The 144,179-nt window shown below is 42.6% G+C and overlaps 5 protein-coding genes across 11 annotated transcripts in view; 4 read left to right on the top strand and 1 right to left on the bottom strand.

Annotated features, from left to right (window-relative positions):
• Positions 1-10,172: 10,172 nt before the first annotated feature.
• LOC108704613 (verrucotoxin subunit beta-like) lies at positions 10,173-29,143 on the top strand (the record flags this gene model as incomplete). The annotated part of the gene is made up of 3 exons (XM_018241247.2): positions 10,173-10,498; positions 11,226-11,375; positions 27,009-29,143. Coding segments are annotated over exons 2-3 (2,277 nt in total), but the record flags the coding sequence as incomplete, so codon positions are not given.
• Positions 29,144-29,336: 193 nt separating this feature from the next.
• On the top strand, positions 29,337-31,758 carry XB22169600.L (XB22169601 uncharacterized protein L homeolog). The gene has a single exon (XM_018241246.2). The coding sequence runs from the start codon at positions 29,431-29,433 to the stop codon at positions 31,084-31,086; it is 1,656 nt and encodes a 551-aa protein (XP_018096735.2). The 5' UTR covers positions 29,337-29,430; the 3' UTR covers positions 31,087-31,758.
• An 8,202-nt stretch (positions 31,759-39,960) lies between these two features.
• On the bottom strand, positions 39,961-117,923 carry sspo.L (SCO-spondin L homeolog). Of its 4 annotated transcripts, none has more exons than XM_018241269.2 (115): positions 117,789-117,923; positions 116,308-116,400; positions 115,423-115,632; positions 114,988-115,070; positions 114,696-114,866; positions 114,258-114,502; positions 112,854-112,956; positions 111,238-111,396; positions 110,811-110,896; positions 109,928-110,056; positions 109,226-109,388; positions 108,132-108,372; positions 107,630-107,768; positions 107,240-107,366; positions 106,876-107,048; positions 106,554-106,775; positions 106,238-106,403; positions 105,854-106,103; positions 105,177-105,357; positions 104,899-104,993; positions 104,473-104,729; positions 104,250-104,384; positions 103,786-103,988; positions 103,293-103,420; positions 102,902-103,011; positions 102,341-102,490; positions 101,819-101,912; positions 101,213-101,607; positions 100,664-100,894; positions 100,131-100,319; positions 99,540-99,776; positions 98,592-98,714; positions 98,385-98,488; positions 97,951-98,188; positions 96,925-97,077; positions 96,700-96,840; positions 96,203-96,385; positions 95,846-95,996; positions 95,363-95,522; positions 95,189-95,243; positions 94,172-94,270; positions 93,873-94,091; positions 93,328-93,455; positions 91,266-91,407; positions 90,639-90,800; positions 90,156-90,333; positions 89,263-89,365; positions 89,021-89,072; positions 88,787-88,907; positions 86,663-86,879; positions 86,248-86,389; positions 84,551-84,745; positions 83,972-84,067; positions 83,400-83,873; positions 78,196-78,354; positions 77,926-78,102; positions 77,568-77,732; positions 77,142-77,321; positions 76,509-76,631; positions 75,392-75,521; positions 75,058-75,183; positions 74,537-74,628; positions 74,161-74,352; positions 72,806-72,976; positions 72,179-72,431; positions 71,991-72,037; positions 71,711-71,881; positions 71,256-71,387; positions 70,861-71,003; positions 70,287-70,381; positions 69,629-69,678; positions 67,781-67,951; positions 66,720-66,899; positions 66,287-66,366; positions 65,077-65,246; positions 64,923-64,969; positions 64,086-64,286; positions 63,684-63,854; positions 63,017-63,214; positions 62,504-62,600; positions 62,167-62,387; positions 61,412-61,561; positions 61,013-61,179; positions 59,034-59,194; positions 57,754-57,974; positions 57,453-57,494; positions 56,358-56,531; positions 56,023-56,232; positions 55,424-55,591; positions 55,169-55,300; positions 54,831-55,071; positions 54,145-54,297; positions 53,752-53,798; positions 52,641-52,811; positions 52,332-52,502; positions 51,729-51,887; positions 51,445-51,575; positions 50,557-50,696; positions 50,060-50,106; positions 49,420-49,650; positions 48,841-49,002; positions 48,648-48,764; positions 48,405-48,543; positions 47,964-48,166; positions 47,656-47,826; positions 47,246-47,373; positions 46,642-46,793; positions 45,867-45,913; positions 45,334-45,498; positions 44,909-45,114; positions 44,290-44,385; positions 41,317-41,377; positions 40,812-40,942; positions 40,301-40,451; positions 39,961-40,124 (listed from the first exon to the last, which is right to left on the bottom strand). In XM_018241269.2, the coding sequence occupies exons 2-115, from the start codon at positions 116,361-116,363 to the stop codon at positions 40,102-40,104; spliced, it is 17,574 nt and encodes a 5,857-aa protein (XP_018096758.1). In that variant the 5' UTR covers positions 116,364-116,400; positions 117,789-117,923; the 3' UTR covers positions 39,961-40,101. The 4 variants fall into 4 exon arrangements, with proteins under 4 accessions (XP_018096758.1, XP_018096757.1, XP_018096756.1 ...); XM_018241268.2 differs by having other exon boundaries at positions 62,504-62,597; positions 82,836-83,873; XM_018241267.2 differs by having other exon boundaries at positions 82,836-83,873.
• Positions 117,924-127,752: 9,829 nt separating this feature from the next.
• LOC108704626 lies at positions 127,753-133,907 on the top strand. The gene is made up of 5 exons (XM_041565694.1): positions 127,753-128,006; positions 130,278-130,399; positions 130,730-130,800; positions 131,772-131,826; positions 131,972-133,907. The coding sequence occupies exons 2-5, from the start codon at positions 130,343-130,345 to the stop codon at positions 132,794-132,796; spliced, it is 1,008 nt and encodes a 335-aa protein (XP_041421628.1). The 5' UTR covers positions 127,753-128,006; positions 130,278-130,342; the 3' UTR covers positions 132,797-133,907.
• A 3,411-nt stretch (positions 133,908-137,318) lies between these two features.
• LOC108704624 (gastrula zinc finger protein XlCGF57.1-like) overlaps positions 137,319-144,179 on the top strand; it is a 9,836-nt gene continuing 2,975 nt past the window's right edge. Inside the window, exons 1-2 of one of the 4 annotated variants that reach the window (XM_041565695.1) lie at positions 137,319-137,545; positions 143,050-143,154. In XM_041565695.1, the coding sequence (XP_041421629.1) occupies positions 143,121-143,154 (34 nt within the window). In that variant the 5' untranslated portion in view covers positions 137,319-137,545; positions 143,050-143,120. The remainder of the gene's footprint in view (positions 137,546-143,049; positions 143,155-144,179) is intronic. The other 3 variants (XM_018241265.2, XM_018241264.2, XM_018241262.2) reach the window with 3 other exon arrangements.

Here is a 144,179-nt window from a genome sequence, read left to right on the forward strand (position 1 = left end):
ACAGACAAAGCTAAATGCAAGTGTTTACATTGAGAATGACTGAAACTATGTCTTTCAATCTGACTAGAGAGATGGACTCACTGAATGGTATGAAGTATCACCTTGACTCTTATTCCCACTACAGCTCTACCTCCTGTGGGGCATCAGGCTACAAATGGAAGAGGGAATCAATGTTGATTCAAAGCAGCCAGTGAATGGGGCTAAGACCCTCCCCAAGGAGGATGACCATGGTTTACTCGCCCTGGTGGGGGATGAACCTACAGATTGTCACCCAGTGAGGTCCATGCACAAACAGCTTCTTACCCAGTTGTTGGATTATAAACTATGAGGGGAGACTGGGCTTTTCATCAGTGCTGTAACTAGAGGGTGATGGGCCCTGGTGCGTGACGCGCAGCCGAGCCCCGCCCCCCTTCAGACACACCGGATTTCAGTGGCGAGCGGGCTGCCGGGGGGCCCTGAGGGGGTGCAGGCCCTGGCCGCTCACACCCCCTGCTCCCCCGCTAGTTCTGCCACTGCTTTTCATCTGATCTATAGAATGAGACAAAATTCCCTTTCAGTTTTATAGCCAAGATCAGTTCAGACTCCTGATTCCAAAATCCCTTTAGTGCTCGTCTCCCAGTGCAAGTGACTGAGGATCATTCCTGTCACCTCTCAGCCCAAGTTTGTGTATTTAACTTCATTTAGCCCCAGGGATCTCATGTGTCTGTGCTGTGAGTGTGTATGTGTGTGTCCCTGTGTGTATATTACAGTGTGTATATTACAGTGTGTATATTACAGTGTGTATATTACAGTGTGTATGTGTGTCCCAGTGTGTATATTACAGTGTGTATATTACAGTGTGTATGTGTGTCCCAGTGTGTATATTACAGTGTGTATATTACAGTGTGTATGTGTGTCCCAGTGTGTATATTACAGTGTGTATATTACAGTGTGTATGTGTGTCCCAGTGTGTATATTACAGTGTGTATATTACAGTGTGTATGTGTGTCCCAGTGTGTATATTACAGTGTGTATATTACAGTGTGTATGTGTGTCCCAGTGTGTATATTACAGTGAGTATATTACAGTGTGTATATTACAGTGTGTATATTACAGTGTGTATATTACACAGTACAAAGTCTGCATAGAGTTTGCTTAATATGTGATTGTAATGCACAAACATTTACATTACTGGTTTAACCCCTTGTGCACCTTTTCTGTAGTGCCAGAAATGACATTTCCAGTTTGCCATGTGTTAATAACTTACAAAATGGCATTTTCAGCTGTGACTTACAGAATTGAGTGATGTTCTTTATTCCTATAACTGGAGCTTTAAAAACACACTATGCCCCACTTATTTGATTAGAGCATAACATTATGAAATAATTCAATAATCTCTGTATCCAGTATAAAAACAAGATTCTCACATTGCAGAGCTGTACCCAGGAGTTTGGGTATCAATGTCTCTGGGTTGGGGTGTCCCTCTCCCCATGTTACACTGAATCCAGTTGTACATAAATACAGGGAGGAAGCCACACATACTTATGGGATAGAACCCAAATGATTAGATCACATATTTGCTTTATAAAAGGGTTTGGGAGGGGGAGCCATTTACTGGAAACGGAGGGGCTTTAGAAGAAAACGAAAGTAAAAGAGGAAGGAAGAAAAAATAGAATAAACAATAATAAACTCATAAGAGAAGGGGAAGTGGATGGGGGGAGGTTTGTGGGGAGTTCATATACCCAAAGGTTTATTTAAAAACAAAAGCTCATAGAGGGAATAATGGGGAAAGAAATCCGTTTTAATCCTCTTTCTCTTCAGGGTTGTCTTGGATGGAATAGATTCTAATCAGAATGTGGATCAGTCTATAAGGCCTGTGACAGTACCGAATCGATATAATTCCCTCAATTCCTGGAGAACTGCTGATAAAACAGTACAAATACCCTGTCCACTTTTCTGGTGCCCATGGTTAGACTGAGAAGCTGTCAGGAGAGCATTAGAGAAGCAAAACACTGTATTGGAATGTTGACCCCCATTTAGGGTTATATATAAGAAATTTTTATCGGCTCAGTCCCCAAATAAAATTAAAGTTAACTGCTCACCCAGCGCAGAATAGGACCCAGGTGTAGAAACCCTGGGTCTGTCGTTGGAGGGTGTAGTTTCAACCAGTGCACAGCATTCAGGTTTTAGTTACAGCAATCTCTGTATATATGAGAACTCACCGAAGATGCTGGGTGGCCCGGGTGCAGCGCCCCAAACCCGTAGCTGGGGGAGTAATTCAATGAATATAGCGAAGAAGCATGCACTCCATAGGCCAATCGATATATTAAAAGGTCTTTATTAGAACAGCTAAAACAATAACACGTAAGGTTTATTATTTTAGCTGTTCTAATAAAGACCTTTTATTATATCGATTGGCCTATAGAGTGCATGCTTCTTCGCTATCCCCATTTAGGGTTGCCACCTTTTAAAAAAGAAAATACCGGCCAGTGGTGGGGGCGGATACTAAAGGGGCGGGCTGTGATGAAAAGGGGCGGAGCCAGCAGATGTAAAAAAAAGGGGGGCGGAGTCACATGGTAGCACCGCAAAAGGGCCGGGGCCACATTGCAGAAGCCAAAGGAAATTTACGTTTTTACTGGAGGGCAAGGGCTTTTGCCGGCAATGTCCCGGCAGCTACATTGCCGGTTAATTTGTAATACCGGCACCGGCCCTGGCAGGTGTTTTACCGGCTAGGCCGGTAAAATACCGGCCGGGTGGCAACCCTACCCCCATTGCAGGCAATTTGTGGTGGGGGACAGAAAGCCATTTACTGGAATCTGAGGGATAAAATATAAGTGTTAGCAAGAATAGGACGGACATTCTTAAAGGAAAACTATATCCCCAAAATGAATACTTGAGCAACAGATGTACAATGTAGCAGCCAGTAAATTTGTAATACCCTTAAAAAGACCCCCTGGGTCTGCCCCCAATCCCCTTTAAACTTACCTTGTCCTTCGGTTCTTCTCCTGCTCGCGCCGTGGCCCCGCCCCTTTACGACATAACCCCCGCCCCTTTGACATCACACCACACCCCCTTTTGTACCCGCCCCCACCAGCCGGAATTTTTTGGGGGGAAAGGTGGCAACCCTAATCATATGTGGTAGAGTGACTAGGAAAAGGTGGAAAAAGGTCACTCTAGCCTTTAATTTCTCCCCAGGTACTGAGAGAGGCTCCAGGAAGGGAGTTATTAAACAGAGAATGAGCCGTCTGTTTAAAGACTTTAGTAGCCAGGGACTCCATTCAAATTACGATATGCCAAGGGGATCCGACGGGTCGGTCGGTTACAAATCAAACCTTCCCAATCGATATTGTGGCCAGATATCGATCGTGAAGACCCGTCGAGAGCCCCCATACACGGGCAGATAAGCTGTCAAATTGGTCCAAACGACTGATATCGGCAGTTTTATCTGCCCGTGTATGGCCACCTTTAGGAACTCCAGAGGAGCTGGGGGTGCCACCTGATACTGCATGAAGCAGAGGGAGCCCTTGGCTGTGACTAAGAGCCAGATTTGTTGTCTGTGTGGGACATTGAGGAAAAGCCAGGAGGCTAAAAAGTTCACTCAAAGACTGTGAGTACAGGGGTGAGCCACAACATTGTTTTGTTTGCTGCTAGTCCACAAGGGGCCCAGCCTAGTCAGGGACTGCTCCAAAGTTGGAAGGTAGTGCCCAGTGGGCTAAGTTTTATTTTATGATTTGTATGTATGATACAATGGTCACCCCTGTGTCTGTGGATAATTCACTGTGTTTGTTTAAAGTGGGAAAATAAACTGCTGTTATCCTGGAAGAAGCTGTGTGTTCCTGTCTTTATGCTCCTTTGTCCTATGCTGCCTGTCCACCATTGACTAATCCTCCCAAAAGTTACTTGTTTAAGCTGCCAGCTTGCCACACATATTAAATGGCATATTAAAGAATCTAATCAAACTGGAATATATATGCCCTTTTACATCTCTTGCCTTGAACCCCCATTTTGTGATTGTCTGTGTGTTGCCTCAGAGATCATCTGACCAGAAATACTGCAGCTCTAACTGTAACAGGAAGAGATCACCTGACCAGAAATACTGCAGCTCTAACTGTAACAGGAAGAGATCAGCTGACCAGAAATACTGCAGCTCTAACTGTAACAGGAAGAGATCACCTGACCAGAAATACTGCAGCTCTAACTGTAACAGGAAGAGATCACCTGGCCAGAAATACTGCAGCTCTAACTGTAACAGGAAGAGATCACCTGACCAGAAATACTGCAGCTCTAACTGTAACAGGAAGAGATCACCTGACCAGAAATACTGCAGCTCTAACTGTAACAGGAAGAGATCACCTGACCAGAAATACTGCAGCTCTAACGGTAACAGGAAGAGATCACCTGGCCAGAAATACTGCAGCTCTAACTGTAACAGGAAGAGATCACCTGACCAGAAATACTGCAGCTCTAACTGTAACAGGAAGAGATCACCTGACCAGAAATACTGCAGCTCTAACTGTAACAGGAAGAGATCACCTGACCAGAAATACTGCAGCTCTAACGGTAACAGGAAGAGATCACCTGACCAGAAATACTGCAGCTCTAACTGTAACAGGAAGAGATCATCTGACCAGAAATACTGCAGCTCTAACTGTAACAGGAAGAGATCACCTGACCAGAAATAATACAACTCTAACTGTAACAGGAAGAAGTGAGGAAGCAAAAGGCAGAACTCTGTCTGTTAATCCGCTCATGTGACCTAACAAGTGTTTTGTATGTGTGCACAGTGAATCATACAATCCCAGGGGGCGGCCCTTATTTTTTAAAATGGCAATTTTCTATTTATGATTACCCAATGGCACATAATACTAAAAAAGTATATCATTATGAAAATAGTTTATTTACTTTAAGCAGACTTTTACATATGCGCATATTTCTATAGAGACCTACATTGTTTGAGGGGTTTAGTTTTGCTTTAATAGATAATTAACAGTCTACAGCTCAGTACCAATGAATATCCATTAGTGAAAGGCTTGTTCATGTATGATAAACTGCATGTTTTGTCAGATATCAACTGATCTACTGCAGTACACTTTGGACCATGTATTTATCTAAAAGAAAGCCTAGAACTTAATGACTGGGGATCACTCACCAGAACTTTATGTTTAGAATCTTGTAGAATCTTGTGTTATAGACTATAGGGCTCATTTCAGAACTGCAGCCTGTTGAACAATAAAATGTTATCTCATCAGTCTAATCCCACTACCTGTTATATAATAAGCACAGTGAACATATTGATGCAGTGGAATCTTGGAGTTACCCCTAGACCAGACTCACCTGGCATTCAATGCGAGCAAACGCATGCGGTGTCACATGCGCGAACGCAGGCAACAAAAGTGTGTGATGTCACAGTGCATGCACAATGGGGTAAGTGGTGGCGAGCTGGCCGCCTGGGTTGCCTAGGGCACCTGCCTCTGCTCACCTCCGTGGCTACAGGGTCATCTTCCTTGATAATTATGTCACTGCAACTGTCACCCCTGAAGATGGCTAAAGTTCGAGGCCCTTGTTGCATTCCATCTGTTGAATCAAACACCTTACCATAGGGAGGCTACATAGAGCTCACATATGTGCAGAAATGCATTTGAAAGTGCAATTTTTATCATAAATCACGCAAATTCTGCATTTTCCCTATAATTCCACTACACCTGACAAAATGTCATCAAAATGCAGAGAATTCTGTTCTTAGTAAGAATTAAATTCAATGCACTGAAAATGTTGTATCCTATTCAGTGGTCAAAGGACATCTGCTCATGATTCTTTAGACACAAGTATGATGCCACTGTGGGAACCCTGTAGCCACCACCACATTAGCTCCAGGGTTCCACCACTTCAGTAGCTGCACATTCATAGAACAGGGGTGGGATGGACACACTGGCAATAAGTGTCATTGTGCAGAAGTCTGAAGTGTGGCTTTGGATACAAGTCCTGTATCTTTAATTAACCAAATGAATTTGCACAATAACTATGTTTGTGTCTTGTACATTTAAGGTGACACTATACTTTCTGGGGAATATTATTATTAACATGTATTTATATAGCATATTTTGTAGCACTGTAAAGATATTTTGTAGCACTGTAAAGTAAATGTGATTATACAACTAAACACATGAATTCTATACATAGAACATGGAAGTAGGGTTGGGAGAAAGTGGGACAGACCGTGGGAGAGAGTTCCAGAGGAGGGGTGCAGCCCTTGCAAAGTCTTGAATGTGAGGAGGTAATGAGAGAAGAGTTGAGTAGCAGGTCAGTAGAGGAGCGTAGTAAGCGAGTGGGTGAGTATATAGAGATGAGTTCAGAGATGTAGGGTGGGGCAGAGTTATGAAGTGCTTTGAAAGTCAGGGTCATTAATTTGAATTTGATTCTGAAAGGTAACGGAAGCCAGTGCAGGGATTGACAGAATGGCGAGGCAGAGGAGGAGCGGTTGCTGAGGTGTATGAGCCTCGCAGCAGTGTTCATTATGGACTGGAGAGCTGACAGTCTCTGGAGGGGGAGGTCAATTAAAAGAGAGTTACAGTAGTCTAGACGTGATATGATGAGAGAGTGAATAAGAATTTTGGCAGCATCTTGGGTGATAAATGATGGTATTTTGGATATGTTCCTTAGGTGGAAGTGACATGATTTAATAAGTGACTGGATATGAGGAGTGAATGACAGGGCAGAATCTAGGATAACCCCAAGGCACCGGGCCTGGGGAGAGGGGGTGATAGTGGAATTGTTAACTATGATGGATACTTCGGGGATGCTACTGGTGTTAGTTGGAGGAAAGAGAACAATTTCAGTTTTAGAGAGGTTTAATTTAAGGTAGCGTTGTGACATCCAGGTAGAGATAGTGGACAGGCAGGAGGAGACGCGGGTTAGGAGTTCTGGGTTGAGATCAGGAGATGAGAGATAGATCTGAGTATCATCAGCATAGAGGTGGTAGTGAAAACCATACGAATTTATTAATTTGCAGAGGGAGGAAGTATAGAGGGAGAATAGTAATGGTCCCAGGACAGAGCCTTGAGGAACCCCAACAGAAAGAGGTAGGGGAGAAGATGCTACTCCATTGTAGGAGACACTGAAGGAACGATTGGTGAAGTAAGAAGAGAACCAGGACAAGGCTGTGTCACGAAGGCCAAGTGACTGGAGGGACTGGAGGAGGAGAGGGTGATCTACAGTGTCAAATGTGGCTGAGAGATCAAGCAGTATTAGTAGTGAGAAGTGATTGTTGGCTTTAGCGGTTAAAAGGTCATTAGTCAGGTCAGGGCAGTTTCAGTGGAGTGTTGTGGCTTAAAAACTTTTTTTTATTGTCAAAAAGGGACCAGGTTTGTCGGGCGCTCAAGCAGTTTAGAGATGAAAGGTAGCAGAGAGATAGGTCGTTGGTTGTCAAGATTGGAGGGATCAAGAGAGGGTTTTTTTCAGAATGGGGGTGACAACAGCATGGGGAGCCCATGACTTAGTACCCCAAAAGGTGCGAAATGCGTAGGGTGGATGGAGATGCAAATATATTTTTAATTTTTCTACTAATAAAAATATCTTTTAATTGAATATCTCTGGTCCTATAGATCAGTTTGAGTGCCGGACAGCTCTGCTTCCTTATCTTCTGTTGACAAGAGCATGTTTTAGTTGAGAAGGAAACAGTCCAGTTGAGAGGGAAAGATTAAATAGGTGAGTTAAGGCTTTGATTAGACAAGGATTGGTATTGCGGAGAAGTTTTGAGGGAATTGGATCAAGCGGCAGGTGGTAAGGTGAGAAGAGGCCAGAAGCTTTGAGATTCCTCATCAGTGACAGGGGTGAAGGAGCACAGGAGAGACTGGGGAGTGTGGAGGGAGGGTGGTGGAAGTCTAGGGGGGTTGAGTAGTGGAATGTCCCTTCTGATTAACTGATTTTTTGGGTATAGGAGTAAGAGTTCTGTACTGTTGGAATTTGCTCCGGAGAGAAGGAGCTCGTGGCCGTGATATAACTGGGATGGGGTAAGGGCCAGGGTTTGGGGAAATGTCCCCAGCTGCCAGTAATAGAAAGGAAAGAAAGACTAAGTGAGAGTGGGATTTATAAATCCTTAGTTTGTATGAAAAAGAGGAGTTTTGTGGAATAGCTAAACAGAGTACTTTATATACTTCATGTGTGGAGAGGGAAGGAGAGGAGAGAGGCTGAGATTTGTATAGAACTGGGATTTGATGGAGGAGGTAGTGAAAAATGTTTTATGAAGCATGAGAGTGAGAGGAGGAGAAATACAGGATAAAGTATGTTTGGAGTAAGAAGTAACAAACTGGCAGGTACAAACAAATCTGTTTTCTTCTTCTCCCTGACGGTTCACTGTTGATTGCAGGGGAATCCGGTTCCTTTTACCTTGTCAATGCCTTGTCCAACTGTTGTGTTTAACTGTCATTTCTGAGCACTTGTGAAATGTTACCACTAGTGCCAAGCCCCAGACATAAATCAGCCATATAACCTGAACTCTTGTCTGTCACTGGGGCAGATGTGCTGATATTATTCTGTCCACAAAGGGAAGTGAGTGACAATGTGCAGATAATACTGATAATACTGATAATAAAGATATTGCATTGGGAACTTTTCTTACTTAAAGGGGCAATAAACCCTGCACTGCTCAATCAAACTTTACTAAGTTGTTGCTGGACAACTAATCCCAAAATAATGTAACCTATAATAAAGGTTGAGCATTGCTGGGAGCTGTAGTCCAGCAACATCAGGGTTGAATTCTTGAAAGTAATATTGTACAATAAAACTTTTCCAAAACATTTCCCAAATCCCCACAACCAGCAACTTAAAATACAAAATAATCCTTCAATGAGAATCTCAGCTGATGTGAGTAAATCCAAGCAAAGATGCATTAGCGTTCGATTCTGCCTAGCGCAACTTCGTTAGAGGAGGCTAATTTGCATACAGAGGGACATTTGAAATTGAATGGAGGTCTGTATGTTACATGTTGCAGCAAATACATTTCCACTGATAACTACACAAGTGCAGGGAACCTTAATAAAGTCTATAAAGTAGTTTTAATGCCCTACACATGAGTCCACTGTATAGTAATGGGAAATATGTCAGAAAATGTATGGGGGAAACCGGGTGTCAGGAAATAAAATTATGCCTTTTGTATTCAATCACCCTAAAAAACTGAAAAGTCACCAGCGACTTTTTTACATGATCAAAAATGATCATGTAATAACTGAAGATTGAGTAAGTTCTATGCACTACAATGCACTTCACCTGGTCAGAGCTGGCGAAGGCAAGTTTGGCGAAAGAGGTAACGTTCAGTAAAATCAGGATCTTAGTGAATTTGCGGAGTAACGTTCATTCACCAGAGCGAAACATCGCCTGACGTTAGAGTGGGAATCACTATCTCCTTTGCTAACAAACTGTCACCAGCGCCTGTTAGTAAATCGGCGAAGTGGCTACAAGTGTTACTGCTGGTGATTTTCGCCAGCGTTTGTCACTTTGCCCTTTAGTAACTCTGCCCCCTAGTCTATAGAAAACTAAAGAAACCTGTGGCATAGTGTTATGGCTGGGTTTACATCCCCTTTATACTTGTCCTGGCTGTTATATATGTTTTACCCCTAAGGACAGTGCCATACATGGCTGAAAATCATCCCTACACTGGCATTAGCCTCCTGTCCTTCTGCACCAGGAACTATTGTTAGAAACTTTGTATCTTTTTCTGGCTGTTTAGTGCAGCAGATCAAAGAGAAACTCTGGAAATTTCAGTACAAATCCGGGACTTCGGGTTGAGCTGTCAAAAGCGGGACTGTCCCACTCAAAACGGGACAGTTGGGAGGTGTGTTTTTAGTGCTATGTGGCATTAGCTTTATGCTGATAAATTCTGCCAACATATCGTTTCTGATATTTACATATACCTGCTGCACTTGAAACAGATAATTAACTGCACTTCAGGACAATGGCACAATACTTCTGTGCTGCCCATGGATTTTTTATTCTAGGGGTTGGGCAACAATATTTTGGAAACTATCTCTCCATAGACTATCTTGGTATTTGCACTTACCCTATTTGTGTAATTGAGGGGCACGTGTTTATTTCTCCTGAATTTATCATTATTTTTTGCATTGAATCTCCTGCTAGCATGAGAGAAATCATATGGGAAACAAAACAAGGTATATGTGCCTTTGTGTCGGCAAGAAAAAAGAAGCGCCAACAGGAAGGGCAGTGTTTCCTTTGTATTTAGCTGCAGAATCTGAAAACAAACTTCCTTTCACTTTCGCCTGGTGCCTGTATGTGTGGGTGTGTATATAGATATATGAGGCTGGGTGTGTATATAGTTATATGAGGCTGTTGTTATTCTTGGACAGTTTCTCTCATTCCTCTCTGAGCTTTGTCCCCTGGAACCTCTCTCAGCCTGCAGGACCCAATCACTGATCTGCCTCGTTGTTTATCTTCTCTGGTTTCCCCAAACTTCAGCTGAATTCTAGGTCTCAACAAACGTTTCATTTATTTTATCGGCTGCTTAAAGGTAAGTGATTCCCATTGTAAATAACTGCTCCTGAAATGTCATACTTTCCTTTTTTTTAGATATTTAGATTTATTTAGATCAAAAAGAACTACAATCATATGATAAAAAAAGGGCAATTAACGACAGTGGTATAAATACTGAGGAAGCAGACCCCACAGCTTCGGGGGGCCCAGGAGGAGAGGGGCCCCCAGATAGGATTTTATCTACTTATTTTTTATACATTTTATTTTTGCCAAATATAAGCATTAAATTAACACGAAGGCGATGTAAACCCATACGTAACATCATCCAACAGTGTCCTTTAGTTCTCTATAGAATTGCCCAAAACAGAATGGGGATAAAGGACAGACTCTCCCAATGTTACACTGAATCCAGTTGTACATAAATATAGGGAGGAAGCCACACATACAAGAGAAGCTCTTCCCATATATAAAGTGGGGAGATACAATATGTGTTTATACCCAGATGTGTGGATTCCAATCATATTAAGCAAAGTCTGCTTCCCTCTTTCAGACTTCAGCCTTCTCAGATTCAAACACATAACTACAGCCTATTCTAGGCCTTTCCTTACCCCTATATTAACTATATAATTGCCAACATGCCTTTGATAAGCATCCTGCAAAGTGTCAGGTTCTGACCATATGTATGTAAGAGTCTCTATTGTGTTATAAAGGCAGGTGTCTCTATACCTTTAAGTTTGTATAATTGGTATTATTTCTATTTTTAGCTATAAGAATGTTTGCTTTGTTCAGCAACGCCATTGGCTATTTCAGAGGAAATGCTGAATTTGATGGAAAGGTGATAGAGATACCGGCTCTAGGGCGTCCACTCAAGCTTGGGATGCTCTATGACTGCAGAGATGATACACTCATCCCAGGTAATGATCCATTTGTTCATCCAAGTCTCTATTATTATTATTATTATTATTATTATTATTATTATTATTAACAACACATGTTTATAAAGCACCAATCTATTCCTTAGCGCTATAGAATAAATGGGTGCATGTATTAAACATGCAGATTTACATACAAAAGCTGCCAATAACAGATATGGTAGATGGAGCCCTGCATAAGGGAGCTTACAATCTAAAAGAGATCTTACAATCTCTATCCAAGGAAACCCCAAACAGCCCTTATAGAACATAAAACTAATTGTGTTCAACATTTACTAAACTGTGAGTATATTATACAATTGCATATTCTTAGTAACTTCCATTGATCTTCATGTTTTCATTTTTACCTTCCTCTTTTGCCTCTTTCCACATCTGGTAAAAGACACCCTGCTATAGTTCCAGGGGTACCCAGGGCACAAATAAACACTCCCCCCAAATCTCCCCCTAACTGACCTTCAGACTGGGCCCCCTTAGCTCATAACAAGGTTACAGATATATAGAAACATTGGGGTGTCACCCTGCTATAGTTCCAGGGGTACCCAGGGCACAAATAAACACTCCCCCCAAATCTCCCCCTAACTGACCTTCAGACTGGGCCCACTTAGCTCATAACAAGGTTACAGATATATAGAAACATTGGGGTAACAGTCACCCTGCTATAGTTCCAGGGGTACCAAGGGTACAAATAAGCACTCACCCCAAATCTCCCCCTAACTGACCTTCAGACTGGGCCCCCTTAGCTCATAACAAGGTTACAGATATATAGAAACATTGGGGTGTCACCCTGCTATAGTTCCAGGGGTACCCAGGGTACAAATAAACACTCACCCCAAATCTCCCCCTAACTGACCTTCAGACTGGGCCCCCTTAGCTCATAACAAGGTTACACATATATAGAAACATTGGGGTAACAGTCACCCTGCTATAGTTCCAGGGGTACCCAGGGTACAAATAAACACTCACTCCAAATCTCCCCCTAACTGACCTTCAGACTGGGCCCCCTTAGCTCATAACAAGGTTACACATATATAGAAACATTGGGGTAACAGTCACCCTGCTATAGTTCCAGGGGTACCCAGGGCACAAATAAGCACTCACCCCAAATCTCCCCCTAACTGACCTTCAGACTGGGCCCCCTTAGCTCATAACAAGGTTACAGATAAATAGAAACATTGGGGTGTCACCCTGCTATAGTTCCAGGGGTACCCAGGGTACAAATAAGCACTCACCCCAAATCTCCCCCTAACTGACCTTCAGACTGGGCCCCCTTAGCTCATAACAAGGTTACACATATATAGAAACATTGGGGTAACAGTCACCCTGCTATAGTTCCAGGGGTACCCAGGGTACAAATAAACACTCACCCCAAATCTCCCCCTAACTGACCTTCAGACTGGGCCCCCTTAGCTCATAACAAGGTTACAGATAAATAGAAACATTGGGGTGTCACCCTGCTATAGTTCCAGGGGTACCCAGGGTACAAATAAGCACTCACCCCAAATCTCCCCCTAACTGACCTTCAGACTGGGCCCCCTTAGCTCATAACAAGGTTACAGATATATAGAAACATTGGGGTAACAGTCACCCTGCTATAGTTCCAGGGGTACTCAGGGTACAAATAAGCACTCACCCCAAATCTCCCCCTAACTGGCCTTCAGACTGGACCCCCTTAGCTCATAACAAGGTTACAGATATATAGAAACATTGGGGTAACAGTCACCCTGCTATAGTTCCAGGGGTACCCAGGGCACAAATAAACACTCCCCCCGAATCTCCCCCTAACTGACCTTCAGACTGGGCCCCCTTAGCTCATAACAAGGTTACAGATAAATAGAAACATTGGGGTGTCACCCTGCTATAGTTCCAGGGGTACCCAGGGTACAAATAATCACTCACCCCAAATCTCCCCCTAACTGACCTTCAGACTGGGCCCCCTTAGCTCATAACAAGGTTACAGATATAAAGAAACATTGGGGTAACAGTCACCCTGCTATAGTTCCGGGGGTACCCAGGGTACAAATAAGCACTCACCTTAAATATCACTCTAACCCCCATATGTAAAATAAGGCACTTATTTTGCCCATGTACAATAACCTATTACAATCAATTATATTTTTGCTTTTAAACAGAAGATTCTGGACAGGGTAAAGATTATTATGCTGGCTCCTTAGATTGCCAGTGGCGGAACTACCAGGGGCGCAAAAGGTGCAGTTACATAGTTACATAGTTACATAGTTAAATTGGGTTGAAAAAAGACAAAGTCCATCAAGTTCAACCCCTCCAAATGAAAACCCATCATCCATACACACACTCCTCCCTACTTTTAATTAAAATTCTATATACCCATACCTATACTAACTATAGAGTTTAGTATCACAATAGCCTTTGTATTATGTCTGTCCAAGAAATCATCCAAGTCCCTCTTATAGTCATTAACTGAATCATCACCCGGCAGTGCATTCCCCAACCTCACTGTCCTCACTGTGATGAACCCCCTACTCTGTTCCTTTAAATGAAACTTCTTTTCCTCTAGTCTGAAGGGGAGGCCTCTGGTACGTGATTCTCTTTATGGGTAAAAAGGTCCCCTGCTATTTGTCTATAATGTCCTCTAATGTACTTGTAAAGTCTAATCATGTCCCCTCACAAGCGCCTTTTTTCCCCCAGAGAAAACAACCCCAACCTTGTCAGTCTCCCCTCATAATTTAACTCTTCCCTCCCTCTAACCAGTTTAGTTGCACTTAGTCTCTGCACTCTCTCCAGCTCATTTATATCCCTCTTAAGGACTGGAGTCCAAAACTGCCCCCATACTCCAGATGAGGCCTCACCAGGGACCTATAAAGAGACACAATTATGTTTCATCCCTTGAGTTAATGCCCTTTTTTATACAAGAACTTTATTTGCTTTAGTAGCCACAGAATGACACTGCCCAGAATTAGACAACTTGTTATCTACAAAGACCCCAAGATCCTTCTCATTTAAGGAAACTCCCAACACACTGCCATTTAGTGTATAACTTGCATTTATATTATTTTTGCCAAAGTGCATAACCTGCATTTACCAACATTGAACCTCATTTCCCAGTTTGCTGCCCAGTTTTCCAGTTTAGACAAATCACTTTGCAAAGTGGCAGCATCCTGCATGGAACCTATAGTTCTGCACAATTTAGTCCCTGCATCCGCTATGGGGCCCGCAGTGTCCAGTCCCATTTTTGACAGGCCATCCTGCTGCGCTGCCTTTACTGTGCGGCTCACAGCACTTCCAATTTTTTTTCCAGAGGCAATTAGCATAGTCTCGCGTGAAGAGAATAGAGAAATGTGCTACTGCTTCAGAAGAGGAGACGACTAACAGGAATGCAGTTCTGCTGAAGACAGCTAAGGGATTTTCTTAATGTTTAACTTATGTCCTTGGGGTTTCCAGATAAGATAAGTAAATCTGCTGCTCCCTTTCAGCTCAGGTTTCAACCGTTTCAAGTACTCACAGAGTCGCACATTGCAGCTCCCATATTTCTAATGCACATGTAACGCTTTCTTGGCCTATTCTGCCAATTAGAAGTTAAAGGTGACCAGCTAGGTAGTGAGCATGGGTTACATTGCGAATCTTCACCCAGGGCAGAGCCTTCGCCAAATGGAAGCTTCCCCTTTAAACTGTAGTTGAACTACAACTCACAGGCATATAAGTACAAAAATAGAATAATGGACGCCAGGAGGTTCTTTTAAAAGGTAAAACAGGAGCAGATTTATTATGCCAGAGGCAAATGACCACAGGTTTACTTACAATAGTTCTGAGGACACAGCAGGTGGAATCACTTTGGACAGTAAAGGTTCACAGTCAAACAGATGCGACTCCCAAAGGATATTGCAGATAGGTGTACATCAAATCCCAGTTCAACCGACGTTACACAGTGAGGGGATCGGGATCTATCAGGTAGGGTTCAGGTAGTCCTTTGCTCACCTACTGCCCTATCAACTGAGGTCCCTGCTCTAAAGGCAAACAGGCCTTGTGGGAAGCTACTTCCTACTACAATCCTTGTTGGAGCGAGAGCTGCTCTTTCTGCTACACCTCTCTGTCTTTCTCTCCTAGAGAGACTATAACCAAATCTTACTATGCTAGCTGGTCCTCGTTCACGGGGTTACCTGGTCCCCGACTTAGCACTAAAGGTGTCAGATCCCTTTAGGGTAAAGGCTTTACTGGGGCCTATGGTGATCCCAGGCTCAGTGGAGATTCACCTAGTAGCAGCACCAGGAGCCAAAGAGGAAGAGGACACTCCCTGCACAACACTATATAGCAGTGTGGCAGGGGAGTGTCATTACACTCTTTGTCCAATAGGTGAGGGTGTTACACTTTGCCAGTTACAAGGGCTTGGCCCAATAACAGAGGAAAAGAGAACTACATACAAAAGGTAGGGGATTAACTCTATAGGGATAGGATATCCTATAGGTCCCTACATACACCCGGGGGAAAAATCCATTTCGTCCCGACAATGGTGAAATAATATAAACACAATAGTAACAAAGTGAATATATAAGTGCAAACCAACAATACCATTGAACATCACTCTTCTGGTACCCTCTCCTGAGGAATACCTGGTAACAATGGGTACTGTGGAGAAAAGAACAGTAAAGAGCAAAAGTGCAATACTGTATTGGATAAGTTTCAGTGCAAATAACATCAGTTGCATAACTTTATTACATTCATGAGCTCCTTAAAGAAACACTCAGGCACTTGACTTACGAAACTTGAACCATCCATAATGTATCAGGAGGTCCAGGCACAGGCTTGGCTGAAAAGAAAATTTTTAACATACATTTCTTTTCACAAATGAACACTCATTTTCAGTGCAAATTGAGTTACATGACCCCACCATAACCAAAAACTTTATTCCATAGCACACCCCCCCTACCCAAGTGTACCAAGTCACTGAGAGCCACTTGGGGAGTAGTAAGGCGAAGAATAAAGGTGCTACTCAGCGAGTAGTTAGAGGTAGAAGAGTTTTGGTGGGGGCTCAGCAGTCTTTGTCTCATGAACCCAACTATTTACAGTTCCAGACAATGTTCAGAAGTCCAGAAATGGAACAATGAGTGAACAAACACAAAATGAAGAAGGCCCAACACTTGGGGCATCAATCTTGAAGAACAATGAAGAAGGCCCAAATCTTGGGGCAATCAAACGACGTCCTCAAGTGTAAACAAATCATCTCTAAGAGGAATACTCACTCATAGAGGCATACTGAAAATATCACAACACACAGGGTCCAGCCGGATCCACTGTGGACAGCTCAAACATTCACCCCATACTTCTCCAGGGTGTGTTCGTAGGACAAATAGTAGGAAGGGTGAGGCTTTTCTACCTTCCCTCCATTAGGCAGAGTGGTTGACAAGCTGAAGAAGCGGTCCTCTTGAAACTTCCTACAACTTTTAACATGGTGCTTTAAGATAGTACGCCCATACCACCATTCGCTGAGGGTGTCACAGAGGAAGACCATGTCACGCTGCCGCTTCTGTGGATCGCTCTGGAACAATCCCTTGGGTCCCACATCTGTTTTCTTTAACAGTTCTCCATACAGCCATTCTTCCAAATTCTTCTCCACTTCGTCATAAACCCATTCAGGTGCATAGGGCATTGGATACCCCCAACGGTCACGAACACGGGCATTGATAATACGTTGCACCCGTGAAACTGTGCGTGCCTTCTTGGGGTCGGCCCTTCCCTGAGCGACCCAGAACCCTTGAGCTTCTGGAGAAAGCAATGGTTTAGACCAGCAGGCAACAGGCTGCTGAGAATTTGGGTACACTGATGGAACCACTGTGGATGAAGCCTCATCTTCTAGTGCAGTGGTTGGCTTAGGAGTAGCAGGCCTAGGCGTGGCCGGTTTGGGTTTAGCAGGCCTAGGAGTAATAGGCCTAGGTACAACATCAGGGTTCCTGCGCATAGTACTCCCCCTCCCTCCAGGTGGAACACGTGGCTTCCCACTCAGTGTGGCTGCATCCCCACTAGCGCCTACTCCCTGTGATTGGGAAATAGACAAAGCCTTTAGAGGTGTGGGCAGGCTCTGGATGTCGGGTGGCCGCACTGAGGAGAGGTGATGAGGATATGCGGGAACAGGTGCAGGAGCAGAGTCTCCTGACACTGAAGACAATCCATCTGTGTCTGTAGCGATGGATTTGGTCTTTATGCCCTTTTTAGGATCAGCATAAAGTACATAGGGACCTAACCAGCACTCGTGAAAGCAATGGGGGCACGAAGAGTGGAAATTACAGGTCTCTGTGGATAGTTCACGGGTACAGTGCCCGCAGTAAGGAACAACTATCCGGTTAAAGTGGACATTGAGCTTTTCACCATATGTCCCGGCCCAAATATATCTAAGGCCAAAGTCTACATCTTCTATGTCCTCATCCGAGAACAACGGAGCCCCAGTTAGGTTTTCCTCCGCATCCGCCCAACCTTCCCAAGAATGGTCAGCCATAATAATGGGGAAAAGGTTTTACCGGTATGAAGAATGTAGGATAGTGAGTCCTCCACTATATTCGCAGCCGCAGGGTAATTAGCAGTGAGGTCCGAAAGGTCTGCACGTGGATGGGCCACAGCCGTGGTCCGTGATGGTGCAGTACCTTGAACAGGAGTGATGCAGAAATCCTCCGGTTTGCTGAGATGAGAAACTGTAAAGCAGCTGGTACAGCTGGGTGTGAAGAGTGGAAGTGCGGTGAAACTTTCTAGGCAGCCGCCGGAAGTCCACAGGCACAAACAGGTGGAGTAGTGATGCACACGTCCTCCCTCTGCAAAGTCTCGTCACAAAATGGCGGCGGGACGTGACGTCAGGGACCGCCTTAATCCCAAAGCGTGCCAACAGTTTACTGCGCGGGAAAAAGATTGGCGCCAGCGAAATCTCGCGCTAGCGAGACTTGAGCTATGGCGCAGGCTCGTGTATCGGGAAATAGAACCTCCAAGCCCGAACCCACGGCCCTGAGACACTAGGGGAAAAATACCTAGTAAATGTAGTAGAAAGACGTGCAGGCAGCCTTTTGCCAATCGGGTCCGCCGCCTGTCACGAAAATTTAAAGCGACAGTGCACAAAAACACTAAATCACAAAAATACAAAAATAGCCTGGATTTAGGGGCGTGGCCCCACGTTGGGCGCCAAAATGTAACGCTTTCTTGGCCTATTCTGCCAATTAGAAGTTAAAGGTGACCAGCTAGGTAGTGAGCATGGGTTACATTGCGAATCTTCACCCAGGTCAGAGCCTTCGCCAAATGGAAGCTTCCCCTTTAAACTGTAGTTGAACTACAACTCACAGGCATATAAGTACAAAAATAGAATAATGGACGCCAGGAGGTTCTTTTAAAAGGTAAAACAGGAGCAGATTTATTATGCCAGAGGCAAATGACCACAGGTTTACTTACAATAGTTCTGAGGACACAGCAGGTGGAATCACTTTGGACAGTAAAGGTTCACAGTCAAACAGATGCGACTCCCAAAGGATATTGCAGATAGGTGTACATCAAATCCCAGTTCAACCGACGTTGCACAGTGAGGGGATCGGGATCTATCAGGTAGGGTTCAGGTAGTCCTTTGCTCACCTACTGCCCTATCAACTGAGGTCCCTGCTCTAAAGGCAAACAGGCCTTGTGGGAAGCTACTTCCTACTACAATCCTTGTTGGAGCGAGAGCTGCTCTTTCTGCTACACCTCTCTGTCTTTCTCTCCTAGAGAGACTATAACAATATCTTACTATTCTAGCTGGTCCTCGTTCACGGGGTTACCTGGTCCCCGACTTAGCACTAAAGGTGTCAGATCCCTTTAGGGTAAAGGCTTTACTGGGGCCTATGGTGATCCCAGGCTCAGTGGAGATTCACCTAGTAGCAGCACCAGGAGCCAAAGAGGAAGAGGACACTCCCTGCACAGCACTATATAGCAGTGTGGCAGGGGAGTGTCATTACACTCTTTGTCCAATAGGTGTGGGTGTTACACTTTGCCAGTTACAAGGGCTTGGCCCAATAACAGAGGAAAAGAGAACTACATACAAAGGTAGGGGATTAACTCTATAGGGATAGGATATCCTATAGGTCCCTACACACACATCCATGTCCATGCTTGCTGCTTCCTGGAGATTAAAGTTTAAGCACAGTTTTGCGAGGCATTTGGAAAAGAATGTTTTCTTATTCACAGGTCTGGAAACAAGAATTTATTTTAGGTTTTTAGTCCCCTTTCCCATCAGGGAGAACAGAGATGTAACTAGAGAGGGGCGAGCCCTGGCCCAATCGCACCCCCTGCTCCCCCGGTAGTTACGCCACTGAGGGAGAATGCCCCTATTGGTGTGTGGCCGATCCCTGGCATTTTGCCAATGTGCTTATTGTCACTACACTAATTGTTTGGAGCTTTTTTTAGCTTTGCACAATATTAAATCAGTGGTCTGTGATGCCAGGGATATTTGTCTGATTGGTATATGTGATAATGATATAAAGCAGGCAAAGGCATTGGGCTCAATGGGTCCTGGTGCAGCAGAGATTTGGGGGAAAGGCCAGAGTAAATAATAATTATTATTTATTACTTTTTGCTACTTATTACAGCGGCAGCCTACACTGTGTCCCCAACCCGAGTCAGGGTTCCAAACAGTGTGGCACAGTGTAGGCTGTTGCTGCAGTAATAATTAGTAAATAGTAATAATTTGTATTTACTCTTGTCATATTTACTTTTGCCTGCCCTTTATCATTGTAGGTATGCCGCGGTGTTGATGGTGCTGTAAAGCTTTGTGCCACATGGTTAATCTGCTAAATATCAATTTGTTGTAGTATACTATCAGATCTGTGGTTAATATTCTGATTATCCGTTTAATACTAGAATGACTAGAATGAGTTAAGTCAGGCATGTCCAAAGTGCAGACCATTTTCAAATTTACACCGGCCCTCAGCCTCCATCATGAAATGAATAATAATGCGGCCCCCCAGCACAGTGTGATCAGGAACCGCGTAGCCATAGCAGTAATATTTGGGTAAATTAGTGAAATGATCTGCCACTTGGTCTATACTGTGTCTGTGAGCTGAAGGGTTACTAATAGACAAGTACTGACACATAGTGATACACTGCTCTCGCATACTTCTTTAGGGCTGTGTGTGTCTGTGTGTGTGTGTCTGTGTGTCTGTGTGTGTGGGGGGGATTTGATACCCTTATTGTTTTACTTTATTTTATTAAGAATTTTCCGTTTGCGAATTTGGCTAGTTTTGGGATACTTTTAAAGTGGCTTTTGGCTACTTTTTGGCTAATTTTTTGATAGTCTTTGGCTGGTTTTGAAATGAAAACCTGGCAACCCTGAGAGAGCAGAGGAGGAGGGGGGAACAGAATGGAGGAAGAATTTAGGGTGGACAATACATTGTGGTTGGGGAGAAAATAAGATCCCTTATAATATGGTCACAGAACAACCCCTCGTGACTTCTAATATCCTTATCATTTACAGTAGGAGGTACATTATCCCTTATAATACATGAGTGATACTCAGAGTTCCCTGTATATCTCAGCCTGCAGCCTTGTGCCTTTATATGGTCACAGAACAACCCCTCAGTGACTTCTAATATCCTTATCATTTACAGTAGGGGGTACATTATCCCTTATAATACATGAGTGATACTTAGAGTTCCCTGTATAACTCAGCCTGCAGCCTTGTGCCTTTATATGGTCACAGAACAACCCCTCAGTGACTTCTAATATCCTTATCATTTACAGTAGGGGGTACATTATCCCTTATAATACATGAGTGATACTCAGAGTTCCCTGTATAACTCAGCCTGCAGCCTTGTGCCTTTATATGGTCACAGAACAACCCCTCAGTGACTTCTAATATCCTTATCATTTACAGTAGGGGGTACATTATCCCTTATAATACATGAGTGATACTCAGAGGTCCCAGTATAACTCAGCCTTGTGCCTTTATATGGTCACAGAACAACCCCTCAGTGACTTCTAATATCCTTATCATTTACAGTAGGGGGTACATTATCCCTTATAATACATGAGTGATACTCAGAGTTCCCTGTATAACTCAGCCTGCAGCCTTGTGCCTTTATATGGTCACAGAACAACCCCTCAGTGACTTCTAATATCCTTATCATTTACAGTAAGGGGTACATTATCCCTTATAATACATGAGTGATACTCAGAGTTCCCTGTATAACTCAGCCTGCAGCCTTGTGTCTTTATATGGTCACAGAACTGCTCAGTGACTTCTAATATCCTTATCATTTACAGTAGGGGGTACATTATGCCTTATATCATAATACAATGAAACCTCCATTTTACATTTCCTTTTTACATGTAATGTTTTGGATTAACTTTTAGTATTTTATATAATGGCTAATTCTAATCAACTTTTCAATTGGTCTTCATTATTTATTTTTTATTGTTTCTGAATGATTTTACTTCCTCTTCTACATCTTTTTAGCTTTTAAATGGGGGTTATTGACCGCTTCTAAAAACAAATGCTTTGTAAAGCTACACATTTACTCTTGCTACTTTTTAATGACTAATTTGTGTATATTGACCCTCTTCTATTCATATTCCAGTCTCTTATTCAAATCAGTGCATGGTTGCTAGGGGAATTTAGACCTTAGCAACCAGACTGCTAAAATTGAAACTGGAGAGCTGCTGAATAAAAAGCTAAATAAGTCAAAAACCACAAATAATAAAAAATGAAACCAATTGCAAATTGTCTCAGAATATCCCTCTCTACATCATACTGACAGTTAACTGATAGGTGAACAACCCCTTTAGGGGGGCCCAGTTGTAAATTTCTGTACCGGGGCCCTTAGGGGTCTAGTTACGCCACTGCCACTGTCCAAACTCTTCACACTCCCTGTCACAGACACGGTACTTCCAGCCGCACGTGACTTTAGGTGGGACTATCAGGGGTCACTCAGTCTCTCACCCACCTTGCACACAGGTTAGACTAACACAAAAGCACCCAAAATACCAACCAACAACCACAAAACTCATTCGCTGCCACCAGGGCCGCCATCAGGGGGGGACAGGGGGGACAAGCGTACCGGGCCCGGGCATGAAGGGGGGCCCGGCAGCGCTGCATTTTTTGAAGATCCGGGCCCCCCTTACGAGCGCCCGAGCCGTACGTCTTGCCTCTGTGCTGCCGAATGCGGAAGTGCCGAAAAGCCGAAGCCGATGCGCCGAAAAGACCCGAAGTCACGGAAAAAGCCGAAGTCACGAAGCGCCGAAAAGACCCGAAGTCACGAAAACAGCCGAAGCCGATGTCCTGAAGCAGCGCAAAGACCCGAAGTCACGAAAACAGCCGAAATTGAAGTCCTGAAGCGGTGAAAAGACCCGAAGTCACGAAAGGAGGTGAAGTTGAAGTACTGAAGCCGTGAGTTCAATTCTACTGAACACCAGTTTGTGTATTTTTTTTTTTTTTTAATCTCCTGGCCACCAATGTATTATTTTAATATTCTATAGGCCCCTGCAACCAATCTTTTTTTTTTAAAACATGTTTTTTTGGGGCCCCAATTTTTTTTTTAACTCGTAAGGGGCCCCTTGCCACCATTGTTTTTTTAAAAAAAAAAAAATTAATAATTTTCTTTTTGGTGGCCCTAAATTTTTTTAACTTGTAAGGGGGCCCCTGCCACCAGTTTTTTTTGTTTTTTTTCAAAAAAAAATTATTTTTTTTTTAAATTTTTTTTGGGGCCCCAAATTGTTTTTAACTTATAAGGGGGCCCCTGCCGCCAATGTTTTTTTTTTTTTTTTCAAATTTTTTTTGGGGCCCCAAATTGTTTTTAACTTATAAGGGGGCCCCTGCCGCCAATGTTTTTGTTTTTTTTCAAAAAAATTTTTTTTTTTTTCAAATTTTTTTTTGGGGCCCCAATTTGTTTTTAACTTATAAGGGGGCCCCTGCCGCCAATGTTTGTTTATTTTTTAGTTTTTTTACATTTTTTTTGTTGGGGCCCCAAGTTTATTTTAACTTATAAGGGGGCCCCTGCCGCCAATGTTTGTTTATTTTTTAGTTTTTTTTACATTTTTTTGTTGGGGCCCCAAGTTTTTTTTAACTTATAAGGGGGCCCCTGCCACCAATGTTTTTTTTAAAAAAAAAATTTTAATTTTTTTTTTTTGGGGCCCCAATTTTTTATAAGGGGGCCCTGACCATCAATAGCTTTTTACAACTTGTGTGGGGGGGTTACTTTTTTAGCGCTGATGTCTGTGTGGTCTTTTAACTGCGATGTGGAGTGGGCGGGAAATGGGGTGGAGCTTGGTCGTCAGTGTGGGCGGGGCCCAGGGGGGCCCCAAAAATTTTGTTGTACGGGGCCCCGTGATTTCTAATGGCGGCCCTGGCTGCCACCGTCTATCATTCACAGGCAATAGAAACCTATTCCCCTGTTCTCTCTAACAGGTAATAACTCACAATACACCAATGCATTAAACACTCTCTCACTATAGTCAGTTAGTTCCTACTGATTCAACAAGTACTTCAGCATGCAGAGGGTTAAAGCTCACAGTTACACTCTTTCAGGTTAGGTTTGTTTAGAGCATCAAAGACAAAGTTATTAAAGGAAAACTATACCCCCCGAACAATGTAGGTCTCTATAAAAAGATATTGCATAAAACAGCTCATATGTAAAATCCTGCTTCATGTAAATAAACCATTTTCATAATAATATACTTTTTAGTAGTATGTGCCATTGGGTAATCATAAATGGAAAACTGCCATTTTAAAAAATAAGGGCCGCCCCCTCAGATTATAGGATTCACTGTGCACACAAACAAACCACATGTTAGGTCACATGAGCCAATTAACAGACAGAGTTGTGTCTTTTGCTTCCACACTTCTTCCTGTTTCAGTTAGAGCTGCAGTATTTCTGGTCAGGTGATCTCTTCCTGTTACAGTTAGAGCTGCAGTATTTCTGGTCAGGTGATCTCTTCCTGTTACAGTTAGAGCTGCAGTATTTCTGGTCAGGTGATCTCTTCCTGTTACTTTTAGAGCTGCAGTATTTCTGGTCAGGTGATCTCTTCCTGTTACAGTTAGAGCTGCAGTATTTCTGGTCAGATGATCTCTTCCTGTTACAGTTAGAGCTGCAGTATTTCTGGTCAGGTGATCTCTTCCTGTTACAGTTAGAGCTGCAGTATTTCTGGTCAGGTGATCTCTTCCTGTTACAGTTAGAGCTGTAGTATTTCTGGTCAGGTGATCTCTTCCTGTTACAGTTAGAGCTGCAGTATTTCTGGTCAGATGATCTCTTCCTGTTACAGTTAGAGCTGCAGTATTTCTGATCAGGTGATCTCTTCCTGTTACAGTTAGAGCTGCAGTATTTCTGATCAGGTGATCTCTTCCTGTTACAGTTAGAGCTGCAGTATTTCTGGTCAGATGATCTCTTCCTGTTACAGTTAGAGCTGCAGTATTTCTGGTCAGGTGATCTCTTCCTGTTACAGTTAGAGCTGCAGTATTCCTGCTCAGGTGATCTCTTCCTGTTACAGTTAGAGCTGCAGTATTTCTGGTCAGGTGATCTCTTCCTGTTACAGTTAGAGCTGCAGTATTTCTGCTCAGGTGATCTCTTCCTGTTACAGTTAGAGCTGCAGTATTTCTGGTCAGGTGATCTCTTCCTGTTACAGTTAGAGCTGCAGTATTTCTGCTCAGGTGATCTCTTCCTGTTATAGTTAGAGCTGCAGTATTTCTGGTCAGGTGATCTCTTCCTGTTACAGTTAGAGCTGCTGTATTTCTGGTCAGGTGATCTCTTCCTGTTACAGTTAGAGCTGCAGTATTTCTGGCCAGGTGATCTCTTCCTGTTACAGTTAGAGCTGCAGTATTTCTGCTCAGGTGATCTCTTCCTGTTACAGTTAGAGCTGCAGTATTTCTGGTCAGGTGATCTCTTCCTGTTACAGTTAGAGCTGCAGTATTTCTGGTCAGGTGATCTCTTCCTGTTATAGTTAGAGCTGCAGTATTTCTGGTCAGGTGATCTCTTCCTGTTACAGTTAGAGCTGCTGTATTTCTGGTCAGGTGATCTCTTCCTGTTACAGTTAGAGCTGCAGTATTTCTGGTCAGGTGATCTCTTCCTGTTACAGTTAGAGCTGCAGTATTTCTGGTCAGGTGATCTCTTCCTGTTACAGTTAGAGCTGCAGTATTTCTGGTCAGGTGATCTCTTCCTGTTACAGTTAGAGCTGCAGTATTTCTGCTCAGGTGATCTCTTCCTGTTACAGTTAGAGCTGCAGTATTTCTGGTCAGGTGATCTCTTCCTGTTACAGTTAGAGCTGCAGTATTTCTGCTCAGGTGATCTCTTCCTGTTATAGTTAGAGCTGCAGTATTTCTGGTCAGGTGATCTCTTCCTGTTACAGTTAGAGCTGCAGTATTTCTGGTCAGGTGATCTCTTCCTGTTACAGTTAGAGCTGCAGTATTTCTGGTCAGGTGATCTCTTCCTGTTACAGTTAGAGTTGCAGTATTTCTGGTCAGGTGATCTCTTCCTGTTACAGTTAGAGCTGCAGTATTTCTGGTCAGGTGATCTCTTCCTGTTACAGTTAGAGCTGCAGTATTTCTGGTCAGGTGATCTCTGAGGCAGCACACAGACCATCATGAAATGGTGGCTCAAGGCAAGAGATGTAAAAGGGCAATATTTACTTACATATATAGACCAGTTTGATAAGATTCTTTACTATGCCACTTAATTTGATATAAACTGTTGCTTAAGTATTCATTCTGGGGTATAGTTTTCCTTTAAATTCTCTTTAATATTATAAAAGGTATAACAGTGCAATATACAAAAAGATGTTTACAAAAAGAGACATACATTCAATAATACAATTACAAACAGTTGTAAAATAAAAGGGAAAACATGGAAAACCTATACTTAACTCCAAAGATATAGAATTCCTGGTCCTGGAGGCAAGGGGAAACAAACGGGATAACTTCCAATCGCAATTGGTCCTCCAAAGTAAATCTAAAGTTTAGTCAGAAGAGCTGACTATTGATTTCAGGGCATCAGATAACTGGACACTCCCCCTCCCTCAGGAATGCAAGGGGGCGTGGCCTAGCAGGACACAGATTGAGTGAGTATGAGCTCCTGTGAGTAGGAACTGGACCAAGAATATAATGAGCATAACTCCTTATAGGAACATAGGAGAGAGATGATATTATATTCATTGCTTATTAATTCTCTCAGGGATTCACATCTGATATACACAGTACCAAACCTAGTCAGGTTTGCACTCATTTGAAAGCTGAAATTGCCTTGAGCCCATCACCAGTTTTTTATTCTGTTGGTAGTACAACAGGTCTGGGTTATATGAGTATATATATGTTTCAGGAGGTCTTATATGTGACCTTTATTTCACCTGTGAGGGTCTTGCTGGGAACTTTAAGTTCTCGATCCTTGGGCTTCCCCCTCCCCATAGAATGGCTCTTATCAGCCAGGGCTTAGAGAAGGGCATTACAAAGAGAGGCCTGTTATGTGTCTGATTTAGATGTTGGCAGAAATATTTCTCATGATACCTTGGCCTGTTTTATTAACTATTACAGGCCTGTATCATGACACTCCCTTTAAGATATTTATTGTAGTAACAGTATAAAGGAAGCTGAAATACATGACAATTTTAGTTCTATATGTATTAACATAATTAACATGTTTGTGTATTTTGAACATGCAGGTGTCACTTTATGGGACAATGAAGCTTTGGCCAAGAACTTAGCATCAAACTGTCAGGAGAAAACAACATTTGAAATTATGGCATCCGACTCTCTCTCAGACAAATCCTCAGCTATGAATATCACTGGGTCTCTGAAAGCCAGTTTCCTTGCTGGTCTGATAAAAGTTGATGGATCAGCCTCTTACCTGAATGATACCAAGGCCTCTAAACACCAAGCCAGAGTCACCCTCAAATACTCTAGAACCACCAGGTTTGAACAGTTGAGTATGGACCACTTGGGTATCAAGAATGTGACCTACCGTGATGTGTTTGATAAGGGAACAGCTACTCATGTTGTGACTGGGATATTGTACGGAGCTAATGCTTTCTTTGTATTTGATCATGAAGCCTCCAAAACAGAAAGCACTGAGGATATCCAGGGAAACCTAAAAGCTGTGATAAGAAAATGTGTTTCTATTAAAGGAGAAGCAGATCTGAAAATGAATTCTATGGAAAAGGAACATGTGGATAAATTCAACTGTAAGTTTTATGGGGATTTTGCTCTTGAGAGAAACCCAGTCAGTTATGAAGATGCCATGAAAATCTATTCAGACCTGCCCAAGCTGTTAGGGGAAAATGGGGAGAAGGCAGTACCAGTGAGAGTCTGGCTGTATCCCCTGAGGAAACTGGATAATAAAGCTGCACAGCTGGTTCGGGAGATCAGTGACAATCTGGTTGTTAGAGCTGAAGAGATCTTACAGTACATGGATGAAGTGAACATGCAGTGTAATGATCTGATGAAGGAATTATCTGTAGAGAAATTTCCCCCCATCAAGAGAAAAATCTCTGAGTTCAGAAATCAGTGTCAGCAGTTTAGAACCACATTCCAAAAGCAACTATTGGACATTTTGCCTTCAATCCGCAAAGGAGGCTTAGATGAACAAGTTTTAGCAGATATCTTAATCATGAGAGATCAATCTCCATTTACAGAGCAATATATTGAAGAGTATTTGTGTAAGCAACAATACGAGATAAAGGTTTTGAATGAATGTTTAAAACACATGTCAGAAATTAATGTTTTGCCATCGACTGAGGAATTACAGATTCAAGTAACATGTAGTATTGAAAGTCAGTATATTGTGTGCTGTAACTTTACTTCATTAAATGAAGACGATCAGTATCTTACAGACCTTAGAAACTGGCTCCAAACCAATCCAGAACTATCAGCAGGTAGTGTATATGAGAACAAGAAGGTTTCTCCATGGTTCCAAGATGAAGATATCTCCAAGAAAGCAATGTACTATAGAAGGGCATTTCAGGAATTAGCCCAAGTCAACAGGACAAATGAGAAGACTACGTTCCTTATATCAGCTGCTCTGGACAAGGACCACCCTGGTGTTTCCATACATCTGTATGAAGCTGGGAATTTGTTAAGCAAAACATTTGAGCCTCCAGCTAAACCTGGTCTCCCAAACATTGTCAATAGGACCCACGATAGCATTGAACTTAATCTGAATCCTGCTGATTTTGGGAAGGAGTTCATAGAAGGATACACCATAGAATGGCGACAGGCTGGGGAGGAAAGCTGGTCTATATACAGAAAAGAGGACAAGGATCAGAAGGTAACAATTACGGGATTAAAACCCAATACAAAGTATCAGTTCAAATCCAGTGTAATGTGTAAAGCTGGAGTCAGTACAGTCAGCGATACAACTGAAGAGGAGAGAACCCTTCCTACTAGCCCCCCTGAGAGAATACAAGGAAAGCCTGGACCAACGTGTATTTTTTTAAACTGGATTGAACCTTCTATAAGAGGAGTTGGAGTTACAGTAACAGAATACAAAATCGAATGGAAGCAGATTACAGAGTCTGGGTCACAGTTCTGGTCCGAATTAAGAACAGGGAGGAAAGTGGAAAAATTCATCATTGAGAATTTGTTTGTAAACACATCCTACACAATCTGTGTATCAGCCATTTGTGGTGATCTTGGGACAAGTGCTCCCTCCAACAACATTACCATTTCCAAATCTGGAAATAGGGATGTAGCGAACCGCCGAACCGCCGATTTGATGTTTGCGAATGCCATTCGCGAACACCGGCAAAAAATTCGAACAGCTCCCAAACTTCGAACATCCGAAAATCGTTCGATTCGAGCGATCGAAGGATTTTGTTCGATCGAAGGATTTTCGTTCCAATCGAACGATCGAAGACATTCGATCGAATGATTTCATTCAATCCAATGGCTTCGATCGTTCGATTCGAACGAAAATCCTTCGATTTTAGCGATCGGATGGTCGAACGATTTTTGACGCGAACGCCTATTGGCGAACGTCGCGCGACGTTCGCGAACATTCGGCGGACGCGAACAGTCGAAGTTCGCGCGAACTAGTTCGCCGGCGAACAGTTCGCTACATCCCTATCTGGAAATAAATTTTCCTATTTCATGATGAAAACCCACACTTTACTCCATGAAAGGAAACCTTCTGTGTATCAGTTACAATCTGAGTTCAGTAATGAGGGATATCGCAAGTACAATTTAGGGCAGAAACATGTAGGGACACCAAACAAAGTGGCATTATTAGTGGGGGCTACAGGCTCAGGGAAAACAACACTGATCAATGGAATGTGCAACTACATCTTGGGAGTGGACTGGAAAGACGACTTTAGATTCAAACTTGTAGATGAAGTTACTAACCAGTCTGAAGCTCACAGTCAAACATCTGAAGTCACAGCCTATGTCATTAACCATAATGAAGAATACAGAATTCCTTATTCCCTCACCCTGATAGACACCCCAGGATTTGGTGACACTCGGGGGATAGACCAGGATAAAAAGATCACAGCAGCTATTGACAGATTTTTTTCAAGTGACAATGGCATTGACCAGATTGATGCCGTGTGCTTTGTAGTTCAGTCCTCTTTGGCTCGTCTCACTCACACTCAGAAATACATCTTTAATGCTGTTTTTTCTATTTTTGGAAAGGATATTAAGGACAACATAATGATTCTGATTAACTTCTCAGATGGGGAAAGACCCCCAGTTCTAGATGCAATTACAACAGCTGAGATTCCCTGCCCTCTGGGCCAGAACAGGGACCCAGTTCACTTTAAGTTCAATAACTCAGCCCTGTTTGCTGATAACCAGACAACCAATAGCCGTTTCAATCAAATGTTCTGGACCATGGGGGCAGAAAGCATGAAGACATTTTTCCAATCCATGAATGAAAAGGAAGCCAAAAGTCTTAGACTGACCAAGGAGGTTCTAAAGGAACGAAAACAGTTGGAGATTTACCTTCAGGCATTACAGCCACAAATTAAAGCCGGCCTGCTGAAATTAGAAGAACTAAGGAAAACAGAAATGGCTTTGCAGCAGAACAAGGATCTTATGGAGGCAAATAAGAATTTTGAATATGAAGTAGATATAAATATTTCTGTAAAGGAGGAAGTACATGGTCACTATATTACCAACTGTGCAAAATGCCATTTTACTTGCCATGATAACTGTGCTTACGCTAATGATGAGGACAAAATTCGCTGTTCATCAATGTCAAATGGAAATTGCACTGCATGCCCAGGCAAATGCATCTGGAGTGTTCATCACAATCAAAAATACAAGTTCAGTTATACAACAAAAAAAGAGAAAAGGACCTACGAAGAGCTGAAAACAAAGTATCAAACGGCTTCTGGGGAGAAAATGAATGCAGAAAAAATATTCCAAATACTTGAGGATGATTACGGTAATGTACAAGCTGCTGTGCTGGAACTTATTGACAAATCATCTGAGAGCCTGAAGCGTCTGGAAGTAATTGCCCTCAGACCCAATCCACTGACCACCACTGAATACATTGATCTGATGATACAGAGTGAGGAACAAGAAGCCAAACCTGGGTTTCAGGAGAGGATCCAATCCCTGAGGTCAGTGAGAGAACATGCAGAGATGATCAGGAAGATCATCAGAGGGGAGACACTACTCCCAGAACAGATGAAAAATCGACAGCAGTCAAGAACTAGGATGAAAAAAGGCCAATCCAAGCTTCAGGCTTTTAAGGACAGGTCACAAAATTTGAAAGAAACGATTTCCTCTTTCTTTTTTTCCTAAAATCTATCAAACTATCAAATGTGGAAGTCATTTATATTCCCATTCACATCAGAGGGGGAGTGGCTGTACATATCCTATATACTGAGTCTCTAAAGAATAGAATTTCCTTACCCACTGTATACTGAACTTTCACTTAACAAACTAGTAAACCCCATGGTAGAGACTTAGAACTGCAGACCTGGACATTTATCTGTCACTCCCAGCTGAAGGTGCCCAGGATTCTTCTCTTGGGCAAACACAAGCCTTAAATGGACTCTAACCCCTGCTGCACGGCTCAACCAAACTTTACTCAGTTGTTTCTGGACTACAAATCCCAGAATACGTTAACATATCAAGGATGAAGCATACTGGGAGCTGTAGTCCAGCAACATCAGGGTTGTATTCTTAAAGCAATATTGTACAGTAAAACTCTCCTCCAGCTCTTCAGGGCCCAGGGCAGCATTTAAATGCAAAATAATCCTCCAATGAGAATCACAGCTGATGTGAGTAACTCTGGCTCCATGTTGTTTGTTCTGCAACTGGAGTTGGAAACATTAAGCCCAGTTTCACTGAACAAGTCTGTCCTTTATCCCCATGTCTCAGTCCAGTGTCATATAATGAAACAAATATATAATTATCTGTGTATGTGAGATAAGAGCAAGATGTCTGACATGTGCTGGGAATCAGCATTCTCATTGGTCACTTCTTTTGCATTATAATGAAGAGATTGATCAGTACAATTCTCATTGGTGAATTGATTTCCATGTATAATTGTGTTTTTCTCAACTCCTATAGAGAACTAGGGGGCGCAGTGAAACACCTTTATGGTTTGGTTTAGTGTCCCTTTAAATACATAATGACACCTGCCTATGGAACTCCTCTCTGAAACCAAGAAAAGCTCTTGCATGCATGGGGTCAGACCCTGATACTTTCCATTGTGGAGGAGAAGTTTTGTAGACCCCCAGATTCTTGGCCCCCCCTTAGTAGAGTGAACAGTTCCCAGTGCCCATGAGGCCCTTCTAGAAAGTGGATGAAGGTTTTGTGTAAAAATTGCTGAGTCGGTTCTTATCAGTATCATCAGTATTGTTTTTGTATTCCGTGCCTAGGAGTATTGTCCCTGAGCTTTATTTTCCCATATGAGTTAATTGGACACTGAAATCACTCCCGTACCTGTTTTCTCATGAAGTTTCGTACCAGAGGGAATATAATGTCTGGTCAATACTTTCTTCTGTCTTCTGTCTCTCTACAGGATCCACAAAGCTCGTGTATGTTTGTTATATAAAAAATAAACTTGGATCAACCCTTTCACCTCAGGTGATCTCTGGTCTTTGGATTTTTCACCATGTTGCTAATCAAAGGCATGCTGGGAATTGTAGTTTTAGCAGCAGCTACTGCAGCCGCATGGGATTATGGGTACTGATACAAAAGACACATAGATAAATAACCAAATGTCAGTAAGTAGAGGAGAAAGCGGAAGGTCTAGAATAGCGTTAGTTAAGGGTTTGAAATTGGACAGGTACTTTTTTTTTTTCTTTTTCATTGATATATATCATTAAATGATTGAGTTTACATAAAAAAATATCCTGTATAACAGCCAATAGGCAACTCTCATCTAGATAATGGTTTATACAGCAACAGCCTGACCTGGGCCTCACTCATCTCTTCTATTCCTTGTGTTTCTATTTGGCTCCTCATGGTCCTACTCATTGCAATTAGTTCAGTGCTGAGAGGGGGAGAGAACTCTTTCTGCAAATGGAAGAAGCCAATTAAACAGAATCTTCGTCTGTATTGAGAAGATAGCAATATAGCCTCAGTTTTTAACCTTAAGCTTCCCATAGAAGAAAAGATTTCTCTTGCCGAACGACGATCAATCCATCAAATTATTGTTCAGTTAGTGGGATTGAACGATCGTACATCTTATGATCTTTCGGCCGACATCTGAAAATTGATCGGCCAGGTTTAAAAGTCTTTATCGGTCTGAGTGCAATGTATCTATGTTTGCAGGACCAAGCAGGAGCTACTCTTCAGTTTTGCTGCCAATATCACCTGAAATGGTCTTTTTAGTTGATGAACACATCAACACATTTAAAGTGGACCCGTCACCCAGACATAAAAATCTGTATAATAAAAGTCCTTCTTAAATTGAATATGAAATCCAATTTTATTTTTTTTATTAAAGCATTCATAGCTGTTGTAAACTCGTTTAAAAATATCAGCTGTCAATCAAATATTGTCTGCCCCTCCTCTATGCCTTAGGCAATTACTTTCACTTTCCATTCAGCACTTCCTACATGTCACTGCTCTCCCCACATTCTCCCAATCTCTTCACCATTTAATTGTGTAACCAGGACATGGGGATGGACATCAGGTCCCCCATTCTGGTGCACAAACAAGATTCTGAGATGATACAAGACTTGCCTTAATAACAGTGTCCCACAAAATGGCTCCTTCCTGGTTGCTATAATTATGAATTCCCAGACTGATGGAAACAAGATTCAAATAATTTATACAGTGTAATTAAAGTTAATTTTGCTTGACTAACATGATAAAATAGGATTTGGATAATTTTGTTTGGGTGACCGGTCCCCTTTAAACGATCATTTCGAGATAATCGTGGTCTCATGATAACGATTGGAACTTAAAAAAATCTTTACATCTATGGGCAGCTTGAGACTGGTTCAGACCCTTGGAGAGGACTGGAGAATAAGAGCTGAGCATCCCATAGAGGAAGGGAGAAGGTCCTCTTCCAGGACACTATTGAATACCTCTGTCAGACAAGGGTTTATGTTTATAACATTTGCCCATTAAAGAAAAACTATACCCCAAGGAGCTGTAGGTCTGGAGCATTGTGTACCCTGTAGTAGGGAAAGCCGTGCAGTGACTCCATTAGTAATGTGCAAAATTCAAATAGCTCTCACTACATGGATTTGTTTAACCAGTAACCTTCTGTGTGGCACTTAATCAAATGCTTTAGCAAAGTCTAAGTGAATCACATCCACTGCCATCCCATAGTGTCTCTAAAATATTGCCCTTTCCTACACAGCCTGCTGTGGTGACAATTCTAAATTACCTGAACTCTGAGAATTAAATCAGTAAAAGTTTATTACACTTATGAGTGGACAATCCATCAATTAAGAAGAAGTGCCCTGAACATTAGCATACATTAGCTTTTTATGCCATTACAGATAGGAAAACTGAACACGTCACCAGTATTACATCAATAATAAGCATCAATATTTCATTGACCATTGAAGGACAATTAATTGTGTGTGATGTGGTTTTCTTGTTCTCTATAAAGTGGTGGGTATGAAGGCGTTGCATGAGTTCAGGGTAGAGGTTAGAAAGGTGTATCTATAGGTCACAGAATAAATGTAACATAATAAATTTCTTTTAGCAAAAAGCAACTTGAGCAAAAAACGGAGCACCGTAGAAGCCAAAGTTCAAAGTTCAAAAGTTTACAATTTATTACATATCCATTAAAAATCACAGCAGCATGTCTCCCATAAGGGCTGCCCACTTAACACGTTTCGTGGCTCCCAGACACTTCATCAGAAGCAGGGAGTTGCAGGGAGCCATGAAACACGTTAAGTCGGCAGCCCTTATGGATATGTGATAAATTGTAAACTTTGGAACTTTGAACTTTGGCTTCTACGGTCAGGGTCGGACTGGGGGGCCCGGGGCCCACCGGGACTAATGTCCAGGGCCCCCTCTGACCCCCCCTGCCTCCTACTATGACGTGCTGAGCATGCTTGTAGGCGCCGCTCCTCACTGAAAGGTGCCGTGCGCATGCGCAATTGGCGCTGCACGGCACATAGAAAAACATTTTTTTCTTTCAAGTATGATCGGGACGGGGGACTGGCCCGGCAGGGGCCCATTAGGGGTCGGGGCCCACCAGGTTTTTTCCCGGGATCCCGCCGGGCCAGTCTGACACTGTCTACGGTGCTCCATTTTTTGCAGAAGGTTCTATATGGATTCACCGCGTAGGATAGCGGTTTGACGTGTAGCACACTGAAGCCTGGTCGTGGTCCGGTAAGTGTCCCCACTGTTATATTTGTTGCTGGACTTTTAGCAAAAAGCAAGAATTTATAAGAAATTTCTTCTACACCTGTTTACTTTGATCATTGTGTAGTTGATTAAATGGCCAGTTAGGTTCTGTTTTTCCCAGTCAGATGCATATAAATTCAGGCCCAGTATAGGGAATGGCTCTAGTTCTAACATTTCCTAAGTGCTAATATGGCACAAGTGCTAATATGGCAGTTAAATAATGTAGTTGGACAAGGCACTGACAATGCTCAAGGGAAGGTGTTCTCTACAATCAAAACTGAACAAGCTCAGATAACAAGAAAATAACTTGACTTGTTTCATTACTTGTGGAGCTGCCCTGAAATCCATAAAGTCTGGCTCGCCCTGGAAACATTAACCTCCATATCAAACTAAATCCAGTTTGGCCATTACTACACCTGAATTACCCCGATTCATCTTGGAAGCCACACTCAAAATCTTTATTCAATAATCTTAACAACGTTATTACATTGTTGACAGCAGCTACAAAGAAATTGTTGTTGTTAAACTGGTTATCTGTATCTACACCAACAATAAAGGATATCTTGTCCCTCTTAAATCACTTCTGCTGACAAGAAGCGATAAGGATTAAGACTGCTGACCCTCACCTTAAACAAGATTTCATTAATAATTGGTCGTTATATTGGGACTTTTTTGACTCTACTAACCAACTCCATTCACTTGGACTGCTACATTTATAATTGTAGTTTGTAACTCATTTCAAAAATGTTTATTTACATTTGTGATGTGTTTGTAGTCACTTATATGTTCCAGCATATCCTTAATTTTATCTTTCTTATTCTACTTTCAAGATTAGCTGAGCATTATTAGGTTAATATGTTTTGTTTTACTTTTGTTTTCTTACTTAGTTCTAATAACAGCTTAGGTGTATTCTCCATCATCAAATTCTTCTAGGACACCTAACTCTCTAAGCTGTATAAGTTTGTGTTATAGTCCTTCAATGGACAAATGTTATATCTTGCTTGTTTTTGTAAAACCCAATAAAACTTTTAAAAAGAAGAAAATAACTTTGTTTGTGTCTAATAGTTTGTAACTTCATTTCTTCAAAATGTTCTATCTTATATTTCTGCTCTTTGCACTGCTACTAATCCTTTTCTTCATACAAATATAACTCTAATTTGGTTACTGTCTCTTTAAATTGCAATTAACCCTTGGCAATCCCGGGACCCTGAGTCCCTTTTGGATATGAAAAGTACTGGGAACTGGAATTTACAGTGTCTCCACCTAGGGAACAGTGAGGAACACACCTCAGGGGATTTCCACTAGGACAAATAAAACACAAAGTTTGCAATTGAAACAGATATTAACTTTATGTAAAACTGTATTAAGTAACTGTAAATACAAAATATCACTTTACTCTAGGGAAACTGTGTGGACTATCAACCCCTGAATGCCACAGTCCCATAGTGGCCAACGTATCCACAGGCAGGAGATAGAAACTGGCTCTCCCTCATGCTCAAATACTTTCTCAAGCAAAACGCAGCCTTTCCATTTCCTTCAACCTGGAAACTCCGTTCAAGCAGAACTATCACACTCCACAGATCTGGATCTCTCCAGCTGCTGCAGTAGGGGTCCCTTAATAAGTTCTCTCTGTAACCCTGTACATTTGGCTCCAAAGTCTGGCACTTCCCCTGTCCCAATGATGCACTGGGGCGCCCAGCAAATCAGATGGCTCTCCAGCCTGTAACTGAGCTGGGTCGCAGGGGAAGGATTTGTCTGATCCACTACATTAACCATCTACAAATGCCACTCTCACCTAACTTATATCTCCTTTCTATTACTGGCAGCTGGACACATTTCCCCCAACCCTGGCCCCTACCCATCCCCCATCCCAGTTATATCTGCCCTCCCTTTCAATGTAAATTCACAGAACTCTTAGGGCAAGGCCAGACGTGGCGTTTTTGCAGCGTTTTTACTTTGCGTTTTTAAAAAAGAACAGCCAGGTGTAAATACGCAACTGAGATAGTTTCTCCCAACCTTTCTGCTTTCTAAAGATTGCTTAAATCACATTTATTTAGAGAAGCCTACCCTCATTCATAGTAACATAGTAGGTTGAAAAAAGACACGTCCATCAAGTTAAACTTTTTAACTCTGTTTTAACTTGCCTAATTGATAGTTGATCCAGAGAAAGGCAAAAAACCCTTTCAGTTTAGCCACTCCCAAACCTAGTGTTTCAACCCCATCTCCTTTTAGATTGTAAGCTCTTTTGGGAAGTGTCTTCCTTACCTTTGTATCCGTTACTGATCATTATTTATGTAATTATGTATGTTCTTTGTATAAACATTTATTTTAAAGTGCTGCTGTATATGTTAGCAAGCTGAAAATACATATTAATAATAATAATTCCAGAGTCGAGGTTCCTGCTCACCTTCTCATGAAAGGCAATTAAATTAGTCTGGCAAGATCTTTTACACATAAAACCATGCTGGCACACACTCATAGTATTATTATTTGCAACAAAGTCAAGTATCTTATCCCTTAATACCCCTTCCTAAAGCTTTCCTACTACTGATGTCAGACTAACCGGCCTATAGTTTTGAGGCTGAGAACGGGATCCCTTTTTGAATAGTAGCACCACATTAGCAATTCACCACTTTATTGGCACCATGTCAGACCTCAATGTATCCTGAAAAAATAAGTAAAGAGGTTTGGCAATCACAGGGCTAAACTTGTCAGGTCCCAGAGCTTTTTGATATCTTTACATGTTCTAGTCTATTTTGAATTTACTCTTGCGTGAACCCTGCATCAGTAGTTGTATTATGGTCATGTATAGATTTGCTGCTAATTTCCGCATGTCGCTGGCAGTGAAAATTCTTGCAAATCTGCATCAAAAATTCACCAGGCATCATTTTATCCTTCTCCTCTCTTTCCACAATGGGATTTGAGCCATTCCACTGTCTGTATAAGGACATATACATAGATATATGGTTCATTCATTTAATGTAGGGTACAAAGCACCCAGATATTATCTGTTTAGATGTATTATTAGTTATGCCTGTTTTTTAAGTTATTAGTAATATATAAACTATAGATGGTACTTTGTGCTTTAACAGCAGCATAGTTACTACTGTAAGTGTAGTAGTAGATACCATTACCAGTCAACCAGTGATAAAATCACAGACATGTTTTTAAAAAATTGGCAAATGGGAGCCTGTTTTTCTAATGAAAAAGCACTTGTAGCCTAATAGATAGGAGGCTCATGAATAATGTAGGGCATTTGTGTAGCAGTGTACTGAGTGAAACATGCATGTGAATTGCTCTTCCCATTGACTCCAATGCAATTCAGTGGATTTTAACACTAGTTGGCATATTTTGAAACAAAGCCCAACACAGTCAACTACACTTGAAACTAAGGAAAACATTATTATTGGTAGCCCTAAAGCATTAACAAGGTGGCACCAAAATATACAATAATAGGGGGTTGTGGGAACACTCAAAAGGCTAAGTTAAAGTATAATTTTTATTTAAGTACAAAAAATACCCATAGACCAATGCCTATGTATGTCGTTTAGAAACATTTTCAGCAGTTTTACAAATTTGTAGGCGAAGTGAAATGGGACAGATTCGGTCATCACTACTATCAAGACATTAGAAGACCCCTTAATTCCCCACTTTATTGAAAGGGAAGCCCACATGTTGGCCCGGATTTGTGGGGCCACAAAAGGCCCGGGCCCAGGGCAGCATAAATTAAGGGGCGGCATGCCAGCCAGCCACACAATTGATTTGTTTAATTCCGGAGCACTAGCCACTAGGCACTAGTGCTCACGTTTGAAGAAAGGGTGTGAGCGATCCTTTGGGAGGGAGGGTGTGATGGAGGACGCCGGCCTCTAGGCACCCTCATTGCAAATCTGGCCCTGCCCACCTGTGCTTGGTCTATTTGGGTTTCCCTCTTGCTGGAGGAAGTGGTGTGTGTGTGTGTTTGTATGTGTGTGTTTGTATGTGTGTGTGTGCTAAAGGGCCTGGGACTGGGTTAGGTTTCAGTATAGGAGAAGTAAGTGCCAGGAAAGATGTGAAATAGTCACTCAAAGAGAGAGCGACACGATGAGGCTGGTTAGTAGAGCAGTCAGAGGCTCCAACAAGGAGTTCAGTTAAGATGGCCATAGACGCAAAGATCCGATCGTAGGAATCCTCAATTCGTAAGATTTTCGGACCGTGTGTGGAGAGTCCCGACATTTTTCATCCGATCGTTTGGTCGATCGGACAGGTTAGAAATTTTTTGTCGGCTGTCGATAATATCTCTGCGTGTATTGCCGATCGTACGATTTTCAGTGGGAGACTGTCACCAGCTTTGGTTGGACATAGATATCATACGATTGCTGTCAGGGGCAGAACATTGCTGATCTGATCTTTAACTACTTTATTTGTCTTGAATGGTAAGACTTTGATCTGAATGGTTAGTGGCAGGTCGGGGGATGGGAAAGTTTGAGCTTTTGTTGATTCGTACGATCGGATCTTTGCGTCTGTGGCCAGCTTAAGGTTTAGTACCCTGCAGTGTAAATGCCGCCTGTATAGGGACTCAGGTGGACCAAATTACTGAATGATTCTGCAAAACAAAGTGGTTATAACCGTTCCTCCACCAGTACAGTGAAAGTTCTACTGAGAGAGGAGTCACATGTAACACCTGCTCTACCGGGAGTTCCAGGGAGTTGTCACTGCCCTAAAGCCAGTCTAGGTGACACTGTTACAAGGTATTGACCAGCATTTTGTTTCCTTAAGCCGTTACATAATACATTAGGGGTCCCCATGAGAGCAGACTCAGGAAACTGGATTCACAGTGAGAAGTAGTTGAGGGGCTACAGACCAGAGTGGAGCTGTTGCCAAAACACAATTTATTATTGGTCACATTTATATACAGTACAAAAGGCAGTGCAATGTGGGTCACTCGGCGGCACATGAGAGGGGTGAATATTTACAGTCGGGTGCAGGATGAGCTCAGAGATTGGGGGGGTTCACTCAGCGCTTGGAGAAATCCCCACCTAGAAGAGAATGAAGGAATTATCATTATTAGGGAGCAGGGAAGGAGCAGTATAGGTATATAGTGATAGTTACAGATAATTTGAGATGTGCCCATACGTGGGAGTGTGGGAACTGATTGCATATACAATAAATATAAGTGCTCAGTGGTGACATTTGAAGAATGGTGGCCACTTACCTTGGCAGCTGCTGCACTCACAGCTGTGGATCACAGGCAGTACCACTGGTTCTGTCTCACCATCTTCACACTGAAGGTTCAGGATTCTCACTGGGCTCACTGGGTCCAACCTGTAACTGCAGCAGTCACAAACGGTCTGTAGATAGGGCTCCTGTGGGGAGGGAAACAGCGCCACCATCAGGCACAGTAATGTAACAGCAAGTCATGTGCAACTCAGTGTAGAACTGCTGGAAACACAGACCAACACCAGGGTATAAAGGGGTCATTTTCCACCTATTAAAATATTATATAAAGCATGTGCTTTGGAGACAGAACTATAATACATAATTTCTTATCATTATAATGTTCCCTGTAGTAATGGAACTGTATTGCACTTTCCCTCTCTCCCTATGTGGAATCTTCTGGAATCAGGGAATTCTAAGATAAAGCAGCAGCATGGCTAGTATAGGTCCTGCAGTACAAATGAATGTTGGATGGAACAGGAGATGGGCAGTGTTAGTGGGTGACCCACCTCAGGAAGGACATTGGTCCAGGACAGACATTGGCCACTACAGAAGCTGACTTCCACTTGGTCCAGGTGGCAGGGGCCCTTGGTGATGTTTCTTATCTCCTTGTGAAGTTGACAAATGGCTGTTGGCTCATCTGGTTATAGAAAACACAAGCCAAACATTATCTCATATTATTACTTAAGCCTCATTCCTAATATGACTGCCAGTATATAAACACAGGCCATGCCCACACCTTCTCCGACCATGCCCACATCTACAATTAGCCCCACCCATATTACAGAATGTCCCTCCCCTTGTGTGGTCTAGAATTCAGAGCTGTGCTGGGATAATTGAGACAGATGAATGTTAGTAGAAACTAAGCAGGATAACACAGACAATAATGGGCCCCACCAAACTGCAGAAGAGTGGAGACATCCTAACAAATTTGGTCATGGGTGCTATAAAAGGTGAGTCCCACCCTGCATAGAAACACATACATGCAAATACAGAGGTGACTGTGACCCTTACCTTGTATCTCTCTTCTACACACAGGGCAACATTCTCCTGGCTCCTGCACTTTCACCTCCCCCTGTATAAGAGATGTTTATATTTATAGTGGGCAAATATACAGAACTGTCACACAATGACCTCTATAGAGAGGAATGGATTATGTGTTCATGGCTGTGTATCTGAAAGTGGTTCTACACACCACCATAATGGTCTAAAGGTCTTGTAGCAGTGATCTAGTCCCTTCATGATCCCTTACTGGTACTCGAAAACTCCCTAATACAACTCTCACAGCTCTACACATATTATGTTCTATTTGTCTAGAATCCCTCACCCATGCTCTATAACCTCCCCTAGAATCCTTCACCCATGCTCTATTACCTCCTCTAGCATCCCTCACACATGCTCTATAACCTCCTCTAGAATCCCTCACCAGTGCCCTTTAACCCCCTCTAGAATCCCTCACCCATGCTCTATAACCACCTCTAGAATCCTTCACCCATGCTCTATAACCTCCTCTAGAATCCCTCACCCATGCTCTATAAACTCCTCTAGAATCCCTCACCCATGCTCTACAGCCTTTTCTAGAATCCCTCACCCATGCTCTATAACCTCCTCTAGATGCTCTATAACCTCCTCTAGAATCCCTCACCATGCTCTATAGTCTCTTCTAGAATCCTTCACCCATGCTCTATAGTCTCTTCTAGAATCCTTCACCCATGCTCTATAACCTCCTCTAGAATCCCTCACCCATGCTCTATAACCTCCTCTAGAATCCCTCACCCATGCTCTATAACCTCCTCTAGAATCCCTCACCCATGCTCTACAGTCTCTTCTAGAATCCCCCACCCATGCTCTATAACCTCTTCTAGAATCCCTCACCCATGCTCTATAACCTCCTTTAGAATCCCTCACCCATGCTCTACAGCCTGTTCTAGAATCCCTCACCCATGCTCTACAGCCTTTTCTAGAATCCCTCACCCATGCTCTATAACCTCCTCTAGAATCCCTCACCCATGTTCTAGAATCCCTCACCCATGCTCTATAACCTCCTCTAGAATCCCTCACCCATGCTCTATAACCTCCCCTAGAATCCCTCACCATGCTCTATAGTCTCTTCTAGAATCCCTCACCCATGCTCTATAACCTCCTCTAGATACCCTCACCCATGCTCTATAACCTCCTCTAGATACCCTCACCCATGCTCTACAGTTTCTTCTAGAATCCCTCATAGTCACAGGTTCCTATAAACTCTAAAGCTGAGCAAACGTGAAGACATAAACTGGTCATAGACACAAAGATACCATTGTATGAAATTAAAGTTCCTGAGATTTTCGGGTCATGTGTGGATCATCCTGACCAGTGCCCTTTAACCTCCTCTAGAATCCCTCACCCATGCTCTATAACCACCTCTAGAATCCTTCACCTATGCTCTATAACCTCCTCTAGAATCCCTCACCCATGCTCTATAAACTCCTCTAGAATCCCTCACCCATGCTCTACAGCCTTTTCTAGAATTCCTCACCCATGCTCTATAACCTCCTCTAGATGCTCTATAACCTCCTCTAGAATCCCTCACCATACTCTATAGTCTCTTCTAGAATCCTTCACCCATGCTCTATAACCTCCTCTAGAATCCCTCACCCATGCTCTATAACCTCCTCTAGAATCCCTCACCCATGCTCTATAACCTCATCTAGAATCCCTCACCCATGCTCTATAACCACCTCTAGAATCCTTCACCCATGCTCTATAACCTCCTCTAGAATCCTTCACCCATGCTCTATAACCTCCTCTAGAATCCCTCACCCATGCTCTAAAGCCTTTTCTAGAATCCCTCACCCATGCTCTATAACCTCCTCTAGATGCTCTATAACCTCCTCTAGAATCCCTCACCATACTCTATAGTCTCTTCTAGAATCCTTCACCCATGCTCTATAACCTCCTCTAGAATCCCTCACCCATGCTCTATAAGCTCCTCTAGAATCCCCCACCCATGCTCTATAACCTCTTCTAGAATCCCTCACCCATGCTCTATAACCTCCTCTAGAATCCCTCACCCATGCTCTACAGCCTTTTCTAGAATCCTTTACCCATGCTCTATAACCTCCTCTAGAATCCCTCACCCATGTTCTAGAATCCCTCACCCATGCTCTATAACCTCCTCTAGAATCCCTCACCCATGCTCTATAACCTCCTCTAGAATCCCTCACCATGCTCTATAGTCTCTTCTAGAATCCCTCACCCATGCTCTATAACCTCCTCTAGAATGCCTCACCCATGCTCTATAACCTCCTCTAGATACCCTCACCCATGCTCTACAGTTTCTTCTAGAATCCCTCATAGTCACAGGTTCCTATAAACTCTAAAGCTGAGCAAACGTGAAGACATAAACTGGTCAGACACAAAGATACCATTGTATAAAATTAAAGTTCCTGAGATTTTCGGATCATATGTGGATCGTCCTGACATTTTTCTTACCTGTTGGCTACTGATAATATCTCTGCATGTTTTGCCTATCTGACCATATCAGTGGAAGACTGTCAGTACTATTTGTCGGGAGGTAACTTTCCTACTATTGCTGTCTGTCAATTAATGGCCCGAGCATCATGTGATTTGTTCTTTGTACTACGTTATTTAATCTGAATGGTGGGGGGATTGCAATGAACAAGCGTTAATCGGACATAAGGATATATTTTCATGTCTATGGCCAGATTTACTCTACACCATCAGATAGTCTCATCTGCTTGAGGCAAACCAACTGAAATCTGACTGATTGATGAAACAGTGGATTTGTTTGATACACAGATATCTGACCCCACCATTCCTTGGACATGTCTCCTAAAGACCATATGAAACCTTATATCTAATGCCAATGTGCGTGTGTTAATCACCAGCTCTACTTGCGTCAAAGCAGTAGATTTCTGATTGGAGGATACTGGTGTATCTTACAGACGGTGTGAGGGGTAATAAGGACCAGGGGAGACTAGTTACCTCCAGGCAATGTAAAGGGGGGCATCCAGCTGTGCATTCTCTCAGCCCATTTACACAGCGACATGTCTCACACCCATCTTGCCATTCAGTACCCGGCTGCAAGAAACAGACAGTAAGAGTGAGGGTACAGTTAGAGCAAAGTCATAAACCCCTTCTCCACTCAACATGACAATCTCTATGATCCTGGAGTTCTAGCAACTATAGGTTCTATATTCTAGTAGGCATAATGCAGTAATTCAGTTTTTGGGGGCAATTTACCAGTGGATGAAAATATTGATATAGGCCCCCTATTCTGTCTAGATCAGGACTGTCCACCTGAAGATCTGCCTGCTAGATTTAGATTTTATGTAGTTCATGGATTTTTATGGCCTCATTCTACTCTAGTGCTCCATAGATTTCATTGTATGCCATTGTCATTTTAATATAATCTGGCCCTCAAACAAGTTTTGTGAGAAAAAATTGGCCGAATGCTTGAAATAAAATGGACAGAACCCAGAAAATATGGGCTTGACAAAAATTGATTAAACCACCAAAAAAATGTCAACTGAGCCCAAGCTGTCACTGAAGTAATGAGAAATGAGAGTGAAAAGTCATGGGTGTAGTGGGAGTGTTTACTCACCAGGTAGATCTGCCCTTGGTGTTGACACTCACAGTGAGCAGCGGTGACACAGAGCCCACTCACACTCCGGTAGCCCCCAGGCTCACACACACAGCCCTCTGTGCCACTGCAGTTTCTCTGTGGCCCCTCATACACTTCCTGGCAAGTCCGCTCACATAACTCTGTACCATGGGAAGGTCTTCTCCAGCTCTCGCCAACAGGGCAATCTGTGCCCAAACCACAAAGAAAAAAGCATTACTAGGGTATACACATTCTATGTGCTTCTTGAGTGACACACAACAAAGCAGTGTACAATGTGATGCCCTAATCTTACCCATGTGCCAACTTTCTCTATGCCACACTGGCAGGAGTTGCTAATACGGAGAGCATTAGTTAGTGCACTCATTGAGTGTGAGTGAGTAGTGTAGTGCATATTCTGTACTCACCACAGTCTGCCTGAGCACATGGCCTGTGACGAGTTGAAGACCCAGAACATTCGTGACCCTCATACAGTCGTTGTTGGACTTGATATCTCTGTGAGATCTGAACTCCGGTGCCACATGTCACTGTGCAAGGAGACCACTCTGACCAATCAGACCACTGGCAGTCCACTGCAGGGAAAGGAGGGCTCCGTTATATGCAAATAAAGTCTCGTTACTGGGGACGGGGTTATAAATCCTATCAAGCATCTCCCTATGATGGGGGCAGCTATTGCTCTACTAAATAGATGAGACTGCCCATGGTAATTAACTGGATTGAGCCCCTCAATCTTTAGCTTTCCATCATTAACCCCTGCACCAACTGCATTCATTGGTTTTAATGGCTTAGCTCAGAGCTGGTTTGTTTACCACCACCTCATCCACAAATTCATTTTGGGGTTTTCAGGAGGAACATGATGTGATAAGGGCTAATTCAGTGACAATTGAATGAAGGAAGAAATGGGATGATTCAGAAGCCAGTCCTAGTAACTGTCACTTACCATTGCAATTGTCCTGGGTACAGATAAATGCCCCCATGTGGCAAACACTGGAAGACATAAGAAAAATCATAACATTGGATTAAACAGAGAAAGTGGAAAAGAAAGAAAAAGATAACCAAGAGATGTACTATGTTAGCCAATACAATCCAAACTGTGAAAATATAAAACAAATTGTTCTTAAACACTGGGATATAGTAAGTACAGATGAACAATTAGCAAAAAAAGTCCCTAAAAAAACAAAATTTAGTTATTCAAGGGCAAGGAATTTAAAAGATCAATTAAGCCCCTCAGACCCAGTGAACAAATACACCAAAGTGAAAAAGGAACATTTCCTAAGAAAGAATTTTATTGGTCAATAATTGATAACACTATGATGTCATTGTGGCGTTTTTTTGTATTGTTAACACTATTTACGGCTGATTTTGCACATTGGTTGACAAGGACCGAGACGTTGGACACGAATATGTGTATTTAAATAAAAGTTGAAGTATTTCACAAAGGGAAGTGCTGGTCCTGGGATGATTAATTCCTTAATTGAATCATGTGTCTAAGAAATTGACCGTGCACCCAAAGATCACCTGAACTGAGTGCGGACGCTTAACAAAATTTGGATATATATATATATATGACTCATTTATACTCGTAGAAAGACTAATGAGCTATACTTTGCCCTGGAAGGTTGTGCCCATGCCCATTCTGTTACCTCCCTCTCTCACTTGTAGATGACTGTACATATAAGTGCCATCACTTTACAGGCTGACACCCAGCTCCTTACCAGCTGTTACATTGGTGGTAGATGGCAGTGCCAGCTTGGTATTCCTTCATTCTCTCCTCCAGAGTGAGGTTGGCAGCCCAGGGCATGCTGGCAGTTGGTTGCAGGGAGCAGGTGCAGTTCTCTGGGGGTACACATGTGCCATTGAGCAGTACCTAGAGATACAAAAGGAGGAACAATAAATGTTACTGACTGGAAGAGCTGGAATGGCTGGCACCACTGGTATTCCTTGGAACCCATTTGTATAGTGGTGAGAGTGCCAATATGCATCATACAAATCAGCTTGGGCTCAGCTGACCCAGCACCTCTTCTAGCTCTAGTGACTTCAGTGTCATTATATAAGCACGGCTGGACTTACTGTTGTTCCACTCACTCCACTTTATTGTAGAATATTGAAAGCACAACTCTCCTTAAAGGTCTGCATGCCTAGGTTCTACCCTTCCAAGGATCTAGGCCATCTTATTTGCCCATAGAGAACTGACACTTGCAGACTGACTGCCAGTAAACTTGAGATAACCGACTGCTTCCCAACACCCCATTACTTCAGTACTATGGCCCATTCGCTGTGTGGCCAGTCAGTTCTAGGATATGTACCAGAGCTACTTACCTGTCCCACTGGGCAAGAACATCCCGGCTCACAGGTTTGGTTCAAACATTCTGTGCCAGGCCAGAGATCAGCACATGTCTGAGGGCACACATTGGCACAATCACTGTACACTTGGTCTCCTGGACACTCTAGAGAAAAAGGAAGAATTTGGGGTGAGCCAAATAACCCTATAATGTCAACTCTCTTGATTAGATTCCTGTTCTTGATAATAGAGGAAACATGTCTATGGGGCCCATGAATCCTTCAATAAATATTATCCACTGATGTTATGTATGGCATAATAATAGAATCTGAAAAGTCTACAATGATTTTGACTTCCAATGACAAAAAAGAATCAAGAACAGAAGGAATTCCCGCCCTCTGAGCCGTGTGAACCTTTCCAGGGTATTGCAGTTAACTTGGCTCTGTACCTGGAGTGCAGTTGTGGGAGTTGCAGGATCTGTGCAGGAGAAGCGGGGAGGGACAAGGATTTCCACCAGGATCACCTGGTTCCAGGACCACTCTGCTTCTCTCGGATATTCCTCCCCCACAGCTGGCACTGCACTCACTCCATTCTGACCACTCGCTCAGCTCACAGTCAGCTGGAACCAAAGCAGTAGCTCGTTAATACACCACTGATTTGAGTTGCAAAGTCCAATACCCACCATGTAGGGCTCAGTAGTATGGAATGATTAATTAAATGTCCAAACAATATCCCTTATACTACCCCATGCTGTACCTGGACAGGGAAGGGTGTTACACTCCTCCACCTCTTGGTTCTCACTACCACAAGGGACCCCCTCAGCTGCTTCTTGCAAACACATGCGACTCCTTTGCCTGTGGCCTCCACCACAGCTCACAGAGCAGGTGCTCCATTCAGTCCAGGTTCCGTAGGATGGACAGCTCAAATTGGTGCAAGTGAAGGTCCCATTCAGACATGTGCTGGAGACATGGAAAACAAGTCTCTCAAATTAGGCTTCACTTGTTCCTGGTGCCATAGTTACTTATACAGGTACAGGGGCAATAACTGGGCTCAGTCTGAACAGTGGAGCAGAAAGGGTTTCTGTTCTTGTATGAATCAATCAATATGATATTCTGGTGCGAGGCATGGACAATGGGAAGTGGAGATCATATGGGTTGGAAATGGGGAGGACAAGTTGGAGGAGAAATGAGAACCTACCAATTGTTGCAGTCCACTTGAACCACATCACCTGGTTCATACTCTATGGTGGCATCAGCTGTGGGCATACCACACCTGCAGTCTGAGATGGGCACACACCTCTTGTCCTGCAGAAGCCACCCTTCTGGGCACCGGCAGCCTAAATATATCCACCACACGGGAGGAGATTAGCACAGGAGGCAGATTGTGAAATGTTGTGAATCAGAGACACATCTTTATGAACAATCTGGATCAGGAACTCACCAGTTCTGCACTGGCCCTGCAGACATTCCACATGTTCCCATAAGTCAGTACAAGCTCGTGGGCACTGGTTGGCACAAGACATCTTGGAGGCTTTCCCACGATCCTCACACTCCTCACCTGGAAAGAAGTGTATATGGGCAGGAGGAACCTTGCAATGAACACCCAGTAAGTTCCAAATTCCCAAGGTACATACCTGGACATGCTGCAGTATTACAGCTCTGGGATTGGAATTTTGGGCCCTGGCAGACTTTACCCCCAACTGGGTGATGGACATGGCGCCATCGGACACGGAAACCCCCACTGCAAGGCTCCCGGCATGGGCTCCACTCTCCCCACATGCTCCAAACACAGAGATCTGGGGCACATACAAAGAACCCAGTTATTTACCCCAAACTGGCCCTGGCACATAAATAGTGTAATAATTAGTGCTCACATACACTCCCAATGGATCTAACCTCATTTATACTCATATACACTCCCAATGGAACTAACTCTGTCAGTAAAATATGTATTCATCACTTTGCTAATTAATGCACATATACCTAATTATTTATTCCTTTGCTCAGGTAACTAATATACTCTATAACACTCTACACTAACCCCATCCAATTTACATTTCCATACTCAATTACTGGGTCAATCAGCCGATTAAGACCCCCACAGTCCCTAATGCAGTAGTCATATACTCTCACTTAGCCCATGACTGTTGCAACCAAATAAAAGCCCACAAGCAAACTGATTCCCCCATCAGTAAAGGGAAACAATTCTGTACCTTCACAGACCCCCTTATCTGGGCAGTCTCTCTCCTGCATGAGTTCTCCAGCACAAACAGCTGAGGGGCCACTCCATGGGAATCCAGTGTGGGAGTTGAGGCAGAGCCTGTGACGTTGCTGAACTGAGAACATTGTTGGTGTGGTGGAGGCATTTTGTAGAGAGAAGGGGGCAGAGGGCAGACAGGGGCTGCATGGAGACCACTCAGACCACTCGCTCAGTAATGCTTCTTCTAAAACACAAGTAGACACAGGCATATAGGTGGCATGATCCATCCATATACATAAATACTTTGTAGGTGACAAGAGGACATTGACTAAGGCTGGAGGAGACTTTGCTTGGTTCCATTGAGTTCCCATTGCACAAATCAGAAGACAACTTCTCACTCATCGTTGGTTCTTGGGAGTTAACTGCCCAAGGCAGCAGATCAAATGCCTCATGACACTCTCAGGTGCTCGGAAGGTATTTTCTTAACCAGGAGACGCTTCCTCTAGTTAAATCTAATGGTTGCCATAGAGCAAGTCTAGACTTATATATCCACATTGGTTATAGACTTTACATTTCATTTTATGCAGTTTGGCTGTGCAACTTCATGCCCCCAACTATTGCTAAAGTCCTAGCCCCTTGTTGGTATCACTTACCATGACAGTTAGTCCTGTCGCACTGTAGCTCCCCCTGCTGGCAGATACTGCAATGATAATGACACAATATCAGGATGAAGCAGTTATAACACTGAGTGGCTACAGCTAAAATGAAGAAGTCTGTGAACATTCCCAAATGGATAATAAGGAATAAATAATATCTGCAGCTTAGTGCCATTACTAGATGAAAGAGATGATGCCTGACGATGGCAATACAGTGGGGGTAATTTATCAACACTGGACACATTTGCCCATGGGCACCAATCAAATATTTGCAACCAATGTTCTACCTGCAGCTGTCTGAAAAAAGACAATCACTGATTGGTTGCTATGGGTTACTGCCCACAGGCAAATTTGCCCAGTGTTGATATATAAACCACAGTGTTTTTGTAAATATGAGAAAAACCACACACAGTTGTGCCACCGGCATAAATATAATCGACTTAATAAATAGCTATTTTTAACCAGAGACTTAGACCTTGTCTGTTGGGACTCACCACTCTCTGCATCCTAAGCTCACACTCTGTCCTGGAGGGAGAAAAAGGGTCTCGGGTGAAGTTGCACTGTCTGTTGGTGAGATGTACACACAGCCGCACTCGGACTGAGGGACACAATCCCCCTTCTGCTCCAGCATTCCCTGAAGTTTGCAACAGAAAATCCATTCTGAGTTATATAAACTAAAAGCAATGCAACTCCTTATTATATTTTATAAACAAATCCAGGACATTTTTAACCAATCATGACTATTTCTATAGTTACATCCTGATCCACTGAGATCCCTCCCATTTCTGTTATCCCCAAGCCTCTCGTTCACTGTTTCAGTATTTGTGTTTGCATCACAATTCTTAATTCTTGGTAACCATCTAACTGTACTTCCTTTACTAGTGACTATATCCCAGTGAGACTGACTCTATGGCACCCGACTTGTCCTACAACCAGACCCTCATAAGATACTCAGCTGGATCCTCTCAAACTGGAAGAACATTTGCTCTATTCAGGGGAACTCCCAAAGGTTATTTTATTCTCCCTTGAATGTGACTTACTTGCTGGCTGCATCACCAGAAAAATTGCCTCTTGTTTAGCATGGACGAGACAGACAGATACTTATGGTGTCTTCAATAAACTCTTACTAATGTCAGTATCTACACTACAGCATGGTCACTTATCTGAACCAAGAACTGGAGCAGTCCATACCACAAGTCTGCTACACTACTGATTATGTGTCTTCAACCATTCCTGATAAATGTTCAGTTCTTGTATTACACCACCTTAAGGGCAGTTCTTCTGCCACCCATTCTTAGTAAATCAGTGAGGTTAAACACTGCAGCATTAGGGCTAAGTGACTGCAATGATTGCCCCGTCGTTGGCCACCCTTTGTGAATTACCTGTGGGCAGTAACAGCCAGCCTGGCACCTGGGTGCATCACGACAAATCTCTGGTTGGCGTCTGGAAGAGCAAAGTCCCTCACAGGCAGATCCACAGGAATTGAACTGAAATGGAGGGAGGCAGCTGGACTCTACAAAACAATTCCAAGGGTGATTGATTCATTAAGATGGAAATACAGACATGAGACAAGTGTCACTCATTTATAGTAAATAATAGAAAAAATACAGCTACTGGGAAGAATCGTAGCGTATGTCCCACTGCCAGAGGTTGGATAAAGGCTCACCAGAGCAATCAGACAGGTTACACAGTCTTGATTCAGTCCCAAGCTCCTCACAGGTGTCTCCTCTGAAGGTGAGGCCTTTCTGCTCCCTGAAACGGTGTTGCAACAGAGAATGACAGGAACAATTTGTCCACTCACTCCAGGGGCCCCAAAGGCAACTTCCTGAAATGAAAGCAGATTAGAACTGTCTAGTTATCCTGCAGAAAGAAAGTATTTCTGGAGAAAGCCTAGAATAGACATAGTAAACTGCTTTATCTCAGGCACTTAGGGAATGGGTAGTCCAGATGGGCGAGTAACCACAGCAATATAGAACAATATAGAAGAAAAGAAAGTAAGTGAATGACACAGGGCTCCCGTGAACGAGAAGTAAGGTGGAATATGAAGCATCTCAGGCACTTAGGGAAGTGTCAGCCCAGAAGGATCAGGACATTTCAAGTAAATTATAGAAGTAAGTCTATAAGCTTAATATCTCAGGGATAAGCAAAAATCAAAATTAAATTCCACTCCAATCAGTGTCCCTTATATCCTACAACATATTTCAACCACTTTTGCCTCTGACCCTTCCTGTCTTCTTCCTGATGAGGCCATTTTCTGAGGAGCACCCACCTTGACACGGCTGAATGTAGCAGGCCGATGTCTCCACAACCTCAGTGGTATTGCAGGGCTCTTCTGAGTATTCAGCAACAGGACAGTCACATCTCCATGTCCGACTCCTTAATCCAACGCCACATGTTTTGGAACAGGAGCTCCACTCAGACCAGTCACACAGGCCACTCCCTGAAATATTAAGAGGTCACCTGATAACTTCCCCCTGCCTTGTTTCCCCCCTTGCATGAAGGCAACAGGGGGTGTAATCTAGAGACAAAGAACTGTTCAAATGAGTAGAGTTACTACTGGTTCATAATTGCTTCTCACCTTCACAAGGTCTGTTGGAACATTCCTGTGTCTCTGTGTCTGGGCCTATGCAGTTTGAACCATTGTTTCTTGGGGGAGGATTGATGCAGGCCCTTGTGCGGATCTGAATGCCTGGACCACATGTGACCTGACAATCGGACCACGGGGACCATGGAGTCCAATTTCCATCCACTAATAATAGTGAAACAAAGGTTGATTGTTTTGGACTTGCAGTGGTCTTACTATTTTATTTCTAGTCCAGTGTAATGTTCTCCCAATTGGATAGTATGGAGACTAGATGGAAATAGTATTATTTATACACATTAAACCTGCTTTACAGAGCATCTGGTATTATTGGCACACACCATTCCTTCCAAATACGTCCATTGCTCACACCCAATGGCGTTATACACCCAACTCTGCCATTATCCATACAGACTATTGATACTATTTCGAATAAATTCAATTGTCCCCTTGTGCCAAGGTGCCCACCAGCCCTTCACTAAATATCATATGTCTTCTGTAAAGCACCTTCCTACTCCAACTAAACGTTACCTCCTAAACCGACGCATATTCATTGCACCCTAAACACAACTCTTACTTCTCTAGTTTAATACCATCTCCTTGGTTGTAATAAGATGCCCTGGTTTCAGTCTGTATTTGAATATACTGGTGGAAAAGACCTACTCCTATTACAGAGTGGTAGGAATTTGGACATAAATACCTGATGATAATAATATGGAACACAACACTTTGTGATATGAGTGGTATGAATTTAGGGGCCGTGTCATTGTCCCAGACCTAGTCATGCTCAGAAGATTGAGTCGTGGTGCCAAGACGTGGTACAATATACTGCAGCAAGGATAAGGAATTATGTTAAAGGGCTGCACATAAGGTTATGTACCTTGTGTGAGTTTAGAGACCCATGGGAATAAACCATTGTACTACAAAGAACCCCCCTGACAAGGATATCATCAGTAACAGGGATTAGAGAAGTAGTTGATCTATTCTAGGGACAATAACAACAAAACTCTACTTTGTATTTTGCATGGCGTTTGCCAAACATTATCATTGTACTTTCATTGACACGTAACCAATGAAACCCCTAATGAGGAGCGACTCAGTCCCATACCTCTGCATTCGATGTCCTGGCAGTAATTTCCCTCTGGGGTGCAGATACTGATGGAGAACAAATACAGAACATTAAGTGAGAGTGAAATTAGCAAGAAATACAAACTGGGCTGCCAGATAATGTAACCAACAGGTTATAGACCACTCTGTGTTCCTGGAGTCCTCATGACCTGCATGATTTCAGCCATTGACTTAGAGAAAAAGAGCAGAATGATCTAATGCCCTGGTGCAAAGAATGCCAAAGATATACAGACAAGTGCAAGGGTATATGATCACGCACAATATTAAAACAACTTTAAGGCCAGCACAGTATAAGGGTATAGGGCCATGCTGCTAAGTAGGCTTCTAGTGTTGAATAGGAGACACTAAGAATTAGTAGTAGCCACATACTGACCATTGTTGACACTCTCCCAGTAGCCAAGCATCTCCAATATGCCTGTTGGTGCCATTGTGTGGACAAAGTTCAGGGCACATCCCAGGGTAACATGGTCGAGATTGCTTCTCAGGTACCTGACATTCCCTTTTAGGAGATCCCGAGGTGGATGATCTGTAAAAAAAAGACAATTGGCTACTTATTGAGATAAATTTACACTGCCTGCTCAATGTGCATTAATGAGGGTTGATCACCAATAAGTGACTCTGGCCACCAGATTGCAATGTCCCAAAACACCAAGGTATAACACATAATCACATCTGGAGATGATATTCATTTATTTCTAATGGACACTGTGCCACATTTATTCACCAAACGAATTACTAGAATTCAATCTGATGCCTGAGGTAAGAAACAAATCTTTCTGCATCTTGTGAGGGGTTCCTGTCTATTTCCATAATTCTTCCAATGGACTTTAACCCATGGTAACTCACTTCTACTATGCCCCACTATCACCTTCAATGACATATCTATTTCAAATTTAGTCCTTTTTCTCTTCCATATTTTGGTACATGATAGAGGACTGTGTCAGAGGGAATCACCTCAATGACATACTGTAGGTGCTACTCTAATCTCATTCTGTTCCTTTAGGCCTGCCCACAGCTAAAGGTAAAGAGCGCTTGCTCTTCAACATCCAAAAGTCCCACCTAAATCGGCTTTGGGTGCCGCTTCCACAGCTTATGCTGCACTGAGACCACTTGGACCACTGGCTCCACTGACAGTCAAGGCGTGGGCAGGTGTTGTTGGTGCAGGCAAGATGCCCATTCAAGCAGGTACAGTTGTTGCAGTCTTCTTGCAGTGAACTGCCAGGGGTCCAGCTTTGACCCTGCATGTCTGTGCACTCACAGTGAGAAATGGGGACACAAGCTCCATCTTGCTCCAGTAGCCCTGTGCAATAGAGTATAAACAGAATACAGATAGTCTAACTGATATACATGGCCTATATTAAGGTTGAGCTAGGCAGGTCAGTGTAATGGTTTCTCACCTTCTGGGCAGCGGCATCCTGCTTCACAATCTTTATCATTCTGGCATACAATGCCCTTCTGGTAATCAGAACAGTGACGTGGACACTTATTGGCACATTTAAAATGCTCCATGCCTGGTGGGCAACCCTCATCTACATTGAAACATACAGAGAAGGAAAATGGGTGAGATATTGGCCCTCAACTTTCAGATGTAGCATGAATTCACAGGACAAACAACTCCTCTAATAACTTTATAGCACCCTCAGGGACCTTACCACAGGGCTTAGGGTTACAGATTCGCATGTGGTGCTTCTCTCCAGGGCAATCCTTGCCTCCATTTTTTGGTGGGGGGCTTGTGCAGGTTCTGCTTCTTATTGACTTCCCTCCACCACAGGTGCGATCACACCAGGACCATGGGCTCCACTTAGACCAGCTGCCATCCACTGCAATACAGTGATCAATTATGTACTTGGGTTGTTATGAGTGGAGCAAGAAAGCAGGACTAGGTGGCAATTAAGGTAGAATAGTATCACAAAAGGGGAAAATCTTGAACTAAAACATGGTCTTGTACCTGATCAGCAAGAAGTTCATATTTGACATGATATACACAAATATGTGAGAAATACTGTAGGTTGTACTATATTTTCAGTTAGCAATGTGCCCCGAATGAGGCAGCAGTGAGTTTAAGTCCTTTTCAAAGATTCTTGGCCAGCCACATTCCTCCACACTATTAATTATATGGTGTCCAGAGAAATGGTGGGCAGCTTGGAAGCAGTAAGATAGCCTAAGTAAATAGTCCACTAATGTAGCTTATGGAGGACACCACCCAGTTCAAGCAGTTACGTTGGATATATTTCAAATAAAGGAAAAATACCTTTACAGGCCTGCAGGTTACAGAATCTCCTCTCCATGTTCCCAGTTACAATGTCTTCACACCAAGAGCCATTCTCTCCGGGTGGGTTGTAAGTGCGGAGACGAGTTTGCTGGCCAACCCCACATGTTCTTGAACATTCACTCCACTCTGACCAGGGGTTCCAGGAACAGTTTCTCTGATGACAGTCTTCCCCCTCACACAATGGGGAGTCTGGGACACAGACAGAGAGAGAAAGAGATCAACCTAAAGTGAGCTTTATCACCAGGGCAATCCCTGAGACACTGAATTATAGGATAAAGGATAGCAGAGCACACATTTCTTTATATCTTACTGACCTGTGCATTGTGGAAGGTTACAAGCTCGCTCCTGGTATGACTCCCCTGTACAATTCCTTCCACCCAGACAGAAGCGAGAGCGAGTCTTCATTGCCGGGTACATATTGTCACTGCAGCTCTTTGAACATGGTGTCCAGGAGGACCAGGGACCATAACCCCCTTCCTCTGGTGACCCTGAAATGCAAAAGGCCAACTGGGACTGAGGAGGATTTTCACTATATCCTTAATGCCTTTATAATCATCATTAGTGGACTCTCTTTTCTGCTCTCAAGTCAGCAATTTTAGTTAAAATAAAGGGTGAATGAAACAGTTTTCTCTCAGACATGCTTTCTTGTTAAGCAATGTGGTTTAACCATATACACAACTAGAGTTCTGTTTCTCTACTGCCCAATCTGCTAATCCTCTTTACAGTGGAGACTGAGCAACCAGCATATCAAGAGCTCCCTCTTGTCTAGCCAGCCAGTAGACCTCAATTCCATACGATCTTCTTGGCTAATGAAGACTTTAGAAGCTGGAACTTTTAAGGATGTATTATAAATCCCAAAACAAAATTCAAGGAGAATACATTCAGGAGGATTACTTATTAAATACATATTTTATTTATTTTCAATTTCAGTTCTGATTTCTTCCCAGTTGCTCAGTCTTATATTCAAAATGCAAAATGTGGTGTATAAAAGAATGTTGTGATGGACAAACTCTTTATAGTACTGAAGAACGAGGGTAATGTTGAGTATTTGTCATGGTCTAGAATTCCTATTAATGAGGGGTGTAAATTTATTGTTTTGTTACTGCAGAGAATCATTGAAGAGTTAACCAGTATGAACTCAAATATTTTTGTGCATTTAAGGTTAAGGAAATTCAGAGAATATGAAGGAGAGAAGGGGACAGAGAAGAGTGAGTAAATAAAAATAGAAAGGAAGGAGTGAATTAAAATTTTTCCAAAGTTACGTAATGAGACCCCACCACCACTACTGATGGTCTGATATTGTAGATATGACTCAAGGTATGGATACCAAAGCCTTCTGCCTAGGAGTAGATTCCCTGACTGAGGATTACACAAGCAAGGAACACCCGAGCACCATCTAGTGACTTTACCTGTGATATCTGGGAAAGGTTCCATGGTGGGGCTTGTTATATCTGCAATACAAGGAGATGTAGAGTGGTTCAAGGAACAATGCACTCTGCTAACAATAATTGTCTTTTACCACAGACTAAAACTCAATATTTTTCTGCCCCATGAAAGTTTATCATAGAGTAAATAACAGTCAACTCTACAAGTAGCCATGAAAATGGGGAAAAATGGTTACATACTTCTCAACATGAAAGGCATTGAATTACTGGTGGTGTATAAATGAGAAGAAGAAAGTCTATATGACAATGAGTTGTGTCTCTGTACCTTCACAGTCTGGTGTTTGGCAATATTTAATGTCCACGCTGGGGCCCTCACAGTTCCTCCCCCCATTAGCTGGGGCTGGATTGGTACAGTGTCGTGTCCTGGTCATATTCCCAAGGCCACCACAGCTCACTGAGCAAGGACTCCAAGGACTCCAGGGGGTGAAGGCTCCATGCACAGAACAAGCAGAGAAGGAGCAATTCATCCAGCCATTCTCACATGTGCTACAATGAAAAGAAGAAAAGTTGTGTTTCCAACACTCATCCAGTAACTCTCTTGTATTATATGAAACAATTAGAAGTTTGGATAAGTCTGCAACAGACTATTATCTGCCAATCATCTTTCTTTTTTGTTTGTGGTTTTCCCAAAAGGCCATGAGCTCAACATTCTGGATAATATACTGTAAGCACCATAAAAGCTATAATGTGTTTTATATTGGTGCAGCACATGAGTTTTATGATCAGTGTAGGTCACTGGTTCCTACCTGAACACCATGTAGGGTGAACTTTAAGGGCAAATGTTGATTTATTATATTGAAGAGTGATATCTGCTACTTTGCTATAAACGTGGGGGGGGGGGCAGATCAAATTCTGGACCATAAAGGGGGACTTAAACCCCAAAAGTCTTCTGCTGTTTGTAAAGTCAGAGGAGTGATTCAATGAGCCACACATTGGACCTGATGAGACTATTGAATACCCTATGAGCTAAAGCTCCCCCACTTCATTTTGCAGAATAGGCTGTCAATGGGGCAGTAGTTCCTAAACTGCAGGGTTGGGATTGGTTACAAAAGAGCAGGGTGGCTCATCCTTAAAGGATATGTCCAGTTCATCTCTTAGATATGCCAGAAATAGTGACATGCAAAAAACTCGACCCTCACCTGACCCGGACCTGCAGCCCCAGACCCCCTACCACCTGCACCCAACTTGCCCCTTTCATTAATAGGGGCAGGCACAAGCCTTTAAAAGACAAAGCCAGAAGTCAGAAGCTGGTAGTATAATGGCGTAGGTGAGGAGTGCAGGCAGAAGAGTTCAACTAGGACTTGACCCGCAAGAGAAGCAGCGAGGTAGGCTGGTTATCAAGTAAATCCGGGCCGGTCCGAACATCACTAGCCACAAAGACCAGATTGAAGGTCAGTTATGGTGAGATTTAGTGGTATATATATTTGCTTTCTTGGATATTCTTGGACTTAAGTCTGAATGACTTGTACACTCAGAGTCCATCTGGGATCACAACTTATGTGTCAGTGTAACATTCCCACAAGATAAAACCTTGATGTAACTTACCAAAAGCTGCATTCGTGTTGGACCTTCTCCCCCAGCATGACTTCCTCTCCTCCCATAATCTGTACCCCTCTGTCAGTTACTGGTATTGGTGTGAAATCTGGATTGGACGAATGATTCCTAAATCTTTGTACTAATCCTTCTGTCATTACACATGGACATTCCTGTTTGATAGAAGTTACAGATTAGGCCAAATTTATTGACAGTTCTGATCTCATTTGTATCTACTTATATCAGAGGCTAAACTGTGTTTCTATGTTTATATACACAGAGAAAGCTCAGGAAAATCTGGTTTCATTGTGAGATAATGTCGGCTTCATCTGTATTTCATGAGACTGATGATATAGAAGACAAACACTAACCTCAAGGAATCAATATCTCAGAAGTAACAACTACATTGAGTTTATATGTTTTAGAGACAAAGTACAATGAGGCACAAGGATATATAAACCAAATTAAACCTGCTCAATTCTGAATTTATCTACAGAGAATAAATGATTGACTTCAAAGAAAGCCAGTTGGATAATATTCTTGGTGAAATTGTATTTGCTGAAGCTAAGCTGTTATAGCCCTATGTATTTGTAAAAAAGATCAGGCCATGTAAAAAAAAAAAAAAGAGAAAAAAGGAGAAGAATATACGAGGTTCTAGCTAAATATTGGGAAGGGGTTCGTTACAGTGAGAGCTGTGAAGATGTGGAATTGTCTCCCTGAATCAGTGGTACAGGCTGATACATTAGATAGGTACAAGGAAGGGTCGGATGCTTTATTCACCAGTAGCTCCTCCCAGCAGACAGGAGGGAGCCAATGAGATTAGAGGAGGGAAAGGGGTGTTACAGGGAGATCTGGGAAGTGAATCAGTGGTACAGGCTGATACATTAGATAGGTACAAGGAAGGGTCGGATGCTTTATTCACCAGTAGCTCCTCCCAGCAGACAGGAGGGAGCCAATGAGATTAGAGGAGGGAAAGGGGTGTTACAGGGAGAGCTGGGAAGTGAATCAGTGGTACAGGCTGATACATTAGATAGGTACAAGGAAGGCTCGGATGCTTTATTCACCAGTAGCTCCTCCCAGCAGACAGGAGGGAGCCAATGAGATTAGAGGAGGGAAAGGGGTGTTACAGGAAGATCTGGGAAGTGAATCAGTGGTACAGGCTGATACATTAGATAGGTACAAGGAAGGGTCGGATGCTTTATTCACCAGTAGCTCCTCCCAGCAGACAGGAGGGAGCCAATGAGATTAGAGGAGGGAAAGGGGTGTTACAGGGAGATCTGGGAAGTGAATCAGTGGTACAGGCTGATACATTAGATAGGTACAAGGAAGGGTCGGATGCTTTATTCACCAGTAGCTCCTCCCAGCAGACAGGAGGGAGCCAATGAGATTAGAGGAGGGAAAGGGGTGTTACAGGGAGAGCTGGGAAGTGAATCAGTGGTACAGGCTGATACATTAGATAGGTACAAGGAAGGCTCGGATGCTTTACTCACCAGTAGCTAGGAAGGGGTTGGATGGTGTTTAGCAAGTGAGGGAATACAGGGATATGGGAGATAGCTCATAGTACAAGTTGATCCAGGGACTGGTCCCATTTTGGAGTCAGGAAGGAATTTTTCCCCCTCTGAGGCAAATTGGAGAGGCTTGAAATGGTTTTTTTTGCCTTCCTCTGGATCAAATAGCAGTTAGGCAGGTTATAGATAGACTTAAAAGTTTGAAGTTGATGGATGTATTTCAACCTAACTTACTATGTTACTATGTATGTATGTGGGCAACGCACTGTGACTATATTAGAACTTTAATAAACGTTATCTCTAAGGCTGTCCAACTGGAGGCCCATGGACCTGATATGACCCTCCAAAGGGTCTCCACAGAGACTTCATAGATTTCACTATATGACATCATCATTTTGGTTTCCTAGCTTAAAGGCACTAAAGTAGCAGGAGATAAAAAGTTGGGAAGGATCCGTATGTGAAGGAAGAAAATAGGAATCTGACCGTGACACAGGAATTATTATGGATATACATCCCCACGGGGCAGTGGCATCCCTCCTCACACCCGTCTGAGAAACATTCCACCTGCTGGGTGAGGTGGGCACAACTGTAGGGACACCCATCTCCATTCTCACATTCACGATACAGGCGGCCGGGTGGGCATCCAACATCTGTCATATACAGAGAATAACTGATATTAAATGGGGTACAACAACCTTGTCTCTTCCACATTAAGGTACATGTTACTGAATTACAATTTTGTGCCGCTAACCCCACTGTTTTGCTTTATTATAACAAGTACAGCAAACATGGCAATACAGGGTGTATTGTGCACAGTATTAACTCTTTATAAAGATGGAACAGCTTTTTGGTCTTTTGGCCCACTTGGCGTTGAATACTCACCAAGACAAACTTGACTGTTACAAGTTCTGCTTTGAATCGCCTTCCCCTTGCACTCGTCATGTTGACATTCCCTCACCCGAATCTGCTCCCCACCCCCACAGGACACACTGCAAGGTGACCACGAGGACCAGGGACCCCATGACTCTTGCTCTGCAAACCAAATAAATCAGAACATACAAACTTGTTTCAGCCACATTTTGTGCTTTACATTAGTTAATGGTTTCATTACTCTGGAAAGTCACAAGTTAGACCATCAGTTCTAGATTATTTCTATCAAACCCCCAGATTTGGATCACAAGTCCTTTCCTTACCTTCCCAAGTGCAACTGGCCATAACCTAAAAGCTCTTACCCACAGACATTTCAACTCAAGTTCACCTGCAGTTGATGTCTCCTACATTCCACCACAGGGTAACACAGGTAGAAATGCAGCCCATTCTTCTGCAAACACCAAATTAAGGAGCAAAGCAACTTGATGCATTCTCATGGGTTCAGAGGTTGTATGTGCCTAATACAATGAGTAAGAGCTCTAAGACATTTCCAGAGGATGCTGCACTAATACAATTCAAGTCTGTAGGCTTCAATGAATATGTCATATTGAGGGGAAAAAAAGAATCTAGTACAAGGTGACCAGACATCAGAACTGTAATATTCCTCATCCAGTTTATCAAGCCATGAGAGTGAATCATTCAATTTACAGAGGGGAATAAAGTGTGTGTAGGGAGGATGTTCCTTGTTCAAGTCCTGATGGAATTACCTTGACATTCCAGGCTCTGACAGTCTCTGTGTTGTTGTCCATCTCCCAAGCAGTCTCGCCCTCCTTTCTGGGGAGCTGGGCTGTCACACTGTCTGTCTCGAGTCTGGGTTCCCTTTCCACAGCTCTGGGAGCAGGAAGACCAGGAGCTCCAGGGACCCCATTTACCATCTAGACGACAGGAGGGATCTGGGGTGCAGAGTAAACGGCCGGCAGTGCAAGTGCTGAAAGTAAATAAGAAAGGGCACAAGTTTCAACTGATCAGTTCCAAACAGACAAGAGTAGTAACTAAAGCAACATGCACCCAAACTTGGACACTGTATCAACAACATCTACTCACCAGTTCTGGCAGGGACCAGACACAGATTCCCCAGGCAGAGCATATTCCCATGGGATTGGTCCAGACCATGAGGAGCTGTTCCCAGTCTCTGAAGCTTCTAATTACAAAAAATTAGATAATGGACAGTGTTCTTCAGGCAAAATGTAAGATTCAAAGACAGGAATATGCAACCTGTAGCCCCCATTTCTTTTGAACTCCTACTCCAACCACCACCAGCATTTAAAGGTTTTAAATAGTTTTATTTGGTTCGACATCCCCGTTGTATGAACTGGGAAATATTTTGATCTTTATTTCATATTGATCGGTAGTTGGGTCAAGAGAAATATAATTATTCCTAAACTAGCAGATGGATGTCTGACCCATAAGTACATTCCAACGAATAAAACGTTTCCTACAAACAGTTCATTTCAACAAACTTGCTAGCAAGCTACACTATGAAAGTGTTCTTTGAAGTTAATGGACATCTTGTTCTGTACATGAATCAATAACTGGGCTCCTGGTTCCCTTACTCACCAAGAGAACGGTTCTGGTACTTGCACCGGCACTGACTGGGTTCCACACATGTCCCATCCTGCATGATCTGCCCTTCAGGACACCCACATGATGACTGGCATCCAGGGCTATCCATACACATAGTGTCCTCCTGGAGATCTTCACAAGAACGTGGGCAGCGTCTCCCACATGGAAAATTCACCTGCCCTCCACCGCAATCTATAAAGGACAGGGTCCAGGTAAGGGTGGAATATTCCTGCTATATGGTCAGACAGTTTAGGCCATAGATATTTCACTAAAGTAATTCCAGAGCTTCTTTGCCTCATCTGGATTTTTTGCCTGGTCATAGACAAACAGTTGGTCAATAAAGAGCAAATCTATGGAGACCTGTCGGATAAGGATGACATGAACACACTGATGCTCTCCTTGTCCCATGGGAATATTAAAACCATAGTTGGAAGTGGTTGGCAGCCAAAGGCTGTATCATGTTGAAGAAGTATACAAGGGGCTGATGGGTAATTGTTGTGGTATGCTGGGTGAGTAAAACATATTTTACACCCCCCCAACATTAGGGTTGTACTCTTAAAGCAATATTTATTGATAACTACTTTCCTATTAAACTTCAAAACAAACATCAGTGAAAAGGCCAAATAGTCGTGTACCTGGATCCTAAATGTCATATTATTACCTGAACACATGGTGCTGTTATCCTGGCAAGCTTGGCTCTGCCGGGCCTCTCCTTGGCATGGCACCCCACCAAACCGTGCCGGAGGATTGTTACATTGCCGGGTCCTGATGGATTCTCCTGTGCAGGCATCACAATAGGACCATGGGCTCCAGGAACCCCAATTGCCATTCACTAAGTCAAAGAACATGTGATTGTCACCAAATGTAGATCTTTAGGCTAAAGATAATCAATGTATCAGCCTTATATGTAGGTTACAGCTGAGAGATCCTGGTGCTGCACTCACAAATACAGACAATCACAATGTGTATGTGTATATGGGAGTATTTCTGTGCCCTGCTAATAATATTTTGTCTATAGAATATGATAAATATGATGGGGCAATAGAATGTGTCTGAATTTTACCTGGGCAGAAAGTAGACGAGGGACATTCTTTCCTTTCCAGCTGTACCCCGGTATCACCATAATATTGCTGCACCCCCTGGCACTGATCTCCTCCCTGCTTGGGTTTTGGGCAGGCGCAACTGCGGTACCTTGTTACCATCTCTGTGCCACAGGTTTTGGAGCAGGGAGTCCAGGGGGACCACTCACACCACCCGCCAGCCACTTTGGTAAAGAAGGAAAGGATTTAGGTTTCAAGGATAAGTAAACCTTAAATATAAGTGAATGTAAAATTAATAAGGGTGCTATTCTAAGCACTTTTGCAATGTACATTCAATATTTATTTATTTTTAATTCCAAGATATTAAGGGATACATGTGCTGTTAATATGAATGAATTTTGTTCCAACAGCGCCACCTGCTGGTCATTTTCCCACCAGTCTGACCAGCAAGTAGTCAAGGAAGTTGTCAGGAGAAAGAAAGAGGCTGATGTTCTTCTGCTTAGGAAAGATGTGAGAAATGTTTCTAATTTTATTCCTAAGCAGAAGAACATCAGCCTCTTTCTTTCTCCTGACAACTTCCTTGACTACTTGCTGGTCAGACTGGTGGGAAACTGACCAGCAGGTGGCGCTGTTGGAACAAAATTCATTCTTATTAACAGCACATGTATCCCATAATATCTTGGAATTAAAAATAAATAAATATTGAATGTACATTGCAAACATGTTTAGAATAGCCCCCTCATTAATTTTACATTCCCTTATTTTTAAGGTTTACTTGTGCATAAACACATTATAATATCACAGACTTAGGGCTATAATGTTTTATAATAATCACAGGTAATACAAATCAAGTTACTCACCTGCACAGGGTTCTTTAGTGCAGGACAAGGTTCCAATCAGGCAGGTGCTACAGGAGATAAAAGCAAGTGAGAAGAGAAGAACAGGTTGTTGCTGCTGGTGCCCAGTGTAATAATCTGAGGTAAGAGACAAGTTGGGGTTACAGAGGGATCTCACCAGTTATTGCAGCTGTCCTTGTGGGGCACCATCTCTCCCGGGAGGTATCTGTGGCCACTGAAGATGTCCAGACAAGTACAATCCTCCAGATCTACACAGACTGTGCCATTGTCACTCAGCACCTGCCCATTGGGGCAATAGCAGCCAGGTTGGCAGTGCCACGTGCAGTGCTGGCAGTGGGGAACAAATGTTCTCTTAATGCAGAACTTAAACCAAATTACCAAGATAATGAGGAACTACAAATGGAGTTATCTGGCCCTTTTATTATTCATATTGCCCCTTTAACAGACAATATCCGGTGTTTGCCCCCCAAATGTACAACAAATGTCTCCCTTCTATGTTCACCCTTTACACATATACAACACATATACAACATGTAGACAACACGTATACAACACATGTACAACACATATACAACACAGATATACAACACATATATACAACACTTATACAACACGTATACAACACGTATACAACACGTATACAACACGTATACAACACATATACAACACATACTGTATACAACACGTATACAACACATATATACAACACTTATACAACACATATACAACACATACTGTATAGAACACGTATACAACACATATACAACACGTATACAACACATACTGTATACAACACGTATACAACACATATACAACACGTATACAACACATATACAACACATATACAACACATTTACAACACACATATACAACACATATACAACACATATACAACACATATACAACACATATACAACACATATACAACACACATATACAACACATATACAACACATATACAACACGTATACAACACATATACAACACACATATACAACACATATACAACACATATACAACAGATACTGTATACAACACGTATACAACACATATACAACACACATATACAACACATATACAACACATATACAACACGTATACAACACATATACAACACACATAAACAACACATATACAACACATATACAACACACATATACAACACATATACAACATGTATACAACATGTATACAACACATATACAACACATATACAACACATATACAGAATCTTAAATTACTGAGTTGAGTCTAAACTTGCTAAACTAGAAAATTAATGTATATTTCCTCTCTCTCTCTGTGTAGAAGATACACCTGATATTAAATCATAGCGACACCCCAATAGTGAGAGAGGAGAAGATACTTACAGTGACATCATCACAGGTGCGGGGGCACGGGGGGCCACAGCTACTATACACAGAGCCCAGGATGGCAGAACAATTGGCTTCTGAATGAGGAGGAAAATACAATGGAATGACTCCCACAAGCAATGCCCAGTGACCCCCTCATTACAATAACATGCAGAGATGTGTCCTGGGGAACTGATTAGGGTACCGGAAGGATAAAGCCCACCCTCTACCCAAACCAGCACAATGCCCTCCGTTCCATCAATAAAAACTTTAAAAACTCACCTCCAGGAACCTTATAGTCAGACAAGATGGAGGTTCAGCACCACCTGAGCATTACGAAGCCCCCGTGGAAGTCTAATTCTAGAAGTGGCCTCACAAAGCCATGAGGCAATAACAGCAGCAAATAGAAATGGCCTCTATGCAATTACATTGGTCCCCAGTGCTTCCATACCTTCTCCATTAGGGCACTCAGGCAGGTGGCAGGGCATTATTTCTGAACTGGGACCCTCACAGTAATTTCCTTCCCCGAGTGGCAAAGGGCTGTCACATGTCCGGCTCCTCATCTTCACCCCTTCTCCACAGGTCTTGGTACAATCAGTCCAATCACTCCATTGGCTCCAGTTTCCACCCTCTGAAACGGGAATGTATGAGACAGAATTTGACACCTCAGGGGGCAAAAAGTTCTCTTACAGAACATCATACCCTGATCATCTCAATCCCCTAAACCCTTATACAAGTAAACAAGTTCCCTGGAGTCAGTAATGAGATGACAGACCAGTAGCAGAGATTTGTGTTTTGTGACAATGACACAGGGTTTTCTCACTTCTTCTGGTTGGGAAGCATCAAAATTTAATGTAGAACTGATTATGCACTTTATTTATATTACCATTGCCACTGTAGGATACAGTTTTGCCTACTGGGACATCTGTTAATGTACAATATCAACCAGAGCATGGGACATTGGATGATGAGAAAGTGAAGAGGAGCCACTATCTGCCGGGGGAATCACAATAATAGCAAAGGGGCCATATTGAGCAAGGTCTCTCATATACTGTCTATCCGTTTTGTTGATCGATAGCACATGGGGTCCCCTGGTGTATGGCCACCATAATGCTCCTCCATTACCAGAGCAAAATGACTTTCCTTGGAAATTACATCCCATGCCCCTCACACTGAACCCCTTTATTATCCTTAAACACAGGGACCCAGTGAACCATTAATAAAGGACAATTCCCAGTCATGTCACAAAGTCCTAAATGGCACTCATTCCACTAGCATCACTATCTAAGAATTCAAGAGAAATTCAGGGTTGAACTTTGTAGCTTTGAAGAAAACATATTTTTTTAACCTCTCCATTTTGGGTTTAACCTCTCCATTTAAACCGTTAAATTCCCAGTGCCCCTATTTCCAGTGAATCCCCATGGTTGAAGCAGAACCCAAAGAGGAAGGACATTCCAGTACTCAAGCAATCGGTTATTCGTTTTAGACTCAAAAACCCCCTTGTGCCATCACCTGAACAGGGCTCCACATTACAAGGCTGCTCCTCACGATCGGGCCCCTCGCAGGGAAGTCCTGTGCCTAATGGGGGAGGATCATCACAGAATCTGTAGCGAGTCTGGATCCCACCGCTACATGTGGAAGAACACTCACTCCATGGAGTCCAGTCTGACCAGTTGCCATCAACTGAAGGTATCACAAAAAGAGAATGCCATATAATATATATATATATGATGCCATACAGTTCCAACCAGGCCTTACAATCACTGCTTCACTGCTTCAAGAGTCAAGAGTGAGTTTATTGTCATTTCATCCATATACGTTTCTACAGTACAGTGAAAGGAAACAACGTTCCTCTAGGACAGGGGAGCCCAAAAGGAAGATCGGGATCTACAAGTAGACCTTTAGCTGGTGATCAGTAGATCTCAAGACACTGTCAACAAACAGCTTGTCTAAATACTCCTGTTTCATGATTTTCATTTAGATAATTATTATGTTAAGGTCACATAAGAAATAGTTGTTGAATATACATTTTCCCATTAATCTGTATTTAAGTAATAATTTTAAAGTAATATTTTCCATGAATCAGAATGCTAACAATCCTTTTAGGGATGTAGATCATAATAGGACAGTATCACTAAAAATAGACCTAACATTAGTAAAGTATGGGCCCTCCTGCTCTAGGACCATGGTGCTACACACAACATAGATGTACAGGACAACAGACAAAAAGTGCAAGTGCAAAATAGTGCAACTGGTGCAAGACAGGACAGGACAGTGCAGGAACAGGACAAGACACACTCAGCAGATGTAATATGTACAGTAAATAATGCTAAACGTCAGACATGATGGTGTATCATTGTGATATGACAGTAGTAAGAACATAATAAAAAACATGATAAAGTGCAGATGTGCTCATAGAGAACAATTGTATCCAATGGCTATTTATTTATACAATGGAGTACAGTGGCTGTGTAACGTTGTGGTATATAGTAAGGTCAGATGGAGTGTGAGTGTGAGTGAGATCTGTCCGGTCCCTGAGTATTCAGGAGACTTATGGCTTGAGGGAAGAAACTGTCTGGTAGTGAGGGCCCTAATGCTTCCGTACCTTTTTCCAGATGGCCAGGACCGAATCTGCCCTGAGGGCGCCCAGAGGCCGGCGTCCTCCGTTGCCCCCTCCCTTTCTAAAGATAGCGCGCATGCTCATCCTCTTAGCTTGGTGAACAGTAGAGGACTAAGCACACAGCCTTGAGGGTCTCCGGTGCTCAGTGTGGTGGTTCTGGAGATGATGTTTCCAATCCTGACTGACTGAGGTCTGTCGGTCAGGAAGTCCAGAACCCAACTGCAGAGGGAGGTGTTCAGTCCAAGCAGGCTCAGCTTTTCTATCAGATGCTGAGGAATGATAGTGTTGAATGCTGAGCTGAAGTCTATGAACAGGATTCAAACGTAGGTGTCTTTCTTGTCCAGATGAGAGAGGGCTAGATGGAGGGTGGTGGCTATTGCATTGTCTGTTGAGCGATTTTGACGGTATGTGAACTGTAGGGGTCCAGTGCTGGTGGCAGCAGGGTTTTGATGTGTTTCTTGACAAGCTTCTTAAACATGCTTGTTCAGGTAGGTTCACGTGTAACAAACATGTTTTTAGCGCAAAGATGCTAAGGTGCGCTACTTATTCAGTATATTGTGATGTACTTGTGAGCGTGTGAGGTCATACTCTGGAGCATGGTTTAGGGAATGAGACATCTTTAATTACAAGGGTTTAGGCTTCCCATGCAGGTAATAATATAGTAATGTGTTTTACCCCCTACCTGGTATTTGAATTTGAGTAAATTGTGCAAGACGTCTGTGTTTTTAAACAAGCCTTACCTTCACAGTGCAGTTGGGTGCAGTTGGTGATCTGGCCAGACAAGCAGGTGCTGGAATTGGAAATGGCAAAAATACTATTTATATAGAATTTCATTACTTACCCTCAAATCAAATGTTCTGTTCTTATTAACAAGATATACCCATTGGCAGGCTACATTTAAGGCAGTGTTCCTCAAGCTGTGGAGTTGCCCCCTCAGGGGCATGAAGCAGCCACAGGGGGCTCAGTCTGAAGACCAGTGAGGGTGGGAACCAGGCTATCTTAAATAGTACAGCTCCAACACAGTTTAGGGTGAGATTTGAGTTGAATTTGAATTTGCTGTCCATCATATTTTTGGAACTATGGCTGAATGACCAATATTTTCATATGGACTAATTTCATGAGCTAATGGGGCTTTGGCCAAATGAAGGACCTTTAAGGGGTTCATTAGCTAAAGGTCGGAAGCTTAAAAAGGGTTTAAACAGAAAAAGATAGTTAGTTAATATCTCCTTAAATATAAATATTCTGATACTGTAACCCATACAAGCAGATTTCCCAATATGATTTCTTGAATTGGGGTACAGCTTCCTGTGGTTGAAACTAAAATCATGGGTCACTCAAATTGGGGTTCGTGGAAGACATAAAGGAGTCATGAGAAGATAGTGGCCAACAGATGCTCACCAATTATTGCAGCCTCTGGACACAGTTTCTCCTGCTTCGTACAAGGCTCCATCCTCAGTACATGGACAGGCGGTGGTGGGGACACACAAGTTATTCTGCAGTTCATGCAGGAGAAAAAATACATTGAGTTCCAAGAAATAAAGGTCCTAAATGTCTTTAACGAGAGCTTGCAATGCCAATTGAGGAGGCACAAGAGGCAATGGAACTAAGATGAAGTCAATGTGCACCGGTATATTTACCGTTTCTTATATTGTTCAGGTACCAGGAACCCTTGCCTCCATCCAGAACTATGTAGTCAATAATTCAGTAGATGGGTAATGATACCAGTAAGCGCAGTGATTCTGCTGCAAGGTGCATGTCGTTTTGCCAATAAAGGCACCTTGCAGCAGAATCACTGCACCTAGTGGTATCATTACCCATCTACTGAATTATTAAGATGAAGTTGCCACTCACATACAAGAGAACAAGAGAACATATTCGTACTTCTAGGCTATTTAATGAAGGGGCCAGTTAAAATATTTGTTCTAGTCAACCTCCCTGGTATCATCATAATGCCTGAGCTAACAGTACTCACCAGCAGAACTTCTCCATCATGGCAGTAACACCCAGGCTGACAGGTGCCATTGGACATTTCACTGGAGAGATCAGCACAAGAAGAAGACCCATCACTGCATTCCTTCCAAATCTTTCCATCTGGACACACACCAGGAACCTCACCTGGAATATTAACCATTAAACTGGATTAAATGACGCAAGCTGCCCTAGATACAGAAGAGCAGCAAATGTGACCAGTGTTGGAACTCCAGTATCTACATGTTTATATTTATTTATCGTACACAGTTTGGTTAGATTTAGAATGTATCAATCCACTGGCCTAACTAGACTTGTCATAGGAATGTTTCCCTATGTGAAACTTCTGGGCAAAGTAAATTCAATATGGTCAGAGCTGCGTATCTACAGGAGACTCACCGGAGCAGGGGTTGAGGTTACAAGTAGAAAACTCAATCCTTCTGAGTACAACACCGGATCGACTCCGATTCCTGTATCCTCCCCCGCAGGGAACTGAACACTCTGACCAGGGACTCCACTCCCCAGCGGAGCCTAAAATGAAGATACATAAGGATTAATTGAGATCTCCCCTTCAGGGACCCTGGCCTTATATTGATTGCCACTGGACACGCAGTTTGTTGGATTCTGTCCCCCACAGTACCAGAAATTAATACAGTCGTTAGATGCAGTAAGTGCTCATTGGTAGTGGTGTTATGAGACTATGGTAGAAATTAAAAGGGATGGTCACAAACCTTATTATTAGAAACTTATAGCTGTGATGTAGTTGGTGGCCACATAGTATATATAGATGCCAGGCCAGTACCACCACCATGATTTACCAGGAATAGATTAGGGTGGCGCCAACTGATACCTACCCTTACATGATTGAAGGCTACAGAACTCAATGTCAACATTGGATCCCTCACACGCTCGTCCACCATTTGCTGCAGGTGGGTTGGTTCCAGAGCGGTACCGTCTCCTGGTTCCCACGTTGCAGGTTCTACTGCAGGAGCTCCATGTGGTCCAGGTGCTCCAGTCACAGTCCACTAAAGGGTGAGACAAATGGTTAGAGGAAGAGGCAAATGTATTGGCTGTGACAATCAGACATCACCTATCAGTTAACTCAATTCAAGTACTGGAGAGGGGCACATTTACCTGGGCATGGTTCTTTGCCACAAACCATCTCCCCCGCCACACAGGTACTGTGAATGAAACATACAACATGGTATTACATTGACAACTCATTCTGTAGTCTGGAGACTTAATACAGTAGAACAGTAATATCCCAGTCCATCATATGCCTCCCAAATATCATCCCAGTGAGGAATTTGCTTGATATTTACCAGTTATTGCAGCCATCCAATGTTGCATTCTCCCCAGGATAGTAGATTGCCCCCTGGTGGTAACAGGGACATTCACTTTGGGGAACACAACTGTTATTTTGCAGGAAAAGGCCCTCTGGGCAATAGCAGCCCTCATAGCAGGCAGAAGTGCACTCCACCAGGGCAGCTTGGTCAAGGCAGAGCCGGGGACAGGCCCCACCAGCACTGCGACATTCCTCTGCAGTTTGGTAGATCATGTTCTCAGGGCACAACTCTGTGATGGGAAATAGAATATGGGACAAAAATGTTATGAGGAACACACTAGAACTTGCTGAACCCCAAGATTTAAGAATCTTCCTCTAGATCTATACACTTTTCCTACATTCCGCTCTCAGACTGGTAAATTCACTCTAATGTTGATCCAGTATTAACTAAAAAATGAACTTTCTTCCTCTGCATCAACAACAACAACAAACTAATCAGCAATTACCTGCCTGAAGGGATGAGCTGGAGGGATGGGCCTCATAAACTGAGATCAACACAGTGCTGGATGGAGAGCTCTGAGATATACTTTAAGGTGGTGTCTGGTATCTCTAAGACCACACAAGGTTTGCATTAAATATGTTGGGGGCTCAGAGCATCTCTCACCTTGACAGGGATGGGTGTTACACTCTCGGGTTTGGATCTGAGGACCTCGACAATCGGTGCCTCCATAGGAAGGGAAGGGTTTGGAGCAGGTACGGTTCCGTGTCTGAACTCCCGAGTCACAGGTTGCTGTGCATTCTGACCATGGGCTCCACTGGGACCAACCACCAGTAACTGGATACAAATACAAAAAGCCACAATAAATTTGGGATATAGGTATTAGCTCAAAGTATCACTCATGTATTATAAGTAGGGACGCAGCGAATCCACTATTTCGGATTTGGCCGAACCCCCGAATTCTTCGTGAAAAATTTGGCTCCCCAAATCCGAATTTGCATATGCAAATTAGGGGTGGGAAGGGGAAAACATTTTTACTTCCTGGTTTTGTGACAAAAAGTCACACAATTTCCCTCCCCATCCCTAATTTGCATATGTAAATTAGGATTCGGATTCGGTTCGGCCAAGCAGAAGAATTCGCCCGAATCCTGCTGAAAAAGGCTGAATCCCAAACCGAATCCTGGATTCGATTCATCCCTAATTATAAGGGATAATGTACCCCCTACTGTAAATGAAAAGGATATTAGAAGTCACTGAGGGGTTGTTCTGTGACCATATAAAGGCACAAGGCTGCAGGCTGAGTTATACAGGGAACTCTGAGTATCACTCATGTATTATAAGGGATAATGTACCCCCTACTGTAAATGATAAGGATATTAGAAGTCACTGAGGAGTTGTTCTGTGACCATATAAAGACACAAGGCTGCAGGCTGAGTTATACAGGGAACTCTGAGTATCACTCATGTATTATAAGGGATAATGTACCCCCTACTGTAAATGATAAGGATATTAGAAGTCACTGAGGGGTTGTTCTGTGACCATATAAAGGCACAAGGCTGCAGGCTGAGTTATACAGGGAACTCTGAGTATCACTCATGTATTATAAGGGATAATGTACCCCCTACTGTAAATGATAAGGATATTAGAAGTCACTGAGGGGTTGTGACCATATAAAGGCACAAGGCTGCAGGCTGAGTTATACAGGGAACTCTGAGTATCACTCATGTATTATAAGGGATAATGTACCCCCTACTGTAAATGATAAGGATATTAGAAGTCACTGAGGGGTTGTTCTATGACCATATAAAGGCACAAGGCTGCAGGCTGAGTTATACAGGGAACTCTGAGTATCACTCATGTATTATAAGGGATAATGTACCCCCTACTGTAAATGATAAGGATATTAGAAGTCACTGAGGGGTTGTTCTGTGACCATATAAAGACACAAGGCTGCAGGCTGAGTTATACAGGGAACTCAGGTATTATAAGGGATAATGGTTTATTCCTTTGCTGCCTCTCACCTGGGCACAGTGGGGTATCACAGGCTTCCTCCTGTACAGACTCTCCTACACAAGGTGACATAGAAGCTGCCAGGGAGTTGTTGCAATGTCGGAATCGTCTCCTCACTCCTATATGTTCCACGTCATACAAACATGTTTTGGAGCAGGCAGACCAGGGAGTCCACTCGCCCCACATTCCATCAGACTCTGTGACTGTGAATGAGGAGAGGAAATGTGCAGTTGCACTAGGTTAGTAACAGGTGGCAGCCAATGGACCCATTTGTCATGTTTATGGACCTCCTGAAGGACTTTCACTTGGAAGAAATGAAGGATATAAAGTGCTACAATGAAGCCGCAAGTGTCCGCACAAATTTTCCACTTAGATTGATTATCTTACCATTGTCACAGCTGGAGAAACATTGCTGCACTTCCCTGGTATCTCCTTCACATGGGGCACCACCGTTGGCACTGGGCGGGTTGGTTGGGGACCTGAAGGCAGTGTAAATACAACAGATTGAGAACAAATAAGAATGGATATTGAACTGGTGAAAATGTAGACTAGTGAGCAAGTGCAGTGTTTGCCCCTTCCACAAATATTTCAGTATAGTGTGACTTATTTAAAACGTCGCCTCTAGCTCAAAGAGCCAGAATATCAGAATTGAGGCCTACAAATAAGTATTTATGCCATTTCATTGTAGCGTCTCAACATCATCAGTAATGCAACACCTACCATGCTGAAGCCATAGCAACAACTGCTGCAATTGTGACACAAGGTGCAAATGGGGGGTATACATTAGAATATAAGTGCACAACTTGTACCTGACGGGTAGAGCAACATATTCCATGAGAATCTTCCATTTACACAAACACGTCTTTAGTCAAAGGATCTACTGCATTGGGAATAGGATGACCCCTCACCTGAACCTCTCCTGAATTCCAGAGCCACAGGTTTGGTCACATGGAGTCCACTGAGACCACGCGGACCAGCCACAGTTCACAGGACAATCCGACTCATCACACTTTATTTTCCCATTCTTGCAATGACTTGTTATAGAGTAAAGAAATGTGTTAAGGCTGAGTATAACCAATAGTAAGTGCCCCATCAACACACGCACACCACTGAGCTCATTATTTCCTGGGCAGGAGAAACATGGCCTACTGGCTGTGCCCTGTGGATAACACACATTTATCTACCATAACCTTTTCCATTCATCCCAAATATTCCCCCATCTGCTGCATTTGCTGAGCCTACCACACTGTGCAGTTGTCCCTGCTGGAGGTCTCCCCGGTGGCCTGAGATCCATGGTCCGTGTGGCAGAGACACTGGCTGATATTCACACACGTCCCATTCTGTAGGTACAGACCCTGGGGGCAGCGGCAGCCTGCGAAAATGGAAAGTTTGGTGTCAGGAGCTAAATACCATCTTCCCAGAAGTATTGGGTGTGATACAGAGAAAAGATATAAAAGCTTCTGGGAGTCAGAGAATGCACACAAACTAATATTATCCCATTAATCATGTTTTGGGAGATGTTAACATATACATGCAAATGTGACCCATGTATTCAGATAACATTCCATTCACCAGAATTCACTCCTTTTTCTTTATTATCCCTAAAAGTTAAGGAAATTTTGATAAATTATTAGCTGGCAAATAGCATTTAGCCCCACTGAGAGATAAGTGAGAAGAGACGTGGAGATGAGGAGTAATGTTCATTCTCGTTGCCTTTAAAACTCAAGTGAATGTGTGTGTGTCTAGAGCCTGGAGTGGGAATATATCCCAGTGAAGATGTGAACCCCAAGAAAGGAGGCCTCAGTGAGAGACCAAGTCAAGGAATAGAGATCGTGGCAGAATTAGCCATATGAGGGTTAGATCTTAGTGACTTCGGGGGTGAAAGCTTATTTAGAGAAGAGGGAGAATTCCACCAGCATAAGGAGACAGACGTGCAGACTTGGGACAGAGGAGAACCCCTTAGCAGTTATTTTGAAGGCTCTGGTTGTGCCATGGTTGAAAAGCAAGTGTGGAGACAACTGACTGACTGGAGCTTAGAATGATTGTGTAACAATTTGTAATGACTGAGGTACACTCCATACTAAATCCCTTCTTAATGTATTAATTCTTTAGCAATGAATGTCCTGGATACAACGTAATATCAGACATTAGACCTACATGATATCACTCAATATAAAGCCTTGACCATTAAGGTGCCTCTGCTGTAGAATGCACTGGGAACATTGGGTAGCAATTCTGATTGAGTTATAAAGTCAGGAGGCCAGTGATATAAGGGAAGATTTCTAAACTTTATAATGCTACAGTATTCGAGCAGAAGATCCACATCCATTTTGTTGACAGAGAAAGTCATGCTTCTCACCGGCCATACAGCTGCTGTTGCACAGGGTCTCGGCATTTAGGCCGCGGCACGTCTGGGGACATGGATCCAACTGCAGAGGCTCACAGTCACTAGCATTCACATACATCATCTCCGGGCCACAGTCTGTAATGAAGAGTCAAATCATTCAGCAGCTTGTGGCTGTAAGGCTGACACTCACCAATCTCCCAGCATCCTCCACTGTTATATTGACTTCAACATATAGTGAATGATGTACCCCCTGTTGTCAAATATAAGGATATTTTAAGTCACTGAGAGGTTCCATCACAATGTAAAGGTACAAATGTTTTTATACAGGTCATGGAGCTCCAAGGTGACTTTTAATAAATATTCTTGTGGTGAAATGGAAAGTTTGCAAATTGAATCCTGGATTTGGCACATTAAAAAAAAAAGATACAAAGCAGAAGGTAATTAACTGACATACTCAATGCAACAGGCAGGATTAGGACCTACTATTAGCTTGACCTGGTAGTTTTATAGTAGAAGACAAATGGGCAGCAATGGAAATACATTGAATTGGTTCAAGTGAATTGTCATTCCTACAAATCCAGGCCCAGTAAAACCTTAGTTTGGATGGATTATTTCAAAGACAAAGTCTAAACCAGCCAAGCTTACCTAGTGTATCTCCACATGGCTGCAGGTTACAGGACTCGGTCTGTACGGCTTCTCCTCTACATGGCAGGCCACCGTTTTTTGGTGGGGGATCTTCACAGCTTCTCTTCCTTGAGTGGACCCCTCCTTGGCATTCAGCATCACACGGAGACCAGTTGCCCCAAGGAGACCAGGCACCATTCACTAAGGGAACAGAAACAACATTATATTTATAGAATAATAATAACGAGGCTCACAGTATGAACTCTGTATATGTGATCCCAATACTTCTTGATACTACAATGGTTACTATATAATTCTGACCAGTAATAACAACTTTGTTTTTATTGGACAATGACTGTTGACAACAACTGGACCATTTTTTTCTTCTGTATTTCAGTCTGTTCTTACCCCCCAAGACTCACCCTACCCCTTGTCTCCTGTGTGTACCTGGGCAAGCTTGTGCAAAGCAGCTCTTGCTGTCAAACTGCGCTCCATCACAGTGCCCCCCAGGCTGGCGCTCTCTGATCACATCACGGCGCCTGAATGTCACCCCTAGTCCACAGGTTCGGCTGCACTCGCTCCAGAATGTCCAAGGTGAAAGGATGCAGTCGGCTGAGGAACCAAAAGAGTCAGAAACATTGCACTGAGGTCCTGTTTGTATAGTTCTATATACAAATGTTGATGGTTGAAGGAATATGAAACATCGAAAAAAAAGTTTTGTGAAAGGGAAGTGATTATATTGATATTAAGATGAAACTTCATTTGTCCATGAATCAGCCATTGAGACCTACAAGACCCAACTTACCACACATGTCTTCATCTGAACCATCAGCACAATCCCTTTGCAGGTCACATCTCCTCTCCATGGAAAGGCATTCCCCACTAGCACAGGCAAATTGCTGGGCAGAGCACAGACTGGGACCTGGAGTCAATGGTGGCCACAGTGTTGGACGAGGGGTTGGAACGATTATGGTCATATTACCTGCAATATCCAGAAAAGGACGTTATAAAGGATGAGGTGATGTAAATGACAGAGACAGAGATCCCATGTTCTGAAAGAGATCAATTAACCTACCACAGTGATACTCATCAGACCCATCAATACAGTCCTCCTGCCCATCACACACAAAGGAGCTCTCCACACAACCAAAAGTAGAACAGGCAAACTGGCCCACGCTGCAGGGGATTCTGGGAAGTGATGTAGACAGACTTGCCCCTGGCCCACCGCTTGGTTCTGTAATACAAGCACCACCATGTTGTTCTGTGTTAATCACAGTAAAAAAACACAATAAAAATGGCATCCCACACGGTAAAGGGAATTGAAATGGATTATGAACAACTCACAAATTATTTAATTAATTTCAGAAGAACAGGGGTTGGGGCAATATGTCTGCACATCCACCTCTAGTTATAGAAATGAGCAAACATCAAGAAACATTTTAACAAAAAAGGGCTACACATATTAAAAGCACATATGGACATATGTTATGATAGTGTTAGTGATAACATTTGCTAAGTGCTGATATTTCACAAGTGCTTAGAAACGACAGTTATACACGGCAGTTGGACAAGACATTGACAAGACAAAAGGAACAGGACGATCTTCTATCAACTTTGAAGCATCTGGGATAAGAAGAAAACAGATTTGTTTGTACCTGCCAGTTTGTTACTTCTTACTCCAAACATACTTTATCCTGTATTTCTCCTCCTCTCACTCTCATGTTTCATAAAACATTTTTCACTACCTCCTCCATCAAATCCCAGTTCTATACAAATCTCAGCCTCTCTCCTCTCCTTCCCTCTCCACACATGAAGTTTATAAAGTACTCTGTTTAGTTATTCCACAAAACTCCTCTTTTTCATACAAACTAAGGACTTATAAATCCCGCTCTCACTTAGTCTTTCTTTCCTTTCTATTACTGGCAGCTGGGGACATTTCCCCAAACCCTGGCCCTTACCCCATCCCAGTTATATCACGGCCACGAGCTCCTTCTCTCCGGAGCAAATTCCAACAGTACAGAACTCTTACTCCTATACCCAAAAACCCAGTTAATCTTTCCTGTGCTCTCTGGAATGTCAGATCTGTCTGCAACAAACTCACCGCTATACACGACCATTTCATTGCAAATTCCTTTAACCTACTCGCACTTACTGACACCTGTCTCTCTCCTACTGACACTGCCTCACCTGCTGCCCTGTCCTATGGGGGCTACACCTTACTCATACTTACTCATACTTACTCATACTTACTCATACTTACTCATACTTACTCATACTTACTCATACTTACTCATACTCCCACACCTGCTAACAGACCTGGAGGTGGGGTACGTTTGCTTCTCTCTCCCCGCTCTACTTTTAAAGTTCTTCCACCTGTTCCCTCTCTATCATTCTCCTCATTTGAGTCTCATTAGGCTCTTTTCTCCTGTTTCACTCTGCATTGCTCTTATATATCCACCACCAGGAGCAACTGCACAATTTCTGGACAACTTTGCTGCTTGGCTTCCTTACTTTCTTTCATCTAACATCCCATCCATCATATTAGGTGACGTTAATATACCCGTTAACAACACTAACAACCCTTCTGTCTCTAAACTTCTTTCACTAACCTCCTCCCTAGGCTTATCTTTGTGCTCAGACTCCCCCTCTCACTCCAATGGTAATGCTCTGGATCTCATATTTACCAGACTCTGTTCAACCACCAATTTTACTAACTCACCATTTCCCCTCTCTGATCACAATATGCTCACATTTCAACTCTCACTAACTCCCTCCTCACCCCCTGCTATTCCCCAAACACGTACTTACCGTGACTTGCAAGCTGTAGTCTCATCTCTCTTCTTCCTTTGACTCTCTTCACTCTAATATCTCAGCCATCTCATGTCCTAATGTGGCTACTACTATAGTCCTCTCACCACTGCCCTAAATGAGCTGCTCCTATAAAAACGAAACGTTCTAGACCCAAACCACTTCAACCGTGACATACTGCTCATACAAAAGCTCCTAAGACATTCACGTGCACTTGAGCGTCGCTGGCGCAAATCCCGCTCAGAATGAGACTTTTGGAGCTACAAATCTGCCCTGCGCTCCTATAACACCAGCCTCTTCCAAGCCAAACAAACTTACTTTACTTCACTCATTAACTCCCTTTCTAAAAAACCAGCACAACTTTTCTCCACCTTTAACCCTCTCCTTTCCCCTTCTCCACCCCCTCCATGCACATCTGTCTCTGCTCAAGATATTGCTGAGCACTTCAAAAACAAAATTGACACTATCAGAAGGGACATTACACTACTCAACCCCCCTAGACTTCCACCACCCTCCCTCCACACTCCCCAGTCTCTCCTGTGCTCCTTCACCCCTGTCACTGATGAGGAATCTCAAAGCTTCTGGCCTCTTCTCACCTTATGACCTGCCCGCTTGATCCAATTCCCTCAAAACTTCTCCGCAATACTAATCCTTGTCTAATCAAAGCCTTAACTCACCTATTTAATCTCTCACTCTCAACTGGACTGTTTCCTTCTCAACTAAAACATGCTCTTGTCACCCCCATTCAAAAAACCCTCTCTTGATCCCTCCAATCTTGACAACCTCCGACCTATCTCTCTGCTACGTTTCATCTCTAAACTACTTGAGCGCCTAGTCTACAACCGACTTACCTCATTCCTCTCTGACAATAACCTGCTGGACCCCCTACAATCTGGTTTTAAGCCACAACACTCCACAGAAACTGCCCTGACTCGACTAACTAATGACATTTTAACCGCCAAAGCCAACAATCATTTCTCCTACTACTAATACTGCTTGATCTCTCAGCCGCATTTGATACTGTAGATTAACCTCTCCTCCTCCAGTCCCTCCATTCGCTTGGCCTTCGTGACACAGCCCTGTCCTGGTTCTCTTCTTACATCACCAATCGTTCCTTCAGTGTCTCCTACAATGGAGTATCATCTTCTCCCCTACCTCTTTCTGTTGGGGTTCCTCAAGGCTCTGTCCTGGGACCATTACTATTCTCCCTCTATACTTCCTCCCTCGGCAAATTAATCAACTTGTATGGTTTCCACTACCACCTCTATGCTGACGATACTCAGATCTATCTCTCATCTCCTGATCTCAACCCAGAACTCCTAACTCGCGTCTCCTCCTGCCTGTCCGCTATCTCTACCTGGATGTCACAACGCTACCTTAAATTAAACCTCTCTAAAACTGAAATGGTTCTCTTTCCTCCAATTAACACCAGTAACATCCCGGAAGTATCCATCATAGTTAACAATTCCACTATCACCCCCTCTCCCCAGGCCCGGTGCCTTGGGGTTATCCTAGATTCTGCCCTGTCATTCACTCCTCATATCCAGTCACTTATTAAATCATGTCACTTCCAGCTAAGGAGCATATCCAAAATATGATCATTTATCACCCAAGACGCTGCCAAAATTCTTATTCACTCTCTCATCATATCGCGTCTAGACTACTGTAACTCTCTTTTAATTGGCCTCCCCCTCCAGAGACTGTCAGCTCTCCAGTCCATAATGAACACTGCTGCGAGGCTCATACACCTCAGCAACTGCTCCTCCTCTGCCTCGCCATTCTGTCAATCCCTGCACTGGCTTCCGTTACCTTTCAGAATCAAATTCAAATTAATGACACTGACATTCAAAGCACTTCATAACTCTGCCCCACCCTACATCTCTGAACTCATCTCTATATACTCACCCACTCGCTTACTACTCTCCTCTACTGACCTGCTCCTCAACTCTTCTCTCATTACCTCCTCACATTCTCGCATTCAAGACTTTACAAGGACTGCACCCTCCTCTGGAACTCTCTCCCACGGTCTGTCCGCCTTTCTCCCAACCTTTCTGCTTTCAAGAAATCTCTGAAAACGCACTTCTTTCGAGAAGCCTCCCCTCACTCTGCTTAACTACCAAATGCAACACCACAAACAATACCACATTTCTCACCCATTTAATTCAATCTTGCCCACTCCCACACCTTGTGTATTACTCCCTTCCCTTTAGAGTGTAAGCTCTTTTGCATAGGGCCTTCCTCACCTTTTGTACCGGTATTGATTGTGATGTTTGTTACTCCATATGTTCTATGTATATAATTCATGTGATTTAGTTGTATAATCACATTTACTTTACAGTGCTATGCAATATGCTGGCGCTATATAAATACATGTTTATAATAATAATAATGATAATTTACATCTATAATGTGTAAAGTCAGGTACAGAACTTCTGGGCAATCCCTGTTGGCCAATATTTTGCCTTTCGTGGGAAAGAGACCTCATTGCTTGTCAGGTACAGAGATTGTTGGATGGGTTTAGCAGAAGATACTATGGGATCTTTAACTAACACTTGGCAAATTTGTCCTGGTTAGTAAACTACGGAAACCATACATTTTTACTTTCATTGTTTTACTTGCAGCAGGCTGTCTGGTTTACCATAGTTTACTGTGCAGGTGAAAAATGTAACCAGTGTAATGAAAAGGCATAAACCACCAGAAACAGCACTGGGTGGAAGTTCGTTCTCTGAAGCTTTTGGATATGTCATGAAAAATAAGTCATATGAGTCATGGTAGTTATTGTGGGGGGCAAAGTAATTAAAGTTGCAAATTCTGTACCCACAGCAATACTTAGTAGATATCAACTTCTCAATCCCTAAAGACATTGCAGGCATATCAGAATAAATAAATAATAGACAACCAACAAACCTTTCGTTACGAGTGTGGCCTGATGCTCTTCATGAGTCCCTGGCCTAAGGGGTCCAATTTCATGTGCGCCCTTCTCTGGTGGAACCTCAATAGGCTCCTTCCAAACAATGACTGTACCACCCTCACCAGGCTTCAAGCTGGCATGATGTCCTTCAGGTACAGCAATAAGCTCTGGCTTGATTGGTCTCGTACCTGGTTCTCCAGGGCCCAGAGAAGCTGTCCTTAGTGTAGGGAAAAGTGTACCTTCTGTTCCCATATATTTATACAAATCTGTGGTGACTGTTTCCCCTGTCTGATAAGATTGCTGGTGTCCCTCCTTTGGTGAAACGGTTCTTGGTGTGAGAGATGGGGGTTCTGTCTTGTCCCATGCTGGGTAAGGTGTTGTGTTCTCATAGGCATGATCTGGTGATGTAGTGGGGTAAGAAGCATAGCTATCTGCACTCATCCCAGCTTTTCCCATCCCTATAACTGAATCCCTTGTTCCTGTACTTATACTTGGCAAACCTGTAAATGGTTGGTTGCCATCTAAATGCGGTTTTGTAGGCAGCATCCACTCATCCTTACCAGAAAATGGTGTAAACAAGCCAGGTATGCCAGTTTGGTAGCCACTGGTGGGTACTCCAGGACGTCCCACAACTTCTGCTCCCCCAGAGGTTTCAAGATGGCTGGATGTTACAGCAGCCATCACTGGTGTATTTCCACCTTTATTTTCTGTTATTCCTAGAAGTCCAGGAGAACCAGTGGGAAATGCTGTAGGCTCCTGACTTCCTGGTTTTAGATTCTGTTCAGGGTTTTCTGGGATTTTAATTCCAGGAATTCCACCAATGATCTGTTCTTTCTGAATTCCTGGATGCCCAGTAACTCCAGTAGTTTCTTTAGCTCCTGGTTTTACACTTAGAATACCAGGGTCTCCAGTTGGTTGTGACTGATAAGAAAGACCTGGTTCACCAGTGTCTATAGGATTCCTTGTAGCTCCACCTTGAAGTGGGGTGCCTGCCATATGTGGACTTCCAGGAGACATGCTTGCAATTTCTTTTCCTGTATTGATAAATACATTATGGTTATGTTGATTCAGCATTCTGACCCTCAGCCCGCACCTTACCCAATTAATACAACATTCCCTAGAAAAGACATACCTCCTGTAGCTGGGGTAACAGAAGCCAAATGACCTGCCCAGCCTGGTGGAGCAATAGTACTTATTGAGACATCCGAAGTGTTCAATGGCAAGGCACCTTGTAAATAAAAAAAGGGCACATACTTATTGTTCGTTAGTGATATAGTACCAACATGTTCTAGATATCATTCACACCAGTCCCTGACCCAGTCCGTGCCCTATCACACAAATTAGGGTCAATTTAATGAGAGTCCATTTAACCTTCCTGTTTGTTTTTGGGGTGAGGAAAAACATGCAGGAAAAAGGCAAAGCTACATAACCATTGTGTCAATATGCTGCCCATAAAAGAGAAACAGTACTGATTCAATCTATTATATAGTTTAATGTATAACAATCAGTTCTTCAATTAGTTTGTAGAACTAGTTCAGAGACAGGGAGCAAGGACAAGATTCTGCAGACACTGAGTCATTTTCAAAGAAGGTCACTTACCCCCAAATCTCTCCCACATATGTTAAATCTCAAATATACCAGTGACCTCCCGAAACACACCTTCCTATGAAAGATACAGTTAATTGATCAACAGAAGAACCAGCAGACTCACCACATCCCTGTTCATCTGAGAAATCCTGGCAGTCAACATTTCCATCACATAGAGATATGGAGGCATTAAGGCACTCTCCACTGCCGCATTCAAACTCCCCTTGTTGGCAGTGGGATGGTTTTACCTCACCAGGGGTGGTGACAACAGAAAATGTTGTCCCAGAACCAGGACCTCTGGTGGGATGAGAGGGCTCAGCTGGAATAAAATTAGTGTATAGAAGTCAATAAAGTGTAGATTCTCAGATCATATCTGAAATTACATTCAATGTTTTCATGGAGCAATATTCCCATTAAATGTCTAATAAACATACTCTCTGCAAGAACAGGTTCATAGGTATCTTAATTTGCACAGAATACTAAGCCCTGGAGGAGAATGTAAAAAGATCAGACCTTGTGTGTATTTTAATATCGCTGGTAAAAAGAGTTTATTCAATGTTCCAAAATAGTATGAAAAGCTTGGGGGACATAAGGCTGAAATGGTTACGGGGAGAAGGTCACAGTACGACGACTAAGAAAGATGGACTGAAACATTTGTTTTATACATCATTGTGTGCAGAGGGACAGAGGAAAACAAAGGGCCTTCATGCCAAAGAAACACATTCTTCAAAATAAGGTAAGTTTTTAAAAAGTTAATTTTTTTTCTATGCTTCAAAGAAAGTTTTACCATCTACCACAGGTATTAATGGATGGTGAAGACTTAGCTAAGCGAAATGTCGTCCTATTCAGGCTAGTTGGTGATCTGCATAGAAGAAACGTAAGTTTCAGCTTTCTATTGGATGATAGTTCTTTATAGCTGTTACATCATATTAGAATAGGTGAATTATTGTGCTTGGTAGAAGGACCATTGTTTAAGACTCATTAAGAGAGGGGGTAATCTAGCAGGGCTGTTAGCAAAAAGGGAACTTTTTTGGATTTTTTATTTGCATACTCGGTTACCACTTGGGTTAAACTACGAGTTTGATGTAACATGCTTTACGTAAAATATTATAATGTGACCAGCTATGTTTACAATGAGGTGGATCTATAGAAGTGTATGGGGCAGCTAAGAGAATGTGATATATACTGATAATAATATTAGGAGGAAAATACAATGTAATGGGGCAGTAATTGCCATTTAAATATTTGTTTAAACATGTGTATCCTAATAAAATGCTTGTGAGATGAAACAGAGTATAGGCAGAAAAACATTGCTAATAGGACCAATTTGATATATATGTTGCTTTAAGAAAAGAGACGTGAGGTGGCAGCACGTGATTGGTTTTAACGTTTGGGGAGGGATTTCCTGGGGTATAAATTTTGTGACCAAATGTAACAACAGTAATGCCTATGAATAAGTGCCTGTGGGTGCGAAACGCGTAGGGCGGAGTATCGGTTGGTCTGTATGCCTACTTTTTTAATATTTATGATGAATAAAAAGTGATTTTTTAACTTTGAGAATTGACTGGAAATATATCTTTGAATTTTTGAATTGAGTGCCCTTTGGAGTTGGGGGCTATATTCCAGCACTTGGCCCTTTTTGACAGGCCTACATAGACTGCAGCAGTTGAGTAGTAAAGTTTTTTAAGACTCATTAAGGGCTAAACTGAAATGATGGAGTTCATTTAAGGGGTTGAATGAGATTCAAGAATAATAAAAAGTAATTGTGGGTTAAACTCTTGAAACATGTTTGAATGTTGCTGCCTTTCCCATTTGCCTCACCATAAGGACAGCCAAGAATCTCACACCGCAGATAGATTGAACTATGATGTTCCACCGGGAGGATGCGCAGGAAGCGGCTCAGTAAAGCTCGGGGCAGGTTCCTTCTCACAGGGGTGTTACTGTCTCTGTTTGCTTCAAACACCTAAACCACAAAAGAACTGTAAGTTCCAGATCCTCCACCATCTGTCTATCTATGGCAGTGTTTGCCTTATTATGTATAAATCACATCAGCAAGGTTTAGTTAGTAAGTTATTGAGATTTCCTTTACAAAATCCTTGTCCCCATCTATCTCCCATAATTGTACCAAACATCTGCTGAATAAACCGTTCTACATCTAAACCTTTCAGTCCAATAAATGTTTCTATCAGTGGACATTTATAAAGAAAATAAGTAGATGGACAAAACAAAACCGTACCAGGGCATTCTTGGCAGAGACACTGCTCCCCCCGGTGTAATTGGAATATTCGAGACCATCGTTGCTGTACATCAGCCGGTACTGAGTGATGAAGCCTCCAGACTGACGGCCTCCTTGTGTAATGACTGCAGTGATGAATGTGGGCTGGAGAAAGTCCACTTGCAGGTAAGGTTGAGTGTCAGAGCTTAATGGACTCCATCCAGGTTCAATGTTCATTCTTGGGTAGAAAAGTGAGAGGAGGTATAACAAACTGATTTATTGGTTATGTGGGATTTATATCTATGGTTATGGTTATTCCATTCTACGTTTATGGTTCTTTCCATTCAAATACCATGATATCTTCATTGATCTTTATATGTGTTCTCACCGCCATGATGTTGCCTTATTCAATCATTGTTCTTAATACTTCATTATTCCCATTATAAACTATAGACTGATATCATATAAGCCTATATTATATGTACCAATCCTTATTAAGAAAATAAAAATAGCTGTAATTCCATGTGACTTATCCAACTCGGGAAGTTTCAGTATTCTCATTGGACAAACTTCTTGACACAGTTAGCCACTAAACTATTTATACAGCTCAGCTCCTGAAAACCTCTTTCCCAATATATACCTTCTTTCCCCATCCTGTTTGTCCCATCTGTTATACAGGTATAGGATCCCTTATCCGGAAACCCGATATCCAGAAAGCTCTGAATTACGGAATGGCTGTCTCCCATAGGGGCAAATTCACTAAGCGCCGAACACTAGCGTTACTTCGCTAGCGTTTGGCATTTTCGTTACTACGCAAATTCACTAACGAACGCTGGCGTAGATTCGCTAGTGTTACTTCGCACCCTTATGCCTGGCGAACTATCGCTACGGACGTAACTACGCAAATTCACTAACGCGCGCAGTGTACTGAACGCTACCTTTTACGCCAGACTTCCTTCGCCACCTCAGACCAGGCGAAGCGCAATAGAGTAGATAGGGATTGCTTCAAAAAAAGTCAAAATTTTTTCTAAGTCCCAAAAAACGCTGGCGTGTTTTCTACATTATGGGTGATAGGCTGAAAAAGATCAAAAAATTTTTTGGGGCTCCCCTCCTTCCCCCTACATTTCCTGACTCATGGCAACTTAAATATACAGTGGGCACATGTGTAGGGCAAAATAAAAATTTTATTTGATGTTTTGAAGGTTTTCTTGGCATTTGTAGTGCTGATACGTATTCCTCCGTTGAAATTTGAATTTGGCGCCGTATGCAAATTAACCATCACTAGCGTAACTTCGCTTTACTTAGCGAATCAACGCTAGCGCAACTTCGCAACCTTACGCTACCCCTGAGCGCAACTTCGGATTTTAGTGAATTTGCGAAGTGCTGGCGAAACTACGCCTGGCGAAGTGCGGCGAAGTTACGCCTGGCGCAACTACGAATCTTTGTGAATTTTACCCAAATAGTCCAAATTTTTAAAAATGATTTCCTTTTTCTCTGTAATAATAAAACAGTAGCTTGTACTTGATCCCAACTAAGATATAATTAATCCTTATTGGAAGCAAAACCAGCCTATTGGGTTTATTTAATGTTTAAATGAATTTCTAGTAGACTTAAGGCATGAAGACCCCAGTTACGGAAAGATCCATTATCCGGAAAACCCCAGGTCCCGAGCATTCTGGATAACAGGTCCCATACCTGTATCCTTATGAACATATCATTGTATTACCCATAAAATGTTTTGTGTTGTGTCCTTAACTGAAAATAAGATTGCTGTAATTCCACTGTAACTTTACTCTCATGGTGTTTAAGAACTATGGATCTCCTTGCTACCATCAATGTAACACTGCTAGAATGTTTGGCCTTATGAAGACTTTAAGAGACAATCCCAAGGGAAAATTACAAGTTTCCAAAGGAGAAATATGTGGCCCTCACTCCTGGCTGTCATAAAAACTATGGACAGATTCTATGCAGAGACATTTAGTCTCAGATATTCCAGATCATCTACTTTCATTATACTGCAAATTGTGAAAGGCTCACAGAAGATGCCTGGATTCATAGCTCCACACCTTTTTCCTAATTAGTTTATACATTTATCTCAAGTACATAAGATATAATGAATGATACGTAGGCAAAGGGAGTACTAACATATTTGGCACAATGTTAAGGCGTCCTGCATCAGCTGGATTGTTCTCGCTATATGATGAGGCTGTCAACTGCTGGTAGAGAATCCGGCCATCTTCTAGACCAAGGGGACTTTCACATGGACCTTTGAGGAAAAACAATGAACAGAACACTAGATATTCTGTTTTCAGACTAAATGACAAAACCAGACATTATGATAGAAACAGAAACCACGATAAAGTCAATGTAGCTCAATACCTGTTGGAGAAGTGTCCCCTGGGAATTTTGATCCATCGGTACCTGAGGGAGGCTGCCACAAACACAAAAAGGATCAATGTTGTATGTGGTACCAGGAGAGCGACATTATCAGAAATACATTCAGACAGATTTTTCCTTTAACCAAATAGAAACGATCCCTATAGCTACTGTATCTACTGTACATTACCCTCTTTTACTTTTAGAAAGTACGTTTTATCAGTCTGAAAATAATGGTGGCTCACCTGTTTTGTGTAATCCAAGGTTGATCCAGATGGGGGCGTCGGGGCGAGTGGCCATAAAGGATTTTGTGTTCCTGGTAGTTTTGTCTCTGAGCTGATTCCAACACTTTGGTATAAAATAAACATTATTGTTTTTCTAAAGACTGTATTTCACTTTTTTAAAGCTAAAAAAAAGGTGGGGACAGTTAAAAAAGGGGGGAGGTAAGTGGGGGTATAAAGAATGAAGAAAAAAAGGATAATGCATTAATATTTAGCAATATTATGTGCAAACAAAAGTTAGTGACCATAAAACAAATGTTTAAGAAAAGGGTTGGACCATTATAGAGTCACTGATTTATATTCAACACTAGATCTTGATGAAATGAAGCTGATATTCTCCAGTAAGGCGTTCAGGTTCAACATGAAGAACTGCAAGATTTGTAGGACCCTCACACCAAAGTAGATGAAACCTCCTAAGCATAGACAGTGAGAATCAAAGAACCCAAGCAGTTCAACATCAGATTTGATGAATTACTAACATTTTCCTTCAATCTAGAGGGACGGAGAGTGAATAACGAGCTCTTCAAAGCAGAACATGTCATTGTCAGTATACAGGAAAACCTGCTCCTCATACCAGGTCAAGCTTGAAATCCAAAAGGTCCATTGAGGATTAGAATACAAGGGTCAATGGTTAAAAGGTGAAAAGATTCAGCAAGAGGGGACAGTCCTGCATACTGACTTGGCTCAAGTTTAAGTATATTTAGTATGTCCTCCAAGAAATCCAATAATTTAGGTAGGTTTGTTTGGACAGGAGACTGTGGCAGTGGAAAGAACAAAAATGGTGTCGTATAGACAATTAATGGGGCTTTATAGTAAAATACGGGATATTGGTTATAACTTTATAATGTTGGCCTGACCTGCTGCTTGTGGTACTGTGAGACCAGGAAACACAGCCAAACTCATCGGCTCCATCAGAGCAGTCCTGGCGCCCATCACATCTCTGAGAAGCCTCAATGCAATTGCCAGATGACTTGCAGTAGTATTGGGTCTTCTGACAGCCCCACTTTGCAGGGGGCAGGGGAGAGGGGGCTGTGCCTGTAAATAAACAACAACAAAGAGAATATCCATTAACACATATTCCATATGTTTGAAAGCCATTGTTCCCTTCCTTGGATTGATCATTTCTACTAGTGTTAGTATTGAGTTCCTTCTGAAGGGTTACTTATACCAGTAGCAAACGAAATTGTAAAGAACTATAACAACATATAAATCAACCAACTGGTCTCAGATTCAGTTAGTTCTGTGACAGTTAATATTAACTTTTCTGATTCACATTCAAAAGGCTTCTTTTAACAGAATAATACAGTGGAAAGTATAGAAAGTTCCTTTGAGAACATTACCACAGTAGATCTCATCAGATCGGTCTCCGCAGTCATTGACTCCATTGCAAACTACTCCATGTGGTCCAGCAAGAACACAGTGTCCATTATGGCACTGGAATTGGCCAGGTTTGCATGACTCCTCCCCTGGTCGGACGTGAGGTCCAGGCTGTGGTTTGGGCACTGAACAGAACAATAGAAAGTATTGCAAACTGCTAATTAAAAGAAATCATGTAAATCCATGGGGCATGAAAATGGTTGCACTTTGGGCACAACGTTGGCTCCACTAGTGGAATGGTGATCATTCACATTAGTCACAATTGTTCTTGACCCCATCATCTTTTGTACCTTCTAAACACTGTCCTGTTCAGAAACAACAGCTTTTCCTTGTGATCTAAAACCTATTGGTCTCCATATATATGATAATCCCACATTGGGAATATCCCATACATTACAGTAAATACAGGTGACTTTCATTTGGGACACACAGGGGATCAGTGCAAGGTAAAACTGTGTAATGTGCCTTTTCATCACAAACCGATCTTTGATATCAATGTGTTATTTGGTGAAAAATATTTTTTTTGTAAAACATTCATTATACACTTTATCCTTCTCAGGAAACATTGGGGTGCAGTTTTGGGACAGTACCTTCTCCACAGCCCAGCAGTTCCGTGCGCAGATAAATGCCGCCATGAAAGTGCTGTGGGAGGACACGGACATATCTTGCTTTTATTATTCTCTCAAAACTTCGGGCAACAGGAGTGGAATCATCAAAATTTCCCTGGAAAATCTAAGAATGAAACACAGTTTAGAGCCAAAAGGTACCGAGGAACAGCTGCTGAATACCTAGGGCACAATCTCATTTTGGTTTGAGATCACAAACCTAAATCTATACCATAATCTCCATAAGTAAGATAACACCAAGATGGCTGCCATGATCCCCAGCGTCTCATTGCCAAATCCATTGGGGAATTCTCCTGCCACGTTAAGTTCCTGGCAAACTTATTTAGAGAACAAGGAGCTACATAGGACAGTTCTATGAAGGGTTTAAATCCCCCTTTGAAATTAAATTGAATCATAAATTTTGGCTAAAATAACCGATCTTTCAAAAAGTAACTTTTACATAAGAATTGGGGGCTTCACATTCCACCATTTTTACTAAAAATTTGGCACAACATTCCTTTCCCATGTTAGTAAAGTGCTGATGCTTTCCATTCTCTGATATACTGGGTCTCTGGCTATTTCTTCTCTACCACCATCGCGTACAATAATCTGCTCTCACACATTTGGACTACCATTTCAGATTCAAATAGAAGATTTTGGCCTCAAAACGTCAAACTCCAAGGGCCATATTTACTAAAGGGTATAAGTCAAAATTTCGAGTAATTTCACCAAAAATGAAGATTCTCCTCAATATCAGCAATTTACTGGTTTGGAAAATTAACTCTGTGGTTAAAAATCTTTGTATTGGTGTAAATTCCTATTTCTTCTTCTGGTGAAATTTCTCCAGTGAATATTTTCCAATTTACTAAGAGCACAAGAAAGAATTTTCACCAAAATACAGGTGAACTGCCATTATAAAGACAGAGCAATCACCCCATCTAAGCTAAATTTCCATATACGTCATTTCATCATGGCAAAGAGAATTTCCCCCCCTTGTACGGGAAAAATAAAGTGGTGAATTTTCACAGAAAATTGAAGCCAGGAGAAAATTCACTAAATTTCTCTTGAAAAAGTGAACTTAAAATTTTTAGTAATTATGTGTTGTGAAAATACATCTTGCAAATTTGGGTGAACTTTGATGAACTTTAGTAAATGTGCCCCCATATGTCAGCCTCAAAACCCCCAACACTATGATCCCTTCTCTCAAGCCGTTTCCACCAACATAATGTTTCTATTTCCTCAGTTCTTGAAATGCCAATAAACTTCTTTTCTATCCCATTTACAATCTACTTGTTTTACCTACAGATTTATATTCTGACACATCTCACACTGATACATTCCTCACTCTCACACCATCACTCTGCAACTTCCCTCTCTCTCTTTTTTTTACTCAAAACACAAACTTACACCAACATTTTCCTCATATCATAGACCTGAAATTCTCCATCCCATTCCTCTTCTCTGTCTATAAAAGACCAACATTCTATTATCCATTCCTTTATTTCACATCATCTGTTACACTCTGTTTTCCTTGTCTCATACCATTATATTCCAACACTCAACTTATTCCATCCACTATTCAACTGCTCTCTCCTCTCTCCCACCTCTGAGCTCCAGAAGTCTTCTTCTTATTCATCTTCTCCCTACTTCTCTCTCTGCTCTCACACCATTGTGTTCTCAAACTAATATTATAATAAAGAAACTGCATGCTTTAACATGGTTAGTTAATGTACCTGGTTCAGATATCACACATAAAATTAATCATATTTTTCAGACAGGAGAACATTGCACAAATGAATGACTAAATAAAAGTCAAGTATAGGGACAGGTTAAATTCATGGTGCATGAGTTGCAGAAATACATCTCCCAGCTTGTCCTCAGCAGCTCAGCTAATCAAATAAATTTCTGAAAAAGTCACATGACACAAAGCTATGTGACCCCCTTACGTAACATAGTAAGTAAGGTTGAAAAAAGACACATGTCCATCGAGTTCAACCTTTTTTCTTTTTTTTCTTTTTTAATTCTGAGATACTTAGTACTCACATACCTTGGGTGTTTGCTCCTGCCCACTGGTCAGTTCTTTGTATTCATGCCAATTGTTCCCATCCATACTGAACTGCACAGAGAAGCTGGTAACATAGGCATCCTGAGCTCCTGCCCCCTGTACCACGATTCCTACATGGGTAACAGCACAAACTCTGGTATTAAGTTAGGCACCACAATATACACAAAGCTTCATACAATGCACAATGATCCAATGCAGTACTTGTCAATCATTTTCAGTTCAAATTGTACTATGAGTATCACGTTTTGGCCAGGCCCCCCCTTGCAGGTCCAACCTTTGGCCAGACCCCATTAGCTGATGAAAAGGTTCCAAGAATACATATACACCCCAAATCTCACCTTAACTGACCTTCAATTTGTACTTTTAGGTGAATGGCCATCCTACCTAATTCTAATCATTTACCGACCTTCTGTCTGAGCCCACCCTTCCATTGTCTCAAGTCCCATATGGGGGTTACCCCACTGTTTGGTGCTCACTTGTCTAACATGAAAAATGACAGACAGCAGAAATAAGAGCAATCCACTTACCTGTCAGGTTCCACGGCTCCTGTAGATCTATTTGGAGGAATGAGGAAGAGGAAGGAAGGCCATCATACTCATGTTCCTGTGGGCTCCATCCTTGAAATACAGATCTTGGCGACATCTGATTGAGGCGTCCCGCATGGGCAGGGTGCTCAGAATTTTGTGAGGAGGCAGTATAACTTAAATCTGGTAGCAGGGAGATCTTTAGAGGCTTGTAACATTCATCTGTAGGAGATAGAAACTGTTTGTCAGAACCCAGTATCCCTATGAGTTGTCCTTAATATTAATGCCCAGTCCATACTCACCTCCTATTGCTGGCAGCGGGTATGTGATTAGGGCAGGGACTGGTGTAGTGGCAGGGAACCTGGTTGGAGGAGGCCAGGAGACCTCTGTTCCATTTGGAGCTGTACAAAGGTAGAACATTTTAAAGTATTACCCAGTGATATAAATCATTCTCCCTGATATAAGCTGATATAAATGCATTTATTTGCAATAATATTTTTTAGCATATCTAAGGCAAGATCATGTGTTTTATTCACCCAGTATTTGTCCAGTGAAATGGTGATTTGTAAATAGGGATTGTTCTGTATTAAGAAGCTCATTCTTTATTGAATTAGGTGGATTGATTCATTGTTGTCCATGTCTTAAGCTCAAGAGTCTTTGTCTAGATCAGTGATCCCCAATCAGTAACTTGCGTGCAACATTTTGCTCACCAACCCGTTGGATGTTGCTCACAGTGGCCTCAAAGCAGGTGCTTATTTTTCAATTCCAGACTATTTTGGTTGCTAAAAAACCAGATGTACTGCCAAACAAAGCCTCCTGTAGGCTGTCAGTCCACTTAGGGGCTACCAAATACCCCTTTATCTGGCATCCCCAGGGACCATCTTTAATGCTTCTGTTGCTCCCCAACTCTTTTCACATTTGAATGTGACTCACAGGTAAAAAGATTGGTGACCTCTGGTTTAGATTATATACCAATACAATCGTATGCACGTGGTTGTTTGCACCATATACAGATGTAGTACATGTAATGCAAATAACCCATAGCACTACTTAGATGCCACAGAAATATTCCATTATTTGATCCTTTTTATTTTAGTGGGAATGATCCTTTCTATTTCTCCTATGGATTGTACCATGGGGTAAAATGACACAAGGGCAAATTTGCAATATGAAGTGTTTCATCTGTATATCTATTTGACCCCTTGTATTGTTTGGGTATGGCTGATTATGTAGTATTGGGAATATTTGTTCATTAGCTCATCATTCATTGAAGGACAAAAAACACACAGTAGGTAATGTGATAATGGGAACAGACAGACCTGTCTCTGAGCAATAACAGCAGGTGTCTCCTGAACCCTCCACCAGATACTGGCCCTGCAAGATATAAGTATTAGATAAGTTCCTATAGGACAAGACAGTATGTGAAAATCCAGATCCATCTTGGTATTTCCACAATCTACAGGGCAAAGGTAGTGTCTGTAACGGTTACTCACTTCTGGGCATCCGTGGTTGGTATATTGGCAGAAATGGGAGCACTGCACTGTAAGATTTGGCAGGCACTGGCATACATAGCATTCTCCTGAGCGCCAACGTTCTCCAATACTCTGCGTTTTGCCTTGGTAAGAACAAGCTTCACATGGTTCTGTTTGGCACCTGTTAATTGGGCAGGATAGTATATTAACCATCAAAACCAGATATAAAGGAAACAGACAAAGCTTCACTGGGGAACACTAATATGTGTTCATGGATTACCTTTGAAAGTGTATTGTTCTTCTGAAGCCCAATCAGTAGCTTCCCATAGAGCCAATACCCTTATAACAGTGACCTCATACAAATTGCAAAAAGCATGAAAATGTTACCAAGCTACACATGGCTCATCTACCCATACATGGAGTTTGTACAAGGGAAGTAGATCAATTATTATTTGCTACAATGTCAACCTATAGAAAGCTCTCATGCCAAAGGTGTGACATTACCTGCGGGCCTTACGGTAGATGCCTCTACACTGCTTCCCATTACCATGTTTGCTGGGATTGTTGGGACTTCGGAAAGACCACTGTATACTCTGGACTCCACATGGACCGAGACACTCCCCCCATGGGGACCAGGCAGACCACCCACAATGCACTGGAAGAAATGAAGATAATATACATTACGTCCACTACAATTATCTCTTCCACTAAGTGGATACAAAATAGGGTACATGTAAATCCACAGACAATTGCAGTAGGTGTAGAATATGATCGGAGAAAGGTTTTCAAGAAAACTCGACTTTCGACTTGTCTCTACTGGTGGAAATACTGAATGAATTAATTTAGTGGTTGTTGACTGACCGCTGCATTCTGGATTTTGGCGGCAATGTTTCATCTGACCATCTTGACAGGTGCAAATTTGGCAGTTGACTTTAACCAGTTGTCCAGGCCAGTAGGTGGCACCTTCAACCTCACAGGGACACTGCTCTGGGCGCACACAGTGGTTAAGGCTGTCCAACAGTAGTCCTTCTGGGCAGAAGCATCCTGAGGGGAATGGGAAAGTATGAATACATGTACATTATTAAGTTGGTCTTAGTTATTGTGTAAGACCAATAGGAGTGGTAAAATACTTAAATGAATACAATATTACATTTGTTACATTACAAGTTTTACTTGTAACACAATTGTAGGAATGAGTAGTACAGTATATGTTTTGTATTTTTTATAGACCTCTGTGGTTCTGTCTACTTACTGGTAGACACAGTTGATGTAGTAGTAATAATTACTAGTATCTTTGTGTATACCAAGCACAGTATTCTGTACATTTGCCTTAATAAGATACAATACAAATTCCATACCAGAGGCACAGGTTTGGTTCTGAGCACAGGTCCGTTTATTGGACAAATCAGAGCAGGTGAGAGGACATGGCGCACACTTTCTGAATTCCAGATCAGCTGAACAGCTTGGGGTCTCAGGACATCCATCCTGGCGACACACATCTAGACATAAAGGGTAAGATAAAGAAATGTGATTTCTGATAGGAAGAAAATCTCCTTTAATTAAACATTGCCCCATATAATTACCAATTTCCAAAGAAGCAGAAGAAGAATCCGGGAGCTCTGAGCAGTGGCGCCCTCCATTCTTAGGCAGATTACACTCGCGCTTGCGGATGACTATCCCAGTGCAATCCTGAGTACAGTTGGACCACGTTACCCATGGTGTCCAAGAGCCATCGACTAAATGGAGACAAAAGTACTTTGGTCATTGATATGATTATGTGCTATGTAAAAAATTAAACACAATTCTTTGCTCCTCATGGATGATGCTGATGGAATATTTTGGCTAACTCTTGCTTCTCTTCCAATGAACTCTATGGGGCAAATTCACTAAGATTCGTAGTTGCGCCAGGCGCAACTTCGCCGCACTTCGCCAGGCGTAGTTTCGCCAGCGCTCCGCAAATTCACTAAAATCCGAAGTTGCGCACAGGGATAGCGTAAGGTTGCGAAGTTGCGCTAGAATTGATTCGCTAAGTGAAGCGAAGTTACGCTAGCGATGGTTAATTTGCATACGGCGTCAAATTCAAATTTCAATGGAGGAATACGTAGAATCACTACAAATGCCTGGGAAACCTTCAAAACAGCAAATAAAATGTTTATTTGCCCTACACATGTGCCCACTGTATAGTTAAGTTGCCATGAGTTAGGAAATGTAGGGGGGAAGGAGGGGAGCCCCAAAAAAATTTTCAATCTTTTTCAGCCTATCACCCATGATATAGAAAAAACGCCAGCGTTTTTTGGGACTTAGAAAAAATTTGAACTTTTTTTGAAGCAATCCCTATCTACTCTATTGCGCTTCGCCTGGTCTGAGGTGGCGAAGGACGTCTAGCGTAAAAGGTGGCGTTCAGTACACTACGCGCGTTAGTGAATTTTCGTAGTTACATCCGTAGCGAAAATTCGCCTGGCGTAAGGGTGCGAAGTAACACTAGCGAAGTTACGCCAGCGTTCGTTAGTGAATTTGCGAAGTAACGAAAATGCCCAACGCTAGCGAATTGACGCTAGCGTTTGGCGCTTCGGCGCTTAGTGAATTTGCCCCAATATGTTTCTTCTTACCTGGGCAGGACACAGTGAAGCACTGCTGGGCTTCATCATCCTCCCCTCTGCATTGTCTTAATATGTCAGTAGATGGGTTGGTGCAAGTGCGCCTCCTGCTGTGCATCCCTGTCCCACACGAGTGGCTGCATTCACTCCAGGATCCCCATGGACTCCAGAAGCCACAGTCCCTCTCATCAGAAGCTACCCAACCTGATGCTTCATCCCCATCATCACAGTCAGTGATACCGTTGCACACCTTGAGGGGAAAGTAAAACTCTCAGTTGGGAAATAGAACAAATAGACACGATGACAATAGACACGATGATCACTCAGAAGTCTGTATGGTCAGTATTTTGTTATACATTGTATTGAGCAGGTACACAAACACCAAGGGAAATAAGTAAAACACAAAGGAAAATGCTGTAGAACTTCTAAAAAATCTTCCCTTCTACCTGCTTAAATAACAAGCATCGGCCATCTGAACAGGAGTACTCTGGGCAAGCTGGTACTGTCTGGTTCTTAGGTCCAGTTGGTGATATTGTTACTGGGCTTCTCTCTACGAGGAACAGAAATAACATTTTGCTCAAAACAGAAATAATCAATGTATTGTAAATGAGACTGTGCCCATGCGAGTTAATGATCTCAATGCCTCAACTTACCACAAGATACCTCATCCTCTCCCTGAGGACAGTCTGGGGCCCCATCACACTGGAGGGAGATGTTGACACACATTCTGTTCATACAAATAAAGTGCCCAGGACATGGGGGAATCTGAGTAGAACCTGCAGAAGCCAAAATCACAGTCGTAATGATCTTCATGAAGAGTTTCTGTAAGTTACTGATAAAATGACTGCACTGTTCCATTTGACTCCAAGAAAGTTGAAATTAATATCCCAAGTCAACGCTGACCAGCTGGAGACTTTGAGCTGGATATGGTCATCCAAGATATATCTAAAGCTGCATAAGGACTACGTTTGGCTATGTATATAACAATGGCTCAAAAATCTGGAATTAAATCAGTGGATTGATAAATGGATTGTAGAAGTGCAATGTATATAAATCAGTAGCATAAAAATGCCAGGAGTGTGCTCACATGGAGAAAGCCTTATAAAAGAATATGGCCCATAACTACCATCCCATATTCTTTTCTTTTTTTGTACTAAAGAGTGTTCTTCTGCAACATCTGCAACATGCTGTGCCTAAATTCTCAAGTGAAGTTGGGTTCATATCTAACTAGAATTAGAATGAAATATGAGCAGTTTAAATAGACCGAATTTAATGATGATTTTGACCCAAATGGTGCAACCTGCCATTTTTCTCCATTGTACTGAATTGATTTCACCAAGCTGTGCCCATGTTCTCTTAAAAATGTTTGATCCATCTGATTCTAGAATGGGTTGTGGTAATGTGTAACCAGAGTGACTATGACCTACACATTACACACATGTTTCCAGTTTACTGAATGGTGTTCCAAAATAAATGCTCCGTCTATAGATCTCTTGTTGTCACCAGACAAAGCAAAGAGTAGAACTGGAAGATCTACTTCAGGGATCCTCACAATACACATTATTCTTTATTTAATATTGTAATAATCTAGTCTCACTTACCACAGTTGTCTGTGCTCTCATCTGACTGGTCCCGGCAGTGGGGGATCCCATCACACAATTGTCCATATCCTACACACTCCCCACTTAGGGTGCACTTGAACTGGTCAAAGCCACAGGTGCGGTTACAGTTCTGCTCATCACTTCCATCTCTGCAATCCACTTCATTGTCACACAACCACCCCCTGGGGCGACACTCACCGCTCAAACACTGGAACTCATAACGTCCACAGGGGTTGACTGTAGGACAAAGAGAATTCTAAGTGGGTCCGACCCATGAACATGTACAACTATAGGCAACAGGATTATGGGTTTTGATTACACCTGCACCCCTGTAGAAGGGATCAATGTATAGAAGGAACAATCTCAATATATGTCAGTATAATATGAATAAAACATAATTATTTAGAAAAAGAGGAGGAGGAGTCTGGAAAACCAATGGGTGATAGTTCAGAAGCATCAGGCCATCTAAGCAAAAGTTTTCTGAGCTGGAAGTTTATAAAAAAATGAGTTATATAAAATATCTCTTTCACTCTGGCCTTGCCTGATTAATGGTGAACATACCAATAAGCATATATTTGGTTCAGTCCTTACCAGTGGGGCGTGTGGCCTCTGTGGAGTCACTACCAGCTGAACTACTAGGGGGAGGCACAGCCGTCGCACACTGAGCTTTAAACTCATCTGAACCATCACTGCAGTCAGGTGTCCCATCACACAGCTTCTCTCTTGCAATGCACAAGCCATCTCCACATGCCCAACGGCCTTCAGAACAGGTCCCTGCCCCTAGGAATAGAGAATCATCTCATACATACATCTTGTGCTGATCTTTGTATGCGCTACTTAAGATTTATTTATAGTGTAAGCTCATTGACCCTAGAAACCTATTTCATTACATGACATGTAGAAACATGAATAAGAGCAGAACAGATGAGCAGTGAGAATAAACAACCCAAGCCTCACAGTAGTGTGAGGAGAAGCAAAATGAAGAGGGGGAGGGATTCCAACCTGTAAAAATGCAGGCTAACCATAGTTTGCTAATAATAAATAACTGTGTCCCATGGCAGATCCATTTAACTGCATAGCCCAGCAGACCCAGTAGACCCAGTAGGCCCTTATTCATATGTTACCTGTGCAAAGCAGCTCATCGGTTCCTTGGGGGCAGTCCTTTTCCCCATCACACAGTTTCTCCCTGGGAATGCAGAGCCTGTCTGGACATTGGAACTCCCCAACATTGCAGTAGCACCCTCTCTCATCGCTGAAATCCCCACAGTCGTCATGGCCATCGCAGTGGTGAATGTAGGGCACACAGCTACCCTTGGAGCAGCGAAAGTGGGTAGAACTGCACTCAGAGGAACAGTCTGAGAAAGAAAGGAGTGGGGAGGTGTATTTAGGACAGTATTTACAGACTGTCCTTGCTAAGGCATCTGCCTCCCTCTCATGTCTCATTATGGTCATTCACACATTCATATACCCTTAGTATGGCCTTTCCTACACAGCATGCCTTAGTATGCTCTTCTCTACATTCAAATGTGGCCTTTCCTATCTTCACCTGATCTTTTATGGCACCCCGTATACTGACATGTCTCAGCTTCACCTACCCTACACTCACATACCTATTTTTGGATTTTGCTACATCAACAACCTTCTATTCCAGTAAGACTGATCCATTGACTCACTTGATTCATCAGAGTCATCTCCGAAACCACAGTCCAGTTCCCCATCACAAACATAAGCTACAGGAATGCAGCGGCCATTGAAGCAGCGGAACTCATCGCTACCACAGGGTGGTGCCGGACAACTCCACTCATCTGAATGGTCCACACAATCTGCTTTGCCATCACAGCGATGGGCAAGGGGCACACACTGACCATTGGCACAACGATGTTCATGAGGGGCACAGATCAGTAGGCAAATCTCATCTGATCCATCTCCGCAGTCATCTTCATTGTCACAGACCCAGGCGTTGGGCACACAGCGCTCACTCAGGTGGCAGGCAAATTCGTTGTCAGCACAATGAGAGGGGGCAGAGCAGGGTTCTGTTGGGCACTGCCATTTGCCCGCTTCACAGGTGCTTTAGGAAGAGAAGAGTTAGTGAAGGGGGTGAGACATTCGGAACAGATTTGGCTCCAAAAGAGCTAAGAGAAGCTCACCAATTTGAGACAGACATTGAGTTCCTTTGGTTTCATGGCCACAGGACAACCCATCAGTGAGTCTGGGGCACGTTTATTTTGCCATGTGTTATAGAATGAATTGGAATGTGCTTCAGTGAGTTTGTCACATACCAGTTCTTGCAGCCATGCTTGATTGCAGCTCCAGTTGGGAACGGCATACCACCCCAGTAACACGGGCAATCAGATGGATCCAGACAGCGCCCCTCTAAAGGTTGGGAAGAATCAAGAAGTGTTTATTACTATATTACCGAGGTCACACCAACAAAAGCACTCATACCTACAAGAGGTACATTTGGTACAGAGAGTGGTGCTAAAACTTAGTAATCAACAAATGATACAATATCGCACACAAGGCATCACATATTATAAAATGATTTGCTGTTGGAGGCCAATGACGCAAAAAGTGTTTAGGAGCTTCTCAACTAGTTTTGCATCTACAAACCTACCCATTTAATACATGTGATGCTGTAAAAGGGCTTCCCATATCCCATACAGAGTAGCTATGCTACTGTATATCAAATAAGCATTACACAGTGTAAGGGTGAGTAAGATGAGTAAGGGTGTAGAAATATATAAGAAGCACCTGGTGTAACAGTGTCTGGAATGTAAAAAAGCCACCACATTGTCTCTTACCATGTAGGACCTTCCCAGGGGGGCAGAAGCAGCCCTCCACACAAGACAAGGAGCCGCAGTGGGGATCAGGCGCCAGTTCCATGTTCTTACAGGTCTGAGGGCAGGCAGGTCCGCAGGCTTCATACACCATCCCATTATCACATTGCATGGCTGGAGAGAGGGGCAGAGAACCTTGCTGAATACATGATTATGCCTTTTATACACTGTAGTAATATCAGTTATGGTTTGTTATTATTCCTATGTGGCATTTGGATGGAATGGAATGAAGCAGAACATACCATGGGCCGTGTGATCACCTACCCCTTCCTCTGGGAACAAACTTAATGGACACTAGAGCATCTACTAACTCTATGAGTAGTATAGATATAGGCCTATTAATATAGTAACTTACCTGCCTCCAGTGTATATTATCCATATACAACTATACTGTAAGTAATATCTTAAGAAATGTCCTACCACTAGAAGCCTAGAAGCCTTGTCAACCTTTGCTCTGTAGTCCTTCCCTTGCTGCATGCCCATGGCTATATTTGTGATTAAATGGCAGATTGGGTCAACACTTACGGCACAAGTCTTGCGTCCTCCATCGGATGTAGACTCCTCTCTGGTTGCACTGCTCTGCGTATGTGGCGATGGCCGTACAGAGACACTCGCAGTCACCCCCTGAGTCACATCTGCAGAGATAAAGTATCTGGATGTAAGTAGCGCAAAACACATTTATATAAAAATTATGGTGGTTGTATTTGTTGCTAAATTGTCCCAAAAATGTAATGTATAAATATATAGCCCACCTTTGGTGCTTTACAAGTTGATGTCAAAGGGGCTCAGTGATGTGTAGAATGGGAAATGGGGAGTTGCAAGTAAGTTTAAATACTGAGGGATACAGATGATTGGATGACATGGTTTGGTTCACACTGGTATTGTTAATACAGAAGGAAAGGGTCAATGTACTTACCCACAGGTATCATAAACACACCAGTCATAGTACTGCTGGCAAGGGACCTCCTGGTGACAGGCTGCAAACAGAGACTGCAAGAGCACCCCACACTTCTTTCTGGCCCAAATGACACGATGGCTGTTCTCCTGAAATGAATAGACTTTTGGTATTATTGATGTTGGTCATGCTGTGACCATTCACTGACCTTGCAATCAACTTAAACTGACCAAGAGGGACTGGCCTGAAGTTGCCTGCAGCCTTATGTTCAACAGTGCCTTGGTTGTAACTAACAAAGCTAACTGTGGACACATTTCCAACAAGCATCTCTATGGTTTCATTTCTACCTTCTACTTTTCTGGTCTACTTTCATTTAGTAATTTTAATCTAATCCATGACCATTCACGACAAGAGATGATTCTCCTTGTTAATAAATCAACCAGGGGGCTGAAGTAAGAGGCACACTCAATTTAAAGCATTTTAATTTGGCTTTAAAAGTTGTCTTTGCATTTACCGTACATGGATGCTCAAAGTCATCAGCATTAACTTCTGGACACATGAGGCTCATTCTCCAGCTGTTCCCAAACAGATCTGCTGTGGGCTCAACAATTCCCTGACGACTGGTGAAGTCATTCTCAGTGTCCCCATCGAAGTTCCCACACAACCCACTAACACGACCCTGGAAAGCTGGATCCAGCTTCACATATACACGGGTTCCTGGGAAGGAAGAGGAGAAAACGAGAGGGTATGGGAGGGGGCAATGCCTTGCTTTCTCATTGAAAAAAACAACTTTGGGTCCATAGGTTTAGAAAGCCTGGTGTGTGCAATACGTGTACTTGTACTGGAGATTACCCATTTAATTTACTCTAGAAGTTTATAATCTTAAAAAAATAAGGTGGTTGTGAATAAGTGGTGGCTTGTACACTGCATCTACCATATCTACTTAGCTGGAGGCAAGGTTCAAGAAATCCATCCTACCTCCATCCCACAGTACAGTCAGACCCAACTGGGAGATGAACATGGTGAATAGACCAGTCCTTTCTAGAGTAATACCATTCCCACTATAGACTTTGGGAGGCCTCACAGCGATTCCATTAATTGTCACTTCTTTGCCTGGTGAGAGAGACAGTTAGAGATCAGATTATTTATAAACACATTACCCATTGGTATTATCACATATCTATCCCATTGTCCCACTTACCTCTCAGCATATGGACTATCATGTTACCAATCATCACCACCACGGATTTGGTGCAGGTTATTCCACTGGTTCCGCAGGGGACATTCTCAGCCGTGACAGTGAAGAGGCCATCATTCTCCCGTGCCAAGACATACTGGCAGTCTCCCAGGAAAGTGAACGAACGTCCATCAAATGTGATATAGTGAGGGTCCCCAGTAGCTGTGCAGACACCACTACACTTGAGGTCAGTACATGACCAGTGCCTGTTCTTGCACACACTATGAACAGAAGAGCATTAATAATATCAGTGGGTGTATGTTGGGAGTTTAAATTGGGTAAATTCTGTAGATCATGTAGGTTATATCCCACGTGAGATGAGTGAGTTACATTAGGTTGTGTTAGCAGTTAGTCACATGGGGCTGTCAATAGGTCTTAACTTGACCATACCAAGTATTGCAGTCTTTCACAATGGTCTCATTGGGGTGGTACAGCTTTCCATGGTGATGACAGGGGCAGTCTTCTGGAGTTACGCAACTATCCTTCTGTAGAGGAACAAAGATAATTTCTTTGGTAAGAAACATGTATCTACAGGGGCTGTGTGTGAGAGCACTGTAGAAATTCTTGACCTTCTCTAAACTCGAAAAAAAAATGACTAGAATCTCTGCAACAAGGAATGTCTCTTTCACAACTGTCTAGGGGCACGTGATAGAAAAATTCATATTTACCAAGAGTACAGTTCCGTCTGGGCACACGCATCCATCCAGGGTGTCTGAACATGTCCCATTCATCTCCATGTTATCACAGGTAAACAGACAGTTCCCAGGAGAATAGACCATATTCCCAGGGCAGTAGGCTGCTTCAGGGCAACTTGAGCCAGTGCAGTTCCACACACCATTCTCACAAACACTGTGGAGATGCATGAGAAGAAGATGATGAAGAGGAACTTGTAAACATGTAGTACTGCAGTTATGTTATTCAGATGCACCCGACCAGACCTGTTGAGGAGTTTTACAGTTGCTGGTAGACATCAGTATATTGAAAGATCTCTACCCTTACATTGATATAGGTTTGGGAGGATTTGGTTACCTAAAATACTCCACCTCTACATACATACCAATGTTCATCTGGTTGTGGAGAAGTTCTGTGGTAGAGATATTCAATGAAATCAACCTATCCTGTGGGGTAGGAGAAACAGGTCATAGGGTGATTTCATCAGACATCTCCTACCACAAAGTTCGATCAGTCCAGCAACTGATCCATAAGGATCATAGATCAAGTCCTATCAATCTGATTTAATTTGATGCATCTACAGTGTCCTCTACTCATGCAAGAAAGGAGTTAAATGACCATCAGACAGATGCACCATTGTTAAGTTTTCTAATATATATTCATGAGTACCTACCAGCTCTTGCAGTTTTGTTGAATTTTGCTGCCAGGCTGATGGGTCTCAGCACCATGATGGCACTGGCACATGCTGGGTGGCACACACTGTCCACTCTCATCTAGAACCAATCCTTCTGGGCAATTGCATCCAGCCACACAGCCTTCCAGTTCTTGGCATGATCCAGTCCCTGCCATATGGAGGTCAGCACATGTTTTCCTGCAGGGGGGAGTGCACTCCATGTACACCTGCCCCCCGGTGCACTGAACAGCTACAGAAGAGGAGAGGTTGGCTTTTAAAAAGGGGATGTCATACCAAGTAATAAAGATAAAGTGATCATGTTCTTTGTGTTGGATTCATTCAAAACAAAGCAAGTGAGAGATGATTAGTCTTTATCTGACTTACTACAGAATGTCTGGTTCCTCCAAGACACAATGGCTCCTTCCTGAGCACACTGCCTAGCATAGGCCGATAACGTGCTGCACAGGCAGTTCTTATTGGGGGCGCAGCCACACACATCGTACAGACAGAGTTGGTGGAATGGCTCCCATTCAACTAAATCATGGCAGGCCTAGTGGGAAGGTACATGGAAACAAGAGACCAAGATCAGACATTCATATGTAAATCTATGTTCTTCTTTAGACAGACATTTCTGAATTGATAGCAATAAAAGTTTAAAGAAACAGAATGGAACTTTCAACTTCAAATCTGCTAGTGATACCTGGAACACAGGACTGAGAATGACTGCACAGGCCTCCTCAGCAAACTCCCTGCGCTGTGTGTATGTCCCACATGGGTCAAATACAAAAGGTCCCACATCTGGGCACTCAGGAGACACTTTGAACTTGTTGGCAAAGGAGAAGCTGTTGGTCTCAATATCTCCCTCAGGGGTGGTGAAGTCATCATTTTGGTTCCAGTTGTATGTGCCACATAACCCTCTTACCTGGAAGAGAAATTAGGAGTAGTGTGGATCAACCAATCCTGTTGGCACTAGCACAAGAAACATTCTTCATTAAATAAATAAAATGAATTCTGCAGATTACCTTGTTGGAGAAGACTGGCTGTAGAGTGATGTAGGCAGCAGGAAACTCCAAGCTCCACAGGAGGTAGGCTCCAAACGTCTGAAGAAGAAGGAAGGAGGAGGAGACCCACCTTACAGTTAGGTCAGGGCTGAGAAAGGGAAGGGTCACTTCTCTTCCATTTACTCTGTAGTCTCCTGTAACACAGTGAAGATCAAACATTGTTCAGGATTATTACTGAAAAAGTAATTCTATGGAGTTGCTTATCTGCAATGTTCTCATCACAAGGTTCTACTGCCAAGATATAAATAATCCTATGAGCAGTTAATCCTTGTAGTTGTAAAGTGCTGGCACACATCCAGTATCACCATGATGTAACACAAAGTACCTTTGATGCTGAGTCTGATGGACGTCTTGTAGACAGTTACAGTAATGGCTCGTAGGCAGCTGACTGACCCTTTGCTGCCACATGCCACATTCTCAGCAGTAATGAGGAGCTTCCCATCCACAAAGTCCTAGTAGGGTACAGTAGAAGGAAATATCTCATTATTGTTTTGTGACTTGCTCTCCTGTTACTATCTATTCTTGTTGGGAAAATGCGTATATTCTATAAAATGCGCATATTCTATAAAATGAGTATATTCTTTATTTCTGAGAAGTTCAGTGGGCAGGGGTTTCACACAAGTCCACGTTAACTGGGTTTCCCATAAGTGAAAAACTGCAATATACAGGGACTTAGGATAAAAGGGCTAAAACATGCTTCATCTGCAGGATATACCTGAACCAAGATGTAATCACAGGTTCCATGGAAAGAATATCTCTTGCGGTCGAAGGTTACGTAGTGAGGGTCACCCACCACTGAACACTCAGCAGCACATTTGTCCTGGGAACAATGCCAGCGGCCCCCCCGACACTCACTGAAATGAAAGGTAGACTTATGTGATTGTACAGTTTATAATGTTGCATTGTTTACTCATGGTATTAGGAGTACTGGGCTGTATTGTCCAATTATTAGATAAGAGTCCATATTGTCATGGGACAAGTCTTTCCACTAACAAAGTTTTCGTACTTCGATGTTTAATCTGAAATACTACTACTATGCCATTTTCCAAGAGAGCATCAAAGTCTGTGAATCATTTTCTGCCAAGAGCTGAAGGTCCACATGATGGACAGTCCTACGTTATATACAGTGAATAATGATGTCCCCCTAAAGTGCATTTTGTCCCAGGTCTTACAACCACTAAAGACAAACCTGTTGGACAGAGGAGGAACCTTCTTACCAATGGTTACACCTCTGCTTGATGGTGTCCCCTGGAGAGTAGCTCTGCCGACGGTGGTAACATGGACACTCTTCCTCCTTAACACAAACTCCTTGCTCAAGGTATAGTCCTGCTGGGCACTCGCAGCCGCTCACACACTCATCCCGGCATTGTCCATCTTCATAACTCCCCACAGCTGCACAACTGGCCGGACAGGAGGACATGCAGTCTGAGTACTCCTTTCCATTTGGGCATTTCTTCTCTATAAGGACCATGAACCATAATTAGCAGAGATAATAGCAACTTCTATACCTGGAAATATACTGGGAAAGAGATTCACTAGTTCACAAGGAATGCTTCTTATCTGACCATGGGAAAAAGAGCAGTCCAGGAATTTAAAGTAGAGAGGAACATAATGCAGTACCTGGGTAAGTACTGGGTAGACTAAATTCTATAAATAATTGGGAGTTCTCTGCTTAAGCATTATAAAGAAAGAGTCCAGCAGTAGAAAGTATAAAGAGCTGGGTTTATGCTAGGAAAAGACTGGTTTCACTTACACATGGGAATGTAACTCCCTAGCCATGGCAAAGAGAGCAGCCCAAGTACAGGGAATAAGAGTTCTGCATAGGGGTACTGGGAGGGTTGATTAATTTAACCAAGATGAACCAGTGTGGGAGCGAAGCTCAGGAGAAAGAAATAAAAAATCAGGGTGTCAGAATGGGTCTCCTAGGGTAATCCTTAACTACTCACATGTGTATATGCAGATAGTGCTACATGTTTATAACTGTTATAAAGGGGGGAATACAGGGTTAATTGGAATTTCTTATTGGCCGGTGTCCCTTGGAGGTCAGTCCGACCCTGAAGTTCTGCACCTTCTTATTTACTGGAAAAGACTGGATTCAATAATCTGTGAGAGGCGCATGGAGAATAAATGCATTGCAGCTTTATAGCAATGTGGAATTGCAGAAAAACTGCAGCAAAAGTTCTCTAACAACAGCTCAGAGGAGTAATTTGCCGCAGACACAAGTGCAAGGGCTCTAAGGGAGTGATTTAATCATCAATAAAACCACCTTCTGCTGTGACATATGATTTGTAAGTAGCAAATGAACATTTACCACAAAATCCAGCTCTGCGCCAGTCTAGGATGATCTTCTCTTGAGCACATTCCCGGGCATAGGTAGTGAAGGTCTCACACACAGCCCCAGCCCTATCACTGGCACTCCCTGGGTACTGGCAGTAGGTGTACATACAGGTCTCGTAGTATCCACTGGGCTCCACCTGGGAAGAGAGAAGCAGAGAAATAGGCCAAGGAGTTCAATCAGGGGGTTCTGTGTGTATAATTGTCTATAGCCTTAATTGCTTGGGGTACTTGGGGGGTGTAGGGTTTGCAACAGCAAATGAGATCTTTAGCAACTGGAAAACCATCAGTATGAATGAGACACAATCTTATCCCACAGGCGGGGGGAATGTGATTGGATGAATAACATTCATTATTAGATGGTTGTTTTTCTGTTCTATTTTGTTCATCAGCTCACATGAGTAAGTGTTCCCTACTAACCCCCCCCCCCCATTGCCTCAGGGCCCTGAAACTTCTAATGTAAACATTCCAAAATAACAGCTCAAGTGTCTATGCCACAACCTCTCTGTATCACATGGTAGATATACAACTCCTGCTAACACCAGGGCCACCATCTGAAACATTCATATGCCTGTGGGTAATTATATTAAAACAATATGATATAGAGAATTATATGACACTAATGAGCAGATTGGGCTCATAAAATGTCTAGGAGGACTGATATTGTAGTAACTATTACCTTGGAGTGGCACTGGGTGAAGGGGGAACTGAGGAGCTTCCTACAGACGACTTCAGCTTCTTCTCTGATGGCTTCACGTCCAGGAACATCACAACTGTGCCCGGTCTCTGCTGCATCCTCACAAGTTCTCTGCACAGGGAGAAGTGCCATGTACATCAATATATCAATCATCCTACGGCTACTGGACTTCATTGTATTTCCATTAGAATGTAAGCTCAGTGGAGCCGGGATTCTTAGTACCAACACAATTTCCGTCACAGAGCCCAACTCATGGGACTTTTTCCACCAAGTTAAACTTTACTATATTTTATGAAATGCCAAACAAAAATCAGTGAACATAGTATAAAGTATGATGATGTGCTGCAATGGAACAGATACAATGAGCTTTATCATTACTGACTTCATCGTTATCAAAGGCCGCCATGGTTTCCAACCCCGATCCCATTTTCTGCCCATTCTTACATGAAACGTAAACCTAGATTTGCTAGTTTCAAATATGAGCAGTTTCTACACTGACCAATATACTGAATTTGAGAGAACATTGCCACCTGCTGGTCATTGACAATACACTTCCTCAGAAACAAATATCTTGTGATGTTGCTCTGCTTAGATAATGCTGTTAGAGCTCAAAACTGTAGCCAGTTGCTGAAATGAACAGTAGGTGGCGCTGTTGTTTCACATTTAATATATTAGCAGATTACAAACTGCTTACATCTCGAGAAGAAAAAAATGTAAATGGAAAAAGTGCTTAAAAGAGCATTTTTACATGAATTTGAGTGTTTTTATTTTTTTTGGTTAAAAACAATAGTTTGCAATATGGTATATGGATAGTGAATCTGACGCTTGGGGAAAATGTGCGCAGTAGAAAAAAACTGGTGCCCACCTCACTGTTGGAGCCTTGAATTCTCCAAGAATTTGCAAACCCAGCAGCGTGGGGTGAGATGCTGCCACCAATTTCAGTGAAGTCATCTGGAATCAGAAAGGAAGTAGATCAATCATAGAGGTTCAGATCTTTGGAAACGTGTCTAACATTAGTTGGTAGGGATAGAGAGAGATTTTGGGCATGACTGTAAAGACCAGGCATTGCTGTGTTGGAGTCAGAACACACAGTGAATAGCTGGTTGACTCGTAACAAAGAAGACTCCGTTGACGTCCTGTTTTTAGGAAGCAGTTCATTTGCCCCTTGGTGGCTAAATTGGTTTCTGCCTTCTCCTGGACCAGATATAATATAAATAGGGTTCATGAAATGGTATGAGATATGTAGGTCTGGTGCCCACATGGTCTGTATCAGTTGAATGAGAGCCAAATACCTTGTGGATCTTCATTGTAGACACCACAAAGTCCCTTAGTCCGACCTCTTTGGTCTAAAGTCACAGTCACGTAGATGTTGTTCCTTCCATCAAACTTCACTCGCACCCCCAAGCCACTCTCTATGAACATGAAGTCTCCAAGCCAGAGGATGTTGATCCCTGAGGGAGAAGGCGGGTGGGAATGGCATTGAGAGAGGACATAAATAGTACAACATGGCAAGTAATGGGCTTATGTCTTGTACGTACAGCCTGATATCAGTATAGTGCCACCCAGGACCGCCATCAGAAATCGCAGGGCCCCATACGACAAAATTTCCCGGGTCCCTACGGGTCTGCCCTTCCCACCCCACAGGTCTGCCCCCCACCACACAGTAAAAAAACTAAAAACATATTGGTGGCTATGGTTCCCACATGTTAATAAAAAATAAAAAGATATTGGTTGTCAGGGCCCCCCATAAAAAAAACATTTGTGGCCAGGGCCCCCCCATTAAAAAATATTGGTGGCCAGGGCCCCCCCACATTATAAGAAAATTGGTGGCCAGGGCCCCTTAAACATCCATGTCTTCCCAAAGTCAGCAGCTCTCAGAAATATGGGGGGCCCGGCTAATAAAGTAAGTGTGGCGTGGCCGGGCCCCCATTACCCTCGGGGGCCCCCTACAATTCACCCCCCTGTCCCCCCCTGATGGCGACCCTGGTGCCACCTACCACCAGATGGCACGACTATCACGTTGTGGTGACCACATATGGGCAGATGAAAAATTGGATCTATAATGAGTTTGAACATGAACATAGAGGCCAAACATCTCAAGTAATGGCACAGATCTCTTCTGTATGCAGTCAATGGGATAATCATCAGTAGACCAAGTGCAGCAACTCCAGTAGATGGCATACACATGTGCAAATCTCATGAGGAAAAACCAACATGGATTCTAAGAATCCATTGGATCCATGAGAAGACTTAGTAATGTTGGGCTAGCAAACTAACAAATCTTCCTCTGGGTAAATAAATTCAACCTTTCTCCCATTCCTATTAGTAGAACAGCTCCAGAGCTCCAGCTACTTTTACTTCCTGCACTTGGGCTGCTCTCTTTCCCGTGGGCAGGTAGTGGGGCAGGGGTTCATCTGGGCCGACACTAGAGGGGGCTCTTGCTCCATCAAACTTCTTATTGTGGTCTCTTTTACCTTATAGGGATTAATTCAGTGTTTATCCCAATTAGTTGTGCCCAAGTCTCTACCAGGCCATGGGGAAGAGAGCACCTTTTTAATGAGAATGTTTGAAGACTGAAAATCAATAAAATGTTTTCTTCCAGAACAAATGGTGTCAAATTGATTGATATTCTGGTAATTATTATATATGCTGAATTGTGTTTTATATGTTTGTGGAAAACCTTTAAACGAATAATAAACTGAACTGTGCCTTCACCCAATCTGTGTGTAAACAACAGGAACACCTCATGTCCTTATACATGGAGAAGCCAAGTCATTAGGTGGATACAACATTATTAAGATATGATTCCACCCCATAACATGGCTCCAGTCACATGACTACCAGAACATTTTTGTGTCAGTGTCCCTTTAAGGAAAGATGCAAGGTTGTGCAAGTAGGTGGCCCTCACCATTCTGCAGATGTGGAACTCCTTCTTCTACAATCACTCCATTCACTGAGACCTCTTTTCTCCTCACTGTGATTCTCTCCAAGCCGAGTATCACCTCCAGAGTCTGGGAATAAATCAGTAAACACTTACTCTGTGACTCTCCAGCCTCCTACTGTACTTACAGTCTCGCTGTCTTTGATAAAAAGTGGCAACAGATTTCTACTTCATTTACTGCAACACCACAAGGTTTCCCGATAACAATGAATCCTCCTGTATGTTCACCTTGTCTTAGAACCGCCTCTGTTGTGTTATTCCTGTTATATCTACTTGTCTTTCTTAGGTCCCCTTAGCTCAAATCAAGGTTACAGATTTAGGGTAACAGTCATCCTGCTATAGTTCAATAAGCACTCACCCTAAATCTCCCCCTTACTGACCTTCAGACTGGGCCACTTAGCTCATAACAAGGTTACAGATATATAGAAACATTGGGGTAACAGTCACCCTGCTATAGTTCCAGGGGTACCCAGGATACAAATAAGCACTAACCCCAAATCTCCCCCTAACTGACCTTCAGACTGGGCCACTTAGCTCATAACAAGGTTACAGATATATAGAAACATTGGGGTGTCACCCTGCTATAGTTCCAGGGGTACCCAGGGTACAAATAAGCACTCACCCCAAATCTCCCCCTAACTGACCTTCAGACTGGGCCCCCTTAGCTCATAACAAGGTTACAGATATATAGAAACATTGGGGTGTCACCCTGCTATAGTTCCAGGGGTACCCGGCGCACAAATAAGCACTAACCCCAAATCTCCTCCTAACTGACCTTCAGACTGGGCCCCCTTAGTTCATAACAAGGTTACAGATATATAGAAACATTGGGGTGTCACCCTGCTATAGTTCCAGGGGTACCCAGGGCACAAATAATCACACACCCCAAATCTCCCCCTAACTGGCCTTCAGACTGGGCCCCCTTAGCTCATAACAAGGTTACAGATATATAGAAACATTGGGGTGTCACCCTGCTATAGTTCCAGGGGTACCCAGGGCACAAATAATCACTCACCCCAATTCTCCCCCTAGCTGACCTTCAGACTGAGCTCCCTTAGCTCATAACAAGGGTACAGATATATAGAAACATTGGGGTGTCACCCTGCTATAGTTCCAGGGGTACCCAGGGCACAAATAATCACTCACCCCAAATCTCCCCCTAACTGACCTTCAGACTGGGCCCCCTTAGCTCATAACAAGGTTACAGATATATAGAAACATTGGGGTGTCACCCTGCTATAGTTCCAGGGGTACCCAGGGCACAAATAATCACTCACCCCAAATCTCCCCCTAACTGACCTTCATAACAAGGTTACAGATATATAGAAACATTGGGGTAACCTTGGAACCCTGGGCAGTTTGGGAAAGTACCTTGGGACACTGGTCATTTTGGGAGCAGGGCTCCTCAGAGATATAAACAGCCCAGGTGGAGTCAGAGGAGGAGGCCAGGCTATAAGTGCAGGTTCCATGGAAGTGAAAGTGTTTTCCATCAAAAGTGCGAAAGTGGAAACCTCCCCAGGTCACACAGGTGCTGAATAATCTTCTTTGCTGTGGGGATACCCCAACCAAGGCGGTGGAGAAGTACGGCTTCATCAGGAAAGGGGAGGCCAGGTCGGCTGCTCAGGGGAGAAGACAAAATATGGGTCAGAAACGTTTGATAGGGTGCCTTGTGTCAAGCTTATTATTTGGTTCATGATAATCAGTCTTTGGTGTCTTACATCACATAGGAATGATATATAGTTTGTTGGGTTTGACTACACTTCTTGCAACAGACAGAATGAATAAAGCTTAGTTTGTGGGCTAATTCACCTGTGGGGGACACATAGGAGCAGCTGAAACAGAAATCAGAAGTGACGTTCTTCCAGCTGTGGCCCCAAGGGTGACTGCAACACTCTTCCATACTCATGAGAGAGACATTGAGCGAGTGTAGAAAGTCTTGGCAGTTCCAGCTGGGAAAGCAACGACCTAGGAAACCTTGTCCTGTGGGAAGAAACACAGTTGTTTGATCACCATACTCAGCCTGGGAAGCGTAAGGAAGAACTCTCCAAACACCATCATTTCTGTCCAACAGTAACAATAAAAATGTAACCAGCTGATGTACCTTCTGTGCAGTGGTCTCCACTCCAACCCTCACAACATGCCCTTATAGTTCTATTGGACACAACTGGCCTTGTGTCCTGGGGTCTAGGGAAGAGAACACACAATTAAACACCATGAGTCCACAAGTTATGTTGTATAATGCTATGGAACCTGGATATTGATGTCCTGCCTTATCCATGTTCATCACTGCAAGTTTATATATCCCAAAATAGTTGGGGATTTCCAGTCAAATGTTGCTCTTCGGTTTGTAGGCATCATCCACAAAGCTTTAGTACATAGAGCCAAGCTAGTACTGTTCATTAGAATTCGGAATCCAAACACATATCCTATACTATCAATGACCAATAATACATTCACTCTCCCTAACACCCGACCAGTCACATTTGCAAGGTGTAGGCAGCTCATTAACCTCATTAGGAGACATCCTACTACTTACTTATAAATGTAGCACATGGAAGCAGCTCCTCTTTCCAGGTAATATCTGGCTATCCCTGCATCAGCCCCATACTCCCGGCGCATCTGCTCCTGGTCCAACTGCCAACCATCTAGGTTGTACTGAAACACACTGGAACAAGGCACCAACTGCTCCCGCCTGGGTGAAATCACCTGATTCTCTGTCACTTGGACCATCCGCTCACACCAGCGCCTGGAACAGCAGAATAGAAATATTGAAAATGAGTGAAGCATTGAGTGAAGACAGAGCCCTGCAAGTTTAGTGAAAAAGTTGGGATGGGAGTCTTCTATATTTCACGATGAGTGAAAGGAGAGTTTTATAAGCCAGGCCAGGCAATAATTATATAATTCAGATGAAGATTGGGGAAAATTCAGTAAGATTGAGAAAACTTCTATGTATGAGACAGGGGAAGGAAGGTTATAGCTCAGTTTGCTGAAGATAATAGTTGTATAATTCAGGTGGAAGGGTGGGGCAGTTCTATAGATGTTTATTGACCTGGATAAGCTTTAGGAATATTGCCATGCTATTAGGGATGAATGCTGGGATAGTTCTATAACTTCAGTGAGGGAAAAGGTCTGTTGACATGGATGAGCTTTGCAAGAGTTGATTTGATGCTTAGGTTGAGTGTGAATAGAAGTGGATGGTTCTGTCACTGAATGATAGTAGAGTTTTGTTGCTCAAATTGAGTGATAAGAGAGTTCGACAACTGGTTGGAGGAGGTCAGACTTGTATCATTTGGCCCATGCAAAGACAGGGCGTTCAGCTAAGGCTGTAGGATGGGATAGTTGTAAAACCGGTGATGGGGTTGAGTGAGGGTAGTTAAGGATGATTGTCTGTGTCACTGTGAGTGAGTATTTAATAACTTACCCATCAGAGAAAGTGAGTTTCAACCACAGTGGCAGCAGCAAGACTGCCCATAACATGATTGGGTCTCACAGTGGTACCAACCCAAGTCCTAACCTGCAATCAAGACAAATAGTTGGTTACATGTTGTATATAAGATACAGCTGAGGAATCTCATGAATGTTAATACAAGGGACTGTGCAGATTATCTGAGTGACCCAGTGGTACCTACTGATCTAACTGTGAAAATGGGGCACTCGGCTACTAAGAAAGAAAGAGACTATGTGCCCAGATCTCTGTGATTCATAAAACTGTGAGTCAAGGCAAATAAAGCAGCTGAATTTTAGTCACACTTGAAACCCGCCCAACTTATATATTATATCACAATTATATTAATGGGGATGTTCGCCTTTAAATTAACTGTTAGTATGATGTAAAGAGTGACATTCTGAGACAATTTGCAATTGGTTTTCATTTTTTATCATTTGTGGTTTTTGACTTATTTAGCTTTTTATTCAGCAGCTCTCCAGTTTGTCATTTCAGCCATCTGGTTGCTAGGTTCCAAATTCCCCTAGCAACCATGCATTGAATAAGAGACTGGAATATGAATAGAAAGATGAGTAATAGTAGCAATAAGAATAAATGTGTAGCCATACAGAGCATGTGTTTCTTTAGATGGGTCAGTGACCCCCATTTGAAAGCTGGAAAGAGCCAGAAGAAGAAGGCAAATAATTAAAAAAAATATATAAAATATAGATAATGAAGACCAATGGAAAAGTTGCGTTGAATTAGCTTTTTTTATAACATTCTAAAGTTAACTTTAAAGTCATGTAACTCCTGAAGCATTTCTTGGTGTTGGCAGCAGGTGTGGGAGGTGCTGTCATTATACTGAATATCTAATGCTGATACGTTTATACTATAAATTCGATTATGTGTAGGAATTTAATATGTTTATTTAACCCACATCAGTATTTTATTCGCGCCTGGTGCAAATATGCGGTGAATTTCCACATTTTGCGGTCGGCGAATAAATTTGCAAAATTGCAGGGAAAATTCGCTGCAATTTGACTTTAATGTGCGTCAAATTGTCGCCGGCATTGGAATTGTTTCAGGCATCATAAAAAATTTTGACGCCGGCGTCAAAATTAGCGTTTCGCTAATTTTTTGTCATTTCGCGTGGAAATTCACACATGTCATAGATATTATTAATCACACACAATAGCGACACCGAATAACTGAACTCGTGGACTTTTGACGCCGGCGTCAAAATTAGCGTTTCGCAAATTTTTTGCCATTTCGCAGGAAATTCACACATGTCATAGATATTATTAATCACACACAATAGCGACACTGAATAACTGAACTCGTGGACTTTGTTGCCGGTCAGTCCCAGCGACTGGGTCAGTAACGATGAAACCCAATTAATTGAGCTTTGACTGAAGAGAAGAAATAAAATACATTTCCTATATAACAAGTATATTTATATATAACTGGTTCCCTCTTACCTGCCCGGTTCATTGGAGTTGAGTGAGAGTCGAGTGAGCGTTGAGTGAGAGTCGAGTGAGAGTCGAGTGAGAGTTGAGTGAGCGTTGAGTGAGAGTCGAGTGAGGCTGTGGTTATGTCTCCAGCTCGGGGTGTTGTGCAGTAAATAATGATGTTCAGATGTGACTGTGGGTTTTATACCTGGGGGGGATTAGTAAGGGGGTGTAACATCTGACTGTCCCAGGATTAGAGACCCCCCCACATAAACACAGCTGCCGCCTGTCCTTTCACATGGAAACGGCTCCCCAGTATCCCCCCCAGTCCCACACGGACAGACGTACAGACAGGAGCCCCCCCCCCTCAATGTCCCACTGGGATAAGAAAAGCACAGGGGGGGGTTGTTTGTTTGAAGCTGAAAGTCTAAATAGTAATGAATTGGCTCCAGACACTTCTGGGAAAAGAGATTGTGACCCCCCCCAACACACCGTGCCTGGTTCCCCCAAACTGTCATAAAGGAAATAGCCCCCCCCCCAAGTGCCCCCATGTTTAATAATAATAATAATCATAATAACCCACACACACTGGGACAGGAGAACATTATTTTATTTGTATTATTTATATTTTCATGTTATTAAATATAAAGTATAATAACTGCCCCAGCCACAGACATAGGGTTAAATACCTGCACCCCCTATGTAATTAGATATTGCTGAGCCCCACAGCTAATTATTTTTCAGACCCCCAAAATGTTTAGCGAATGACTTGTTTTACCAATATTTATTGAAACTGTGTATGAATTAGGGTCTCATGGGGCCCCTATACCTCCTGCGCCCCCTGCAGCCACTGGGTCTGCTTCCTCCATAGTTACCCCCTATAGTGTATAGCAATAAGTACAGTGCCCAGCTACAGGTATGGGACCTGTTATCCAGAATGCTCGGGACCTGGGGTTTCCAGATAACGGATCTTTCTGTAATTTGGATCTTCATACCTTAAGTCTACTAGAAAATCATATAAATATTAAATAAACCCAATAGACTGGTTTTGCCTCCAATAAGGATTAATTATATCTTAGTTGGGATCAAGTACAAGTTACTGTTTTATTATTACACAGAAAAAGGAAATAATTTTTAAAAATTCCAATTATTTAATTAAAAACAGAATCTATGAAAGACAGGCCTTCCTGTAATGTGATGCTTTCTAGATAATGGGTTTCCGGATATCAGATCCTACACTTGTATAACAGGGCAATTACATGGAATGGGCCACACTGGATCCTTCCAGCACAGGAAAGAACTGGCACCTTATAGATATCTACTGTACAATCATTAAACACCATAGTAATGAGCCTGTGCCCAAGAGCTTACACTTCAGTGGTACCGAAGGCTTCACATAAACATATACTGACCCTGCTGAACTGAATGCAAATAAAATCCTCACGTTCTGATGGAGCACTCACTTACCCCTGGGCTTTTCCCCTTGCATCTGGTATGGTACCTATAGAAGCCATTTCAATATTTAAAGTGGACCTGTCACCCAGACACAAAAATCTGTATAATAAAAGTCCTTTTCAAATTAAACATGAAATCCAATTTCTATTTTTTATTAAAGCATTCATAGCTGTTTTAAACTCATTTCAAAATCGCAGCTGTCAATCAAATATTTTCTGCCCCTCCTCTATGAGATTCTGAGATGATACAAGACTTGTCTTAATAACAGTGTCCCACAAAATGGCTCCTGCCTGCTTGTTATAATTATGAGTTCCCAGACTGAAGGAAACAAGATTCAAATCATTTATACAGTGTAATTAAAGTTCATTTTGCTTGACTAATGTGATAAAATAGGATTTTGAATATTTTTTGGGGGTGACGGGTCCCCTTTAAAAAGTGATGACAATCTCATTACAGGCCTGTAAGTCTGACATCTCTTGGGGGGGGGGCAAGTTATTTGAACGTTTTCTAAAAGTCCATTGTAAAATGGCATTATAAGTAATAATCATTTGTACTGAAATTATTTAAGCTACCTAGAAATAAAAGTTCAGTATGATGAAAGCAATAATATTCTGTCCAAATATCCTATTTTATTCTGTAGTCCTGTAACTTGGAAATACAGTTACCTAGCAACCAGGCAGGGGAGGTGAGTGACAGAAGTGGGGACAAATACGAGGGAGACCAAATAGAAGAATAAGGGATATAAAAGGAATAATAACACAAATGAGCTTTCTGGTTGCTGGGGTGAGTGACCCTAACAACCAGATAACATATTGGGTTGAAAGATGAATAAATACACAATCTAAGCATTGGATACATTTATAGTAATGGCCAGAGGGTGGCAGCAGAGAGGAACATGGAGCAGCAGGTGGGGGGCAGCAGTTACCCACAGGTTTATCACAGCAATGTCAATAAGTGAGCTCTCTGGAGAACTTGGTTCTACTGGGGGACATTCACAGCTTTATAAGGGCAACATCTGACCCATTGGCCTCACATTGGACTGACCTGACACACAGGAAAAGTCATTTGTCCCAAGAATTTCCAATTGTTTCAATTAAAATAATTTCTGGCTCAAGACTCCACCTTGCGACATCTTGTATTCTCCTGTAAATCAGATGCATTCTGCTCCACTGCTCCACTATTTCAGGAGTCAGAACCAGCAGTGCAGAGAATATTAACAGACAGACACTGCTAGCAGTGACAATGACAAAAGAGAAGCAGTGAATGATTTATATATATATATATAAATATATATGTATATCGATAGCATTACAGTTTCATGAGTACATAAATAAAGAGGGATAAAAAGATTTGCCGCTCGAAGTGCGGTGGAATTTTTTGACCACGCTCCTTTTTGCGGCCACACCCCCAAATTACCATGCCCATTTTACAAAATTTGCCAGGTTATGAAAGTTTAAACACATTTCTGTAGTTGTTATGTTTTATTACAGTTTTGCTATTGAACGTGAATTGCCCATTAAAGGAAAACTACACTCCCAAAATGAATATTTAAGCAACAGATTTATATTGAATCAGTTTATATAGAATTAAGTGACATATTAAAGAATCTTACCAACTGGAATATATATTTAAGTAAATATTTTCCCTTCTCCCTTTTACATCTCTTGCCTTGAACCACCATTTTGTGATGGTCTGTGTGCTGCCTCAGAGGTCACCTGACCAGAAATACTGCAGCTCTAACTGTAACAGGAAGAGATCACCTGACCAGAAATATTGCAGCTCTAACTGTAACAGGAAGAGATCACCTGACCAGAAATACTGCAGCTCTAACTTTAACAGGAAGAGATCACCTGACCAGAAATACTGCAGCTCTATCTGTAACAGGAAGAAATCACCTGACCAGAAATACTGCAGCTCTCACTGTAACCGGAAGAAATCTCCTGACCAGAAATACTGCAGCTCTAACTGTAACAGGAAGAGATCACCTGACTAGAAATACTGCAGCTCTAACTGTGACAGGAATAGATCACCTGACCAGAAATACCGCAGTTCTAACTGTAACAGGAAGAGATCACCTGACCAGAAATACTGCAGCTCTAACTGTAACAGGAAGAGATCACCTGACCAGAAATACTGCAGCTCTAACTGTAACAGGAAGAGATCACCTGACCAGAAACACTGCAGCTCTAACTGTAACAAGAAGAGATCACCTGACCAGAAATACTGCAGCTCTAACTGTAACAGGAAGAAGTGTGGAAGCAAAACATGTATAGTTTGTTTGGTTTGTTTGTATGCACTGTGAATCCCAGGGGGCGGCCCATATTTTTTAAAATGGCAATTTTCTATTTTTGATTACCCAATGGCACATACTACTAGAAAAGTATATTATTATGAAAATGGTTTATTTCCATGAAGCAAAAGTTTTACATATGAGCTGTTTTATGCAAAATGTTTTTAAAGAGACCTACATTGTTTAAAGGGTATAGTTTTCCTTTAAGCTGTGAGTCTAACTTCTCCCAAGAGACAAAACTGTTACAAAATGTATCTCAAGTATCTATTCTGAGCTCTCTGCCAAGAGCCAATTAAGTTAGAACAGTGTCGCACTGGGACACCAGGGGCCCACCAAAAAAACCTTAGACCAGGGGCCCACCAAAAAGCTTCAGACTAGGGGGCCACTCTCAGTATTATTATTCCTCCTCTCCTCACTCAACCTCTATTCTCCCAGTCTCTTTTCTTTACAGACTATAATCTGTTATTCCATCTATTTAGCCTCTTTGTTCTCCTAGAAATAGGGAATGGCCATGAAATAGGCCAAATGTTTATCAACATGAGGGGCCACTGACACCTGGGCCCCCTGGACTTTTCCTGATATCCCTATGGGCCAGTCCGACACTGAGTTATAAATATTGTATCTTTTTTGGCAGAGAAATTGGGACTTTCCAGTACAAATGTGGGACCAAGGGTTGAGCTGTCAAATGCGGGACTTTCCTGCTCAAAACAGGACAGTTGGAAGGTATGAATTAAGGGTTATACCATTACAGCAGGGGTGAGGGGGATATGGAATATTGAGGACTTGTGGAACAGTCACATATTATAGGGTGGGTTATTTATTAAAGTAGTGATGAGAGTAATGATCCACATGGGCAGCACCGGGGGTCACTGGGAGGCACTTTCACTTGCAGTGGGGGGTCCTGAGTTCAGTTCCAGCTGGAGCTCTATGTGCAGGTGTGTGTTCTCTCCCACCCCCCCTAACCAAATAAACTGCTGAATATAATTTATGTACTGTGCTGCTGATATGTTGGTGCTATACAAATAATAGATGGGGCCACTCTATGAACAGAATTGTTTTATATATTCGGGGGGTGCCGAGGACCTGTGTGTTCCCCCCCTCTTATCCCCTGAGCAATAATAACTGCAGGGCCAGTGCACACCAGAGACTGGACACCAGAGCTGACACAATGAGCTGTTTGGAGCCCGTGTTTGTTTGCCGGACCCCCCCAGTCTGTCACTGGAGATGAGATGAGACCTGACAGGAGCTTTGTGTGCCCCCCGCCCTGTGTAACCAGGATCTGAGCATTTCCCAAACTGTTTGGCCAAAGGAATCCGGTCCCTGGGGGCTCCCTGCTGAGTATTCTCCCCCAGATACACGGAACTGCTCTTATCCCCATGTCCTGCTTCTACGATCATCCCTGCCCCCCCTACTGAATCAACTGCCCCCCCCCAATAATCTGCCCCCCTCCAACTGACCATCCAAATGCCTGAACTGCTGGGTCCGACTTCCTAATAATCTATTCCTCATAACCTATTTATCTGTAACCTTGTAATGGGGGAGTGTTTATTTGTACCCTGGGTACCCCTGGAACTTTAGCAGGGTGACACCCCAATGTTTCTATATATGTGTAACCTTGTTATGAGCTAAGGGGGCCCAGTCTGAAGGTCAGTTAGGGGGAGATTTGGGGTGAGTGATTATTTATACCCTGGGTACCCCTGGAACCATAGCAGGGTGACTGTTACCCCAATGTTTCTATATATCTGTAACCTTGTTATGAGCTAAGGGGGCCCAGTCTGAAGGTCAGTTAGGGGGAGATTTGGGGTGAGTGTTTATTTGTACCCTGGGTACCCCTGGAACTATAGCAGGGTGACACCCCAATGTTTCTATATATCTGTAACCTTGTTATGAGCTAAGGGGGCCCAGTCTGAAGGTCAGTTAGGGGGAGATTTGGGGTGAGTGCTTATTTGTACCCTGGGTACCCCTGGAACTATAGCAGGTTGACAAAGATGCGAAGAAGCAGGCGGTAGACGGCACTTCTGAAAATGGGGTTTATTGGAGTAACTGCTGATGACACCTTACGCGTTTCGGGAGTTATCCCTTAATCATAGGAGATTTGGGGTGAGTGTTTATTTGTGCCCTGGGTACCCCTGGAACTATAGCAGGGTGACACCCCAATGTTTCTATATATCTGTAACCTTGTTATGAGCTAAGGGGGCCCAGTCTGAAGGTCAGTTAGGGGGAGATTTGGGGTGAGTGCTTATTTGTACCCTGGGTACCCCTGGAACTATAGCAGGGTGACTGTTACCCCAATGTTTCTATATATCTGTAACCTTGTTATGAGCTAAGGGGGCCCAGCCTGAAGGTCAGTTAGGGAGAGATTTGGGGTGAGTGTTTATTTGTACCCTGGGTACCCCAGGAACTATAGCACGTTGACACCCCAATGTTTCTATATATCTGTAACCTTGTTATGAGCTAAGGGGGCCCAGCCTGAAGGTCAGTTAGGGGGAAATTTGGGGTGAGTGCTTATTTGTACCCTGGGTACCCCTGGAACTATAGCAGGGTGACACCCCAATGTTTCTATATATCTGTACCCTTGTTATGAGCTAAGGGGGCCCAGTCTGAAGGTCAGTTAGGGGGAGATTTGGGGTGAGTGCTTATTTGTGCCCTGGGTACCCCTGGAACTATAGCAGGGTGACACCCCAATGTTTATATATAATAAGATTATGGTGGTTTCCAAGGGGAAGTCATTAAGAAAACAAAAATAGCAGTAATTAAATGCCTGGGTGGGGGGTATTTACGGAATTGAGTTTGTTTCCAGTAACCCACAGTAACCAATCAGCAGGGAGTATTTGCGTGACTGCTGTTTCTGTGCTAATTTCTGATTGGTTGCTGTGGGTACTGATAGGGTTACACTATAGAAAGTGATTGTTGGGTTTGTGATTTATATTAGAAAAGTCCAGACTGTGGCCCCTCCGCTCCTGTCACTCCCCCCCAAACCCTTGTGATTATTGCTGAATATTTATAAAAAGACTAAACAGTCGGTGCCAGAGGCCAATGTGCTTTTTGGTGACGTTCTATTGTGGGGCTGGGAGGGGCTGTTTATTGTGCCCCCCTCCCCCGCTGATAAGGGCAGAGGTCAGTGGTTAATCCTGATAAACACAAGATCAGGAGAATAAAGGGTGTTTGCTAAACTGTCAGTTCCAGACAATGAGCAGAATATCTGTGGGGGGGGGGGGCAAACAACAGATTAACTGTGTAATATAGGGGCACAAATACCGTCCCCCTTTTTCCTCTGTCCATCAATCAATTGGCTATTTACCAATCTGACAGCTGCAGGGGATGCTGGGAGTTGTAGTTCACTGAGGTCTGTCTTGTCTCTATATAAACATGAGGTGCTGAGCTAGTGGGGGGCAGAAAGTAAGTAGAACTATTAGGAATATAATGATCACAATAACTGTGTGACAATGGGAGAAGATGGGAGGGGGTTAAAGGGCTCAGAGATATTAACTGTTTAAAAGCATAGGGTTAAAGGGCAAGTTTACTGCATATAAAGTTTAATAGTGTAATAAATTGAATACAAGTATCAGTGCCCAGGGGCAGGAAGGCATTAGCTTCACTTTAACTTTAACCCCCCCCCCCTTATATGTGTATTTGTGTGTTTGTGGCATCACCGACCCCCATGTGTATCTAGAGTATATAGAGTATATAGAGTATATATAGAGTATATAGAGTATATAGTGTATATATTGTATATAGAGTATATAGAGTATATAGTGTATATATTGTATATAGAGTATATAGAGTATATAGTGTATATATTGTATATAGAGTATATAGAGTATATAGTGTATAGAGTGTATATAGAGTATATAGAGTATATAGTGTATATATTGTATATAGAGTATATAGTGTATATATACAGCAGGGATCCCCAACCTTTTGAACCCGTGAGCAACATTCAGAAGTAAAAGGAGTTGGGGAGCAACACAAGCATGAAAAATGTTCTTGGGGTGCCAAATAAAGGCTGTGATTGGCCATTTAGTAGCCCCTATGTGGATTGTCAACCTACATTGAGACTCTGTTTGGCAGTGCACCTGGTTTTTATACAACTAAAACTTGCCTCCAAGCCTGGAATTCAAAAATAATCACCTGCTTTGAGGCCACTGGGAGCAACATCCAAGGGGTTGGAGAGTAACATGTTACTCACGAGCTACTGGTTGGGGATCACTGATATAGAGTATATAGTGTATATAGTGTATATAGTGTATATAGAGTATATAGACTATATAGAGTATATAGAGTATATAGAGTATATAGTGTATATATTGTATATAGAGTATATAGAATATATAGTGTATATATTGTATATAGAGTATATAGAGTATATAGTGTATATAGAGTGTATAGTGTATATAGAGTATATAGAGTATATAGAGTACATAGATTATATAGAGTGTATAGAGTATATAAAGTGTATATCGTGTATATAGTGTATATAGAGTATATAGTGTATATAGTGTATATAGAGTATATAGTGTATATAGAGTATATAGTGTATATAGAGTATATAGAGTATATACAGTATATAGTGTATATAGGTTATATAGAGTATATAGAGTATATAGAGTATATAGAGTATATAGAGTATATAGTGTATATAGAGTATATAGTGTTTATAGAGTATATAGTGTATATAGAGTATATAGTGTATATAGAGTATATAGTGTATATAGAGTATATAGAGTGTTTAGTGTATATAGAGTATATAGAGTATATAGAGTATATAGTGTATATAGAGTATATAGTGTATATATTGTATATAGAGTATATAGAATATATAGTGTATATATTGTATATAGAGTATATAGAGTATATAGTGTATATAGAGTGTATAGTGTATATAGAGTATATAGAGTATATAGAGTACATAGATTATATAGAGTGTATAGAGTATATAAAGTGTATATCGTGTATATAGTGTATATAGAGTATATAGTGTATATAGTGTATATAGAGTATATAGTGTATATAGAGTATATAGTGTATATAGAGTATATAGAGTATATACAGTATATAGTGTATATAGGTTATATAGAGTATATAGAGTATATAGAGTATATAGAGTATATAGAGTATATAGTGTATATAGAGTATATAGTGTTTATAGAGTATATAGTGTATATAGAGTATATAGTGTATATAGAGTATATAGTGTATATAGAGTATATAGAGTGTTTAGTGTATATAGAGTATATAGAGTATATAGAGTATATAGTGTATATAGAGTATATAGTGTATATAGAGTATATAGTGTATATAGTGTATATAGAGTATATCGTGTATATAGAGTATATAGAGTGTTTAGTGTATATAGAGTATATAGTGTATATAGAGTATATAGAGTATATAGTGTATATAGAGTATATAGTGTATATAGAGTATATAGAGTATATATAGTATATAGTGTATATAGGTTATATAGAGTATATAGAGTATATAGTGTATATAGTGTATATAGTGTATATAGAGTATATAGAGTATATAGTGTATATAGAGTATATAGTGTATATAGTGTATATAGAGTATATAGAGTATATAGTGTATATAGAGTATATAGTGTATATAGGTTATATAGAGTATATAGAGTATATAGTGTATATAGTGTATATAGTGTATATAGAGTATATAGAGTATATAGTGTATATAGAGTATATAGTGTATATAGTGTATATAGAGTATATAGTGTATATAGAGTATATAGTGTATATGGAGTATATAGAGTATATAGAGTATATAGTGTATATAGGTTATATAGAGTATATAGAGTATATAGTGTATATAGTGTATATAGTGTATATAGAGTATATAGAGTATATAGTGTATATAGAGTATATAGAGTATATAGTGTATATAGAGTATATAGAGTACATAGATTATATAGAGTGTATATCGTGTATATAGAGTATATAGAGTATATAGAGTATATAGAGTATATAGAGTATATAGAGTATATAGTGTATATAGAGTATACAGAGTATATAGTGTATATAGAGTATATAGAGTACATAGATTATATAGAGTGTATATCGTGTATATAGAGTATATAGAGTATATAGAGTATATAGTGTATATAGAGTATATAGTGGAAGAGCAGTAAGTCATTACAGTTGGTTACAGAGTCGCCTATAAGAGAGTGCAGTGGCCAGACTGTCACATGAGGATTAACTCATTAGTAGCCAAGTGGCAGCTCTTTCTCCAGGTGCCCAGACTGCTGGTCTGTGAGTGCTGCCCCCTCCCAATGAGTTAACAACGCAGTGTCATTAGCCATTCATTCTGACGGCAGTGTTACTACTCCCCCCCCCCCAAATCCTCTTCTCTCATTCCAGCCTGAGTCTCCTCTCAGCTCTCAACCCCTCTTTGTCCTCTTCCCCCCAACCCAACTGCTCCCCCACTCTCCCCCAGTCTCCCCCAGTCTCCCCCACTCTCCATATCCACAGAGCCAGAGGGACTGCACAGCGAGGGTAACTATACACTGTATATGGGGCACAGTATAACCTTCCTACACTCCAGCTGCTCAGGGGGAGAGGACGGGGCTGAGGGGGGGAAGGATTAGGGGGTGCACACAGGAAGTGCACAGCTGGCAGTACAGAGCTCACTGTCAGATCCCAGCAGGAAGTGGAGGGTATCCGAGGGGGTGGGGGATACGGGGGGTGGAGGCAATGTGACAGGGGGAGGCCACGCAGCTCTTATTGTTATTATTATTATTATTATTATTGTTATTATTATTATTATTATTATGTGCTGTGCTAGTGTCCTTGCCTGACCTCCTGTCCCAGGGACAAATGCATATACATATATATATATATATATTATTCCAATGACCAGCAACTCCAGGGGTTTCAGTGAAGAAATTGTATTTAAATGTGGCAGTTACAGCCAACGTGACGTTTCGGTCCACTCAGGGACCTTTCTCAAGGTATATATATATATTTATATACAGTATAGACACACACACTTTTATATATATATATATATATACACACATATATACACACACACATATATACAGTATATATACACACATACATAATAGGAGTAGTAGTTAATTGAGAGCAGGAGGGCTGTAAGACTGGATGTGCAGCAGGTAAATGGAGAATAGGGTGGAGCACACAAATCATTTGGTGATCAATAAATATTTTGCATCAGAGTCTTGTGTGCTCCACCCTATTCTCCATTTACATACTACATTGGTCTGACTGGTGTGGCCTAATTAAGGAAAGAGAACAGTTACACAGTTGGATGTCGTTAGAACAAATCCCTTTTTTCATGATGTACAGCAGGTGACAAAGGCAATGACTGAGCCCATCCAGACTGAATCAGAAACGTATTGTCCCATATACAGGGCCCTCTCTATCAGAATCTGCCAGATAATAGGTCCTGTACCTCTCATATAATATTATTCTTTAGATTGTAAGCTCTTTGGCAGGACCAACTTTACCTCTTGTATCGGTTATTTATTGCTATGTACGTAACTCTATATGTTTATTGTATGTATCTATTCATTGTACAGCGCTATGGAATATGTCACAGTTCTACAAATGAATGATCATAATATCTTATTGCATTATCTTCTACCTGTCATATCATATTATCTTATTATATTACCCTATTGTTATTAACATTATTATATTATACTATACCTTTTGTATAAAAATTCTATATTCTACATTATATATTTTATATTCTATAAATATTCCCCAGAAATAACAGAAAAGGAAAGGAGAGGGGATGAGAGACAGAAAGAGAGAAGGGAAAGGGGGTTAGGGAGTAGAGAGGCAAATGGGGGAGAGGAGAAATATAGAAGGGGAGAGAAGAGGGAGGATGGGGGAGAGTAAGGCCAAACAGTTGGGGGAGAAAAGGAAAGGAGAGGGGATGAGAGACAGAAGGAGAGAAGTAAAAGGGGGTTAGGGAGTAGAGAGATAAATGGGGGAGAGGAGAAATATAGAAGGGGAGAGAAGAGGGAGGATGGGGGAGAGTAAGGCCAAACAGTTGGGGGAGAAAAGGAAAGGAGAGGGGATGAGAGACAGAAGGAGAGAAGTAAAAGGGGGTTAGGGAGTAGAGAGATAAATGGGGGAGAGGAGAAATATAGAAGGGGAGAGAAGAGGGAGGATGGGGGAGAGTAAGGCCAAACAGTTGGGGAGAAAAGGAAAGGAGAGGGGGGTGAGAGACAGAAGGAGAGAAGGGAAAGGGGGTTAGGGAGTAGAGAGGCAAATGGGGGAGAGGAGAAATATAGAAGGGGAGAGAAGAGGGAGGATGGGGGAGAGTAAGGCCAAACAGTTGGGGGAGAAAAGGAAAGGAGAGGGGATGAGAGACAGAAGGAGAGAAGTAAAAGGGGGTTAGGGAGTAGAGAGATAAATGGGGGAGAGGAGAAATATAGAAGGGGAGAGAAGAGGGAGGATGGGGGAGAGTAAGGCCAAACAGTTGGGGAGAAAAGGAAAGGAGAGGGGGGTGAGAGACAGAAGGAGAGAAGGGAAAGGGGGTTAGGGAGTAGAGAGGCAAATGGGGGAGAGGAGAAATATAGAAGGGGAGAGAAGAGGGAGGATGGGGGAGAGTAAGGCCAAACAGTTGGGGGAATAGAAAAGGAAAGGAGAGGGGTTGAGAGAAAGAAGGAGAGAAGGGAAAGGGGGTTAAAGAGAAGGGAGACAAACCATTTGGTCATTTTAGTTTGGGTGGGAGGAAAATTCATTGGGGGGTTACATTACCCAATTAACTCATTGTCTTTGTCTCTCCAGTCCCTGAGACCCCTCTGCACTCAGAGCTGCCCCCTTTACATGAAAACAAAATCCCCCTCTCAGATATGTCAACTGTGGGTCGAACCCCCCGAAAAAACAGCAGCGTCAAGATGGTTGTACAGGTGAGGGGGTGCTGATCTGATCAATTGAAACCTTGAGGTCTGTGTTCCCCATGTGTGCAATAAAGTCTCCCCTAAAATCACTGCTTAAATACAGTGGGATTCTATGAAGTCCATCTTTATCTATAGCAGCAGGATGAGATGGTGGGGAGCCCCTGTACCTCTATATCAGAATATGTACCCCAGATGGTGTGTAACATCATGTCATTTGGCCCAATATAGGGAACATTTAAGGGGTACACCTCCATTATTTGCCCATAGTATCTGGGGAAGGTGGGGGTGTCAGAATGTACCAGTAACTGATCTACTTGTAACCCTTTCCTGTACTTACAGAATCCAGAGGAATCCCCGCCCCCTGCAGAGGTACAAGTCACTATCCCAAAAGTGCCTCTTACTAAGAAAAGGTGAGTGTAAGGAGCTTCCATGTTAAGGAGGGAAAGGGGTGCTACAGGGAGAGCTGGGAAGATGTGGAATTGTCTCTCTGAATCAGTGGTACATGCTGATACATTAGATAGGTACAAGGAAGGGTCGGATGCTTTATTCACCAGTAGCTCCTCCCAGCAGACAGGAGGGAGCCAATGAGATTAGAGAAGGGAAAGGGGTGTTACAGGGAGAGCTGGGAAGTGAATCAGGGGTACAGGCTGATACATTAGATAGGTACAAGGAAGGGTCGGATGCTTTATTCACCAGTAGCTCCTCCCAGCAGACAGGAGGGAGCCAATGAGATTAGAGGAGGGAAAGGGTGTTACAGGGAGAGCTGGGAAGTGAATCAGTGGTACAGGCTGATACATTAGATAGGTACAGGGAAGGGTCGGATGCTTTATTCACCAGTAGCTCCTCCCAGCAGACAGGAGGGAGCCAATGAGTTTAGAGGAGGGAAAGGGGTGTTACAGGGAGAGCTGGGAAGTGAATCAGTGGTACAGGCTGATACATTAGATAGGTATAAGGAAGGGTCGGATGCTTTATTCACCAGTAGCTCCTCCCAGCAGAAAGGAGGGAGCCAATGAGATTAGAGGAGGGAAAGGGGTGTTACAGGGAGAGCTGGGAAGTGAATCAGTGGTACAGGCTGATACATTAGATAGGTATAAGGAAGGGTCGGATGCTTTATTCATCAGTAGCTCCTCCCAGCAGACAGGAGGGAGCCAATGAGATTAGAGGAGGGAAAGGGGTGTTACAGGGAGAGCTGGGAAGTGAATCAGTGGTACAGGCTGATACATTAAATAAGTACAAGGAAGGATCAGATTTTTAGTACAAAGTTAATCAAGGGACTGGTCTGATTGCCCTTGGAATCAGAAGGACATTTTTCCCCTTCTGAGTAAATTTAAATTTAATTTTCCCTATGAAATAACAAACCCTAAGAACCCCTGTTTTACAGCAAACACAAGGAGCCACTGGGGCTGATCAGACGGAAGATGGTGGCACAGAACCAGGTGGGCAGAATTGTTCCCTCACTGCACATTGATACATCTCTAGATATGATTTGTAGCCTTATTGCACCGCAACCTTCAACTCCTCATGGCCTCCTGGTTGGGTTTAGATATTGGGTTTGGTTTCATGTTCTTTCTCTGCTTGCAGGAGATCCAGGAGATTAGGACTGAGGGCTGCCGAGAGGAGCCGTTCCATGCACAAGACAGCGCATCTCTTGCCCCTTCGCCTGGGGTAGAAGATGGGTTATATACAAGATTTCAAGGGAACGAGGTGGCAACACAGACCCCCCCTGTGTATTGCTTCAGCTCCTTGGATGAAATTGTTGAGTTTTTGAACAGTTGTAAGAAAAACGAGGAGAGGAGGATCCCCCCAGCACTGTCTTTGTTTGAAGACCCTCCTGATGATCTTGGGCAAGGGGGGCATGAGGTTCTGTCTAATGATGCTCACTCTCAATCATTAAAGTTGGACATTGAGGAGGAGGAGGATGAGGACCAACCAATTGTCTCTCATCTCTACCCCGACCCTTCAGTGCATTATTTCTCCAGCTCCAGCCCCCCATGTTTCCCTGTCGTTAAAAGACGGAGAAAACAACGTTTCCACTGTGATTGGCAGGGTCCAGTCACCATCATCAGCTCACCAAACGTGCCAGTCAATGCTGTAGAGCTAAGGGTGGGTGAAGACTTGGCCATGTCTATCCGGAGACAAGTAGATGTCAACAACCCCGGGGCCTTTGGATGGCAACTTGCAAAGCTGCTTTTCACCGAGGAGGAACTCTATGGGCACAACTTCAATGGCACCGATCAGAAAATGCCCCTCAGCCCAAGGCGGGTCCATGCCATCCAGCATGCCTTTCATGACTACTTCCCTAAAGACATGGCAGACGAGGCTTTAGCCAAAGGCCGTACGGCTATTAACCAGGGCATCAGGAACATGTTTTATGTGCGCAGTCGTAGGGATGGGGACTATGTATGAGGTGGTCTCTCTACTCTGAGCTTCTGTTGGGTCATGGGGTGCTGCCCCACAATCAATATTAGAGCATTGTGGCCCTTTAAACAATGGGCAAATAGGTGTGTGGACTGTAACTTAAGGCAACAAATCAATCTTTTCATTGTTCTAGAAGTCGCTGAAAAGAGCTAATCACTGATTGGTTGCTGTGGGTTATTGGCAGGTGCATTTTTTCCCAGTGTGGAAGTGCTTCGTTGCCTCGAGGGCTAGCATTGGGTCAGCATTGACTAATAGCCACCTGCTGAACCTTGGACACATATGATAAAAAGATTTGGTTTTTGATAATTTTAGAGAAATCGATTTTCAAGTTGTTGGTGGGAAGGAGGGGGCACGTAACTGTTATTGTGAATGGCATGTCCTTTTCCTGGCTCCTTCCTCTTGAACTTCCATTCTGACTTCCTGCTGCCTGGTTGCTAGGGTAAACTATGCAAAACAAAAGTGTAGACTAATTGCAAACTGTCAGTTCTCAGTTAATAGTCAGGTGACTGACCCCTCTAACCAGTCTTGGGTTCCATTAAGCTTTTCATTAGTTTAATAAAGTAGTATTGTTCGTTGGGGGGTGTATAATATATTGCCTTTCTTTTTCCTTTAAAGTGTTACTAGGTTCACAGACCATAGCAACCAGGCAATGTTTAGGATGCCAGATGCGATGCTGCACAAGAAAGGGCCTGGCTAAGAATCACACCTCACAGCAATATGTTAATCAGTTACCAGGGTGACTTGCCTTAGCAACCAGAGAACATTAGCAGGAGCTGGTAGCCAAGTACACACCCATGCAATTTGTATCTTTTTCCTCCCAGGATTCCCCATTTAGATAACTTATCCATCTCTCCAGATGTTGCTGAACTACAAAGCTCTGCCTGCAGTGAGACCCTATGCCCAGCACCACCGCCAGGGCTATTTCTACTAAATGGCCAATCAGTAGGGGAGAGGCTTCCACTGCATGTTGGTGTCAGATGGGTGAACTGCACCCTATTCCCAAAGGAGAAGCACAATACGGTACCTGTTCTGCAGCAAAGATCAACTCATTATGTGACTTTATATGGAGTTTAATAAAAGTCAAGACTTTTTTTGGAAATGTTTCAGCCTCATCCAAGCCTGTGATAGGGTCCTTAGATTGTAAGCTCCTCTGGGGCAGGGAATGATGTATAAGGGCAATGTAAAGCGCTGTGGAATGCGTTGGATCTATGTAAATAACAGGAAATAAAAAAATATATGGGTGCAATCTTTATGGGTAACTGACCATGTGGAGCTTTGCATTGCCGTGAGCGTCTGGAGGCAACAAGGGGGTGCAGACCCCATTGTTATAGCACCCCCTGCACCCCCGGTAGTTAAGCCCCCTGGCTCCAGCTACATTGTTTCAGGAGTCAGAATCAGCAGTGCAGAGAAGAGAAAAAGATGGGCACATATGAGTGAGTCAGTGAGTTAGTATGGAGTCTGTATGTGAGTGAGGAGCCAGAAAGTGGGTATGGAGTCTGTTTGTGAGTGAGGAGCCAGTAAATGAGTATAGAGTCTGTATGTGAGTGAGTAAGGAGCCAGTGAGTGAGTATGGAGTGAGGAGCCAGTCCCAGGGTGCAGTGGGGAGTAGCGTCAGTGTTACTATTTGCTCCCCAGGCACCCACAAGGCATCACCATTCAAACCAGAGAACAAAATAAATGTGACACTCAAAGAAATCTGTAAGGTGCCCAATCGAATTACTGGGAGTCACAGACTGACCACATTTTTGGGGGGATTATACTGTCATAATGTCTGATTGGTTGATATGGATCAAAGGAATAGAGAAGGCCTGGGGGACTCTGGTCTGGACTCTGCTAATCTTGGATAAAAGCTGTATGTGATAAATACACTGCAGACCCCCCCCCCCAAAAAAAAAACATCTCCAATCCCCAATATTGTCCTTCCCAGAAGTGACATCATATATGGAACTGGGGCTCATGACACCCCATTTTAGAGCTGTGCAATGGCATAAGGTACAACGTGCCCCTGCACCCTTTCCTCCACTGTCCTTTGCCTTCCTTTAGATAAATAGAAATGTATGAAGAATGTGATGTATATATAAAATAGATACCCAGAAATGCTATATTCACCCCTGCATAGGTCTGTTTCACTCTCCAGCACCAAATATGAATAAGGTCAGAAGAGAAGGAGTGAGCAAAATTCAGGAGAACCTCAATCAGTGTCTCCAGGGAGTGTATCTGGCCTGGCATCCAATAATAGCAAACAGCCATGGAATGGGCAGGAGTATTACATATCAGAGGGGTCTTCATGTCTTGGTATAGAAAGGAAGAAGATATGTTCTTCAGATGTTCCTACAGAAAACGTCAAATCAACTGGTTTCTCTAAAGCAGGGGTATTTAACCTTTTTTATCCATGAGCCATATTCAAATGTAAAAAGAGTTGGGGAGCAACACAAGTATAAAAAAAGTTCCTGGAGATGCCAAATAAGGGCTGTGATTGGACATTTGATAGTCCCTATATGGATTGTCAGCCTACAGGAGTTTCTGTTTGGCAGGACACCTGGTTTTTATACAACCAAAACTTGCCTTCAAGTCAGGGAATCAAAAAATAGTACCTGCTTTGAGGCCACTGGGAGCAACATACGAGAGTTTGGGGAGCAACAACCAAGGGGTTGGGGAGCAACATGTTGCTCATGAGCTACTGGTTGGGGGTCACTGGTCTAAAGAATACTGTATTATGCTGGGAAAACTTTTATATGCCCAAAACAGTGGAAACCTTCTCACCCACCAGAGAATTCACATGGGGAGGAGCAGAAGTTTGTCTGCTCTAAATGTGGGAAATGTCCTCATAGCTCACAAATAACTTCATACTGGGAGGAAACCATTCACCTGCACTGAATGTAATAAGGGCTTCTTATGGAACAGGGACCTCCAGGAACATCTACTGGTCCATGACAGTCACCTTTGGGGTCAAAAAAATGAGAATAACTTTATTTGTTCCCACACTGGGAAATACTACAAGGAAATGAAAGAATTTGAATCTCATCTTTGGATTCACCAAGAAGAGAAACCGTTTGTGTGTCGTGAGTAAGGGAAAAGCTTTGAACATTTGTTAACCCTGTCCCCCCCCCCCCCACTGCACATCGTCTTGAGCCCTTGTTCCAGGCGACTGTCCATGGAGACTTTGGAAATTGTGTTTTCAAGAGGAGCATTGGCCCCTGAGCCAAGGTTAGTGATTCTATTCACTCGACTTGTCCTTTAATAGTCACCATATCATACGTTTTCTAATGGAATGAAGTGTTGAACAAAATCTTATGGTGTGGAAAGTTTTTATAAGAACAAGCCAATGTCCTGTAGGTGCTGGTCCAGCATTTCAATGGACCTGAACACTAACACAGAGCTCGAATTTACATTATGGGACATTTTATTTCTTAGAATTAGCCAGTTTCACTGCATCATGTGACTTATATGTGACATCTTGTGATGTGTGAGTTCCAGTTCAGTGGGCCTGGCTTGAGATATGGCCATTGAGGGTTAGGGTTGGGTGTGGGACAGACTGGGGAGGTTCTCTCCTCCTCCTCTTCTCAGAAGATTCTCTGTGTTGGAACCAGAGGCACACACAGTAGTAGTAGCAGAGTACAGAGCAAGAAGATGTGGGTGCAGGTCCTACAATGGCAACAATTTTTGGGTTGGGGTCAGGTGCGCTGAGTTCACACTGAGTTCAGTGTATTTCCCATAAGTCCCTATATAAAGGGGAATATTGGGGGGATACAGCTAATGTGGGGTACAGAGTTCAGCTCAGTGTATTTCCCATAAGTCCCTATATAAAGGAGAATATTGGGGGGATACAGCTAATGTGGGGTACAGAGTTCAGCTCAGTGTATTTCCCATAAGTCCCTATATAAAGGGGAATATTGGGGGGATACAGCTAATGTGGGGTACAGAGTTCAGCTCAGTTTATTTCCCCTAAGTCCCTATATAAAGGGCAATATTGGGGGGATGCAGCTAATATGGGGTACAGAGTTCAGCTCAGTGTATTTCCCATAAGTCCCTATATAAAGAGCAATATTGGGGGGATACAGCTAATGTGGGGTACAGAGTTCAGCTCAGTGTATTTCCCATAGGTCCCTATATAAAGGGGAATATTGGGGGGATACAGCTAATGTGGGGTACAGAGTTCAGCTCAGTGTATTTCCCATAAGTCCCTATATAAAGGGGTAATATTGGGGGGACACATACAGGGATGAGGGGAAAAAGAGATAAAGTTAAAATGTTGGAGGTAGATATATTTTTGATTGACAGTTCCTGTAGAGTGGGGTCACATATTGATTACACACGCTGCAGGGCTCAGTAGCAGTAAATACATGCTGCAGACTGAACTGGTTTCTATGCAGTGTGTAAGTGATTTACTTTACAGGATGTGGATTCAATGTTGGGGGAGAGATTTAGTGACACCCAGTGTCTCCCTGTAACTCAATGACTGTGTGGGGGAGGGGCTTGCTCAGAGGCTGAACATGGACTCACCCTGGGACGGGACTGTACCACTGAGTCTGGGGGGAACTGGAGGAGAAGGGAAAGGCAATTGTTGTCCGTCTCACAAGCTTCACACACAGATACAATGTAACACAACGAGGGGAAGTTTTGCTAAACTGGGGGAATAGAGACTGGAAGGAAGAAGAGAAGGGGGTGAGTAAGGGAACAGTTTTCTATCCGCAGCCCTGACCCCTAATCCTGTGCACAGAAAAGAATTCCCTGCAGGTGAGTTCCCAGCATTCTCTGTACAACTGTAATAGTGTGTGAATAGGTGAGTTGTGTGTTAGTTACTGCTCAGAAGGACAATATCACATCCCAGACCCACCTTTTTACTGTACACAACCAACAGCAGTGGATAATAGCACAGCAGCCCCTATAGTAGCAGTGGATAATAGCACAGCAGCCCCTATAGTAGCAGTGGGTAATAGCACAGCAGCCCCTATAGTAGCAGTGGATAATAGCACAGCAGCCCCTATAGTAGCAGTGGATAATAGCACAGCAGCCCTTATAGTAGCAGTGGGTAATAGCACAGCAGCCCCTATAGTAGCAGTGGATAATAGCACAGCAGCCCCTATAGTAGCATTGGATAATAGCACAGCAGCCCCTATAGTAGCAGTGGATAATAGCACAGCAGCCCTTATAGTAACAGTGGATAATAGCACAGCAGCCCCTATAGTAGCAGTGTATAATAGCATGGCAGCCCCTATAGTAGCAGTGTATAATAGCATGGCAGGCCCTATAGTAGCAGTGGATAATAGCACAAGCAGCCCCTATAGTAGCAGTGGATAATAGCACAGCAGCCCCTATAGTAGCAGTGGATAATAGCACAACAGCCCCTATAGTAACAGTGGGATAATAGCACAGCAGCCCCTATAGTAGCAGTGGATAATAGCACAGCAGCCCCTATAGTAGCAGTGGATAATAGCACAGCAGCCCCTGTAGTAGCAGTGTATAATAGCACAGCAGCCCTTATAGTAACAGTGGATAATAGCACAGCAGCCCCTATAGTAGCAGTGGATAATAGCACAGCAGCCCTTATAGTAGCAGTGGGTAATAGCACAGCAGCCCCTATAGTAGCAGTGGATAATAGCACAGCAGCCCCTATAGTAGCATTGGATAATAGCACAGCAGCCCCTATAGTAGCAGTGGATAATAGCACAGCAGCCCTTATAGTAACAGTGGATAATAGCACAGCAGCCCCTATAGTAGCAGTGGATAATAGCATGGCAGCCCCTATAGTAGCAGTGTATAATAGCATGGCAGGCCCTATAGTAGCAGTGGATAATAGCACAAGCAGCCCCTATAGTAGCAGTGGATAATAGCACAGCAGCCCCTATAGTAGCAGTGGATAATAGCACAACAGCCCCTATAGTAACAGTGGGATAATAGCACAGCAGCCCCTATAGTAGCAGTGGATAATAGCACAGCAGCCCCTATAGTAGCAGTGGATAATAGCACAGCAGCCCCTGTAGTAGCAGTGTATAATAGCACAGCAGCCCTTATAGTAACAGTGGATAATAGCACAGCAGCCCTTATAGTAGCAGTGGATAATAGCACAACAGCCTATATAGTAGCAGTGGATAATAGCACAGCAGCCCCTATAGTAGCAGTGGATAATAGCACAACAGCCCCTATAGTAGCAGTGGATAATAGCACAACAGCCCATATAGTAGCAGTGGATAATAGCACAGCAGCCCCTATAGTAGCAGTGGATAATAGCACAACAGCCCCTATAGTAACAGTGGGATAATAGCACAGCAGCCCCTATAGTAGCAGTGGATAATAGCACAGCAGCCCCTATAGTAGCAGTGGATAATAGCACAGCAGCCCCTATAGTAACAGTGGGATAATAGCACAGCAGCCCCTATAGTAGCAGTGGATAATAGCACAGCAGCCCCTATAGTAGCAGTGTATAATAGCATGGCAGCCCCTATAGTAGCAGTGGATAATAGCACAGCAGCCCCTATAGTAGCAGTGGATAATAGCACAACAGCCCCTATAGTAGCAGTGGATAATAGCACAGCAGCCCCTATAGTAGCAGTGTATAATAGCATGGCAGCCCCTATAGTAGCAGTGGATAATAGCACAGCAGCCCCTATAGTAGCAGTGGATAATAGCACAACAGCCCCTATAGTAGCAGTGGATAATAGCACAGCAGCCCCTATAGTAACAGTGTATAATAGCATGGCAGCCCCTATAGTAGCAGTGGATAATAGCACAGCAGCCCCTATAGTAGCAGTGGATAATAGCACAGCAGCCCCTATAGTAGCAGAAGGATAATAGCACAGCAGCCCCTATAGTAGCAGTGGATAATAGCACAGCAGCCCCTATAGTATGTCAGATTTTCAAATAAATTAATAATTAATCATAAGAATATTTAGGTCCACTAATAACATATAATTGTTTCTATTTTATATAATATAACCTTCTATTATTGTATGTATACATGATTTATATATTATACATGTTTGATCTATCATGTAGTAATGAGGAATAAGTGTTTTATTTTGTTTTATACAAATTAATGTTGGATGGTGAAGATCCATGAAATTTATTTTCTAGAAAGGAGAATTTAGTCGACCAGACTGTGACCCAGGGGTTTCACAACTTTAAGTTTAAGCAAATTTCAGAGGTTGTAGAATCCTTGGTGTCTGTTTGAGTATAAAATGGGAACATCATAAAGAATTGTAAGAGTTATCCATAGAATAGAGCCTATATGTTTGTTAGGGTAATAATTAATCAAGGACAGACCAATTTTGAACGGCTAGTGTGTTCACAAGTATATTGTATGTACCAAAGGTATTGAGGAATCATAAAACATTGTTCCAGTCTGAGGCAATGTCAATATTAATGTTTAACACCAGACTAAGGAGGTCAAAGGCTATTTTGTATTTTTTGGATATTTTTAGGCCACAATGTTTGAGGCAATAGTGACATCTACAGGTAGTGTAGGACATCATGCCCAGGGGTCAATAATTGATGTTTTACTAAATATTTACATTATCTGGTGATAGTTTAACTTTGGAGACTTCCCTTCAATTCCAGTTGGTTATTTGATTAATCCCAGGGGTTGAGTTTTAGACAGAAATGAGGGATAAATTAGGAGACACTGGGATAGAAAAAAAAAAGGGGCTAAAAGAAGGAGGAAAGATGGAAAGACTAAGAAAGGAAAGAACTGAAAAAGAGAACTGGAAAGAGAAGAACAGACTTTTGAACTACGAGCCAAATAAAAGAAAAGGATCAGATGTCTTAAAGCTCCAGGAAGAGATCAGGGAGACATCACAGGCCAGTGAGAACTTACAACTAGTAAATATACATTTTAGTTATATTTAATACCAATTAAGTTGTCTGCTTGGATATTTGTTATTCCTATATATTTGTATAGTCATACCCTAAACATCGACTTTCCCAGCATTGAAAACTGGGAATAATCTGTTTAATTTGGGTTTATTTTCCCTTTTATTAGTACATATATATTATGATGTCCAAGCTAGTGACTTAATGGGAAAGTAAAAGATTGAGGGTAGAATTCCTTAAACAGACCAGATCAGTCACATATTCCTCCTTTGATTCCGAGTTAGATAATTCCTTATTATTAGTAAAAGTGTATATTGTATTGTGGATACTTGCCGTGTTGATGATTTTGGTCTTATCGATTAATATCTGGTGATAAATTTTATTTTGAGTTTGTACTGAGTGGATATCAAGAAGTATAATAGTGGATAATAGCACAGAAGCACCTATAGTAGCAGTGGATAATAGCACAACAGCCCCTATAGTAGCAGTGGATAATAGCACAGCAGCCCCTATAGTAGCAGCGGATCATAGCACAGCAGCCCCTATAGTAGTAGTGGATCATAGCACAGCAGCCCCTATAGTAGCAGTGGATAAAAGCACAGCAGCCCCTATAGTAGCAGTGGATAATAGCACAACAGCCCCTATAGTAACAGTGAGATAATAGCACAGCAGCCCCTAAAGTAGCAGTGGATAATAGCACAGCAGCCCCTATAGTAGCAGTGGATAATAGCACAGCAGCCCCTATAGTAGAAGTGAGATAATAGCACAGCAGCCCCTAAAGTAGCAGTGGATAATAGCACGGCAGCCCCTATAGTAGCAGTGGGTAATAACACAACAGCCCCTTATAGTAGCAGTGGGTAATAGCACAGCAACCCCTATAGTAGCAGTGGATAATAGCACAGCAGCCCCTATAGTAGCAGTGGATAATAGCACAACAGCCCCTATAGTAGCAGCGGATAATAGCACAGCAGACCCTATAGTAGCTGTGGGATAATGGCACAGCAGCCCCCATAGTAGCAGAGGGATAATAGCACAGCAGCCCCTATAGTAGCAGAGGGATAATAGCACAGCAGCCCCTATAGTAGCAGAGGGATCATAGCACAGCAGCCCCTATAGTAGCAGTGGATCATAGCACAGCAGCCCCTATAGTAGCAGTGGATAAAAGCACAGCAGCCCCTATAGTAGCAGTGGATAATAGCACAACAGCCCCTATAGTAACAGTGAGATAATAGCACAGCAGCCCCTAAAGTAGCAGTGGATAATAGCACAGCAGCCCCTATAGTAGAAGTGAGATAATAGCACAGCAGCCCCTAAAGTAGCAGTGGATAATAGCACGGCAGCCCCTATAGTAGCAGTGGGTAATAACACAACAGCCCCTTATAATAGCAGTGGGTAATAGCACAGCAACCCCTATAGTAGCAGTGGATAATAGCACAGCAGCCCCTATAGTAGCAGTGGATAATAGCACAACAGCCCCTATAGTAGCAGTGGATAATAGCACAGCAGACCCTATAGTAGCTGTGGGATAATGGCACAGCAGCCCCCATAGTAGCAGAGGGATAATAGCACAGCAGCCCCTATAGTAGCAGAGGGATAATAGCACAGCAGCCCCTATAGTAGCAGAGGGATAATAGCACAGCAGCCCCTATAGTAGCAGAGGGATAATAGCACAGCAACCCCTATAGTAGCAGTGGATAATAGCACAGCAGCCCATATAGTAGCAGTGGATAATAGCACAACAGACCCTATAGTAGCAGTGAGATAATAGCACAGCAGCCCCTATAGTAGCAGTGGATCATAGCACAGCAGCCCCTATAGTAGCAGTGGATAATAGCACAGCAGCCCCTATAGTAGCAGTGGATAATAGCACAGCAGCCCCTATAGTAGCAGTGGGTAATAGCACAGCAGCCCCTATAGTAGCAGTGGATCATAGCACAGCAGCCCCTATAGTAGCAGTGGATAATAGCACAGCAGCCCCTATAGTAGCAGTGGATAATAGCACAGCAGCCCCTATAGTAGCAGTGGATAATAGCACAGCAGCCCCTATAGTAGCAGTGTATAATAGCATGGCAGCCCCTATAGTAGCAGTGGATAATAGCACAGTAGCCCCTATAGTAGCAGTGGATAATAGCACGGCAGCCCCTATAGTAGCAGTGAGATAATAGCACAGTGGCCCCTACAATATACACTGAGATAATCAATTCATAAAATGAGGCAATTCAAACACAAACCTTATTTGCACCTCGTATTATGAATGTTTATATTATAAACAAATGTTTCCAGGAGATCAGCACAATCTAATTCTCTGTTTCCTCCTGTGTTATTGTTCTTCTATTTATTCACATGAGGCACAGGCTCAGCATTATGTCTGACACTAGTTCTTGTTTGGTGACATTCTGGGGAAGGAGTAACTTTCTGTTTTACTTTGGCAGGTGGTTCTGCTGGAGACAATAAGGATTAATCCAGGGAATAATTTGTTTCCAATCCTCAAGACAATCGGGAAATGAGATCCAGGGCAAAGATGGTGCATCAGATCAGTGAGTGTCCTCCAGTCCTTTCTTGGCTCATACAACTACTCCATTGGCTACTCACTGCAGTCAACTCACTTCTGTATCAAACGTGAAAAAAGATTCCCAGACTCCCTGTTTTGTTAATTAACATGATTAGAGGATCCTCATAGCAACCAATGCCCTGATCTCCCTCAGCCTGGCAGTATTTCTTGTTTCATATACAGTCCAGCTTGAGACCCCTATGGGCAAACTTGGAGAACTTGACTTGTCGCTTGGTCAGCTGGAAGCCTTTGTCTCCTGGTTCTCACCCATATTATCACTGTTTAGACTGTTCTTAGACCCTCTTATATATAGTGAGAGAGATACAAAAGACGGTAATAAAATAATTAAGTAGTCAACTAACAATTTACCTTATGTCCAGTGATGGGTGAATTTGTTTTGTTTCGCCACAAATTTCACAAATTTCCCGTGAACATAGTGACATAGTAACTTAGTAAGTTGGGTTGAAAAAAGACACACGTCCATCAAGTTCAACCTTAAGTCTTTATATAACCTGCCTAACTGTCAGTTGATCCAGAGGAAGGTGAAAAAACCTCATCTGAAGTCTCTCCAATTTGCCTCAGAGGGGGAAAAATTCCTTCCTGACTCCAAAATGGCAATGGGACCAGTCCCTGGATCAACTTGTACTATGAGCTATTTCCCATATCCCTGTATTCCCTCACTTGCTAAACACCATCCAACCCCTTCTTATACCTATCTAATGTATCAGCCTGTACCCCTGATTCACTTCCCAGCTCTCCCTGTAACACCCCTTTCCCTCCTCTAATCTCATTGGCTCCCTCCTGTCTGCTGGGAGGAGCTACTGGTGAATAAAGCATCCGACCCTTCCTTGTACCTATCTAATGTATCAGCCTGTACCCCTGATTCACTTCCCAGCTCTCCCTGTAACACCCCTTTCCCTCCTCTAATCTCATTGGCTCCCTCCTGTCTGCTGGGAGGAGCTACTGGTGAATAAAGCATCCAACCCTTCCTTGTACCTATCTAATGTATCA

Source organism: Xenopus laevis, chromosome 6L, assembly GCF_017654675.1.
Source record: "Xenopus laevis strain J_2021 chromosome 6L, Xenopus_laevis_v10.1, whole genome shotgun sequence".
NCBI lineage: Eukaryota > Metazoa > Chordata > Amphibia > Anura > Pipidae > Xenopus > Xenopus laevis.

Coding starts and splice junctions, on each gene's coding strand:
- LOC108704626 (XM_041565694.1), top strand. CDS start 130,343: ATGTCAACTGTGGGTCGAACCCCCCGAAAAAACAGCAGCGTCAAGATG. Junction 130,400..130,729: donor GCGTCAAGATGGTTGTACAG/GTGAGGGGGTGC, acceptor CTGTACTTACAG/AATCCAGAGGAATCCCCGCC. Junction 131,827..131,971: donor AGATGGTGGCACAGAACCAG/GTGGGCAGAATT, acceptor CTCTGCTTGCAG/GAGATCCAGGAGATTAGGAC.
- sspo.L (XM_018241267.2), bottom strand. CDS start 116,363: ATGTTATGGGCAGTCTTGCTGCTGCCACTGTGGTTGAAACTCACTTTC. Junction 55,301..55,423: donor CTGTAACCCTAAGCCCTGTG/GTAAGGTCCCTG, acceptor GTTTCAATGTAG/ATGAGGGTTGCCCACCAGGC. Junction 49,651..50,059: donor CGACAGGACTAACTGTCATG/GTAAGTGATACC, acceptor CTTGTGTTTTAG/AAGAAGCATTACTGAGCGAG.
- XB22169600.L (XM_018241246.2), top strand. CDS start 29,431: ATGATGAAAACCCACACTTTACTCCATGAAAGGAAACCTTCTGTGTAT.